General features: G+C 42.3%; 4 protein-coding genes across 12 annotated transcripts in view; all 4 read right to left on the reverse strand.

The window, feature by feature from the left end:
- The window catches only part of pdlim1 (PDZ and LIM domain 1 (elfin)), an 11360-nt gene extending 4572 nt beyond the window's left edge, over positions 1-6788 (reverse strand). Inside the window, exons 1-6 of one of the 2 annotated variants that reach the window (XM_055901912.1) lie at positions 6574-6788; positions 5004-5155; positions 2007-2091; positions 1111-1298; positions 698-810; positions 85-199 (exon numbers count right to left, since the gene is read on the reverse strand). In XM_055901912.1, coding sequence (XP_055757887.1) covers positions 85-199; positions 698-810; positions 1111-1298; positions 2007-2091; positions 5004-5155; positions 6574-6576 — 656 coding nt within the window. In that variant the 5' untranslated portion in view covers positions 6577-6788. Of the gene's footprint in view, positions 1-84; positions 200-697; positions 811-1110; positions 1299-2006; positions 2092-5003; positions 5156-6230; positions 6536-6573 lie in introns of those variants that run through there. The other variant, XM_055901911.1, reaches the window with a different exon arrangement.
- A 4126-nt stretch (positions 6789-10914) lies between these two features.
- Positions 10915-88026, reverse strand: LOC129836113 (sorbin and SH3 domain-containing protein 1-like). 7 transcript variants are annotated; one of them, XM_055901913.1, is made up of 27 exons: positions 87867-88025; positions 60828-60870; positions 59049-59144; positions 56760-56876; positions 55594-55703; positions 54626-54773; positions 54342-54371; positions 53611-53765; positions 52928-52988; positions 52679-52756; positions 49797-49832; positions 49242-49338; positions 45228-45342; positions 43241-43324; positions 35284-35333; positions 30577-30752; positions 26771-28237; positions 24141-24226; positions 23688-23861; positions 21876-21922; positions 21387-21501; positions 20813-20938; positions 20357-20551; positions 17667-17765; positions 16818-16870; positions 16352-16458; positions 10915-16098 (listed from the first exon to the last, which is right to left on the reverse strand). In XM_055901913.1, the coding sequence occupies exons 3-27, from the start codon at positions 59080-59082 to the stop codon at positions 16031-16033; spliced, it is 3828 nt and encodes a 1275-aa protein (XP_055757888.1). In that variant the 5' UTR covers positions 59083-59144; positions 60828-60870; positions 87867-88025; the 3' UTR covers positions 10915-16030. The 7 variants fall into 7 exon arrangements, with proteins under 7 accessions (XP_055757888.1, XP_055757890.1, XP_055757889.1 ...); XM_055901915.1 differs by lacking the exon at positions 87867-88025 and adding an exon at positions 87765-87785; XM_055901914.1 differs by lacking the exon at positions 87867-88025 and adding an exon at positions 81390-81524.
- On the reverse strand, positions 71524-74605 carry LOC129836114 (E3 ubiquitin-protein ligase TRIM35-like). The gene has a single exon (XM_055901920.1). The coding sequence runs from the start codon at positions 73834-73836 to the stop codon at positions 72412-72414; it is 1425 nt and encodes a 474-aa protein (XP_055757895.1). The 5' UTR covers positions 73837-74605; the 3' UTR covers positions 71524-72411.
- Positions 88027-88724: 698 nt separating the features above from the next.
- On the reverse strand, positions 88725-106319 carry LOC129836115 (phosphoinositide 3-kinase adapter protein 1-like). 2 transcript variants are annotated; one of them, XM_055901922.1, is made up of 18 exons: positions 106048-106319; positions 104875-105081; positions 103608-104033; positions 101347-101600; positions 100852-100996; positions 100491-100633; positions 99802-99934; positions 97668-97864; positions 97274-97427; positions 97095-97166; positions 96714-96962; positions 96545-96607; positions 96244-96443; positions 96023-96095; positions 93933-94100; positions 93379-93449; positions 92913-93004; positions 88725-90041 (listed from the first exon to the last, which is right to left on the reverse strand). In XM_055901922.1, exons 3-18 carry the CDS (start codon positions 104029-104031, stop codon positions 89927-89929), a joined length of 2553 nt encoding a protein of 850 aa, XP_055757897.1. In that variant the 5' UTR covers positions 104032-104033; positions 104875-105081; positions 106048-106319; the 3' UTR covers positions 88725-89926. The 2 variants fall into 2 exon arrangements, with proteins under 2 accessions (XP_055757897.1, XP_055757896.1); XM_055901921.1 differs by lacking the exon at positions 104875-105081.
- Positions 106320-144179: the final 37860 nt, after the last annotated feature.

Below are 144179 nucleotides of genomic sequence, written 5' to 3' on the forward strand. Positions count from 1 at the left end.
CGTCAAATCACCGTGAGCAAAATGCAAAGTTCACAATATTACCATGAGATCACAACTGTTTGAATAATCATATGCTGTACTTACACAATCCCTGACCCACATTTGTCACAGATTGGTAACTTGTTTGCATTTCCCACTGTTGAGCCCATTTTTGCAGCGGGTGCCTTCACACTCCTAAACCCAGAGGGCTTATCAGGATCTGCAATCAAGAGGAGACATGCCATCGTGGTTTGTTAAGCCACTTACCAATTGAATTGCCATTAAATATTTGGAAAACCTTGTCAAATATAGCAAAGGCTCTTCGTGTCACACAGAGACACAATACATTGTGTCACCAGTTTGTTACCAACTATAGAATCAAAATGATCGTTTAAACACTACTTAGCTGAACCAAATCTATTAAAAAAAAATTGCCAATTACATCATGTTAAAACTCCAAACATGGCAAAGTTATAACCCGGTTCGACAATGCGAAACACAAGTGCTGGTGTCAAAACAGACACTCATTTCTCAGTCTCTAAATTGTGCAACATGATTGCAGCGGTGGCAATTTATGCAGGGTTATAATCCAACCAACTGGGTACGCAATCCGTGTGATGCAACCCAAAATGGTTGCATTACAAACCCATGTTGAAGTAAATGACACATTGCTTAAACACTACATAAATATCAACTGCATACATGTGTGAATAAGTACCTGACTCCAGAATCTCCTGCAGCACCTTGAATGAAGCGGACTGTCGGGGAGGCTCATCAGCCTCTTGGTTTTCCTGCAGCATTTTGTAGACCTCCGAGTCTGCCACTGTTGGGCTGCAAAACAAATGAACACACTTCAAATCAATACTAGTTCACATACAATGAGTCGTATAGCACAAAGGCGTGGTCAAATCGAGCACAAACAAACGATAGGGCCTCAAAAAACATTGCTATGTTTCCTTGGGCCACAGCTGAGGTCGAGTTTGACTTGGAACAAACACATACTGTAAGCATCTAACAAGTGAAAATGCAGTGCATTCTATTCTAGTAAGACATCGTAAATTGAAGAATGATACCCAGCGAGTAAAACTAGACGCAATGACATTATTGCAACCAGCTGGGATAGATCCTTACATGTTGCTGGGCTCGTTAGCAGCAGTGGCAATGGTTTTCACGTCATCCACGGCCGTGTTAAAGTCCTTGATGTTCTCGGAGGAGTAGAGACCGGCGGGGTTGTTGTACTGATTGGTTACCACGTTGGGGCCAAACCCAGCAAATGGCAGGGCGCTCCTGTTATGGGCGGAACCTATGGGTTTCACCTCCTGCAAGTTGCGTGTAGCCAGGGATAAAGAAAGTAATGAGTACCAGACAAAAATCAGTTATATTACAAATATAAATACTTTCAATGCCATCTCACACACACACGCCTTGATAGAAACAGTATGACAGTGACTTGACTAATATGTGGATATTAGAGGTAAAGAATAGCATAGTCAAAAGGTTATTTCGGTACTTCATGATAACAGGTAAACACAGGGCCAACTAAGACAAAATACGGTGACATGCAAAGCATTAAAAGCTCAAGTGAAAAAATAAATGCGCAAAACATATTTTCTATGTATTCTGCGACCAAAATGCACTGTGTTTGTGACACATCCCTGAAAGCTGTGGAGGACTGACAAATCACACGCTTCCTACATGAATTCACACTTTGGACTCAATTTCCCATTCACTAGGCAGGAACTGAGTCTTACGTCAGAGGTTGGCTGATAAAACCATGGTCTCCTAGGAGATCTCCTGTTGGGAAGTAAACAACGACCTCATCGTTTGCAGTATCAAAACCCAAGCCTTTGTTTGTGCAGTGGGGATGTGAAAGATTGCAGATACTGGACCATTTCCTATCTGTGAGTAAGGGATTTTCCAGTTAATACGCCATGACAGAGCAGGGACATACCTCTAAGTCACCTTATGAGTGCCTCATTTCCTAGTATCTTTGGTCTGAGTGAAGTAGGATATAAAGACAGACACACCTGCGGCTCAGACGCAAGATTCATCTTGTAAGGGTTGGTCTTTCCATCCTCAGAAGAGAGCGGTGACCAGATTTTAGTTTCTGATCTAAAAAGAGTCAAAAGACAATACACAAACTTGCAATACAAAAAAGAATAATATTCAGACATGTAATAAAACATGAAAGATATCCAAAAGCGAATACAAATGTGGACAGAGCAGGCCTCGAACCTGTTGATGAGACAACAACCATTTCTAAAAAGAACATATTTTATAGTCTGCAGCTCAAAAGAATAACCAAGCGACACCCCACCACCATTTTGATAAAAAGCTAAAAGGGATGGGTTGGAGAAATGTAGCTAGTCTTGAAATTAATATACAGAGCTAGGAACGCAAGGACTGTCCATCCATGACATCAATGTCGAACATTAAACCATATTTTGAGGCCATATACAGTGTACACAATTACATAATTTACAAACAAAATAGAAGCTCGTTTTACTTTGTGTTCTGGGCCGGTTAGACAGTAGATCTAAGCTCATGAGGCACATACAAGTTATAACCTCCAAGAATCAATGGCTATATATATCATTAACGTAAAAAAGTATGTATAAAACAGATTGCCCCTTGGAAAGCACCACTCACATCAAGTGTCCTGCCCAAGTTGGTACACCCCCCCCCCCAGGAAGTTGCCCTATATTGACGTAATTTCCTGTCCTAGAGATGCACGTTTAGGTTCCACCTCCGAAGACCTGGCCTGTCTTTGACTTCGCAACCATTGGTAGGCAGGCTGCTGGCAGGCTTTGGCTATTGGTAGGCAAGTCAAGTCAGCCCGTGTTCATGGTTCTCACAGGGAAGTGAATTGACAGGCTACAATGACTTTGCTCATGATCATGCACGCCGCAATTGACATGTAACTAACTATACAGCGCATTCGGAAAGTATTCAGACCCCGTGACTTTTCCCACATTATTACAACCTTATTCTAAAAATAATTAAATTATGTTATACTCAATCTACACACAATACCCTATAATGAGAGCAAAGACAAGTTTTTTAGAAATGTTTGCAACTGTTAAAAATAACTGAAATATCACATTTACTTAAGTATTCAGACCCTTTACTCAGTACTTTGTTGAAGCACCTTTGGCAGCGATTACAGCCTCAAGTCTTTGTGGGTATGACGTTACAAGCTTGGCACTCCTGTATTTGGGGAGTTTCTCCCATTCTTCTCTGCAGATCCTCTCAAGCTCTGTCAGGTTGGATGGGGTGTGTCGCTGCACAGCTATTTTCAGGTCTCTCCAGAGATGTTCAATCGAGTCCGGGCTCTGGCTGGGCAACTCAAGGACATTTAGAGACTTGTCTTGAAGCTACTCCTGCGTTGTCTTGGCTGTGCGCTTAGGGTAGCTGTCCTGTTGGAAAGTGAACCTTCGCCCCAGTCAGAGGTCCTGAGCACTCTGGAGCAGGTTTCCATCAAGGATCTCTCTGTACTTTGCTCCGTTCAGCTTTCCCTCGATCCTGACTAGTATCCCAGTTCCTGCCGCTGAAAAACATCCCCACAGCATGATGCTGCCACCACCATCTTTCACCGTAGGGATGGTGCCAGGTTTCCTCCAGACGGGACGCTTGGCATTCAGGCCAAAGAGTCACCTCTTCACTGTTGACATTAAGACTGATGTTTTGTGAGTGCTATTTAATGAAGCTGCCTGTTGAGGACTTGTGAGGTGTCTGTTTCTCAAACTAAACAATGTACTTGTCCTCTTGCTCAGTTGTGCACCAGGGCCTCCCACTCTTTCTATTCTGGTTAGGGCCAGTTTGCGCTGTTCTGTGAAGGGAGTAGTACACAGCGTTGTACAAGATCTTCAGTTTCTTGGCAAGTTCTCAAATGGAATAGCCTTCATTTCTCAGAACAAGAATAGACTGACGAGCTCCAGAAGAAAATTCTTTGTTTCTGGCCATATTTGAGCCTGTAATCGAATCCACAAATGCTGATGCTCCAGTTTTCAGCTGTGCTAACAATTGCAAAAGGGTTTTCTAATGATCAGTTAGTCTTTTAAGATGATAAACTTGGATTAACTAACACAACGTGCCATTGGAACACAGGAGTGATGGTTGCTGATAATTGGCCTCTGTACGCCTATGTAGATATTCCATTAAAAATCTGCAGTTCCAGCTACAATAGTCATTTACAACATTAACAATGTCTACACTGTATTTCTCGATCAATTTGATATTATTTTAAATCGTTTTTTTTTGCTTTTCTTTCAAAAACAAGGATATTTCTAAGTGACCCCAAAACGATTGAAAGATAATGTATATACACACACAAAAAAAAAAAAAAAAAAAAAAAATACTGACTAGTTCAAAAATAAGTGAATATTGACAAATTAACCAATGGATTACGGTGATTTTCAGGAGGGAAAAAAATCGGAGGTGCAAAAATATAAGTTTGCACCCCCTATTTTAATTTGCTCCATGGCTCAGGCGGCCAAGTGGACCACACGGCAGTTTGGCTCATCTCTGTCACGAAGAGGAATAACTTTTCAGCTGTTTCTGATTAATAAACAATGCCATGCTGTGGTAACATTCAAATAAAACCCAGCCCTGAAACAAAACGTAGGCTGAAAAGAATTTGTATGTCATATCACAGGAAGAGACACCACATTCACATGGATTTACACAAAGTGGGCCGTTCGGATGTATCACTTCCAAGCCCAAATATGTCCTACTTTGACTAAAACAATTACTTAAATTGTTGTGCAACGTCATGGGTAAGCTCTGGCCATCGTATTTCAGCTCGGAAAAAGTGAATTTCTACTGGTGTGGGCGTTTAACCTCAGACAAACAAATCGAAGGTCCCTGCCCCCCTCTCACCATTTGAACCATACAATTTAGTATCCCTTACATATAACCACATCAGGTGTCAGAGATACTGTACTTTTGTGCACATTTGCTGAAATGTTCCATGACTCAGTGCTTTTTGAACCCATCCGAGTCTATGGAAAACTGAAAATCCCTACCTGTCGATAGAGAGGATCATTTCCTCTACGCAGCCCTTGATCTTGTTCTGTGCCTGCAGGTGAGTCATGCTCTCAGTGGGCTCTCCATCAATGGCCAGGAGCTGATCCCCGACATTCAGATTGGCCTGGGCAGCCTTACTGCCAGGAGTGATCTGAAATATTCAGTACATCAACATATTCAACTTTCTCCTCACATTTCGGATCGAGTAATCTGGGATTCTTCTATGACATTTCTGGAGGACAAGGATCCTTTGGCTAAACTCTTGAGTGTCCCATGGCAGGTTGTTATGTGGTAAATATGGGTGCAGTCTCAGTTCACAGACAGGATTAGTAACACTAGAAAAGTATGATGGTGACTAAGGATTCAAAGGGAGGTCTTAAGAGAAATTTAACAAATAACAAGAATCGGTTTCAAACACACTTAACAAAATATAGTTTGTCGTCAAAGAGTGTTGTGCATAGCAGTCATTCATTCAGTTACATCTACAACACTTCAAAAGGTTCATAATCCATTGCATTGAAATCCTCAATACACCTTGCCAGTTTTTCTTCAATATATGTACTTCTGAGAAAACGTTGGAGGGCTAAACATTGTGGGCCAGTTGAGGGCAAATGTTAGGTTGGTGAAGACAGAGTGAAGTTCAGTGCCCCACCTAAGACAATGTAGGTGAAACACTGTCAAGGGATGTGATCTTGCATACCCACAAAATGTGCTGTACTGTCGGAAATGTCTGAGAAAATAACACTATAGAATTGGTTGTTAATGCCCTCTAGATAACCTAAATAAACATAGAAATAAACATAGACCTATACAGACTTGGATGGATGTATTGGCCAAACAATGGAAGATTGTCATCTAGAACTAGACTAGGCTAATTCATGGACGAATTTAACAGTAGCACATGGTAGCACACTTTGCACAACACAAACCGTGAAGCTGGTTTCTCCGAAAAGGCCGTTTAGAGTCAATTACGTTTTATTGAATGGCCATCTGGCATAATGACCCGAAAAGTCACTTTCTCCTGACCCTCAAATGGCAATAGATTATTGGTGAGGTAATGAAAATAATCTTTACAGCAGCGAGAAAGAACGCTTCCCCTCGTGCCTCACGGAAATAGTGTGTTCGAGTCGGCAAGTGAAAGTTCCGCCACCGGACAGGGCCAGGTGCGGTTACATTGTAAAAAAATATATTATAAAAAGTGACAGACTCTCTGAAACAACACTTACCCGCGAGATAGTCAAGGGTTGTTCAAAATCCTTCCCACCAACTAGACGGAATCCCCAAGGTCCAGGACCTTGCACTACAACCCGTAGAGGCATATCCTACTTTCAAATTTGCCGAATCCGAGTTAAAAAAAAAAGTATAATTCTTAGACAGCCTGTGTTTGTCCTGACAAATATGACATGTGTGAACAAAAACGTTGAGGCTATTGTGTAGCTAGAAGTAAAGGGGCGGTTCCCGTGGCAAAGCTGAGCGAATAGTTTTAGATGTTTTCACTCTGATTAAGATCGATTTCCTATGTTAGTTCAAGGATGTACCGTTACGTCACCATATTATATGCAAGCTTACCATTTATGGAAGACCCATTTCCCAGGATGTGGAATGTGCCGCTCCCTAAACTTGAATTCCTGCCATTTGCTCCACTAAGTGGGCTACAGCCGACAAAAACTGAAACGTCCCATTGTGTGTGTAGGCCTACATTCTCTACTTTTTCATATGCATTGCAAAACGAATGGTAAATAATAACAATGTGACAGCAATTCTATTATAGGAGTTAGGAGACAAGCAAATTAATGTAGGGCCTTCACAGCCAACCTGGTGTCAGAGAATTTTGTATTATTGTGTATGAAAATCCGATACACTCCTTATGATATATTACTTTTTGTATGGTATTATTAATTTGTGATTACAATTCGTGTGATGTTACATATGTTAGAAATTTGAAAACATGCAATATGTTACGAATTTGCAAAATGGATGAAATGTTACAATTTCCAATTTGTTGTTGCTTACCTTAGCTAGGTGGCTAACGCTAAATTAGCTAGCTGGCTAACATTAGCTAGGCTACAGATTAGGGTTAGGAGTTAGAGCATACTTAAATTCACACAGGACATCAGATAAGACAGGAGAAATACTCCAGATATAACAGACTGACCCTAGCCCCCCGACACAAACTATTGCAGCATAAATACTGGAGGCTGAGACAGGAGGGGTCAGTAGACAATGTGGCCTCGTCCGACGATACCCCCGTACAGGGCCAGGCAGGATATAAACCCACCCACTTTGCCAAAGCACAGCCTCCACACCACTAGAAGGATATTTTGGTTTTAGACTTGGCGCTCCGGTATCACTTGACGTGTGGTAGCAGAGAAAACAGTCTATGACTTGGGTGACTGGAGTATCTGACAAGTTTTTGGGCTTTCCTCTGACACCGCCTATTATATAGGTCCCGAATGGCAGGAAGCTTGGCCACAGTGATGTACTGGGCCATACGCACTACACTCTGTAGCGCCTTACGGTCAGATGCCGAGCAGTTGCCATACCAGGCGGTGATGCAACCTGTCAAGATGCTTTCGATGGTGCAGCTGAAGAACCTTTTGAGCATCTGGGGACCCATGCTAAATCTATTCAGTCTCCTGAGGGGGAAAAGGTGTTGTCCTGCCCTTTTACGACTGTCTTGGTGTGTTTGGACCATGATAGTTCGTTGGTGATGTGGACACCAAGGAACTTGAAACTCTCGACCCGCTTCACTACAGCCCTGTCGATGTTAATGGGGGCCTGTTCGGCCTGCCTTTTCCTGTAGTCACGATCAGCTCCTTTGTCTTGCTCACATTGAGGGAGAGGTTGTTGTCCTGGCAACACACTGCCAGGTCTCTGACCTCCTCCCCATATATTGTCTCATTGTTGTCCGTGATCAGGCCTACCACTGTTATGTTGTCAGCAAACTTAATGATGGTGTTGGAGTCATGTTTGGCCACACAGTCTTGGGTGAACAGGGAGTACAGGAGGGGACTAAGTACACACCCCTGAGGGGTCCCAGTGTTGAGGATCAGCGTGGCAGACATGTTGTTGCCTACCCTTACCACCTGGGGTCGGCCCATCAGGAAGTCCAGGATCAATTGCAGAGGGAGGTGTTTAGTCCCAGGGTCCTTAGCTTAGTGATGAGCTTTGTGGGCACCATAGTGTTGAACACTGAGCTGTAGTCAATGAACAGCATTCGTACATAGGTGTTCCTATCATCCAGGTGGGAAAGGGCAGCGTGGAGTACGATTGAGATTGCGTCATCTGTGGATCTGTTGGGGCGGTATGCGAATTGGAGTAGGTCTAGGGTATACGGGAGGATGCTGTTGATGTGAGCCATGACCAGCCTTTCAAAGCACTTCATGGCTACCGACGTGAGTGCTACGGCGTGGTAATCATTTAGGTAGGTTACCTTCGCTTCCTTGGGCACAGGGACTATGGTGGTCTGCTTGAAACATGTAGGTATTACAGACTCAGTCAGGGAGAGGTTGAACATGTCAGTGAAGACACTTGACAATTGATCCGCGCATGCTTTGAGTACACGTCCTGGTAATCCGTCTGGCCCTGCGGCTTTGTGAATGTTGACCTGTTTAAAGGTCTTGCTCACATCGTCTACAGAGCATTATCACACAGTTGTCCAGAACAGCTGGTGCTCTTGTGCATGCTTCAGTGTTGCTTGCCTCAAAACGAACATGAAAGGCATTTAGTTTGTCTGGTAGTCTCGCGTCACTGGGCAGCTCGCGTCTGGGTTTCCCTTTGTAGTCCGTAATAGTTTTCAAGCCCTGCCAAATCGATGAGCATCATAGCCGGTGTAGTAGGATTCAATCTTAATGCTGTACTGAAGCTTTACTTGTTTAATGGTTCGTCTGAGGGCATAGCGGATTTCTTATAAACATCCGGATTAGTCTCCCACTCCTTGAAAGCGGCAGCTCTAGCCTTTCGCTCAATGCGGATGTTGCCTGTAATCCATAGCTTCTGGTTTGGATATGTACGTACGGTCACTGTGGAGACGACATCGTCAATACACTTATTGATGAAGCCAATGACTGAGGTGGTATACTCCTCAATGCCATTGGATGAATCCTGGAACATATTCCACTCTGTGCTAGCAAAACAGTCCTGTAGCATAGCATCTGTGTCATCTGACCACTTCTGTATTGAGTGAGTCACTGGTACTTTCTGCTTTAGTTTTTGCTTGTGAACAGGAATCAGGAGGATAGAATTATGGTCAGATTTGCCAAATGGAGGATGGGGGAGAGCTTTGTATGCATCTCTGTGTGTGGAGTAAAGGTGGTCTAGAGTTTTTCCTTTGGTTGCACATGTGACATTCTGGTAGAAATGAGGTAAAATGGATTTAAATTTGCCTGCGTTAAAGTCCCCGGCAACTAGGTGCGCCGCTTCTGGATGAGCATTTTCTTGTTTGCTTATGACCTTATAGAGTTGGTTGAGTGCGGTCTTAGTGCCAGCATCGGTTTGTGGTGGTAAATAGACGTCTACGAATAATATAGATGAGAACTCTCTTGGTAGATAGTGTGGTCTACAGCTTATTATAAGGTACTCTACCTCAGGTGAGAAATACCTTGAGACTTCTTTAATATTAGACATCGCGCACCAGCTGTTATTGACAAATAGACACACACCCCAACCCCTCGTCTTACCAGATGTAGCTTCTCTGTTCTGCCGGTGCATGGAAAATCGCGCTAGTTTTATATTATCCATGTCATCGTTCAGCCACGACTCGGTGAAACATAAGATATTACAGTTTTTAATGTCTCGTTGGTAGGATAATCTTGATCGTAGGTCGTCGATTTTATTTTCCAATGATTGCACGTTGGCCAATAGAACAGATGGCAGTGGGAGTTTACTCGCTCGCCTATGAATTCTCATAAGGCAGCTGACCCCCCCCCCCCTTTTTCTCCGTCTTTTCTTCACGCAAATGATGGGGATTTGGGCCTGTTCCCCGGAAAGCAGTATATCCTTCTCGTCGGACTCGTTAAAGGAAAAAGCTTCTTCCAGTTCGAGGTGAATAGTCGCTGTTCTGATGCCCAGAAGTTATTTTCGGTCATAAGAGTCGGTAGCAGCAACATTATGTACACAATAAGTTTAAAGAATAAGTTACAAATGCAAAAAAATAGACAAAATAGCATTAAAGGGACAATCTGCAGTTGCTACATTCATTTTTGGACTTATAAATTAATGGTATGTACCCATTGATTCTAATTAATTTATAGTTCAGCTGGCGTACCCCATCAGAACCCAAAATATAAGCTTATTTTATGCCAATGTTTGTAAACAAATACTAGATAGTCTCAAAACATGGTTGAAACTATAATTGTGATATCATGGATTGTCAGTCCTTGCATCGTTAACTCAGTCTATGAATTTGAGAGTGGTTACATTTCTCCAGCCCCATCCCTCAGCTTTATACCGAAAGAGGGGTGTGGAGTACGCTTTATTGTCGTTTCAACTGCTGATTGCCGCTTGAACAATTTGCTAGCTACCTTCTTCATAGCAATACAAAACTTTTGGACTGCATTGATCACTTTCACTCAGGGGTTAAATTGGGATGTCGTTGGTGGTGTCGGCCTCCCTGTAGCCAAAACTGTTTACTTTTCCATGATCATCTAAACAAACATCTGTTCATTACTGACTGTGCTGTCGCCTCCATAATTCATTATATGATCAGTGTTACCCAGGACATCTTCGGTTACAGCATGTCTTTTTTGGAGTATACATGTTCTGTGAGTCTGCGGTGTGCATGTGTTTGTGAAAAAAAATAATCCGAATAAGCTAAGTCAAACAATGTGTGCAAATAGCTGTAAAACAGTTTTTTTTAACCCTTCAGTTGTTTCAAAGTTAGACCTTAACACAGGACATTAAGACACATGGTACTTTATATAGTTTATTAAATATTGCATAATACCGAAATATCAATAATATCACTGCAGTAAATAGTGTTGTCTTCATTTTAATATTGACATGGTAACAGCACCGCAAAAAATAAGCAAACACCAACTGTTGCAGGTTGAGCGCCTCGAAAAACGAATGAAAACATATTTATGATGATTAATAATTTACTTGAAGCGTTGTGTCACACTTTAGTCCAGTAGCTATCATGTTCTTTAGTACATGTCTTCTCCCATCACAAATACTAAAAAACAACGGGGGAAACAATAGTAATATCCTTAAATATGACATATGGATACATTTCTGTGATAATCAATAAAAGCTAATGAAAATGAGGCACAATTTGCATCTGACACAAGGCATTTTACGATCCTCATCAAATGGCAGCGTAACGTTACTGCATATGCATCAAACGGTCTGTGCTCAATAACTCTTCACACTGTGCTTCCCCCCCCCCCCCAAAAAAAAATCCTTCTGGAACAACAGAGAGCTTCATGTGACTTTTCCCATCGCTTGCATCGCATACTTCTTTATTATACATATTTACAATTCTTATTGTGCCAGGCTTTAATGTTTAACATGGTAATTCAAGCTGACAGCACGGATCCTTGTTACATAACGAGTGTTATACAGTACTCCACAATCGTACATTCATACATCCTCCGATGCTTCACGGAGCACATTATCCCATCAACACTTTACACTGACTTGTGAGGCTAGGATATGATACCACAAGAAGAGGGATTGCTTGTTGCCAAAGTCTATAATACAGTCAGTTTGACATGGAACAGACCTTTCCGTGTTCAATTGTCTCGGGACATTATTCTGTAAGCTTTGCTTTGACTTTGGATGCCATTGTCTCTGTGTTGGAGATGGGTAGTAATAGCTATAGCGCAAGTGCTAGCATGGTGGAAACCACAGAATTAAATAGAACACTTTTTTTATACTGTATCTCTATGGGGTAAACAGCGCACAGCTGAGTCACAATACAACCACTCGGATTATCCTTCAGAAACAAGTTATGGAAGTTATGTACAGCGAACCAAGGGGAGAAATACTGAAATTTACAAACACATGAATGGCCATACAGTAGAAACCCTCATCTATGTTCTCCTAGTACCGCAAAATACTTCTTGATAGTCATAAGAATGATGTAGAGACAAACTCAGCAACTTAGTACAATGTAACTGGTTTCGTTAAAACAACTGTCACACAAGACTATATTCTCATCAATGTTGGCAATTGGCAGTTAATAACAAACTAGGGAAAAACAATGATGTTGAATGTTTGGGTGTTGTATTGTCTCATGTCGATGACAAACACTGTAACAGTTTGACAGAGTGAAGCTTTCTATTCCTTTCAAGTACAACTGAAAGATGAGTAAACAGGCAGAACTGTACTTAAATATCTCACAAGGTAACTTGATAGGTGGCAGCCACTAAAGCCTTAATGCTAAAATCAGTTTTGTTTTTCAAATTCGTTTTGGAATACCGACTGTCCAAACAGCAGGTTACAAGTGAGGGACTAAATCGGATGTGTGTGTGTTCAGATGGCAGTCATTTGCTGACATGGCTACGCTAGTTGTCATAGTAATGATGGTGTGTGCTCAGAGGTAAAGGCTGATTGGTGGTGGTGCTCGTGCTTCCTATCACTCAGAAGCTATGTAGCAAGCTAAGTTGATAACAATTCCTGCCATGGACGTTTCCCAGTTGCTTTGAATGCTCAAAGTCACAGTGTAAGAACACTTTTAAAGCCTCAAAGGATAAGATGATCCAACTTTCAAAACAATTTTTTTTTTTGGCTCGCCACAGCAGCGAACTACCTAGCTAGGTAGCTGTTTAAGCTTTCTAGAACATTCACTCATTTGTTTGTAAACAATTAACAAGCTAGTTAGTTACCACATGTTCTTGTCCAACGGTCAACAAAGTAGCTAGCAAGCAACAAGATATGCCAAATAAGTCTAAACACCACTTGAGGGCAAATAAATCAGATTCGACCATTGAGACAAGTCACATGGCCAGGAATCGTATATGTATCTGACTTCAAACCACCTTCAAAATGTGGATTAAATATCAAGATTCCAAGTGGTTTTTGGCTGTTCAGACTGCAGGACAAAGAAAAGATTTGAATCGGATATGAAAATAAATAGGATTTGAGTCACTTCAAACTGACAATGTGAACATGGCATTAATAGCTTTAAACGATATTTAACATAAGTCATCATTAAGTAGATGAAGTATTACTATAAAGGTAATAATACTAGTTAGATGTTGATAGTCTTATGACAGATATACTTCTTTTGTCTTAGAAACACGTTTAAATTCTATTGCCTAGTGAACCCAGACTACTGTCACTCATGACATTGAGGATTCCTTTGAAGAGCGCATAGCAGTGAGTCATAAGGAGGAATAATTTGATACGAACAAAGTAAGAGAGAAGAAAGTAGAGCTGCCACGACACAATACATTCTTATATCAATCTGCTGTGTTTTTAGGATATATTTTGACGTATGGTGGCTGTTACCGGCGTAGTGATCTAATGTAGCTCTCAGATTGAGGACCTCTGTCCTCACAGGAAGACTGTTTCGATGCGTTGATATTCAAATTCAAAGCAATCTTCACTGAGGGAGCAGTCCAGTTCAAAGATAATGAGTGATGTTTTTCTGGTTGTACCTGCTGGCCTCCAAATAATAATGGCATTGATATAGTTTAATGCTCTTAAATAGCTTAGCACTCTCAGATGCTACACATAGCCTACTGTGTATAAAAGGCCCCTGTATCCAACAATATTGGGATATATAATTTGTCAAATGTAAAAAGTAAAATGCTCACAAATTAAAATCAATCGTTACTCAAACAAAGAGTTCCATTTACATTTTAATCATTTAGCAGACACTCTTATCCAGAGCGACGTACAGTTAGTGCATTCATCTTAAGATAGCTAGGTGGGTCAACCACATATCACAGTCATAGTAAGTACATTTTTCCTCAATAAAGTAGCTATTAGCAAAGTCAGAGCTAGTAAGGGGGAAAAAAGTAAAGTGCGAGTGTTAGTTCACGAAAGGCTTTTTTAAACTTCAAATGAATTAGTATACAATTGGTGTGAGGAGAAAGCTCAAAAATGACCTCGGGGCGGAAGTTAAGTGCTTTAAAAAGAGTGGCATACCACGCCTGTCCTGTGGTTTCACTGGAGCCAGTATAGCTTAGGCAGCTGTCTGCCACCAGCTACCTCACAGGAATCACAAAAGATCAGACAGCTAATGTTACTTCTAATTTTAAGGGACAGATATGCTGTACAAGATGACAGAAAATCATTTTTTGATAAGAGATGTGCGACACATAGGTGTGACACACAGGCGTATACGCTTGCTTGCACGTACACTCCTTCATACCCATGCGCGATCTCTCTTAATCAGGTATGTACATAGCACAACCAGTCTTCCTGATTGTATTAATCACTTCAACTGACAGAAAGCTTAGCTAATATTAGCTAACGTGTTTGAGCATTTCCAGATTTCTATCATATACATGAACATGCTCGAATTATAGTACACACCTTGGTTAGAAAACAAAGGTAATACTAAAATGGCATTGGAAGCTTTTGGACTACACTGAGGTAAGAAACGCTCTGCTATTTTACGAAGACTACAAGCCTACATTGACTACATTGTCAAAAACATAGCTTTATAGTTTTCAGTGCATTCTGAGCAAATAAAACCAAGACATCCCACGATTCTACAATTTTTTTTTTTTTTTAGAAGTTCACTGTCAGGTCAATGGGTTTTCGAAATTCGAATCAAGGAATATGGTTTGTTGGACACTGTCCAAGTATATGCCGTCACACACAGCCTGATACCTCCATGGTATGTCTAACCAAACACTGCTAGTTACCGGGTTTACCTAGGAAAAACATTCGTCTTCTAGACGACTTAGCATGTCATGTAACCTTCAGATGCATGTGTCCGCATTTAAAGTTAATGAAAAATGCTTTCGCCAACAAAGGTCCTGAAAGGTAGCTGATGAATAACAGCTCATATTTCTCTAGCTCATCAACAACCCATTTGAGCCCTCCTGATCCATCATGGAAGTTATAAGATCCACTCTCTTGATCCATGAACTGCTCTGCTGCTGACCTCCCCCATATACTGTAGATAGACATTCATGTGCTTCAAAAAAATACTTTGTGTAGTAGTTAACAATCACAATGACACACCGCAGCTACTATATATACTGTACAAGAATACTGACTGAGTGTACAAAACATTAAGAACACCTTCCTAATATTGAGTTGTTGAAAGCATGTTGAAAGCGTTCTACAGGGATGCTGGCCCATATTGATTCCAATGCTTCCCACAGTTGTGTCAAGTTGGCTGGATGTCCTTTGGGTGGTAGACCATTCGTGAAACACACGGGAAGATTGAGCATTAAAAATCCCAGCAGCGTTGCAGTTCTTGACACAAACCGGTGCGCCTGGCACCTACTACCATACCCTGTTCAAAGGCACTTAAATATTTTGTCTTGCCCATTCACTCTCTGAATGGCACACATACACAATCCATGTCTCAATTGTCTCAAGGATTAAAAATGCTTCTTTAACCTGCCTCCCCCCTGCATCTACACTGATTTGAAGTGGATTTAACAAGTGACATCAATAAGGGATCATAGCTTTCACCTGGATTCACCTGGTCAGTCTATGTCATGGAAAAATCTGGTGTTCATAATGTTTTGTAAACTCATTGTATAACGTAGTCTGTATGTCCTGACATTTTGGGAGGAGTTTTTTTTACTACAAGTTCCACTGTCAGAATATTATATTATAAATTCAGCCATGTACTGTATAGGATATGGTTGGAGTACGTACACACCACACTAACGTTTGGGCAGTGAGTCAACAGCAAAGCATCCTCCTGTCTTCGCCTCATGTACATTAACATACCTCACACCAAACTGATCACTTACACCAGACAAACGTATTCACCTGTCTGAATGACTATCCTAATTTAAACAATCAAGCGCAATAGTAATGCCTTCCCAAAACTTGAATGGTAACCAAGGGTTAGAGCTGGGTTCTCCTCACACTATAAATGTTTGTTGACAGGTTACAAGTTGACCTCTTTCACGTAGTTTCCTGGAAACGTGCCAAACTGTTTGGTCCTCTTTGAGGTACCTGAGAATGAAAAACAACAACAACATTTGTTAGTCTTTGCACTCAAATGTGCCTACTCAGGTAGAGCCAATGTAAGTTGTGCACTCTATTGAACTCTATGTGTTTGAACATCTATGTGAGAATTTCTGAGAAATGACAAACATGGAAGTTTAACCCTCTCCTGTCACTCTGCTGTAACCCTATATGGATGGATGTGACACAGTGATTATGACTATATCTTCGGGCAATCTATCCTGAGGCCCCAGGCACATACCAACAAACCAGCCGTCATCGCACTTCTCCATTACGCTGACAAGATCTCCCTCCTGCAGCTCCAGCTCATCCTCATTCTGTGGCACGTAACAGTACAAAGCCTGGAAACTGTAGGGTAACACTACATAAAGTCAGAAATACAACCATAAAAGGACTTGAGAGACATAATATCAAAAACGATAAAATAATTGTATTTACCAAACCAGGGCCGTGTTCATTAGGCACCAAACGGATTGAAACCAACTGAAACAGAGGGACTACTGGGACTTATCCCACCCCTAAAAATCGCTCATTTTCATTTTTTCGTTGCAAAGCTTTCAAAAACTTTTTACGTTGCGTGCCCTAATGAACATGACTCTTGAACTGGGGCTTTGAATCCTTTAGTCGGAGTATAACAGTATAACAGTAACCAGTGTATCCAGAGCTAAGACTAGACGTAGGGACAGACTTCCGACGGCCATACTCACATTCCACAGCTGAGACGACCTGGCTCCGGGCTGCTGCTGTGGGACTGGGGTTGCTGGGAAATGATGAGAGATTGTTTACTGGGGTGAAGGGGGGGCAGGAGTCGGTGAAGGACAGAGTCATGGGGGTGGGGGGAGAGAGTGCGGCAGTACCTCACCGAGGTCTCAGCTATATTCATGATCTCATTACAAACCGCTTCCTAGTGACAGTGGTCAGATCAGAGGGAGAATTCCCAGAATTTCCACAGAATTCCCAGTCAGCCCAGAAGAGGAGAGATTATGGAGTTGGGGAGAGGGGCGGGGCAGGGCAGGGAGTTAGAGGACGTACAGGAAGAAGGAAGGTAGGAGGTCCGGTGAGTAGCAAGGCAGAAAGAGAGGGGTCCGTTAGAAACCAGGAAAAACCAGGAAAGCCGTGAAACACCAGGAGAGATCGTGTTGGAGTCCGGCAAAGGGGTACGCATGGAAGAGCAAGACAGTAGAGTGAGTGGCATGTAGAATGTACACAGTCACAATGAAATATTAGTGAACGTCTGATGCCATTCAAAAGAAGACATGCACAACCAATGGAGAAGAACAGATGGCAGCAAGGTCATGCAAGAATGCTCTCATATTAATCTTATGGACTTGTTTATTTATAACTTTTTTTTTACAGAAAATCGAAATAAAAGTCGGAAGCTGAGTGATGCGGTTTAGGATAAACGATTCGTTAAGTGATGATGTTAAGTCAAATGAATATCTTGACGTTGATGAGTTAAAGGAAACGATCGCCGTAGATCATCGAGAAACGAACCCCCACCGCATATTTCCAATCCAGAAATAACAAACATATACGCACATTGTCTAATACCTTACCTCAAATGAGTTAGCATTTATGTTGTTGTCGTGGATGTCAAACAACATGACAGGGCTCCTGGAGGTTCTACCATGGTAGTCACTCTCATTCTTCACCAGCTGTAAGAGGAACAACACACACATTAGACTCATGCATGGATCGCAAACAGGAGTTCATGTCTACACGTCGCAATTCATTTTCAACAGCATGTGCTGTAAACAGAATTGCAGTGGAAGTCAATTCACACTCTTGGTTAGACGTACACTATACATACAAAAGTATGTGGACACCCCTTCAAATTAGTGGATTCGGCGATTCCTGCCACACCCATTGTTGACAGGTGTAAAAAAAAAAAAAATCGAGCACACAACCATGCAATCTCTATAGACAAATATTCGCAGTAGAATTACCTTACTGAAGAACTCAGTGACTTTCAACGTGGCACCGTCGTAGGATGCCACCTTTCCAACAAGTCAGTTCATCAAATTTCTAGGAGCAACAACGGCTCTGGCGCGAAGTGGTAGGCCACACAAACTCACAGATTGGGACCGCCGAGTGCTGAAGCGCATAAAAATGTACTGTGCTCGGTTGCAACACTCACTACAGAGTTCCAAACTGCCTCTGGAAGCAACGTTAGCACAATAACTGTTCATCAGGAGCTTCATGAAATGGGTTTCCATGGCTGAGCAGCCGCACATAAACCTAAGATCACCATGCGCAATGCCAAGTATCGGCTGGAGTGGTGTAAAGCTCGCAGTCCATTGGACTCTGGAGTTGTGGAAACGCGTTCTCAGGAGTGATGAACCACGCTTCACCATCTGGCAGGCAGACCGACGGACGAATATGGGTTTGGCGGATGCCTGGAGTTTGGGGAAGGCCCTTTGCTGTTTCAATATGACAATGCCCGTGCACAAAGCGAGATCCATACAGAAATAATTTGTCGAGATCGGTGTGGAAGAACTTGACTGGCCTCTACAGAGCTCTGACCTCAACTCCTTCGAACGCCTTTGGGATGAATTGGAACTCCGACTGTGAGCCAGGCCTAAACGCCCAACGTTAGTGCCCGACCTCACTACTGCTCGTGGCTGAATGGAAGCAAGTCCCCGCAGCAATGTTTCCGACATCTAGTGGAAAGCCTCCCCAGAAGAGTGGAGGCTGTTCTAGCAGCAAAGGGAGGACCAACTCCATATTAATTTCCCTTAATTTTGTAATGAGATGTGCGACGAGCAGGTGTCCACATACTTTTGGTCATGTAGTGTGTCTCTCGAACAAAAGTAATTTTCTATAAAAAAACAACAATCACAAGATGTATATGTTCTATAAAAACATTCATACACTTGTTTCATATTGTTCCCAAATCAAACTTGATCGTCAAATAGTAATCAAATTGGCTCCTCTACGACAATATTTTACAACATCCCACTGGGTACACACTGGTTGAATCAATGTTGTTCCCACGTCATTTCAATGAACGTGGAATAGAGGTTGAATTGACGTCTGTGCCCAGTGAGATGATGCTATAGTGGTGGTGGTGGGGGGGGGGTCAAGATTCTGCAACAACACTCCCTGAATCATTCAACACATTCCAAAAATACAAATCATGCACAGTCACGTGGTTTTCATTCCAAACGCCTGAGGAGATCATGTCCCGCTCAACCATGTGCATGTGAGTAGGGAACACACAAGAAACACATGCAGACCAAAATATGACACAGGAGTCGTGTAAGCTCTGGTGACTGCATTGGAGGAGGGGTCAACATTAGTTCAACATTACAGTTAGTCATCATTCACTGTCTATTTGCACAACTATCTATCTAGAGGCATCATCATTGGAAACATCCTCTTATTGTGGCTCATGGAGGTCAGATCTCCAGTTCCAGCCACAGTGAGCCTGAGACGCAACACTGCACACCATGCAGTAGGCCAGATACCTCTGCAGGGCTATTTCGCCAGTAGCCCAGGGCTTCGCGTCCAGTGCCCCTGTCTCCCTCTGCCCCCTCCCCCTCCATCAAATCCCTCTCCAGGAGGCGCAAGGGACTGGACCCTGTCAGCCAGCTCTCCAGGCCTACCCCCCCACAGGGGCTCAGACTGCGGGACAGACGAGGAGAGGGAGGGGAGAGCAGGAAGTCCTCCCCCTGGGGCGGGGTGAAGGTGAGGTAAGGGGTGGCCGAGCCAGGGCGGGGTGGGTAGGGTGGGGGCAGGGGGGAGGCGGAAGGGGAGGCCATTGGGGAGATGCAGTAGGGGCTGCCGCAGGTGGGGGGCACGGGGCTGGCGGACATGGAAGGTGGCAGGTACTCGCCCCAGCGATAAGACACGGAGGGGAGTGGGGGTAGAGGAGGGGTTGGGGCAGCAGGGGGGCCGGCACCCCCTATGGTCAGGGAGATCCACTCAGAGGAGATGGCGTGGACCTCGGGGGACACAGAGCGGCGGGGGGAGCGGGGGAGGGGCAGGGGGGACGTGATGAGCCGGTTGCTACGGACACGGTTCAGCTTATAGACCAAAATGGTCATCCAGAGAGAGGGGAGGGCGAGGGACAGAAATGGAAAGGAAGGATGAAACATTAGACATGAGCAAAAATGAACACAAATAATAAAGGAGAAAAAAAAGGAATATTACAGCTCCAAAGTAAACAACAAAAAAAAGAGACAAACTTGGAGAGTATTGTTGTATTCCTGGACAGACTGAAGTCTACAAGAGAGTGTGCCATTACCTGAGGGGAAGCATTGAGGCTGCGGTGAGGTGATTGGCCAATGGGTGGGTCTGGATAATCCAATCCATTCTTGATTCTGGGTCGTTTATGCACCTCTATGTAGGTGACGGGGAAGATACCCTGGCGATTGGACCCGGAGACCTTGCCCTCGTACCAGTTCTCATCGACCCTGCGAATTAGGATGATCCTCTCTCCCTGTAGACCCATTGGTATCGCGATAGCTCATATGATCCCGCATTTCGATGCATAGCATTGAATAACATAACATCAAGCACAAACTAAACACCAGCATGCACAATATTTATGTTAAACATACTGTATTTCCTGTATCATAACACTATGATGTTACTATGCTGTAATACTTTGCGATTTCCATTTTGTATTACGCAAAAAGAAGAACAAATGTTACAACTGCTCCTAAACTCAATAGCTTTAAAACCTCGTTCTTCAGTTTACCTTTCTAAATGACATCTCCACCACCGTGTCCCCTGTGAAGTTGAAACGTGCTATGGCCTCTCCATACTCCAGCACCTGCACTGGGGCACTCTTCTTTGGCTGGGCCTTCTCCGTGGGGGGAAGGAGCTAGAGCAAACATCCACACAAATCCACAAAATACATCAGTCAATTCCAATGCTAGAAACAAGTTTCAAGTTTAGGAGGGTATCGGTTAAAGTCAATGCAAGGTACCAGTGTCACATTCAGGAGGGCACACTGTAGTAAAAACGCTTTGCGACAGGAAACACATATCTGTGTTTTTAATGGACATGTTCAGGTAGCACTTCCCTCTTTCCCTCTGTTTCAGAACAGTTTCTTCTTACTGAACATGACTCTGGCGAATATCATTACTGGGACTCTTACTTAAACTTCTGAACTGACTGGTGTCATAACCCTGATGAATTGACTGGTATCATAATAACCCTGCCCTGACTAATCTATTTGGCATGTCCGTCTGTACCGTACTATAGTGAGTTCCATTTAGCAAGAAAAGGTCAGAGTTCATTTTGAGTCAAAACACAGGAAGTGGTTGTACCTCAACATAACTCCGTGGGAAGATGCCGACTCTGCCGTGATGCTCCCCTTCGAACCAATTATTATCCACCTGTCGAATGATGTACACAATGTCTCCCTTTTGAAATGGCAACTCCCTGGAAAAAAGGGCAACAAACATAGGTTAGCTATTGGATTCAACAATATGCATTCATGTCAAAATGCAATATGAGCATAATGTCAAAGGCATCTGAGCAATATGACAAAGTACTGCAGAAATATGACCACATATCACCCACTGTAAATATTTCACTCAAATACTTAGAATGACGTCTCCCCACGTGTAAATTGCTATGTGAGAGTCGAGATTCATCTAGACCGCCATCAGTCACACAAATGGTACATAGGCCTACATGTTACAGTCACGTGATGATTACAACACACCAGTGTTTATATTTCACTGCAGCTTAAAATTATTTTGTGCATGCTCTTGAAATCACTTATGGTATGTGTGCCAATGAATTTTACCCACTTTAGAGTCTCTGCTCTGAAGTCAAACCGAGCCAGGGCTGGAGTTCTCTGTAAACCAACAAAGCAAGGACTGTTAGAAAATAAGCATGGATAAAGGAGACTGGACTCCAATGCCCTGTGACATGTACGAAACGATGGTTATTCAGTTCAGGCTGGTCTTGCATGCTAGTTTGCAAGATTCACACAAGACTATCTTCTGGTTTATGTTCACAGTCAATTATACCCTCATCTTCATACCCTGTAACAGTGGTGTAAAGTACTTAAGTAAAAATCCTTTAAAGTACTACTTAAGTCACTTTACAATTGATATTTTTGACAACTTGTACTTTACTACATAGCTATTGAAAATAATTTTATTTTTACTCCATACATTTTGACACCCAAAAGTACTGATTACAGTTTGAATGTTTAGCAGGACAGAAAATGGTCCAATTCACATATCTATCAAGAGAACATCTCTGGTCATCCATACTGCCTCTGATTGGGCAGACTCACTAAACACACATTATTTACTTTGATACTTAAGTATATTTAAAATCAAATACTTTTAGACTTTTACTTCAGTAGTATTTTAGTGGGTGACTTTAACTTTTACTTGAGTCATTTTCTATGAAGGTATCTTTACTTTTACTCAAGTATGACAACTGGGTACTTTCCCCACCACTGCCCTGTAGTAAGACATTGTTGATTCATAAAAGTCGAGGCACATGAAGAAAAAAAATACATATCACTTGTACATGCCAGTTGTAATATACATTTGTTTTCTTCTCCACCGCTTATAACGCACTGCAAATGAACACTAACTTTCTTATTATATGCTTCCAAAACGGAATAAAAACATAAACAAATATAATCCAGAGTACTAATTTGTACCGGTTACGTACAATGGTAATTAGTTAAAATGCATAAATGTTTTTGAGTGCTTGATTTCATCTCTGAGCTCATCTGGTTGTTACTTGTGCCCTTTCAGTGTCCCTGATCCACTGAGAATATTCTAGCAATGATCTGAATGAAACATCTCTTGTGACTCTGTTTCTGTCCGGTGGTAAATACTGTGGGCTACAGTCAAACAGATAGAGCACTGCCAACAGAGGAAGCTGACTGATTAAAACGTAGTGCCTAGTGGTTAGAGCGCTGGGCCAGTAACTGAAAGGTTGCTGGATCGAATCACCAAGCTGACAAAGTCAAAATTGGCCGTTCTGTCCCTGAGCAAGGCAGTTAACCCACTGTTCCCCGGGCGCCGAAGAAATAGATGTCGATTAAGACAGTGTTAAATGCGGAAGACACATTTCAGTTGAATGCATTCAGTTGTACAACTGACTAGGTGTCCCCCTTTCCCTTTTAAATGTGTGCCAGGGAATACACAGTGAACAGCAGGTTTATCATGATGATAATATATGTTTAGCAGATCTATTTAGCTGGTCACTGAAAATAGAGTAGTGTATGGTATTGTAGTGAGGTATGTTGAAATAGTAAATCACAGAAACATAACGGGGGGAGGGCTCAAAACTGTGTTGTGCAATCAAGTAATGTTAGCCTATGATCTGCTTACCTATGTTGGGGCAAGAGGGGGTATATTGGCCCGCTAATACAGGACTAATAAAGGCCCAGTACACTACCTTTATGAAGAAAAAATAAATATATATATTTTTTATATACCGTACAGTACATACAATAGTCGGAAGGTTGCCGATGGGTTACTGGCATTTGCGGGCGGGTGCGTGTGAACAAACAGCTGACGCACCACTTACGCACACACACCACCAAAATAGCTGTCATTTTGCACAATGAGAGGGATGTTACTGTACTGTACCTCTGATCCGGATTTCCTCTTGTCTGTGTCGTTGATGTTGATGTTGAGCAGGTCTCCGAAGCGTTCGTTAGTGATGAACTGGTGGTGGGTGGGAACGATTCCTGTGTGTCGCCTCGATGCTGTGTCAGCCTCCTCCTGCTCCCTCTTCAGCCGCCGCTGCTCTTCCAAGATTTTCTGTCAGGGAAACATACCATAATCTGCTAGTACATTTTTTTTGTATTTCACTTGTTCTTGTATGCCACATTAATAGTTCTGAGGACCGCAGACATTTTCAAGATGAGGATACAAAAGCAAATTTTTTAATTGTTAAAATATTTCACCGTTTTTGTTTACACAGAAACGTTTAGAGTTCTATTTCTTGGTCAAAAAGAGAGTGAAGCCCTATCAGGTTTTGTTGAGATGACTAGAAACGAAACATTTCAGAATTTATTAAAAATTATAAAGAAATGTTACCTCTTTGTCTCCATGGCGTCTCCTAACCACCTCCTCCTGGCCGTCACCAAGGTCTCCTTGGGTCAAAGCCTGGAACGAGTCTGAATCTAGTACAAAAAATAAATTCATTATGTCCTGAAAATCTTACAAGTGATTGAACATTTTCAAATAACAAAAATCATCAATAATGCTGCTCTCAATATCTGTAATATACACTACCGTTCAAAAGTTTGGGGCCACTTAGAAATGTCCTTGTTTTTGAAAGAAATAACATCAAATTGATCAGAAATACAGTGTAGAAATTGTTAATGTTGTAAATGACTATCGTTACTGGAAACGGCAGATTCTTTTTTATGGAATATCTACATAGGTGTACAGAGGCCCATTATCAGCAACCATCACTCCTGTGTTCCAATGGCACGTTGTGTTAGCTAATCCAAGTTTACCATTTTAAAAGGCTAATTGATCATTAGAAAACCCTTTTGCAATTATGTTAGCACAGCTGAAAACGGTTGTTCTGATTTAAAGAAGCAATAAAACTGTCCTTCTTTAGACTAGTTGAGTATCTGGAGCATCAGCATTTGTGGGTTCGATTACAGGCTCAAAATGGCCAGAAACAAAGTTCTTTCTTCTGAAACTAGTCAGTCTATTCTTGTTCTGAGAAATTAAGGCTATTCTACATTGTCTACACTATTCTACAATGTCTACCCTGTATTTCTGATCAATTTAGATGTTATTTTAATGGACAAAACAATTTGCTTTTCTAAGTGGCCCCAAACTTTTCAACGGTAGTGTATATATTTTTGTTTTTTTAAATAACCCATTGCAATACCACAATTCCAATAGATGTATAAAGCATAGTTTGACAAAGCAAGGGAACTTGTAACATTGTACCATATTGAACTAGTCATGCTCCAAAGAAAAGGTGTCATTTTCAGTATGATAAAGGAAAAATACACACACAACCCCAAAAATAATGACAAAACATACACTAAATGTACAAAAACATGAATAATACCTGCTGTTGCCATGGCAAATACTGACCAGGTGAATTGAGGTGAAAGCCTTATTGATGTCACTTGTTAAATCCACTTCAATCCATGTAGATGAAGTGGAGGAGACCGGTTAAAGAAGGATTTTTAAGCCTCGAGACAATTGAGACATAGATTGTGTACGTGTGCCATTCAGAGGGTGAATGGACAAGATTTAAGTGCCTTCGAACAGGGTACGGTAGTAGGTGCCAGGCACACCGGTTTGTGTCAAGAACTGCAATGCTGCTGTTTTTCCCCCCATGTTTATCAGTTTCCCGTGTTTATCAAGAATGATCCACCACCCAAAGGACATCCAGGCAACTTGACACAACTGTGGTTGTGTTCTGAATGTTTTGTACACTCAGTCTGTATTCTTGTACAGTGTATATAGTAGCTGCGGTGTGTCATTGTGATTGTTAACTACTACACAAAGTATTTTTTTGAAGCACATGAATGTCTATCTACAGTATATGGGGGAGGTCAGCAGCAGAGCAGTTCATGGATCAAGAGAGTGGATCTTATATACTTCCATGATGGATCAGGAGGGCTCAAATGTGTTATTGTTGATGAGCTAGACAAATATGAGCTGTTATTCATCGGGGGGAGGGGGGTGCAAATCACTATAAGGAAGGTGTTCTTCATGTTTTGTACACTCAGCGTATATTCCCGCATGCACGAAACAACAACAAACACAGCAACACACTATGACTAAGCTTTAGGGTGTTGTTGATGAAAAAAAGGCAGAGAGAGAGAGATCGACAGCTATAGAGGCAACAAATACTGTACAAAACATTCCGATACAATACTGTGACTATGATATGGTTGGTGTACAATGTGAATACATATCACCCATCACCAATGAGTAATCTAAATTCCACACTGACATGTTTAGTGCCTCATCCCAGTCATCACTAACTGTACTATGTTACTCATCTTGCTTCCCACCCAGCCTTTACCAATATAGACATTGCACAGTGCCTCCAAGCAAAGCACCATAGTAAACCCCTATAACTCCCAACCTCTTGTGACAGAAATCCATGTTTTATCACACAGAATAAAGACAGGAAATGCCAATACCAGCTATGAAGACATAAGAGGGAAAGCACATAGTCTCTAATTGAAATGCCAGTCCTGTCAGAAGGAGGATGACAGATGAATGGAGGATGCACATTTGTTTACCTCAAAGCTGACCAAAACCAAATCCACAAAGCCTTAAAAAAATTCACGGTAACACATTACTTGAGGGTGTATACAGTACGCAAGCCATTTTACACGAAATTCAATATATTTGAATCAAAATGAAGGTGTCATGCACAGTTACTCAAGTGTTTTGTGATGGGTTGGTGGGGAAACAATTTCGACGGGGAAAAAAATGAAAATGGAAAAACCACCAAAACCAAAACACCAAAAACTGAAATGGAGAGGCTGCATTGTCACTTTGTCACGAACCACAGAGACTAAAAAGATGGAAGGTGGTAGCATCACGTTGTGAAAAAAAAAACAGACACAATGTGAGGAAGAAAAGTTTTGGAGAATAAACAAAATGAGTGGCCATAGAGATCGGCATGGGTGTGTAGGAAGGGTGGCACTCAGGTGAAAGTATGGGGAGGAGATAGCCACCTCTGCGATGAGCTGTCAGCGGCTGCAGAAGATTCCCATTGGCGTCCATGCCTCCCCCATTAGTCAGGTTGTTGTCACTGTCGGTCGGCGCACCCTCTCCAGTGCCAAGCCTCTCCAGCACCTCCAAGGAAGAGAGACGCTGTGGGATGAGGGGCCTGGGCTCACTAGAATGGGTCTGTGACCTTTGACCTGCCATCACCTTAGCGGCTGAGAAATAATTTTTGGCCCGGTGAGACTGGAGAGACCTCTTCACCATGAATGGTGCAGGGCCCATGAGCAAGAGGTTTGCGGGGAGAGAGGAGGAGTTCTTTATTTTCTCCTGAGTGGAGAGTTTGTCCTGCTGGGCTGAGGCCTGCTGCCGCCTCTCATGCCGCCGGATGGTGGTGAACCGGGTATAGGAGGCTGGGCAGGAGCCTTTGCACTTGCTGCTGGGTTTAAGGTGGTGGTGGTTGTGGAGGTGGTAGTTGTGTGAGGGAGCAGATGGAGTGACTGGTGCTGGCGGACTGTTTGAGGTTCTGGAGAAAGTGACCACTGGGGGTTTCTCTTTTGGTACTGGGGCTTTCTCTGTGGAGCCGTGCTGCTCCATCTCTACCTCAGTCCCAGAGAGAGACTCGGCTCGCAGGGTGTCACTGTACTCCGAGGATGCCACCGCCTCCACTATCTCGCTGCCTGATCGAGAGGCCTCGTCTTGGGCTGCCTTGCCCTCCGTGTCCTCCAGAGGGCAGCCCTCTGTCTGCCCAGGGTCAGTGACCAGCAGCAACTCAGCCGAGACGGCAGACGCCATGAAGAGGTTGGCGGCGCCGTGGTTTTGGGTGGGGCCAGTGGGTAGCGTTGGCATGGAGGAAGAGCGTGTGGGAGTCGGGCTGGAGCGCTGGATGATCAGTTCAAACGCCGACACCCTTGACAACACAGCGTCCCGCCGGGGAATGTTCCCCCCTGCCTCGTCCCCCTCCCCATCAGTTTCATTGATCCCCACCTTTTCAAACAGGGAGGTCAGGCTACGGACACTCCCGTGGGGGCTGGAGCCCGCCGAGTAGGAAGGTCTCTGGATGCTGTGCATGTTCCGGTACAGGGTGGAGAACTCTGCTGTGCTCCTTCTAGTCTCAGGGTTGCCATTTTGAAAACCAGTCTCAGAGTCAAGGGGGAGATCATTGGAGTCTGAGTCTGTGTTTGAGTGTAGTCCGCTCTCCCGGGCCTCTGCTCCCGTGCTCCCTGTGTATATATCCTCACAGCTGTGTGCCTTTGGGTGCCTGGCGGGCACAGTCCTCCTGTCCTGGCTGTCACCACTAGGGGCCATCAGCTTAGGTTTGAACTTCGAGGGGAGGATTTGGGGTATGCAGGCTTTGGCGGCGGATAAGGGCTTCTTATTCTTACACTGGTAACCTAGGGCATTACTGGCAAGAACTGATCGACTATTTACAGAAGAGCAGGGTGAAATTATATAGCCATTCCCACCTTGATAATCCACTGGCAAGCATGCAGAACAACAGAATAAACAGCGCATTAGGTTACAGTGGTCACAAATTCACACACACTGAAGAAAAGACAGGGTCAACACATTTCTAAGGTTCCATCAAAAGTTGATGGGAGGGAGAAAAACACTTGATTCATTTCACATCAAGTAACAAATGACTGTTATACAACAAATGACTTTGTTATACAATTAGTAAGGATACTTGTAAAATGAAGTAAAACACTTCGCTTTGAGTGGAGCAGTGAAAATGTTGATTTTGACCCTAGTGTGTAGTATTTTCATTGGATCTGATATGCTTATTCAATCCCAATCATTCGGAATTCAATTGGTGGTGATCGTAAGCAGCAACATAAAATAAATGAAACGACAGAAAGGGGCAAAGAGCAGGGAAGTATGGCATGCGTGAAATGCTATGTGGACCTAATGTTGGTAAGCTTGTTGTTCGAGTGAAACACTGGACTTCGTTTTCTAATATTTGCCTCTTGAACCGCACAACAGAGAGCTAGCTTTGAAAATGGGTATTAAAAAAACAGTTCATACAGTACGTGTTCATAAGAAATACAAAATGACTCTATAAGCTACTTGCCTATCTACGCACTACTTAACACAATGCTTACGAAATAAGCCTCAGCGTTGAGGAATTAAGCCCCAAAAAAGCCCTTCCTTCTCAGGGACCATCACGGGACACAGTCTCAAATAAAACGGTAAAAACCGACAGGGTCATTCACACCCCTGTGAGCACACCCCTGTGATGAGTAGGCTATGGTTGACTCTCACCTAAGTAAGCGATGTGCTAGTAATGCCAAGTACTGTATGTGCTGGTTCTACCACAGTAAGGAATGACACATCACAGTAGGGAATGATGACACATAACTGCCACCAGCTGTCGTGAAAGTAACTCTACAAGGATTCCAAATTCTAACTGGCATTATTCTTATGAGTCTGTCATTTTGGCTCAGTCATATATGGCAGACCTGCAATATCCTCAGTGTCCTGTTTGAGCTCCACACACTGAATAAGTTGAACGCTACTGTTATTTACATGAATATGACATTATAAGGGGACGTTACAATCTTAGCCTCTAGAACAGCCTGCAGGAAGCAACGTTCGGTGACAAACAAAGTGTTCCATTATTGTTTGGAAGAGCACGAAGCAGAGCCACATGACGAGTTGCTTCTTAGTCTCTGTCTGCACTTTATCTTGCTCTGTTTGTACTGTAACCGAGTGTCCACAGAGCTAAGGTGGCGTGTCTCTGGCAAGCCATAATGAGAAAGTGCGCTAGTCAGTTGACTAAGTCTTCTCAAGATAACTCTGGGCGGAATTCTCTTTACAGCAGTTTCCACAATGTTATGGAAAAGGGACTTCAGTCAAGACTTTTATAGGATAGGGACTTGAACTGCAGTCAAGTCATCTGGTAACTTTGTTTCCCAATACAGTAGGCCTACTAGCCATCTAAACTCATTCTGCTGAGAACAAATATTTCTTATTAACTGAGAAGGGCAGAAGGCTCACAAAAAAATAAGAATATAAAGAATACATTTGTGCATCTGGCAAAAAAACGAAAACAAACTCCAAATGGACTGGCGCGATGGTGGCTTGGGGCAACATCACCTGGCTGTGCCCCTTCCTTTCTCGTCCCCTTCCCTGCTTTCCTCTCCCTCTACCCATCGCATTTCTCTCCCCTGGTCATGTGCGCAGGAATTACACCCTCTGAACTCCCTCTGACAGCTGACTTCCTCATTCCTGACCACCCTGCTACGTCCTTCTTGTTTATCTCACCCCTGTCTGGCCCAGCCGTGAAAACCAGAGTCCTGTTTATCTCCCCCTTTCCTCCCCATCCGTCCACTCGCCTGGACCTTTGCTCCCTGGCTTAAGTACCACTTCGGAGCCCTGCCCCCTAAGCCTCTCCAACGACCGCCTGGCCCGCAGAGGCAAATAACTGAAGACGAGGGGAAAACCCAAGGTTAGCCTAATAGCCTTCATTCATTGATTCAACAGCCTAACTCTCAATGGATTTCCAAGCGGATATGGACAGTTTGGTGAAAGACCCGTGATTTCAATAATAAATCAAATAAACATCTGAGAAAAAATAAATGCTGCGAGATGATTGGCCCCTGGTGTGAAAAGAATATGTGAGCCACTCAAGGACATTCAGAGTTAAAAGGAAACACATGTATCCCTGACAGACACTTTTATGGTTCATCATCCCCGTAAGTCATTCGGTTCTGTCTGAGTGGTAAAAAAAACAGAAAACTTTCAGAGTCACACTGTGAAGCCAGTTCAGTTCCCCCCACGATTTACTGGCAACATGTGTTGAGTGGTGGAATCCTACCTTTAGAGGAGGTGCTGGCATGGCGCTTGTTGAGGGCCCGCAGACCTTGCAGGGGAATATCACCGCCCTCCAGGATGCTCTTGTAGACATAGCGGTCGCATTCTGGAGCCGCTGGCTCGCTGCCAGACGATCCTTCGTCCTTCTCCACCTCGCTGTGTCCGGCCTTACACCCGGAGCTAGATATGGGGTGAGAAAAACAGGGAGTAAAGAGTGATTCAACCTAAAAAGCAGCTTTACTCAGAAAGCCTGATTAGAACAGGACTACGTGTTTACACAACCAGCTACTGTAGCTAGGAGGGAGCATGCTTCAGTACATGCCAGTGTGGGCAATTAAGTGCAGTCTAACGGAGTTAAAAATGTTGTATAAAATGCATTTTATGAAAGGATAAAGAAGCATTGCATTTGTATTTACGCAATTTTGCGAGTCGCAATATGGTTCGACTTATTTTGAACATTCTGTGGTTGATTACTTGTTGATTCAGCCTGTTTGTTTACTTGTATTATGGGAACATGAAGAGTATAAAGACGCTTTCATATAAGAATGCTTGGAATTTGGACCTTGACGTAAAACACTCACTACTTGTGCTCACCACCCTTATCTTAGCATTCCACAGGGGCCGTTTGGAGAGATTTCGAAAAAATATTGCCTGAACGTTACCACATGTTGCTCCTGCCTCTCTTCTGCTATGCACCTGTACTTTTCTCAGGATTGCTCCGAGGAGAGGAGAGAACTTGACGCCTCCCTGCCTTTCTATTTGTGCTGCCGTGTACGAGTGGAGGCCATTAAACTGACGACAATTTTCCAGTAACGTAGTAAGTCACGTGGAAATATAAAACAAAGCCTGAGAACAACTTTTTTCAGCATAAGGAATCGCTCCACCGACAGTATCTTTACAGGGTAACACAACAGTAGTTTAATTCCCATTGCCGGATATTCTACTTTCCTGTGCTGCAAATGAACAATAAAAAAACATTTGGGGACACAATAGACACACATTTGAGGGCTCAAGTGAAGTGAGGCGTGAGGAGAGTAACAGGTTTTCCCCAAATGAGTTAGGCACTCTGACATGGTGCCTGGTTACAGTTTAACAGGAAGAACCAAATGTTGGATTATAAATACCTCCTTTTTTTAATTCAACCCCCTTAATAAGAACCTATTTCATAGTTCTCAGAAGAACCAACCATTTGGGATACTGCCTTCATATTCAATAAAAAAAAAACGTAACTTTATAGGGTACATGCAAATATTCAAATAAATACCCCTTAGCAGGCTACATTGGCTCTACAGCTCCTTGGAACCAACATCCCATCTGTCATACGACGGAAGATGTTCTGACCCAATAACATCTAACCAGCAGGCATCGAGCTCAGAGAGCTTGATTGTTTGATGATGGATAAAATTGCAAGGCTAAGAATAGATTGATAGGAGCTTAGCCTGTTTGAAAAATGGCAATATTTGAAATACAAAGCCTACAGCTGATAGCATCTCATTCCGTCGTGAACAGTCGAATGACTGAATCCTGTTTGCGCACACGTCCGTTGCTGACCTATACTGCACTCGGAGCTAAAAATATCTGTTTGAGTCCCTTGTTTATACATACACGCCTGTATACAGTAAGCAATGTGGTACACAGCAATGAGGTAAATGTGTACTTGAAAGTTCTTGAATATAGGCCAGGCCTCCAATTTCAAAGAAACCCCGGTAAAACTCTCACGCCCTAAACATGTGTCTCGTATCCGCTCGAGGAAAGCATGTGGGACGTACAGCTTCGTCTCAGCAGCTCATGGCTATTTGAAACACATTTCTTGAACAGGCTATAGGCTTCAGAGCATAAACTGTTTTGACGCATGACGCATCACAAACATGATTAAACATTATAGCAAATCAAAGCGGTTCGGGCCAACGAAGCCAGCGGTCTGACAGGTATTATTGTTTTTGTTCGTCAAAGTAATGTGCAACTATGATTAGCTATTGACCAGAAACAAATCGTTGTTGCTCATTTTAAATGTGAATTTTCAGAACTTGGGAGTAGACAGTTGATGCAACAAGTTACTATACATATTTGTTAGACCTCTACAAATACATGTTTATTTATTGACAAAGAAAGGCTTTAGACCGAACCAATGCATTAAGCAATCCATCTAGACTGTGGGCATGAGTTAAAGCATGTAGTATTCATAAAATTACATTTAATATAATAAGTACAAACAGATGTCTCTGTTAATTAACTTACTGCAATACTGTGCATGGCAATATCAATAAGCTTGACAAATGAATACTGAATACTTCATATCCAACGAGCTGACGACAATGAATGACGTCAAAGATTTAGGATGACAATAAACTGTTCAAAAGAGTTAGGGAATATCATGCAGTGAAATCCTAATATACAGTGCATTCGGAAAGTATTCAGACCCCTAGACTTTTCTCTTTTTTTTTTTACGATAGTGCATTATTCAAAAATGCATAACATAATTCCTCATTAATCAACCCCATAATGACAATGCGAAAACAGGTTCTTGCTATGAGACTCGAAATTGAGCTCAGGTGCATTCTGTTTCCATTGATCGTCCTTGAGACGTTTCTACAACTTGATTTGGAAAGGCACACACCTGTCTATATAAGGTCCTACAGTTGATAGTGCATGTCAAAGCAAAAAAGCCGTGATGTCGAAGGAATTGTCCGTAGAGTTCCGAGATAGGATTGTGTCGAGGCACAGATCTGGGGAAAGGTACCAAAACATTTCTGCAGTATTGAAGGTCCCCAAGAACACAGTGGCCTACTTCACTCTTAAATAGAAGAAGTTTGGAACCACCAAGACTCTTCCTAGAGCTGGCCGCCCGGCCAAACTGAGGAACCAGGGGAGAAGGACCTTGGTCAGGGAGGTGACCATGAACCTGATGGTCACTCTGACAGAGCTCCAGAGTTCCTCTGTGGAGATGGGAGAACCTGAGAGAAAGACAACCATCTTTGCAGTACTCCACCAATCATACCTTTATGGTAGAGTGGCCAGACGGAAGCCACTCCTCAGTAAAAGGCACTTCACAGGCCACTTGGAGTTTGTCAAAAGGCACCCAACGGACTCTCAGACCATAATAAATTAAATTCTCTGGTCTGATGAAACCAAGATTGAACTCTTTGTCCTGAATGCCAAGCGTCACATCTGAAGGAAACCTGGCACCATCTCTGTGGTGAAGCATGGTGGTTGCAGAATCATGCTGTGGGGATGTTTTTCAGCGGGCAGGGACTGGGAGATCAGTCAGGATCGAGGGAAAGATGAACGGAGCAAATTACAGAGAGATCCTTGATGAAAACCTGCTCCAGAGTGCTCAGGACCTCAGACTGGGAGCGAAGGTTCACCTTCTAACCGGACAACGACCCTAAGCACACAACCAAGACAACGCAGGAGAGACTTCGGGACAAGTCTCTGAATGTCCTTGAGTGGCCCAGCCAGAGCCCGGACTTGAACCCAATCGAACATCTCTGGAGAGACCTGGAAATAGCTGTGCAGCAACGTTCCCCATCCAACCTGACAGAGCATGATAGGATCTGCAGAGAAGAATGGGAGAAACTCCCCAAATACAGGAGTGCCAAGCTTGTAGCATCATACCCAAGAAGACTCGAGGCTGTAATCGCTGCCAAAGGTGCTTCAATAAAGTACTGAGTAAAGGGTCTGAATACTTATGTAAATGTTATATTTCAGTTTTTTATTTGTAATAAATTAGCAAAAATGTCTAAAAACTTGTTTTTACTTTGTCATTATGGGATATTGTGTGTAGATTGATGAGGGAGAAAAAACTATTGAATCAATTTTAGAATAAGGCTGTAACATAACAAAATGTGGAAAAAGTCAAGGGGTCTGAATACTTTCCGAATGCACTTTAAGTTTGGAGAGAGATGGAAAATTCCATGTTGAAATGGAGGGACAACTTTCAGCCAATGGACCTCAAGAAAGTTACCATGGCGAGGGCTAGAATTCCTTACATTTTATTGCGGAAACAAAAATAGCGCACATAAATCTCTGCTGACAAAAACAAAGTGATCCAAGTCGTAACGCTGCTGGTTTGCTTAATGACCAAACACCCGCTTTCATATAAAAGTTATTCTTGTTATACGATACAGGCGCTTCACACACCCACTCTGGGGGATAACGTTTTCTGTAAAGTTACGTAGCTGTAGGGGTGGAGTAGAGCGCAGTTCCCCGTCTCTCTCCACTCACAAATGACATCCAGGTTTGACTCAGGGGCTGTTTCCTTTCAGCTTTAAATAAATTGCCACATAGTAACCATGCCCCCCCCCCCCCCCAAATTTTCTCGAAAGCAGACAGAGGACACACTGTACTGGCAGCTCTCTCTCTCTCTCTCTCTCTCTCTCTCTCTCTCTCTCTCTCTCTCTCTCTCTCTCTCTCTCTCTCTCTCTCTCTCTCTCTCTCTCTCTCTCTCTCTCTCTCTCTCTCTCTCTCTCTCTCTCTCTCTCTCTCTCTCTCGCTCTCTCGCTCTCTCTCTCTCTCTCTCTCGCTCTCTCTCTCTCTCTCTCTCTCTCTGGAAGCAGTCTCAGGGGAACTCTTCACAGAGTGTTCAAATGCACACAAAAAAATCCCTGCTGACAGCACTCCTAAAAACGTACCCTAAACACAGACAAACACACGTTTGGGAATGGATAAGCAATAAGACAGAAGCATAGAGGTAAGATAAGCATGGACTTACTACTTCTGTAGGTCGGAGGGTGTTTCCAGAGGGCTGAAAGAGGGGGCACTCTGCAACAGACCAAACAAAGAAGTCATTGATAAATCCACAGGAAGGTCTCTTCCAGCTAGAACAGATGCAGGAGCATTAGCTGTCGTGTGGTTCTCTTCTCTCGCTCTCCTGTGTCTGTCTGTAGTCTCTCCAACGCCTGCGATTCTTAGCTCTGCTGGACGAAGCTTTTACATGGAGGAGCAAGCGTGTGTTTTGGCCGGCATGCAAGTTGGAGAACAAGCGGCAGCGAGGAGGGGTGCAGGGGGGTGGGCGTGCATCGGTCAGGGGAGGGGGCCCATGCGTGGAGGGGGCTCTTACTAGGCTCAGCCAATAGGCTGGTGTCTCTCACAGAGGGCCTCTCTTTTGTCTGGTATTGAGTCACTCTCATTACCACTGGACCAGACCGGGGGACAATTAACCAGCTGGTGGTGCAAGCAGGCCAAATTACACACACTTGCGCGCACACACATACACACAGAAACACACAAATATCGTCACAGTATAATGCAAATAACAACAATTCCTGAATACAGTAAAAGCAATTAGAAACGGTGTCAGACATTTACAATAACAAACAAATAAAGTAAAACCAACACAATGACATATAGTATAAGCACAAGCATACATACATAAACAAACAAGGAAGGGGTGTCTATAGGACTGCGGCGTGCGAGCTAACAACACACGTTATCGTGTGTGTGTGTGTGGGGGGGGGGGGGGGGTAGCCCGCGCTAGCATTTTAAATGGTTTAGAGCTCTCTAATTTTAGCCCACTGTTTCTGTTGCTTTTCTCCATGCGACGTCACAGAGTGTCAAAATAACAGACATGACATGCGGGCTATGAATAAAAGCACAAGTGTTGTTTGCAAATGAGATTACACAATCCCAAGCGCCAGCCTGGTCCTTCTCGTAACACCACACGTCTTCACACCCGCCCCATCTCAAACAGACGACCAGACCAGTAGCATACGGCACAGGCTTATTTCCCACAACATTCATTCCCTCTGGTTGCCAGGGGAGGAGGATCATTAATAACCTTTCAAAATGAATGCCTATCTTTATAAGACCAGCATTCAGCCTGGAAGGTCTATAGACTAATCTATTTATAAAGCCAAATGTTCCACGGGCACTTCACCCCCTCTTCGAGAACATGCCACTGCCACAGAATTGTCTGTCTTCTCACTTTCTTGTCCTTATATCCCTCTCTGTCTGACAGAATTGGGTTCAAACAGTATTGATAATCATTTCAAATACTTTAGCTGGACTTGATTAAGCTTGCCTGGCACAATGGAGCCAATATAATAGCTGCAAAACTGCATACCACACCCAACTGGCACTCCAAGCAGGCTAAAGTAAGCGCTCAAATTGAACCCAGGTCTGCTGACTGAACTCCGAATCCCTCTCAACACGGGATGAAATGAATGGTTTCTCGTGCTACTTGTGGTTAATTGAGCTGACACTACGCTGCTCTGATGGAAAATAAACAGGAAATAGAGGTGAGAGGCTTATCTGAACTAAAAGAAGTAGATCTCATTCGTATTATTTACAAGAGATTTACAAGCCTGGGGATTCTCAGCAATGTACGTTAGATGTATAGATACCAGTGGAGGCTCCTCGGAGGAGCAAGGGGAAGACCATCCTCCTCAGTGAATTTCAGAAAAATGTAAATATTGAAACATTAAAGTGCAATATATAACTTTTTGGGCAACCCGACCAAATTCACATAGAAATGTGAGTTACAGATCTATAATTCTATGTGAAAGTAAGTCTAAGAAGCGGTAGATCTGTTCAATATGTGCTATTTATATGCTTGGTTTTTGGGTCTTCTACTTTCGGTGTTACACCAGCTTCAAACAGCTGAAACAATATTTTTCGTTATGGGAAATATATTTCACAGCAGTGATTCTCTACACTATACTAGCTTATTTTGTCACATAAACTGAAATTAGGCAAACTATTCGAGTTATAGCAACCAGGAAATGGTGTAGAGATTTCTGCATTGAACAACTTTTAAAAGTGATAATTTTTAGATAAATCTATACTAAATATATTCACGTAACCAAATAATTGAATAAAACACACTGTTTTGCAATGAAAGTCTACAGTAGCCTCAACAGCACTCTGTGGGATAGCACCGGGTGAAGCCTGAGGACAGCTAGTTTCAGTCCTCCTGTGGATACATTGACTTCAACACAAAACCTAGGAGGCTCATGGTTCTCAACCCCATCCATAGACTTCCACAGTAATTTTGACAACTTCCAGAGGATGTCCTCCAACCTAGCAGAGCTCTTGCAGCATGAACTGACATTTTGTCCACCTAGTACTGAAAGCATGAGCTACAGCTAGCTAGCACTGCAGCGCATTAAATATGGTGAGTAGTTGACTCAAAGAGAGAGAAAGACAATAGTTGAACAGTTTTAAACAAATTAATTTCTTCAAAAATTAAGGAGAAACAAGAGAGAGAGAGAGAGAGATAGCTATATTTCACTTTCTCTTTCACGTTTTAGCTAGTGAATACAGCTAGCTAGTTTACCCTACTCAAACACCCGGCTCAAACAGAGAGAGAGATGCCATGTTAGCTAGCTGGCTCTGGCTATCCAGCACTGGAACTTTTCCAAGTCAAGGTAAGCTTTTGTTTTTATTAATTCATTGCCACCGGGACCTGCATATGTAACTGCTAAACTGCTTGCTGACTGTACACAATACTGCATGATTGTAGCGGGTTTACTAATGCATTACTTCTAGCAGCTATGTTGACTATGATGTCAGCTAATATGGTGACAATGATGTGGGCTGTGTGTAGCGGTTAGCGGTTATGATTTGAAGGTTTGGCTTTGAAAGTTTTTTTTTGCCTGGTCACAGACAGCTGATGTGTTGTACACTGAAGTCCACAAGCGAAGAGAGAAGGTGAGAGGAGGAGAGCGCGTAGACGCGAGAAGGAATTAACGAGCAAAGTGATCATGCTGTTTGTATGTGGCTGCTATGAAAGTGAACTGTGTGATCAGGGCTGTATTCATTCTGGCGATTCTGTTGAAAAACTTTTCTTAAATGGAAGCAAACGGAACGAAGCGGGAATAAATATAGCAGAATTTGGTCCAATAGAAACTCTTGTTTGCAACTGTTGGACTAATGATTACACCCTAGATCAGCTAGATGCAGGCAAGAGTGTGCAAGGCAGTATTGAATGTCACTGTCTGTCACCTTGATTACAAAATAATGGATCTTTCATTCATAGGCTAGGTTGTAGCAACGTCATGATGGGTATAGGGAAAATTAGAGTATCATGTAGTAGCCTAAACCTATCGACGTTACATTTAGATGGGTAAATGGATTATGAATGACAGTCATCCAATATGCTGTAATAGAAATAAGGCCATGCTCATTAAAAATATTATCGTCCCCCCTCATCTAAAACGGCACTGATACAGTATAGTCTATGGGCAGGTTGACATAACAATAAAACGTTGAACAGAAACAGACATGCTTTGCAAAGGTTCACCCATATGTTGGATGACAAATATGATTAACCCTTCAATCAGAAACATTCTATAAAAAGTGGACTACAAAAGAACGCCACTGAAGATGGAAAGTTCATGTGCATGAACAACTGTCACTAGCATGCCAAGATCCCTGAAGTCAAACATTGATTTCGGACAGATATTGCAGACATCTAAAGTCTCTTTGTGTAATGTGTGGTTTCAATGGAAATTATGGGACACATCATTTTAGAAGCGGTTTACCAATCTGGGCGGATGAAGGTACCGTGAATCCTCATTTAGACAAGTTCTTATAAAAACACTGGCTCCCCTAGCATGTTGTTACAGCTGTATCCTTAACCCTCTCCTACATAAAGTGCTTAGAGATAAAGGTTCATTATGAACCGGGTGGCTCGAACCCTGAATGCTGATTGGCTGAAAGCCGTGGTATATCAGACCGTATACCACAGGTATGCCCAAACAATTATTTTTACTGTTCTAATTACGTTGGTAACCAGTTTATAATAGCAATAAGGCACCTCTGTATCCAGCCGTTGAGCCTAAGAATAGCCCTTAGCCGTGGTATATTGGCCATATACCACACCCCCTCGTGCCTTATTGCTTAGGTATATAACAGAGGTCATATATGAAAACACAATGAGCTGATGGGATTATGGGTTACTTCCGGGCGAACATTAAGGTTGTGATGGATTATCATAATGGAATGGCACCCTATTCCCATTATTGTGCACTACTTTCCACCTGGGTCTATAGGGCCCTGGTCCAAAGTAGTGCACTATATGGGGAATAGGGTGTCATTTGGGATGCACCCATCAGTCAGGTTATGACTCAGTGCAAAGACTGTGGTTAGAGTCAGACACTTTATCAGTGGTCCCACATGCAGCTGCCCCCTCAGTGACAGCGTTCACTAGACAGACTAGTCACTGACGGAGTCACTCAGTCGGAACACAGAAGGCCAAAATGTTCTTCCTAACCGTAAATATGTATGGCATTTTGGCTTCCGTTCCGCCTTGTATATCCACAGAGCTGTGATTGAACGTAACTGTGATCATACGAATGGCCAGACCTCTGACTGTGACCTCATACATAAGTTGTGACCTTTGAGATGTATTAATGGTTAATGTGATTAAACAATAATATCACTGCATCTATCTGGTTTTAGTGATGGGGGGGAAGAAATCGATACAGATACATATCGGGATAATATTTTTGACGGTATATCGTGTCGTTTTGACAATATTTCAATATTCTTTTTGCGCTAGTTTGCTGTAACCTGTACCAAAATTCCAGTATTTTTCCGTCATAGCTTGTTCTCCATCTTCTTTTTAAATAGGGAGCCAATTTGTTTTCAACGTTTGTTTGGAACATCGAATCGCAACAAAATCACAGTATCGAATCACAATACATATAAACTGAACAAAAATATAAACGTAACATGTAAAGTGTTGGCCCCATGTTTCATGAGCTGAAATAAAACATCCCTGACATTTTTTATACACACAAAAAAATTGTTTCACGTCGCGTTTTATATATTTGTTCAGTATAGAATCACGAGAATCGCAATACATATCGTATCGGCACCTAAGTATCGTGATAATGTCGGCTCATTAGGTCCCTGGCAATTCCCAGCCATACTGGTTATGACCAGGTTTTTGGAGCAACAGGGATTGTGATTATAAGACAATGTCCTACAAGTATAAGAGGTCAGAAAATCTCTTTATCTATTGTTAGATCATTATGCTGTCAAGAAACCATTCAGCTCTTGCACTTAACTTTGGGAAAAATATTAAGAACAAATATTGTGAAAGAATACTCAGGTTTCCTCCTTAGGTTGATCATCATGTGTTACATGGAGTCTAGACTAGCTAGACCTTCCAAGAAGGAGCCATCATCCCATGAGCACTCTAAGAACTCATAGATTGAGTCGCCATAATCCAGACGAGATATGCCAATTTAAACCCAATGTGCCAAGGTGTCTAGCCCACCCCTTGAGGGTCAAATACTACACATACCAGGTGTATCTGGAGCGTTGAGTCAGTAGATCATCAAATTGAGCTAATCTGGCAACCATCCACGCACCCTGAGACATCTCGCTTGCAGGCCAAAGTTTCTAGTACTACCCACTCCTAACCCTCATATAACCAACCAGGAGTCGCCGGACAGGAGTTGCTGGAGTCTGAGACGGACAAGACTTTCCATGGATGCCACTGTGACTCAAAGAGAAGGTTGGGAAGAGGAGAAGGTGTGGTTTCCAGGCAGACTCCAAGGTGGAGGTTGGCCCTGACTGACTGACTGACTGACTGACTAAGCAGACGGCAAGGAGACGGAACATCTGTTTGTGGGCAGCCAGTGAGTCTGAATACTTGTCTGGTGCCAACTGATGCCCGAGGCATGTAGCCTACCGGTATTTATCAAAGCCACCCACCGTATCTCAAACTTCTGAATCAACCTTGACAACATGCCCTCCCTTGGAAAAGATACTATATTGAATTTACCAGTCTAGACAGCACTCCTGATTCAATAGGGGCTGTCGTGTAATGCTTGCATGGGTACTGTTGGAACCAAGCCATTTTGTGCTGGCCTGGTTTTATATACTACGACTGTATAGTTGTCAGACACTGTACTGGAAAGGACCGTGTGAAAGGAAAATATCAGAGCCAGCACAATACAGTTCGGATCAGCATGTAAGTAGGAAAAGGTTATAACAGTTTTGATCTGAGGGTGTTACCACAGTTGAATCACAATGCCCAGGACTCTGGCGTTTGCTATGTGTACCCATTTGTAGGCTTCCCATCAATGCAAACACAAAAGTTCCACATGGGTGCTGAGTTAATGACATGGTACAGAGGGCATGGTGCAAGTGTTGGCATAGCCAAGAGGATCCTGTTGTAAGGGACAAAATGCAAAGATGGCTTTCTGCCTGATACAGCCATAACAGCTGTGGGATTTATAACTTACATGTATTCTTCCTTATCATATACAGTGGCAGTAGGACACCTAACCCGAATTGTATTGGATATATAATTAGCCTCGCAAATGGACAATATGTAAAATTGCAAATCATCAAATCACCGGATAAGGCCCATTGCTACTGTTAGGTCGTCATACAATGTTCAGCTGCCAACATAGTTGATATAGCTAAGTTACAATCCAAACTCAGCAAGCCTCACAGATGAAGAGCAGGTGGCAATATTATCAGGATGAAAGTAGAACAGCGTTTTAAAAAGACAGCCCACTTTCGGGTGTTACTGAAGTCAAAAGATGGGAGTTGTTCCAGAACGTATAGAACGTGCAAAATAAAATAACAAGCAATGATAGCGATGACGGCATGAGCATTGCAAACGACCTAATAGCCATGAACTGCGTTGCTTTGCCACAGACCCACTTGTCTTTCACACTTCCGACAGAGTAGGAAAAAAAAATGTAAAAATGGGTTGTATATACAATGACAAAGCTATATCTAGAGTTCATTGAGTAACTATAGATCTGGGAAAAGTGATCGCAGGCAAATTACTCAAGGTAAGGTCGCAAAGCGAGATTTTTAGGAGGGGATAACAGTTTGTTTATATTCAGTAAAGGTTTGCAGATGTGAGGTAAAGTTGTTGGAGTAGTCCTTACAGACAGACATATGCTGAACAAAAATATAAACGCAACATGTAAAGTGTTGGTCCCATGTTTCACGAGCTGAAATAAGAGATCCCAGAAATCTTCCAAACGCACAAAAAGCTTATTTCTCTTCAATTTTGTGCACAAATTTGCTTACATCCCTGTTAGTGAGCATTTTTCCATCTTGTGCTGGGGACAATAAAAGGCCACTCTAAAATGTGCAGTTTTGTCACACAACACAATGCCACAGATGTCTCAAGTGTTGAGGGAGCGTACAATTAGCATGTTGACTGCAGGAATGTCCAACAGAGCTATTGCCAGATAATTTAATGCTAATTTCTCTACCATAAGCCGCCTCCAACATAATTTTAGAGAATTTTGCAGTGCGTCCAACCGCAGACCATGTGTAACCATGCCAGCCCAGGACCTTCACATCCGGCTTCTTCACTTGCGGGATCATCTGAGACCAGCCACCCGGACAGCTGATGGAATTGAGGAGCATTTCTGTCCGTAATAAAGCCCTTTTGTCGGAAAAAAATCATTCTGATTGGCTGGGCCTGGCTCCCCTGTGGGTGGCTCCCCTGTGGGTGGGCACCCATTGCTGCACCCCTGTCCAGTCAAGTGAAATCCATAGATTGGGTCCTTATTAATTTATTTTCAATTGATTGATTTCCTTATATGATCTGTAACTCAGTAAAATCGTTGAAATTGTTGCATGTTGCTTTTACATTTTTGTTCAGTAGTTTGTTTAGGCATTTAAACATGGATGTTATTACCACATGCATCGTTTAAATACACTGTCACTTTAAGACAGCGACCACTTACCGCTTTATCAAACTCCATCTCTGAAAAGAATCTATACCAAGGCTCATTCTCTATATCTACATCTTCTGGGCTAATGTGCTGAGTCTACAGGGGCATGGCAAAAAGGAAAGGAGGAGAAAGACACAGAGAAGACAGTTCAGACAGCACAGAATTTACAGACACAGGCAGTGAGGCTTTGACACATTCTTGACGTGATCCAGACAACACTCCCACATTCCCGACATGCTGAATTTCTAAACAAAACATTTCCCAATCCAAAGGAATTCCTGGAGATTGGTCTTCATGACAGGTGAGTTATCCAAGGCGAAAAAACAAATGGACATTTCTCAAACGTATAAAGACGTAGAACGCATATTACGTGTGACATCAGCAAATAATATTAAGCAGTCGTCAGAATCGTACTCGACTACAGTGTGCGGTCTGTGCACATGTGTAAGAGAAAACACAGACGTGTGCTTTCATAGGTCCCATCTGCTTCTTATGAGTGTATCCCTACTGAAATCGTATTACTCTACTTCTTTGAATGTGAATGTATCTCCTAACATGTTTATGTATAGTATATAGTATATAGTATATTTCAATCATCGAGCCACAATGGCAATAAGGAAGACCATAATTCACAGAACAACAGATATACTAGGCTAGATGAAAATAAGAGACCGAATAGCATTCTGCTAATGCTGCCAGGAACCTGACACAGAACCACAGACCGTGTCCTGTAATTAAAGAAATTGTCACGTCACAGACAGTGTCTGTCTGACAATGGTGGAAAGCATTAGCAAGGCCTTGATCTCTACTGTTCAGTATGTGGTGCCACTGGGATGGGTCCTAACGCATAACAGCTCACCCTAACTGAGCTCCAGACAAACAATGATTACATTATGATATAATCAAATAACTATTGTACTGTAGAGAAGCATCTCTATTCTCTTCTGTATGAGCCACACAAAGAGGCTATCAACTAAACCAACTGTCAGCTAAAACCCATATGCAGCATTTGTTTAAAGGCCCACTCACTAATGAATCTCATGAGACATTAATAAGTGATACTGTTTAAGAATCAATGGGTGTATGTCATCGAAAAAAATTGACTGTAAATATCAGTGGGCCTTTAATGTCACTATCACAGTGGGCCTTTAATGCCCCTATCACAGTGGGCCATTAATGCCCCTATCACAGTGGGCCATTAATGCCCCTATCACAGTGGGCCTTTAATTCCCCTATCACAGTGGGCCTTTAATGCCCCTATCACAGTGGGCCATTAATGCCCCTATCACAGTGGGCCATTAATGCCCCTATCACAGTGGGCCTTTAATGCCCCTATCACAGTGGGCCTTTAATGCCCCTATCACAGTGGGCCTTTAATGCCCCTATCACAGTTGGCCTTTAATGCCCCTATCACAGTGGGCCTTGAATTCCCCTATCACAGTGGGTCTTTAATGCCCCTATCACAGTGGGTCTTTAATGCCCCTATCACAGTGGGCCATTAATGCCCCTATCACAGTGGGTCTTTAATGCTCCTATCACAGTGGGCCTTTAATGCCGCCCGGATTCAGTCCTTTCAGTTGAACCCGGGTGGCATACACTGTATTGGGACACTGATCTACAGGTATTCATACTGTCAAAGATAATGAAAAATATCCATAGCATTTTTTGTCCATAAACTGTGTACTGTGTCAGACTTCTTTTCAAGAAGATTCAAGCCAATTTTTGCTGTTGAAACACTGCAAGACAATGGCCAAGGCTTGTAAGTGATACCTCCACACCACCAGCTAGGTCATCTGTCATTGTAATAGTATCCTCCTTTAGGAATGTTGTACACATGGCAATTCAGTCTACACATACGTTACCTACTAGAGCTGCCCTAGTTAGTGAAGCAGCCACCTAAGCTCTTAGATGGAAACAGCTTACACAACATGCGTAGAATAGAGACTGCAGAAGCAAACACAGAATCACACGCGTGGCATTGGGAGCATGGCTGTCGTACCTTTCTCTCCAGTTTCAGCACCGACGATTTTCCTGGCTCGTACTCGAAGATGCTCTTGGGCTCGGCACGGTACTTCCTGGTGTCTACCTTTTTGTCAGGGGGCTCCCAGTCGTTCCTGTAGGGGGGAGGGGAGAGCAAATCCCTATCAAGTCAAGCAGTCTCCATGGCAACTAGCTGGGGCTAGTTTTTTGGGTGACAGCTCCATCATCAACAGTGTTTTCCTGTACAGTAAAGCTCGTGCCCCTCCCACTCTCCATCTCTTTTAGTCTCCCTCTCTCTCTTTCTCTCTCTCGCGCTCTCTCCATCAGAGTTGTTTGAAGAGATTATTTAATAAAGAATAAAATGTACGGTCATGTCAAGGCACGAATCAAATCATGCTAGCTAACTAGATTGAACCAAAGACCCTAGCTGCATTTCCTGAGAGAATAGACCACAAGGTAGGGGTGGCAGATAGCCTAGTGGTTAGAGTGTTGGGCCAGTAACTGAAAGGTTGCTGGATCGAATCCCTGAGCGGACAAGGTAAAAATCTGTTGTTTTGCTCCTGAACAAGGCAGGTAACCCACTGTTCCCTGGTAGGCCATCATTGTAAATAAGAATTTGTTCTTGTTCTAGTTAAATAAATATAAAAAAATAAAAATAAAATATATATATATATATAAAAAGTGTGGTTAATGAATTTGCTTCAGAATATACAGTGAGCTCCAAAAGTACTGGGATAGTGACAATTTTGATGTGGATTTTAGCTCTGTACTCTGGATTTGAAATGATACAATGACTATGAGGTTAAAGTGCAGACTGTCAGCTTTCATTTGAGGGTATTTTCATCCATACCGGGTGAACTGCTTAGAAATTACAGCACTTTTTGTACATAGTCCCCGCAATTTAGGTGACCAAAAGTATTGGGAGGAATTCACTTATATGTGGATTAAAGTAGTCAAAAGTTTACTATTTGGTCCCATAATCCTAGTTTGCAATGATTACATCAAGTTTGTGACTCTACAAACTTGTTGGATGCATTTGCAGATTTTTCTGGTTGTGTTTCAGATTAAAACAACTGGCCCTAGTGTTGCATCAAATACTTTTACGGAAACAAATGCTTTCTATCACACTGAGACCCAGCAATAAAATGTTTTCCTGTCTAGTGGACATCAGTTCTTGGTCCGTATCTCTGAGGCCATGCAAGCCACCTGTGTTAAGTCCTGTTGTCCCTTTGAGAGGGACAACTTTATCGTCCTGGTTGTTAAAAGAAATGTCTGCCGTCAAAATTAGCACATTTTATGGACATTTGAAAAGAAGTGTGTGTAATTATTAATGATACTTTTTAAGTTTTTAGTTTCTAGTAAGTGAATATCTCAGGAATTGTTAAGTGAGTTGTCAGGACTGTGTAATAATTTTGATCACATTAAATAAGAGCTAAATAAGAGCTTATCAAGAAATGTTCTCTGTGGAGGACTCACTATGTTTCATCTCCTGTACCCATTGACTGTAATGTCACGGTTTTCATATTTACGTCCTAATTTTGCACTTACAATAAAGGAGAAATAACAATATTTTTTCACACTGTTTTCTTGGTTAAATTATATTTTTATACCCCAAACACTTACTGTATGTTATGTAACAATGTAATAAAATAAATAAAATGAATCTACACTTTTTGGGGGGGCCTCAGGAGGCTGTTACCCCCATTACTTATGGATCAAACTGCTTATCGTAGTGACAAAAATGTTACAAACGTCATTGTCAAAGAGCAGAGAGTGTTCCACAAATGGATAGCCATCACAAATGCAGTCTCAGCAGGGTTACACGCTAGCGGTAACTAGAGGTAACATGTACAGTGCATTCTGAATGTATTGATTTGGAAAGGCACACACCTGTCTACATAAGGTCCCACAGTTGACAGTACATGTCAGAGCAAAAACCAAGCCATGAGGTCGAAGGAATTGTCCGTAGAGCTCCGAGACAGGATTGTGTCTCTTCCTAGAGCTGGCCGCCTGAACAAACTGAGCAATCGGGGGAGAAGGGCCTTAGTCAGGGAGGTGACCAAGAACCAAATGGTCACTCTGACAGAGCTCTAGAATTCCTCTGTGGAGATGGGAGAACCTTACAGAAGGATAACCATCTCTGGAGCACTCCACCAATCAGGCCTTTATGGTAGAGTGGCCAGACGAAAGCCAATCCTCAGTAAAAGCCACATGACAGCCTGCTTGGAGTTTGCCAATGGGTACCTAAAGGACTCAGACCATGAGAAACAAGATTCTCTGGTCTGATGAAACCAAGATTGAACTCTTTGTCCTGAATGCTAAGTGTCACGTCTGGAAGAAACCTGGTACCATCCCTACGGTGAAGCATTGTGGTGGCAGCATCATGCTGTGGGGATGTTTTTCAGCAGCAGGGACTGGGAGACTAGTCAGGATCGAGGGAAAGACGAACGAAGAAAAGTACAGAGAGAACCTTGATGAAAACCTGCTCCAGAGCGCACAGGACCTCAGACTGGGACGAAGGTTCACCTTCCAACAGTACAACAACCCTAAGCACACAGCCAAGACAACGCAAGAGCGGCTTCGGGATAAGTCTCTGAATGTCCTTGAGTGGCCCAGCCAGAGCCCGGACTTGAACCCGATTGAACATCTCTGGAGAGACCTGAAAATAGCTGTCCAGCGACTCTCCCCATCCAAACTGACAGAGCTTGAGAGGATCTGCAGATAAGAATGGGAGAAACTCCCGAAATACACGTATGCCAAGCCTGTAGCGTCATATCCAAGAAGACTCAAGGCTGTAATCGTGTAATCGATGTTAAAGGTGCTTCACACAAAGTACTGAGTAAAGGCTCTGGATACTTATGTAAATGTGATATTTCCGTTTTTTATTTGTAATATATTTGCAAAAATGTCTAAAAAAATCATTTTGACTTGTCATTATAGAGTATTGTGTGTAGATTGATGAGATTTTTTCGGGGGGGGGTCCATTTTAAAATAAGTCTGGAACGTAAAAAAATGTGGAAAAAGTCAGTGCACTGTATACACCAAGGAAAGGGCTTGAGTTATTATGGCATGCCATCTGCAGCTTCCGTGAGCAGCAGTTTATCCTCCATCACCTGTCTTCCTTCTTTCTCTCCATCGCTCATTCCTCCACACGCCTTAGAGCAGGGTTCCCCAAATTTGACCCCGCAAGTTTTCGGAGCAAAGAAAATGAATATAAAAATATTAAAACACCAGCAAATCAGCTCCAAGTGATTTTAATTTTGGAAATCTGTTCCAAAATATTACCACGTATAATAGAGACATATATGTGATCGTATACAAATGAAAATAGGTTTTGAAGTGATTATGTTTCAGTCAAATATTATATCTGTTTGTCTTCTTGTGTTCAATGTGCAATCTACAAATTATTTGTAATTATGTTCCGGCCCCCTGGCCATCTGCTGAAGAAGAAATCGGCCCGCGGCTCAATCGAATTGATGATCCCTGCCTTAGAGAGTGGATTTTCTTTGCCAGAACTAGCATTTAAGGGGAGGGGCGAGGAGGTTGTCTAATCACATCTAGTGTGACAAGCACAGGAGGTAGTAGAGGTTAGACAAGACCTAACTGGGGACAAGGTAACCATGAGGTTAGCATGAGTCAATGTCAAAGGTGGGGAACAAAGTACTGTTCCTACTGCTCTTGTACTCATCTACTGTAGATGCCCTTCTGATTCCTGAAAAACATCTAATATAACCAGAAAAGTAGAATTCTTGAATCCATGACAAGTGTGTAGTCAAGTGTGTCAGTTACATTTTACGTTATTAAATATACAGTACCATACCGGACACGTTAGCTAAAATGAATATAATCGTATACCTCTTATTGGATCTCATGTCCTCGTCTAAAAGTGCTACCAAAAATGCACCCCCTTGTGAACAGCTCGGCAAAGGCAATTCATCATTAACGAAGAGTACGTTCATTGGGTTAAGAGGTCTTCGAGGACACACTATACTCCTGTCCATATTTAAAGGAGCGGCAATAGGAGAGGACTTACCTTTTGGCAGGTTTGAGGGAAGAGGACCGTGTTGGCACAGGCATAGACGACCTATGGTCAACTTCGGCAGCACCTTTTGACCGTGGGACCGCTTTCACTGAAAAATAAACGCACAAGAACACCAGACCCTGCTATGACAGCGGCTTGTAATGTTTTGCTTAAACCGAAATTAATGGAAATCTTTCTCAGTGTCTAAAGTGTTCGTGTAGGGGCTCGTCCTCACAATTTGATTGTACAGCCAAATTTAAACAAGATCCAAAAACCACGCTATTGAGATCACATTATAGATATTCTGTTATATATATATATATATATATATATATATATATATATATATATATAATAGAATATCCAATCCAAATTGCCTCGACTCCCAGTCTTTCATCCAAAGTCATATAGAGACATTCAATCTCAATCATCTCAATTTAAACGTGTCGTTTGTGTGTTTTGGCTTATTAATGCACTTTGAGATTATTTTCTGTAATAAAAAGCGCTATACAAGTTAACTCAATTCTTATGATTCATTTCTGAATCTAAGGGGATGACAAAACGCACCATCTTCCACATAACCACAGGGCGAGTGACCCTCATCTGCAACAGAGAGAAACACCATTATTATAGATAGACTATAAAGACGCACATACTAGCCTGCTCCACTGGCAGTTCCACTTGTACACGTCTATGCTATGCATTGTTAACCAAGGGTGGGTGACCCCATCTATTGTCTGTTAATAGGCTTGATATAGTGGTGCTACATATTAAGATCCTCAGTACAACCAGTAGAGGGCGCTTTGATAGCAGCAGTGCCACACTATAAATGACAGAATTCTGTGAACTGCTTACTATAGCAATGTTACAAGCAGTGCACTTGTGGAACGGCAAAGTCAAGTATGTGTTTACTACGTTAATCAACTGCTCAAGACGGACTCCTTAACGCATCGTCGAAGATATCTAAAACAGAAGTGAGATTAATAATAGCAATTAAATGTTTTTAAATGTAGACCAAAAAGACATCTACAACAATAGCTTTCCGGGGGGGGGGGGGGGTATAGTTTTTAAAAACCTCTAATCACGATACCTGAAAATCAATATTCATTGTTAATTCAAATACATTATGCTGACATACTATAGAATGTTAACAAGACATTTGTGGATTGGTTGTCAAACGAGTTTTAATCACTAAAACCTATGTGTATGTAAACTTCCGACTTCGACTGTATGTATTCCATACATTTCTGCTGTAACGCAGGGTACAGCCAGAGCCGTATATAATACATCCAAAAATAAGGCTGTAAGGCCGGGTACAGCTCTTCAAAGGGCACAGTACGCGTCTCTTCCTCCTCTGTTGGTGCACAGTACAGTACGCCCTTTACTCCATCAGGTCAGCTATTACACTTCTTCAAACACACTGTAAACAGAGTGCTTTTCAGAGGCTGTCAGACAAAGCACTTTGGAAGACGCATAACATATCTTCATGAATAAGTAATGCTGTTCTTGGAATAGCGTCCAATTTTCGTACACACTTTCTTTGATCAATTATTCGATTGATACATTGATTGACTCAGTAAATAACCAGACATCAGGTTGCTTGGAAGCAGACATGAGCAGAAACAAAGGGAAAATAAGTAGATCTGCACACAGCACATACACTGAGTACACCAAACATTAGGAACACTTTCCTAATACTGAGTTGGGATGCCGGCCTATGTTGACTCCAACGCTTCCCACAGTTGTGTCAAGTTAGCTGAATGTCCTTTGGGTGGTGGACCATTCTTGATACACATGGGAAACTGTTGAGCATGAAAAACCCAGCAGCGTTGCAGTTCTTTACACAAACCGGTGCGCCTGGCACCTACTTCCATACGTCGTTCAAAGGCACATACATTTTTTTTGTCTTACCCATTCACCCACGGAATGGCAAACGCACACAATCCATGTCTCCACTTCATCGACACCGATTGATGTGGATTTAACAAGTTATCATAGCTTTCACCTGGTCAGTCTATGTCATGGATAGAGCCGTTCCTAATGTTTTGTATGCTCAGTGTATACTGTACAAAACTGCATGCAAGATGATGTAGGCCTACATTAGACATGCTTGGCATTCATGATTTAAAAACAACTGTCAACTGTTAGATAGTACAAACAGGTTAATAACTATTATTTCAGTGGGTCAATACAGAATAAGTGAATACACATGCACACACAAATAGAGGGCTTTGCATCAACTAGACCGGTTTACAACTTAGTGTAGTGTAAAAATGCTGATATACTGTACATGGAACACAGACAGTGTGATCTACTACCGCCTGGATAGTACATACAGAGCCTCTCTGTCATGCTTGGTTGTTGTCATACATAGCACTTGAGCACCATCTAGTGCAGGGATGGGCAACTTTATTGGGGGTAGGGGCCACATAAAATCTGAACTCATCATGAGGGGCCGCAGTGGCTCGCGGTTCTGCGTACCCACATCCTTACCTACACATGCAGTCAGAGCCTGCTTTAGGCTTTTGGGGGCCCTAAGCACATTTTGGTTTTTCTCTTCTCTTGACAGTGGAGAGAAAAATATTACGTTTTAGAATTACGTTCCTGCAATTCTACACATTTTGCAATGGGGCTTAGAGAAAATTTAGCAATTTTGCGATTCTACAGATTTTTCCATGAGGCAGAGAGAAAAATTGCAGTTTTACAGCTAATTTCCTGCAATTCTACACATTTTGCCTTGACTTATAACATGTTAATATGATATCTGAGTGAAAGTGACATACAAACCAATGCCCCCCTCCCCCCCACCAGGTCCATAATTTGACCATGATTACTACAAGTTTAGATAGCTGGCTAGACTAAAGACTAGCTTACCAATACATAAAACAATCGCTGGCATGGGCTTATTAAATGTCTGTCATTGACTAACAAACCACGAGAACAACTGCTGATGCACAACCACATTTTGAAATTGCACCTTGCGTATTCTACGATTCTAACTCTCAACAGTAAGTCGGGACCCTGATTGAGTTCCATTTTAAATTGATCCACGGGCCTACAAAAAGGGCTGCCAGTTGCCCATCCCTGATCTAGTGTCTCAAACGTTCCCAATCTATCTCCAGTACTGCGTCTTTTGATCGGGAAGAATTGAAATGCCAGGAAATGTCTGTTCATGAATATATTCATATGAAAAGATTAGGTCGTGCAGATTATGAATTAGGTCGTGCAAAACGGTATTCATGTTAAACATTAGTTCAAGTGTATTCATGGCGTAGTCTTGTATTAATCTCACTCTTAGTTTTACTGAGCAAACCAGTGGTCCAATTACTGACCCGTTTTCAATTCTATCAAACAAAAGGAGAGTCAACACAGTCATAAGGGCATTATAATGAAGGGATTATACATGATTAGTAAAGTCAGGAAGTGGAGCCATGATTGCTATCGGGTACCTGTTGTTTTCATCTGCCTAGGATCATAGGATTCAGGGAATATGTAGGTGGGGCGATATGGGTTTTCCTCAACAGGTTCTGAGCGAGGCGACGGAGACAAAAAAACACACACAACGTGACAACAACAAACACACTCGCAGACTCACAAAGGCAACGGGCTTGACGGAAACAACAGACACGTGGGGTCAACATCAAATCAAAACACACACATGAGAACAGGGAGTCCGATTTTTGTTATGATCCCCTTACCTGGAATTCTGTGTATCTGTTTAAACATGTTCTTGTACCAGTCCTTGGACTTATCTGTGTTCTGGAAAGGAACATATTCATGTTATTTATCATATTTAAAAACAAACAGGGGTTCTGACAAAAATATAGAAATGGATTGGCATTTGGCAGTGAGGCATATCGTTTTTTCACCACTGTACTCCCTACCTAAGCATTAAATGAAAAATGCCCGGTGAAGGGGGCTTCCGAGTGGCGCAGCGGTCTAAGGCACTGCAGTTCAGTGCTGGAGGCGTCACTACAGACCCTGGTTTGATTTCAGGCTGTATCACAACCAGCCGTGATTGGGAGTCCCATAGGGCGCTGCACAATTGACCCAGCATCATCCGGGTTAGGGTTTGGCCGGGATAGGCCGTTATTGTAAATAAGAATTTGTTCTTACCTGACTTGCCTAGTTAAATAAAGGTTAAAACATTTTTTTTTTTAAAGGCTACAGATTATTTTTAAAAGGCACAAGATAAAAAAGACACTTTACACACAACTCATAACATCTGGACTGTACACTCATAGGTGTGTCTTCTTAGCCTGATTCCAGATCTGTTTGTGCTGTATACGACCATAGGAGTTGGCTATACAGCTCAAACAGATCTGGGACCAGGTATGCTACTGTCCTCTCTTTATACAGTAACTTCATGTTGTTTTCTTACCCGTACTGGCACGATGGGCTGGTTCAGTGGGACCAAGACACGGGATTGAGAGTACCTCATCCTCTTGCCGTCCATATCTGGGTGTTGCCTCAGTTCTCTCTCTGTTCCAAATACAGGTCCCGGATCAGGCGATTTGTCCCTCTCTGGGGTGGGGTCTGAAAAAGCCAACATTGCTGTGTCAAAGGGAAGAGAAGTGCTACAGTGGGTCCTACCAGTCAAAATCTGCTCTGGCAAATAGCTCTACACACCCCATACGATCCACAAGCATACTATGCAAACGATATACAGTCATTTCAATGGTAAAACATGATTATGAACAGATGACACGAAAATACACACTGCAATTGAGATAACGAATTACAAAATGCTTTACAATGAAAAATGTAACCCCCCCCCCAAAAAAAAAATATAATAAGTGCAGCAATTTATAAGATAGCTTGGTATTGTTATGAAGTACTCTTCTTATGTAAGTATGAAAAATGATCCAATATCTCAGAGCAGCAAACATATTTAGGCACTGTTCAGGCAGCAAGGGGTGAAGGTAGTAGAGGGATCCTGCTCATTCGAGACTACACGGAAGAAGATGGACTCAAACAGGTAGGGGCGATTTTGAACCAACAAACGAGCTAAAATCGACCATATTATCAGGTAATGAAACTAAAGCCAGCCAGCAGGAACTAAGATCGAGAAGAGGAAGCAGTGGACAAGACACAAGACGCTGCAGTGCATACCTTCCATATTAGAAAGCTGCTTCTGTTGCTCTGTTGTGAGGAGAGGACCGAGATGGACAAAGGACAATGTAACAATGCTAATCAAAGGGGTCAAGTCTGCTGCTTTGAGCTGGTCAATCCATGCTGGGAAACATACAGTAAAAGACCAATCAGCCTTCCAGCCAGTCTCACTTGACTCTCTATTCCAGGCACCTACATTCAGAATTTAGTCCACACTCAACAGATTTCATGGCAATTTCATCCGTAACCCACATACAGAACTACCCAGAATCAGGGGTGCTTACCTCTGTTGTGTTGTGGCAGAACTATGGTTGGGTTGACAGTGTTAGTGGTGGATGGGTAGGCAGAGGTGGCCTTTGTGGACAAAATATAGTTCTGAATGTCAAACGAGGCAGGAATCTGGGGCTCTTCTGTCTTCACAGGTGAACTTCCCTGGTAATGAGTGAAGAACACTTGTGAACGATGCTTGTTCCTCTCTTATATACACGTTTTTTATTTATTTTTATTTTTTATTTTTATCCCCTTTTCTCCCCAATTTCCGTGGTATCCAATCGCTAGTAATTACTATCTTGTCTCATCGCTACAACTCCCGTACGGGCTCGGGAGAGACGAAGGTCGAAAGCCATGCGTCCTCTGAAGTACAACCCAACCAAGCCGCACTGCTTCTTTAACACAGCGCGCCTCCAACCCGGAAGCCAGCCGCACCAATGTGTCGGAGGAAACACCGTGCACCTGGCCCCCTTGGTTAGCGCGCACTGCGCCCAGCCCGCCACAGGAGTCGCTGGAGCGCGATGAGACAAGGAAATCCCTACCGGCCAAACCCTCCCTAACCCGGACGGCGCTGGCCCAATTGTGCGTCGCCCCACGGATCTCCCGGTCGCGGCCGGCTGCGACAGAGCCTGGGGGCGAACCCAGAGACTCTGGTGGCGCAGTTAGCACTGCGATGCAGTGCCCTAGACCACTGCGCCACCCGGGAGGCTATATACACGTTTTTGATAATAATAATAATACACTGGAGTTGTTGAGAGTAGTTGAGCAGGAACATATTCTGGTTAGCTAAGAAAAACACAGCTTTTAGGCAATAACTTCAATTGACACATGATAAACAGCAAAAATACACCAAATACGGCTATTTATATCACGCTGAAATGTGATTTTATTCACATTAAAACAAGCATGCAATTATCAAATGTATTATCCCATAAATGCCCAAAATAGGGGGAATTAACACAAATCTTAGATGATAACGCACCTGGGCTTGAGTTCTGTTGACTGTAGGTAAATCAGCTGTGATGTCGTGGAAGCGTCCATCAGCCAATCCCGTTTGAGAGCCGTCTCCATTGATCTGGCCAATCCAACCACCTGAAATGATCCCAAAAGAATCTCAGTTTGGCCAGTGAATAACAGCGCAAGACGACCAGAAACCTAACAATACTGAAAGATACACAAACAAACCACTGTACTCTTGGCAATCTTTGTCTCTTGGCAATTAACACGTTTCAGAGATTAACACCAAACAACAAACAGGAAACAATTCATCCTCAATTAAATCAATCTCCCGCTGATCCTGCGGTGACCAAACGCTTCCTATAGCGCTTTTCCCGGACAGAGATGCTAATATCTCCATGGAGAAAGAAACCCAATGATTCTCCCACAATCTGTGAACTTTGTCATCAGAACAAGGCGCCTATTCAGTGGTCTGTAAAGGCTGTTTGTTCCAATGGCCTTTATATTCAGTCTCAACAACAATTAAAGCATCTCCCCAAAAGCCTTGGCCAGTTTAAAGCCCAGTTGTAACGTGCTGAATTCAACAAACAAGTCCACAATTAAGGTCCTGTTTCCAAAGTGCAGTGTGGGCAGGTCCGAACGAAAGTTCTTTTTTGACAAAACACTGGAAAATATGAGCCATCATTGTCAACGATTCTCTGTTGTGCTGGGCAACCAAATATAAATACACTTTCAAATGTGACAAGTTATCTCACTTTAATAGCAAAACAACCGAAATATGTGCATACGTGAGTCCAGCTGTACTTGAAGTACAGTATCTCAAGAATGTTAAGACTTCTGTGAACAGAAAAGCTTGGCAATACAGGCAATTTCCCTCCATATGCATCAAGATAGCAAAACAAATGTCACTATTGCTAGTGAGTCATACTATGACATAATCAAGATATTACAATGTGCTATTTTGTTAACGGGAACATTTCCTTCCAGTTTGCCTCATCAGCTATATTACTCCAGCTATACATCTGGCCTCCAACTTGTCCCTTTCACCGAGCTATGCTGGCGTTTCCCTCGACTCTGTATTCGAAGGAGAACTCCACACAATATCAGAGATATTAGATATACTGTACATATGTACATGCGCTGTAACATCCACGAGTTTAGAGAGCAGCTTCAGTGTTCTCTTTGACTTACTTGGTGCCGTGTCAACGTTTGATTGTTCACTGACGCAGTCCTCGTCGTCTATGTGGACCAGAGTGGCCCTCAGAGTCACGACCCCCTTCCCTTTACACACCCTTGTAGGGTCCAGCCCTATAGATGGATAGGACAGGTACACACAATGATGTTAGCACCAGACTTTCATTGGATCTTCACAGTCACTCATTGTTCAGAGGCAAAAAGATGTGTGAAACATCCTCACAGACAGGCATTGTTTGACTCTATTCTCAGAGTGAGCTTTAGTAATCGCCATGAGACACAGTTCCAGTGCCTCCGGTCCTGAGGGAATCCATGTTACTTCACGCCCCAAATTATAAAAATAGAATGTAAATGTCAAATCCAGGCCAACACTTTAATACTCCCCTCATCCATATAATTAATTACGCACTAACACCATTAGACAAACTGAAATGGTCCACCCACACAGACAGTGTGGTGAAGAAGGCGCAACAGTGCCTCTTCAACCTCAGGAGGCTGAAGAAATTTGGCTTGTCACCTAAAACCCTCACAAATGTCTACAGATGCACAATTGAGAGCATCCTGTCGAGCTGTATCTCCGCCTGGTACGGCAACTGCACCGCCCACAACCGCAGGGTCCTCCAGAGGGTGGTGCGGTCTGCACAACGCATCACCGGGGGCAAACTATCTGCCCTCCCGGACACCTACAGCACCTGATGTCACAGGAAGGGCAAAAAGAGTATCAAGGACGATAACCACCCGAGCCACTGCCTGTTCACCCCGCTACCATCCAGAAGGCGAGGTCAGTACAGGTGCATCAAAGCTGGGACCAAGTGACTGAAAAAACAGCTTCTATCTCAAGGCCATCAGGCTGTTAAAAAGGCATTACTAGCACAGAGAGGCTGCTGCCTACATACAGACCTGAAATCATTGGCCACTTTAATAAATGGAACACTAGTCACTTTAATAATGGCACTTTAATCATGTTTACATATCTTGCATTACTCATCTCATATGTACACTACCGTTCAACATTTTGGGGTCACTTAGAAATGTCTTTGTTTTTAGAGAAAAAAAATCACTTTTTTTGTCCATTAAAATAACATCAAATTGATCAGAAATACAGTGTAGACATTGTTAATGTTGTAAATGACAATTGTAGCTGGAAACGGCTGATTCTTTATGGAATATCTACATAGGCGTACAGAGGCCCATTATCAGCAACCATCACTTCTGTGTTCCAATGGCATGTTGTGTTAGCTAATCCAAATGTATCATCTTAAAAGGCTAAATGATCATTAGAAAACCCTGCGCAAACTGTCTCTAACCAGAATAGAAAGAGGAGTGGGAGACCCCGGTGCACAACTGAGCAAGAGGACAAGTACATTAGAGTGTCTAGTTTGAGAAACAGACACCTCACAAGTCTTCAACTGGCAGCTTCATTAAATAGTACACGCAAAACATCAGTCTCAACGTCAACAGTGAGGAGGCGACTCCGGGATGCTAGCCTTCTAGTTTTCAGCTGTGCTAACATAATTGAAAAAGGGTTTTCTAATGATCATTTAGCCTTTTAAAATTATAAACTTGGATTAGCTAACACAACGTGCCATTGGAACACAGGAGTGATGGTTGCTGATAATGGGCCTCTGTACGCCTATGCAGACATTCCATAAAAAATCTGCCGTTTCCAGCTACAACAGTCATTTACAACATTAACAATGTCTACACAGTGTTTCTGATCAATTTGATGTTATTTCAATGGACAAAAAAACGTGCTTTTCTTTCAAAAACAAGGACATTTCTAAGTGACCCCAAAGTTTGGAACGGTGATGTAAATACAGTATTCTATACTATCTGTTGCATCTTAGCCTATGCAGCTCTGACATTGCTGACATTGCTCATCCATATATTTATATTTATATATTCTTATTCCATTCCTTTACTTAGATTGGTGTGTATTTGGTACTTGTTGTGGAATTGTTAGATATTACTTGCTAGATATTACTGCACTGTTGGAACTAGAAGCCTAAGCATTTCTCTACACTCGCAATAACATCTGCTAACCATGTGCATGTGACCCCCAAAAAATTGATTTGATTTGAGTCAGTCACTACATCCAATTAGTACAACTGTGTTTTAACACTGGCAGAGACACTATAGTAGCTTATTGTTGTTTAACATGGATGCAGATGGTTAACAAGTGATCCTCCTCGGCATAGTGCGTCAAAGGTGACCTAGAGTTCAGGCTGATGAAAGATAGATGAGAGAAGAGGAGGAGGTGTCAGAGGAGTTAATGAGTGTGTTCACCTGCAGACGGAATCAGATCAGGAGAGCCTTTCATGCTTGTCAGAGGGGTGATTCTGACTGCAGACACACAGCGAGGACCTGAGGGGACCGGAGGAGCTGCCAAAACAGACAGACAGACACAGTGTACAAGTGTAAGCTGGGGGCAAATTCTCCAAAGTGAACATTAGCAATGGTAGTTGCATTGGCAGGGAGGGGTGTTCAATGCATCAAGGGGCAAAACAAAGCGGATGTCTTTTCGTTAAAACTTGAACTGAACCCCTGGGTGTAAGTGGACCTCAGCAAGGAATGGTCAGCAAAATAGAGCTATAGTACACCTGTGTCTTTTTCTATTACAACATATTTTGGGACATTAGCTGATGAACACTGTCCTACTTAACATTGTATGTTACGACATGCGCAACGTCCTGATGAAATAAATAACACCCGTGAGTTGACAGATAGCAGCGAGGAGAAGTGTTGACACAGTGAGGAAAGTGGAGATGGAAGACAGATTGCAGGGAGGAGATGATAGTGGCAGATAGGGACACACTGCTGCAACAATGACCTTTGGAAACATAAAAAGACAGTAGGCCACTGTCCCTTTCCCGACAGAGAACAGAACTACAAGTGTACAGTAACAGATGTTGTTGATGATTACTTTACTGGAATATCAACCACGTAGCTACATCACATAGAGAATTGTGATGAAATCTTGCATGTTACCATGCAACTTTCCCTCTGATGATGAGTAGTGGGTGAATACAGTATTTGTGTCCTTTGATTGGCCTAATTCTTGTATTAGTAAGCTGCTGCAATGATACAAATTAACTTAATCATTGAGGGCTCCCGAGTGGCGCAGCGGTCTAACGCACTGCAACTCATTGCTAGAGGCGTCACTACAGACCATGGTTCGATTCCAGGCTGTATCACAACCGGCTGGGAGTTCCATAGGGCGGAGCACAATTGGCCCTGCGTCGTTAGGGTTTGGCCAGGGTAGGCCGTCATTGTAAATAAGAATTTGTTCTTAACCGACTTGCCTAGTTAAATAAAGGTTAAATGAAAAAATGACACTCAACAATCAAATACCCTAAACATCACTAGAGCCTTCTGCAACAGCAGAGCTTATTCTTCTCTTCTATGGTATTATGGAGGTCCGCAAACACATGCTAGAGGTGCATGCCGCCACCTACTGTCTGCGGTGAAAACTGGGAAACTTTAACGCAGAAAACAACACGGGGAAATAAGGAAAGGGTGAAAAAACATACTCATATTATTCACCCCCCCCCCAATTTTTAAAAATAATAATATGTTTTTACTCCTTTAGTAAGATTCAAATGTCTACTCAGATACTTACAGGCTCTGGGGCCTGAAAGGGAAAAACAGCTTCAAACAATATTCCCTGGAATGTTTCAGCTACGAAGCCCTGGAGATCCAAAAGCATTTAGGCTGCATTCACAACTATGTCCATTGTCTTTGACTTCTTGTTTGTTTGTTGGCCTGTGCAGTGTCACCTGTGTAATAAACGCAACCAATCTACCTCCTTCACTATAGTATTTCTGGATCTGTTAACAGATGAACAAGAGTTTCTGCAGGCTGCGGGGCATCCATTGCCATTTCTTCTTCATTTTCACTCCCTTCTTCAACCATTTGCACTGCTTCCATATAGGAGACCTGCTGGACAGCCCTGATTCTTGCTATTTCGACCTCCTTCATCCTTGCAGTGCACTTCCTGGAAGCAGAACGGAGCTATGCAGTACAATGAGAGATACAGTATGAGGAAAAGAAGTGGATGAAACTTACTGTGGGATTGGTCAAATATCACACTGCCCTCTGTTGGACAGTCCTGGAACAAAAGAAAGCCAGAGGGAGAGAGTTATTGTAAAGCAAAGCAGATTTGAGAAAAAATGTATTAATTTACAGCATAGTGGTCAGCTCTTTTAGGGTCATCGTGAGAGTGCAGGAAGTCTGAGCAGCATTTTATTTATTGGCAGGAATAGGCTGGGGTATGGTGGGAACAAGCATTAATGCATTTGAAGATGAAGAAAAAAAACACTTGCAAACAATGTATAGGCCTACATGCATGGAGAAAGTGATCATACTTATTTAATTATTTGAATTAATCAATTTAACATGATGAACTGTAGGTCAATATGTGCTGCTGGTACTGATGCTTACAATATAATATAAATGTAACATTTTCACATGAGTCAGACACGTGGTTTTCAGAGACGTGTGACCTGTCACGCAACAAAAAAAATGACACGTTTATTTTTCACCACTTCCAGCTACGTCTGGTCTCCCATTCAGGGAACGATCAGGACAGACCCTGCTTAGCTTCAGAAGCAAACCAGAAGTGCGATGCAGGGTGCTATGTTGCTGGAAGGAATATGCCAAAACTTGCAAATGAAAAAAAGGCAGAGAACGCAAAGGCCAGGGTAACGAATCCAAAGATAGGGAAACTTGCAGGAAAGAGGAAAGCATTTGTATTAAACTGCATTATCATAAACAAAAATCACTGAAAACTATTTTCACAAAGAAACAAATATTTCCTAGAAATATTTTGTTATGCTATCAATACTTTTGGGATCATGTTTTGCTTTCAATATCATTATTTTTGTTTGCAATACTAAGAATGCTGTTCTCGACTTCAGAAGTTTTGCTTGACATTAATGGCACAAAAGTAACTCACTCGCGAGAGGATTGCACCATATATTAACTCTATGACTCTATTAAAAGGTATTTAAAGCCGGAATCCTTAATTGAAACATTAAGAAAGTATTCCCCGCCACAGTTTCGGTAAAAAGCTGAGGGAAGGGGCTGGAGATACAACCACTCTCAAATCCATCGATTCGCTATGGATGCCAGGACTGACCATCCATGATATCAATATTATAGTTTTAACCATGTTTTTAAGCTATACATATGCTTGCAATTCCACATGTGAAAGTGAGATTTTCATATGTGAAACTGCATATCCAATTCTCACAGAACAATGAGCAGCCAAGGAAGGTATGTGTTCATCACATAGAGGGGGTTCACCTCATTAGTCGGCAGCGGTATGATTAAGTACACAAACAATACTACAGTGATGCATACTACCACTGTAGACAGTGCTGCTATTGATACTCAATGCAAGGGAACACATCAAACGAGTACCTGGTGCGACAGCTAAATGTGTCCTCCAGGACTGGTTAAAAGAAAGAAGAACAAGACATACAGTATGCTAATCCGAGCTGCATCATTGGAGCATGCAGATCAACACCAAGGCCATAAAACACTTCCAGGGAGTCCTCCATTGTATATCGCCCTGAGGACTGATTTAAGAGACACTCAGAACACTCCCATTTATATTGCCCGGCTGTAGAGAAGATTGGAATTCAGTTAACAGACTCAGATCTCAGATCTCAGATCTCTCTCTCTCTCTCTCTCTCTCTCTCTCGCTCTCTCTCTCTCTCTCTCTCTCTCTCTCTCTCTCTCTCTCTCTCTCTCTCTCTCTCTCTCTCTCTCTCTCTCTCTCTCTCTCTCTCTCTCTCTCTCTCTCTCTCTCTCTCTCTCTCTCTCTCTCTCTCTCTCTCTCTCTCTCACTCTCTCTCTCTCTCTCTCTCTCTCTCTCTCTCTCTCTCTCTCTCTCTCTCTCTCTCTCTCTCTCTCTCTCTCTCTCTCTCTCTCTCTCTCTCTCTCTCTCTCTCTCTCTCTCTCTCTCTCTCTCTCTCTCTCTCTCTCTCTCTCTCTCTCTCTCTCTCTCTCTCTCACACACACACACACACACACACACACACACACACACACAGTTGTGCTTCGATGACAACCTCCTGAAATTAAGCCTAAAAAGAGATTTGAGTGAGTGTCCAGACAAAACCCAAGGGTACAACCAGATCATAAAACACCTACATTTCTTCCTCTTACAGTAGTGCAATAAACAGACTAATTTCCTGACCCCAAGTGTCCACAAGAGGTCAGCTAAGATGTCATTTTAAGAACTGGATGTGATAATTCGTGACCAGTCTGAACACACTCTAAGACTATTTGACATGAAGCATATGTTTGTTTCGGGACAGCATTTTCTGGAGAGTAATGAGAGTTAACTGCATTGTTTTTGAAGCCCTACCTCTATCTGAAGGAATTAAAATCAAATCGGAAAACAATCTATTGAAAGATACAGTACAGATGGTCAATTTACAGGGCCGGTATCCCAGACATAAATTATGCCTAATCCTGGACTAAAAATCATTTTCAATGGAGATTTTCCATTGACAGCACTTTTAAATCCAGGACTAGGCTTAACCTGTATCCAGGAAACCGTCCCTAAGTGTTTTCAAACACTGAATCATAAATCTACCTTGCCGACAATAGAGAAGACGTAACAGCTAACACCGTACAGTACACTAGGTAAACACATCAGTGCAAAGATTGCTTCAGTCTTTATTAGGAAGAGAGATGCCTCCGAACAGAGATCGTCAGTAGTCCGACCAGAGAGAGAGGGTGGGGGGGACAGGTCTGGCTCATCAGCCAGCAGTGCTCAGGCCAAGACAAACAGGAGACTGAGATAAACTGTAATCAAGTCAACCTCCAGTACTAAAGTCTCTACCTAAATGCACATTCTCTTCATCCGGGACAATCTGAGATGATTTTAGAGCTCATTTACCTTAACAAATACAGGTCAATTTGGCTCAGTGGCACACACACACTGAAGAACAAACAGATCCTGTACTAAATTGAGAAACTCAAAACCCACATTCATAACCAAATTCATTTTGGCATTCTGTTTGGATGATTATATACTGTATAGTGCTCTGCTCTCAGATATCTAATGAGAGGGCTGCTGTAGGTCATACACTTATGAGGCCATGAGGTGGCTGCCTGGCAACTGTTTCCCGCCTCTCAGTGGCCTCTGGTCATTGGTCATTCATTAGTTAAACATGGGGAGGGGTTGGGTCGGAAGAGAGACAGACGCTGAAACCTGACAATAGACAATGAATGACAGTGTCAGTGCATGGACAACTCTTCTGAAAATAAATTAGGGTGAACCCTGCCAACACTCAGGTCTTTAAAAAAGTCTCAGACTGAAATGTTGACAATAAACTAGCAGAGGTAACCTGTGCTCAGGAATTTCAATTTATTTCTATAATGAGGTAACTTTCAATTCGGTCTGTAACGACATGGAATTCATCACTTACAGTGATTTTAGCATGTAAATATTGGTGGGGCAAAGTACTTCTTTTTTTTTAGATGCATGCCAGCAAAAGCCACTACACAACACAACACTAAACAATACATTAATTGCACTATAATGATGACAAACTCTTCCCACAAACTGTCCGGGTCTACATAAAGCTGTCCCAACAGCAGTCCCAACACCTTACCACTGCAACACCTGGTTATCAGCGGAGCCTTGTCTGGCAGCGAAACAGTTCATTCATTTACCGCCTTTTAAAAAAACATAGCTGATATGGCTGACTTGCTTAAACAAATGTTGTTTCTACAGACAATTGAGATGCAAAAACTGTGGCATAAGGGGACGACAAGCGGATAAGAGGCAAGCCGTAATTTCGATTAAGACATTAATGAGTGGGCTAGGACTATTTGTTCAGCACTTTTGAAATGTACAGAGACAGAATTCAGAACATGGGCTGTTCTTACAGTAAGTCAGAATCGGAGCATAAATAAAGGGGGCATATAAGCAGACAACGAAAGCTCTTACAATATTCAATGATTACATTTCTCTAAAACAGGCTATAGGCTACAAGTGCACCATCAAGTCAGAACAGTAGGCAAAATTAAGAGCTGTAAAGGAACCAAATTATTAGGGTGAGGCACATGGGCTACTAACAGCTTACTACACAACATACACTTAGTATTACTTTCTAAACTACAGTATACATATCTTCCTGGCATATCATTTATGCAGCAGCATACAATACATTTTTGGACCCAACTTGTTGTGCTGTGCTCACTTGAACAGGAAGATGGTGCGGCGGTCATCAAAAGTCTGGCATTCTCAGGATTTATGGTGCTTTCAAGTTAACTGGGAACTCTGAAAAAAACAAGGTTGAATCATGATGACGTCAGTGATCTTCAGGTTGGAGGTCTAGAAAGAGCCTAGAGTTCCCGACTTACAATTCCGAGTTGGATGACCATTCCAAATGTATTTTCCCAGTCGGAGCACTTTTTTTTTCCAGAGTTCCCAGTTGTCTTGAACTTACTGAAGTCAGATTTCCCAGTTCTGAGTTTCCAGTTGTTTTGAGTGTGGCAGAAGTCATGCTGGATTGAGAGCACGGCTAATGTTGAATGTTTATCCTATTAAATTTGGAAAAAAGAAACCCAGACTTGGTACCACACACCCAGTCCACTGAATAGCAGGCTAGTGATTTCTATGCAATGCTTGCAGTTAACCACTGATTCCTTCCAAACCACTCATTGTTGAATTTGCGATTTTGTGCAATGTTTGTCCAATGGCCGATGATCACCGATACATTCTATCTATAATTCCTCTTCATTATTTCTCTTCATATGACAGGGATTAAAAAGCATTTGCCAGTAGATTGTCGACTTGATTCATGATGATGACTGCTAGCTAAGATTGTGAAAGTATGATGTCCAATCAGAGCTACTGTAGATACAGTGCATTCAAATACACCTGTATTTGAGGAGTTTTTTCCCCAATATTATCTGCAGATCCTCTCAAGCTCTGTCAGGTTGGATGGGGAGCGATGTTGCACAGCTATTTTCAGGTCTCTCCAGAGATGTTCGATCGGGTTCAAGTCCAGGCTCTGGCTGGGCCACTCAAGGACATTCAGAGACTTGTCCTGAAGCCACTCATGCGTTGTCTTGGCTGTGTGCTTAGGGTCACTGTCCTGTTGGAAGGTAAACCTTAGCCCCAGTCTGAGGTCCTGAGCGCTCTGGAGCAGGTTTTCATCAAGGATCTCTCGGTACTGTCGTGGCAGAATCAGATTTAGCTCAGTAACATAGATAGATAAGATGTTATTTTCATCATATGCTTGTGAGATACTTGTCATTAGAATCTTCTGAGCTGGGGATTAGTAACTTGGGGCCAGAGAGGGGAGAGGTCAGGCTTGTCTTCATATGTCAATGTATCTGTTAAACCATGTGGTGCTAAGTAGAATATTAGAAGGGGAGGAGGACAGAGTGGAATGTTGGTTTCTTATGGGAACGTTGTTTGTAACTATTCCTAAACCATGGGATGGAGTTATTAATTGGGAAACCAGTTAGTTATCTCATACAATGTCTGTACGCCAGTCACTCCCTACTTTTCTCATAGGGGGAAGGAGTTTGGCCGTGTTTGGAACCATTGTATGTCCCCTCTGAGGTTTCCCTTATCTTGACCTAGTATTTGACCTAAGGGGCTCACTGTCTGATTTTGAGTTTGTCCAGGTTTGGGAGTATCTAGAAATGACAATTGATATATGCCATTGGATGAGGTAATGTTTTGGTAGACAGTGAAGTATCAAGCATGAGATTTAAACCTTGTCTTGGGAGATCAAACTGAACGATGATTTATAGCTGATGCTGTCTAGCGATAGGATACTCCTCTTTCGGGTAAAGGATTCTTTGTAAGTTGAGAGGGGAGTATCTTGGCTATAAATGAAACTAAGAATTGTTTCATAAGGACTCTCAGAGAATTCATTTATAGACACTGAATTGATCTGAGAGTCATTAAAGGGCTTTGGTGAAGCTTGTATATATATATTAAAGATGGAATATATAATTTAACTCTGACTTGTGTGTGGTTGGCTCTCTCTCTCTCTTTATTGAGTAATACAGGAAATTTCCACGACAGTACTTTGCTCTGTTTATCTTTCCCTCGATCCTGACTAGTCTCCCAGTACCTGCCGCTGAAAAACATCTCCACAGCATGATGCTGCCACCACCATGCTTCACCGTAGGGATGGTGCCAGGTTTCCTCCACACGTGACGCTTGGCATTCAGGACAAAGAGTTCAATCTTGGTTTCATCAGACCAGAGAATCTTGTTTCTCATGGTCTGAGAGTCTTTAGGTGCCTTTTGGCAAACGCCAAGAGGGCTGTCATGTGCATTTTACAGAGGAGTGGTTTCTGTCTGGCCACTCTACCATAAAGGCCTGATTGGTGGAGTGCTGCAGAGATGGTTGTCCTTTCTTTAAGGTTCTCCCATCTCCACAGAGGAACTCTAGAGACAGAGTGAAAATCGGGTTCTTGGTCACCTCCCTGACCAAGGCCCTTCTCCCCAAATTGCTCAGTTTGGCAAGGTGGCCAGCTCTAGGAAGAGTCTTGGTGTTTCCAAACTTCTTCCATTTAAGAATGTTTTATAGCCTCCCGGGTGGTGCAGTGGTCTAGGGCACTGCATTGCAGTGCTAACTGCGCCACCAGAGTCTCTGGGTTCGCGCCCAGGCTCTGTCGCAGCCGGCCGCGACCGGGAGGTCCGTGGGGCGATGCACAATTGGCATAGCGTCGTCCGGGGTAGGGAGGGTTTGGCCGGTAGGGATATCCTTGTCTCATCGCGCTCCAGCGACTCCTGTGGCGGGCCGGGCGCAGTGCGCTAGCCAAGGGGGCCAGGTACACGGTGTTTCCTCCGACACATTGGTGTGGCTGGCTTCCGGGTTGGAGGCGCGCTGTGTTAAGAAGCAGTACGGCTGGTTGGGTTGTGCTTCGGAGGACGCATGGCTTTCGACCTTCGTCTCTCCCGAGCCCGTACGGGAGTTGTAGGGATGAGACAAGGTAGTAATTACTAGCGATTGGATACCACGAGAATTGGGGAGAAAATGGGATAAAAAAAAAAAAAAAAAAAAGAATGTTTTAGATATTTTTTTATTTCACCTTTATTTAACCAGGTAGGCTAGTTGAGAACAAGTTCTCATTTACAACTGCGACCTGGCCAAGATAAAGCAAAGCAGCTCAACACATACAACAATACAGAGTTACAAGAGTTACACATGGAATAAACAAACATACAGTCAATAATACAGTAGGAAAAAAAGTATATATACAGTGTGTGCAAATGAGGTAAGATATGGGAGGTAAGGCGAGGTAGTGGCGAGTGGCGAGGTAATTATGATATAGCAATTAAACACTGGAGTGATAGAGGTGCAGAAGATGAATGTGCAAGTAGAGATACTGGGCTGCAAAGGAGCAAAATAAATAAACAAATAAATACAGTATGGGGATGAGGTAGTTGGATGGGCTATTTACAGATAGGCTATGTACAGGTGCAATGATCTGTGAGCTGCTCTGACAGCTGGTGCTTGAAGTTAGTGAAGGAGATAAGAGTCTCCAGCTTCAGCGATTTTTGCAGTTCGTTCCAGTCATTGGCAGCAGACAACTGGGAGGAAAGGCGACCAAAGTAGGAATTGGCTTTGGGGGTGACCAGTGAAATATACCTGCTGGAGATATACCTACGTGCTGCGGGTGGGTGCTGCTATGGTGACCAGTGAACTGAGTGACCAGTGAACCTAGCAAAGACTTGTAGATGGCCTGGAGCCAGTGGGTTTGGCGACGAGTATAAAGCGACGGCCAGCCAACGAGAGCGTACAGGTCACAGTGGTGGGTAGTATATGGGGCTTTGGTGACAAAACGGATGGCACTGTGATAGACTGGATCCAATTTTGGAGTAGAGTGTTGGAGGCTATTTTGTAAATGACATTGCCAAAGTCGACGATCGGTAGGATAGTCAGTTTTACGAGGGTATGTTTGGCAGCATGAGTGAAGGATGCTTTGTTTGTGAATTAGGAATCCGATTCTAGATTTAATTTTGGATTGGAGATGCTTAATGTGGGTCTGGAAGGAGAGTTTACAGTCTAACCAGACACCTAGCTATTTTTAGTTGTCCACATATTCTAGGTCAGAACCGTCCAGAGTGGTGATGCTGGATGGCGGGCAGGTGTGGGCAGCGATCGGTTGAAGAGCATGCATTTAGTTTTACTTGCATTTAAGAGCAGTTGGAGGCCACAGAAGGAGAGTTGTATGGCATTGAAGCTCGTCTGGAGGTTAGTTAGCACAGTGTCCAAAGAAGGGCCAGAAGTATACATAATTGTGTCGTCTGCGTAGAGGTGGATCAGAGAATCACCAGCAGCAAGAGCGAGAGAGTCGGACCGAGAATTGAACCCTGTGACACCCCCATAGAGACTGCCAGAGGTCTGGACAACAGGCCCTCCGATTTGACACACTGAACTCTATCAGAGAAGTAGTTGGTGAACCAGATGAGACAGTCATTTGAGAAACCAAGGCTGTTGAGTCTCCCAATAAGAATGCAGTGATTGACAGAGTCGAAAGCCTTGGCCAGGTCGATGAATCGATGGCAGTTATGATATCGTTTAGGACCTTGAGCGTGGCTGAGGTGCACCCATGACCAGCTCGGAAGCCAGATTGCATAGCGGAGAAGTTACGGTGGGATTGGAAATGCTCTGTGATCTGTTTGTTAATTTGGCTTTCGAAGACCTTAGAAAGGCAGGGTAGGATAGATATAGGTCTGTAGCAGTTTGGGTCTAGAGTGTCTCCCCCTTTGAAGAGGGGGATGACCGCGGCAGCTTTCCAATCTTTAGGGATCTCAGATGATACGAAAGAGAGGTTGAACAGGCTTGTAACAGGGGTTGCAACAATTTCGGCACATCATTTTAGAAAGAGAGGGTCCAGATTGTCTAGCCCGGTTGATTTGTAGGGGTCCAGATTTTGCAGCTCTTTAGGAACATCAGCTTTCTGGATTTGCGTGAAGGAGAATTGGGGGATGCTTGGGCGAGTTGCTGTGGAGGGTGCAGGGCAGTTGACCGGGGTAGGGGTAGCCAGGTGGAAACCATGGCCAGCCGTGGAAAAATTCTTATTGAAATTCGCAATTATCGTGGATTTATCGGTGGTGGCAGTGTTTCCTAGCCTCAGTGCAGTGGGCAGCTGGGAGGAGGTGCTCTTATTCTCCATGGACTTTACAGTGTCCCAGAACATTTTTTTGAGTTTGTGCTACAGGATGCAAATTTTTGTTTGAGAAAGCTAGCCTTAGCTCTCCTAACTGCTTGTGTATATTGGTTCCTAACTTCCCTGAAAAGTTGCATATCACGGGGGCTATTTGATGCTAATGCAATACTCCACAGGATGTTTTTGTGCTGGTCAAGGGCAGTCAGGTCTGGAGTGAACCAAGGGCTCTGTTCCGGGTTCTACATTTTTTGAATGGGGCATGCTTATTTAAGAATAACAAAGCATCCTCTACTGATGGGATGAGGTCAATATCCTTCCAGGATACCCGGGCCAGGTCGATTAGAAAGGCCTGCTTGCTGAAGTGTTTTAGGGAGCGTTTGACAGTGATGAGGGGTGGTCGTTTGGAGGCCACTGTGTTCTTGGGGATCTTCAATGCTGCAGAATTTATTTTGGTACCCTTCCCCAGATCTGTGCCTCGATGCAATCCTGTCTCGGAGCTCTACGGACAACTCCTTCAACCTCATGGCTTGGTTTCTGCTCTGACATGCACTGTCAACTGTGGGACCTTATATAGACATGTGGGATCCCGGTGGGCTCCCGAGTGGCGCAGCAGTCTCAGGCACTGCATCACAGTGCTAAAGGCGTCACTACAGACCCTGGTTCAATCCCGGGCTGTATCACAACCGGCCATGATCGGGAGTCCCATAGGGCAGAGCACAATTGGCTCAGCGTCGTCCTGGTTAGGGTTTGGCCGGTGTAGGCCGTCACTGTAAATAAGAATTTGTTCTTAACTGACTTGCCTAGTTAAATAAAGGTTAAATAAATAAAAAGTGTGCCTTTCCAAATCATGACCAATCAATTGAATTTACCACAGGTGGACTCCAATAAAATTGTAGAAGCATCTCAAGGATGATCAATGGACACAGGATGCACTTGAGCTCCATTTTGAGTCTCTTAGCATAGGGTCTGAATACTTCAGGTATTTCTGTTTGTTAGTTTTTATAAATTGTCAAAAAAATCGAAAGAAATGTTTTTGCTGCATCATTATGGGGTATTGTTTGCAAATTGCTGAGTATTTTTTTATATTATTTTATCCGTTTAAGAATAAGGCTGTAACATAACAAAATGTGGAAAAAGTCAAGGGGTCTGAATACTTTTCGAATGCACTGTTTAATGTGATTTGACGTAATTTTATCTGTGGCCAATGACCTTAAGCTTTCTTGGATGGGCACTTCTAATGTAACTCCATGTCAGCACCCAAGGGGCTTGAATTTTTTTGCTCTACCCTTAGATTTGGCGGTGACGTAGTGTCCCTATGAGTGACAGAACACTGAGCCAATCACGGCGCAACTAGAGAACATTACCAAATCACGGTGCAACTAGAGAACATTACCAACCCCTACACTCCGTATTTTCTGCTGGCTACCCCATCAACACAGAAAGTACTGAGCTAGGCTGAAACACCTGTGTTTTGGAGCCGCCTTACTCAAGAAAGCAATGATTATTTTATGCATTTTCTACATGGTTTGCAAACTGATATGTGACATGTATTAATGTAAAAAAAAAAACATGCAAAACAGCTTAAAAGCTGTGCCCCATCTGCCCTGAATGGCGGGTTGCCACTGATCACTCATTAATCTAGACATTTCCCATCAACATTAATCTCTTAAAAACCATTGCCACCTCTTACTGCCTCTTGCAAGAGAATGAAAACACAGAGCTTTGTTTATTATTTTAAATGTATTAGGAAGGCACTGTTTATTGGGACATGAACATCAGGTGCTAAATAAAGTCTGGACAGATTTGTTATATATGTATATATAAGAAGAAAATAATGAATAAAAAACGATTAAGGATATATTAATACCAACATACAAATAGGTATTACTGTGAATAGATCAATGAGGCTTGAACAATGCCTCACACTGTCACAATGTCATGATGTCAAATCTACAATGTATGTCCTATCACTTTGTGTTGTTGTTTTTGTCGCACTGCTTTGCTTTATCTTGGCCAGGTCGCAGTTGTAAATGAGAACTTGTTCTCAACTGGCCTACCTGGTTAAATAAAGGTGCATTTAAAAAATACAAAAAACATACAAAAACACACAGCCAATGTAAATCCCCACGATAACGGCAAATGTAATGCAACATATTTACACTAGCAGGACCCCACCCTTACGGGAGGTAAATCATGATGTTGTTCGTATTTCTTCAGCTGTTGAGTCTCTGGATGCTATAGCATTCTTAAGTCCCACATTTCCCCATGGGATAATGGCACTTGTTTCTTTCCCTTTAAAATTCAATGATTTGACAGGCAAACCATGAACCCATGTCACTCACAATTTAAAAAAAACACACACTCATGTCGAAGAAAGCTATACTATCAAGGCCTGTATTCATAAAGACTTAAGTCGCTAGAAGTGCTGTCCATTACCGAATAAGATGATATTTTACTGACTCATTTACAGCATGTTAACACCTGGTTTAGACAGAGGCGGAACCAATTGATATAGAGACCTTCCCTGGCAAGATCCTCAGAGGATTAAAACGTAAAGTAGACATGTACGGAAAAACTCTCTCTTTGAAAGGATGCGTGAATTTGTGAAGTTCCGCGTTATCAACTGGGTCAACAAACGAAAGCTCTCCCTTTTTCCAGTTCAGCTGCATTCGGATTCTCTGGGGCTTTCTCACTTTGAGGGGAGTGCACGGAGTACATTCATCCGACAAGGAATGTGTAGTATATTCCCCGTCTTTACACTGCACACCAGAGGATCCATGTCTGAAGCCAATCGTTTGCTTCCTCTGGACAGACTCTGAAGCTATACCCAGAGCCCAGGCTTTATTTCCTCCAACCTCAATGTCCCAACTATGTGTCCCCGAGTTAAAGCCCTTAGAGCCCAGGACCACAAAGAGGTCGTCATACCTCTCTGGGTTATCAGGAAGCTGCAGTGCGTCTTTGCTGTATGTCACACTCATCAGATCCTCGGACAGGATGAGATGCGGATGGGCCGTGTTGGGGTCCAGAATCACTGGAGTGTATTTAACTATTTCCTGCATCTTCTCCCAGACTCTGAACTGCAGGTTGCCTAGGTACTTTGCCACGTGGATCAGTGATCCTGAAACCTTCTGTGGATTTGACAGGGTGCACTTTGCTTTTTTGACTGTCGCCTTGAAGTTCTGCAGGAATGAGATATCGTCGGCTCCCAGCTCTTTCTCTACGGCTCTGACTGTGTCTGAAAGTGATGATATCTCCCTGCTCATCTCTTCAATCTTTTCTGTCATCGTCTGACTCTTTTGCTTCTCTTCCTTCCTCAGTGCAGCAATCCTAGCTTCCTCTTCATCCTGTAGAAACTGGTGAAGCTTCCCAAACTCCTCCTTAATCTGCTTCTCTGTGTGCTGGGCCTGTGTCTTAATGTGCTCTGCTGTTTGATCACAGGCCAGTTTAACTTCATTTAAGACCTCCAGCATCTCCTTTAGGGGCTTTAGTGCAGTCTTAACTTCCTCCCTATGATCCAGTGCAGCTTCATCTATGGGGATGCAGTCATGCTTTTTATGGTTCTTTGAATCCCGGCACACTACACAAATTGACTGCTTATCATCCAGACAGAACAGTTTGAGTTTCTCACTGTGCAGACTGCAATGCACCTCTGACCCTGTTGAATATCTCTGACCTTTCTCCTGTAAGTAGGCATCACACAGGTTCTTTAAAGCTAGGTTACATGGGGGGTTATCCATTGACAATCTTTTCCGGCACATTGGACATTCTCGAGATCCCTTCTGTTTCCAGAATTCCTTCAGACAGGCTTTGCAGACGCTGTGGGTACATGACAGGAAAACCGGATCCCTGAAGATGTCACAGCACACAGTACAGCAGAGATCCTCCTCTGGGAGGGAAGGTTTAGATGCCATTTTCTCACCACCACCGTCTCTCTTCTGTGATGGCTTCTGGAATTGAGGTTTACTTTCACTTTTGGAAACTTACAGCAGTGAGGTCAGTAGAACTTGGAAATCACAATGTATAGTAGATTATGCTGTTTCTTCAACCATCTTCAATGGTTATTTGAATGTTGATTATTTCCAACAATTATAAATCCATAGATAAGGCAAATAAATCATTTAGACCGAATGTTGCGAGCATTACTGAATAGCTACATGCTACAGTGTGGTTCCGTTGTGAACTCTACTACTTCCTGGTTGACAGATAATACATGGGTGGAGCTCTCTGCAAAGTAGGAGTCTGCATACATCTCACGTGTGTGTGTGTGTGTTATCAAATTGCAGAAGTAGAACAAGCTCTCTCTTCAATACAGGACATTAACAAAACTCTAGCTCCAATTTACAATTACACAACACAAGGTTGCCACTACAATATCATCGTATATCATTAAAAACATGTCATCAATGGCAGTCATATGCTGCCTTCAAATGCTCTTCGGAATCTCGTATTTCCCAGTTGGTGAAGTCGTTTATACAACATGCGTGCATTCAAGTGCTTTTTAAGAGATTTAGGCGTTAATATTGAGTTTGTCCCCCCTTTGCTCCTTTAACAGCCTCCACTCTTCTGGGAAGTCCTTACACTAGATGTTGGAAAATTGCTGCGGGGACTTGCTTCCATTCAAACACAAGAGCATTAGTGAGGTTGGGCGATTAAGCCTGGCTCGTAGTCGGCGTTCCAATTCATCTCAAAGGTGTTCGATGGGGTTGAGGTCAGGCCTTTGTGCAGTTCTTTGTTACGTTCCCCAGTTTCTGTGTTGTGGTTTGTGTATTTGTATGTATGTGTGTGTTTCAGGATGGCTTCCTGAATTCCCCCAAGCAGCTGATTGGTCGGCCATTGCTAATTGGACCTGACCCGTGTATTTATTAGAGGTTTAACCTCGATCTTTTGTTTGGGTTACATCCCTGTGTTTTTGTATACGTGTTTGTTTTGGGCTTCGTCCCTTTGCCTTTCATGACATGTTGTATTTTTGGGTGGAGTATTAAACCCCCCTTATTACGTATTCCTGCGCCTGTCTCCAATCCTTTATACAACGTGACAGCTGCCTCCACTATTCCAGCACCATTTCAACTTCAACATCATCAAATCACCTCTGCTTAGTCTAATATAGTGACAACTAAAAGATACCAAAAATTATTAAGTCCAATCAATGTAAGTTAAATATGATGTGGCTTTGCATGGTTCTGATTTCTGTGTGTGTGTTTGTGCGTGTGCGTGCGTTCGTGCAAGTAGAAAAACTAGACCGGACGTGTACGTGCATCTGTGATCGCGCGCAAGTTGATTTTGTCCATCCACACTAGACACGATCAGGACACACAGGTTGAAATATCAAAACGAACTCTGGACCAACTATATTAATTTGGGGACAGGTCGAAAAGCATTAAACATTCGTGGCAATTTAGCTAGCTACTGAACTGGAGTGTGGACCTCAGTTCATCTTTCAATCACCCATGTGGGTATATGCTCCTAAAAACCAATGAGGAGATGGGAGAGCCGAGAGTTGCAGCGCATCAAGCATCACAAATAGAACCAAGTTCTATTTTAGCGCCTGTCTACGCAGACGCTTGTTGGCGGGTGTGGGTGCAATGACGCGGGCGGTGTGGTTAGAATGTCACCCTACTTGTAGAGAAACGGCAGTGCCATCCTCCTCTCTTTCATGTTGACAAAACGGTCTATCACTCTGTCATACAGTACATGCATTTTATTTTTTGTTGTCCTAGGCTACCGGGCTAAAATGCTTGCATTAGCCTTCTACACAGTGGCAACCTGTCATTCAGGGCAGCAAAAAAACTGTACAAATAAATTAATCAATATCAAAAACAAGAAACAAATAAATAGTTGAATAACAATAATATGATTTGTGATATAGTAATAGAAAAATAAATTCCAACAGTTAAATTTCACATTACGTACATTATTACATATTGATTGATGTTAATGATTGGTATCTATACACATAATTGGTATTAATTACATAATATAAATTACATATATTTTCCCCCTGTTTTTAATCACTTCAAGACCCAAAAACGACGTACTGAGATTTTTTTTATGTGCCTATTTTGCATGTTAATTTGGCATTAATACGTGTCACATATCAGTTTCCAAACAATGTAAAAATATAAATAATCATTGAATTAATAAAGCCGCATACAAACATGGTCTTTTTTTTGCTTGCTTGAGTAAGGCAGCACCAAAATGCAATTGTTTCAGCATAACTCAGTGTTTTCTGTGGTGGTGGGGTAGCCAGCGGAAAATACGGAGCATAGGGGTTGGTAATGTTCTCTAGTTGCGCCGTGATTGGCTCAGTGTTCTGTCACTCATGGGGACACTACATCACCGCAAAATCTACGGGTAGAGCTCGACAATTCAAGCCCCTTGGGTGCTGCCATACAGTTACATTAGAAGTGCCCATCCAAGAAGGCTCAAGGTCATTGGCCACAGATAAAATTATGTCAAATCACATTATATCTAGAGTAGCTTTGATTGGACTCAATTCCAGGCTGTATCACAACCGGCCATGATTGGGAGTCACATAAGAAAGCGCACAATTGGCCCAGCGTCATTTGGGTTAGGGTTTGGCCGGGGTAGGCCGTCATCATAAATAAGAAGTTGTTCTAAACTGACTTGCCAAATAAAGGTTATATAAAAACATTTTTTATTCAACATCATACTTTCAAAATCTTAGCTAGCAGTCATCATCATGAATGAAGTCGACAATCTACTGGCAAATCCTTTTCAAGAAATAATGAAGATAAATTATAAATAAAACGTATCAGTGCTCACCGGCCATTGGACATAAACATTACACAACAAGTTGGAAATGGCAAATTCAACAAAGAGTGGTTTGGAAGGAATCAGTGGCTAACTGCAGGCATTACAAGGCAATCCCTAGCCTGCTATAGTGAGTGTGTGGTCTAAGTATGGGTTTAATGGTCTATTTTCCAAGCTTAAAATGATAAACATTCAACATTGGCCATGCTGTCAATCCAGCATGACTTCTGCTGTGCTCAAAACAACTGAAAACTCGGAACTGGGAAATCTCAGACATCCGTGAGTTCAAGACAACTGGGGAAGAAATAGCTCCGACTGGAAAACAAGAGCTCCGACCTGAAGATCACTGTGTTCCCAGTTGTCTTGAAAGCACCATATATCCAGAGAATGGCAGCTGACAAAGTTAGATGACTAAATTTGCCACGAAGGACCGCCGCGCCACCTTCCTGTTCAAATTAGAAAAACACAACAATGTGAATCCAAAAATGATTGTATGCTACTACATAAATTATGTATAATATGCCAGGGAGATATACTGTAGCTAAGAAAGTAATACTTAGTGTATGTTGTGTAGTAAGCTGTTAGTAGCCCATGTGCCTCACCCTAATAATTTGGTCTATTTTCCCCTCATAATTTAGCCTACTGTTCTGACTTGGCTGTTGGGACAGCTTTATGTAGACCCTAACAGTTTGTGGGCACCGTTTGTCACCGTTATAATGCAATTAATGGACTGTTTAGTAGGGATGCACGATATATCAGAATCGGCCAATATTAGCTAAAAATGCCAAAATCGTTATCGGCCCGATGTCTATTTTAACGCCGATGTTAAAAACTGATTTCAAAGCTACCGTGCATACCTATATACGTAGGTACATGACATAATGTAATATTTCATGCTACACGTGCAACACAGCATTCCTAAACTAGCCCACAATGTCTGCTGTGTGTATCGAGCAGTCAACAAGTCGAGCAGTCATTTGAAAGAGTAAGAACATTTCAGCGATACAAAGGCGAAATCCATTAAAGTCAAGATAATGGAATTCATTGCCCTTGACAATCAAACGTTCTCTGTCGTGGGTGATGTTGGCTTTCACCGACTGGTCGAACACCGATACACACTACCAAGTGCGCTATTTTTCAGATGTTAATAGCACTGCTATTAGCTTCACGACATACATATAATGGAACGCCGTTTGGGTCTTTGTATGTCAAAGAAGATACAGTAGCACTGTCAAAGCTGTACAAAAAAGTCCGCAAACAAGCAAACACCGGCCACAAACGATGTGTTTACAATACCACGTTGGTAATAAAGCATAATTTGTTTGACTGCAACTTCTGGGGTAGCTAGCTATAGCTTGGTACCTAGCTAGCACCAATACAACCAGCCTGTAAACAATGACCAGTAGAACCTGCAGTCATTTTCATTATTCTTAGCAATGATTTAGGAATCCTTGTGAGTAAGTATTAGCTAGGTTGCCACTTGTTATTTACCTATTGAAATTGAACTTCAGTTCATGAAAATAAATAGCTAGTCAGCAACTTAACCCTGTTGCCCAAAGCTAACATTATAAGCAGCCAGCTAGCTCCATCTGGCTAATGTTGCTCGACCAGACCGGGTTAAGTGTTGTGAAGCTAGCCACAATAAGGATTAGGCACAATAGTGGAATTTGCAGTTTGCCTTCAAAATAAAAGTATGTCATTGACAGTAATGCAAATTAATACAAATAATAGACATACATTTATTTTGAAGGCTAACCGCAAAGGCCACGAATGTTGCTAATCCTTATTTTGGCTAGCTTCATATAAATGGGTCCGACCACCATTAATTAAATAAGAACTGTCTGATAAATTAGGGTTATTTTAGATGATGACACCTAGCTACAGTATATAGTTAGCTAGCTAACTACAGCTACCGAAACAGATGTTGTGTTATTTGACACATCAAATAGTGTTATATACGTGTATCTTTTTTGACACGCAAAGACCCAAACGGCGTTTCATTGAAATCCTGATTGAGAATGAAATGACTGAACAAATGAACAACGAAATAGCACAGCAAGTAAGTGAAAGAAATAGGTTTTGATTATGTTTCACTGGTAATGGGGACATATTTGTAAGTCGCACTGGATAAGAGCGTCTGCTAAATGACTTAAATGTAAATGTAAATACGTAAATGCCAACAAAATAACTTTTTGGTCAGTGTGGTGTGTAACCTTTATTTAACTAGGCAAGTCACTTAAGAACAAATTCTTATTTACAATGACGGCCCGGACGACGCTGGGCCAATTGTGCGCCGCCCTATGGGACTCCCAATCACGGTCTGGATGTGATACAGCCTGGATTCGAACCAGGGACTATAGTGACGCCTCTTGCACTGAGATGCAGTGCCTTAGACCGCTGCGTCCGTGGGTGTGTGTTAACTATTTAACTGTACTAGAATGCTTAAAAGGCTGCAAAAAATGTAAATATTGGTTATCGGTATCAGGGTTTTTTGGCAAGGAAAATATCGGATATCGGTATCGGGCAAAAATGTCATATCGGTGCATCACTACTGTTTAGTGTTGTGTAGTGGCTTTGCTGGCATGCCTCAAAAACAATTGGGGGGGAGTTTGCCCCACCAAGATTTAAAATCACCACTGCTACATATTGAACTTCCATCCTCTCAGGCCATGAATTATGGTTGGATCAGAATCGCCTTTATAATCATTTGCCAGTATGGAGAATTAAGTACTACCACAAGTTCAAATCCCTATCTCAATCCATGGCTAATTTAGGAAAGTGCCAATTTTAGCTAGCTAGCTAGCTAGCCACCGGAGGACAACAACACAACGCGATGCAACAATTCAAGTTGTTTCTGTCGTATGACGTATGCTCTCAATGCGATTTGATAGGAGTGATGGCAAAATCCAAGCTGGCTTCACTTGACACTTTTTTGGGTGCGAAAGGGCCATTCACAGTTGAGCTCGCTCAGTTTAGCTCAAAGCTGACTGTCACATTTTTTATATATATTTTTTTATCAAGGCCAAATACTCACTGGCTTCCCTTGCATTCAATGCTACGGGTGGCGACAATGTCATACTCGTTGGACCAGACAGCATCAGATAGATGGCCTACACGTAGAGAGACAGAGAGGTGCTGCTTCATTCGCTCACATGCTTTCTCCTGTGAGATACATTCAGCCTCTTGCAAATTGAAGGAAAATGATGAAACACAGAGAGACGAAAGACACAATTTTATTTTTGTAATTTTTTCTTGGTTAATTTTTTGGGGAAGACTGGCTCCCCTTAGCATCCATGAATATTGGCTTTGATCTAACTTGATTAAATGAGCACCATTCTACATTCATCACTGAAATTCCAGCCGAACGAGTGGAGCAGAGACTGTGCCTAAAGTAGAGAATCCCACACAAGCGCAGAAGTTTAGGATTTTATGCTATTGGGAAGAGGCTTCCAAAGAATTTGGAACCGCAGCCACTCCATAACAAACACAGTTGAATTCAGAAGTTTACATACACCTTAGCCAAATACATTTAAACTCCGTTTTCCACAATTCCTGACATTTAATCCTAGTAAAAATTCCCTGTCTTAGGTCAGTTAGGATCACCACCTTATTTTAAGAATGTGAAATGTCAGAATAACAGTAGAGAAAATGATTTATTTCAGCTTTTATTTCTTTCATCACATTCCCAGTGAGTCAGATGTTTACATACACTCAATTAGTATTCGGTAACATTGCCTTTAAGTTGTTTAACTTGGATCAAACATTTTGGGTAGCCTTCCACAAGCTTCCCACAATAAATGTTGGCCCTTTCCTCCTGACAGAGCGGGTGTAACTGAGTCAGGTTTGTAGGCCTCCTTGCTCGCACACACTTTTTCAGTTCGGCCCACAAATGTTCTATAGGATTGAGGTCTTGGCTGATTTCTTTTGATTTTCCCATGATGTCAAGCAAAGAGGCACTGAGTTTGAAGGTAGGTCTTGAAATACAACCACAGGTACACCTCCAAATGATGTCAATTAGCCTATCAGAAGCTTCTAAAGCATTTTCTGGAATTTTCCAAGCTGTTTAAAGGCACAGTCAACTTAGTGTATGGAAACGTCTGACCCACTGGAATTGTGATATAGTAAATTATAAGTGAAATAATCTGTCTGTAAACAATTGCTGGAAGAATTTCTTGTGTCATGCACAAAGTCGATGTCCTAACCGACTTGCCAAAACTCTAGTTTGTTAATAAGAAATTTGTGGAGTGGTTGAAAAACGAGTTTTAATGACTCCAACCGAAGTGTATGTACACTTCCGACATCAACTGTAAGTGTACAATTTTTTTTAAAGGAAAGCTCACTCTCCCTAATGTATGATTCAGGACTAACAGAGAAACGCATATTCATTGTAGATATGCATCAGCTGAGGCTCCACAACACAGATAGCTACAGAAATGTAGCCTTTCCTTCAGCACAGCTTCAAAATCAAGGATCACCTCAAAGCCAGAGCAAGTTGTTTGTTCTGAGGCTTGACAGATGTCATGTGACAAACTCATGTCTAATATTTGAGGAGTCCAACACAACTTGCTTGTGGCGGACATTTTACTGTGAATGTAATATGTATACATACAGTAAAAACACATCCTCTGATTCACTTCCCATTAGACACTAAATTCTCTCTTATACATCACATTAAAGATCACACTTTACTTACAAGATTCTTTGTAAACCAGATCAACCAGCCTGGAGTAGGACGCCCTCTCCGATAGTCAACAAGCCTACGACTCTAGACAGACCCTCTTTAAGATCTCTTTCTCCTCAGTCTTCTGACTTCTGAGACTAACTGGGTGAGGTGATATGGACTGGGCCCTTCACCCTCAGACCAACAAGGGAGTCTGGGGTTCTGGTTGCTTTCAGCACAAGGCGTGCCCAGATGGACATGTCACCACATGCCTCCTGAGAATGTGGCACCCACTCAACAACTGCAGCAGATCATATCAAAACATTTGGCCCCCCCCATCCAAACCCAGCCCATGCAGAATAGACTGGACATTACAAGATGTCTGGAATTAGCTACAGGACAACCCTGGGGCTTGACTCACAAGCTCTCTTACTGTGTTGATTACATACATTGGTCAGTCAATCCATTTCACTAAGTTCATTAACAACATGTATGCATAACATTGGCATGCTGAAATGTAATTATGGTCTTCGTGGAACTGTAAAACTGCATGGTTGACAGTCGCATGTGTTTTGTGATTTTTTTTCATCCAGCTTCCAACTGTCTATCTCAGAAGCATGAAAAGAGATGTAAACACTATAAAAAAAACAAATAAAGCTAAAAAAAAAGACAAATGAGAGTAATGTGATACTGGTATGGTGGAAAATATTTCCCTAAGTGTATATTTTTTCAGTCTAATTTCAACTCGTAACTCAGTGTCACTACCAGTGAATGAGAACAGCTGTTGTGTGCTGTAGCAATCCGTTAGGCTCCACATGTTCGAGAACTGCTGTCTGCTTGCTTAAAAGAAAAATAGCTGAACTATGATAAACCTCACACAGCCAGGGATCCCTACTCTCATTCTGAGACTTCAAGTGAGCCGTGTTCATATATAACATAGCTCTCACCACAAGGTCTGGTGTACTACAGAGAAAAATAGCGGGAGCTGTTACGCAATATAGTTTTGACTTTTTCTTTCTCAACAAATGGCAGAGAGGAGAGAAGCTGTCCAGTGCTGAGCGTGGATCTCACCAAACATCTCCAAACACGCCTCGAAAAAGGCCCGGGCCAGAGAAACAGCTTAGTCCTCTAATTGTGAGGACCCCTCTCTTCCATAAACAGCTTCCATACTGGCTGTGAGCCTGAGGGTTCTACACATTCCACATAAGAGCCATTGGATGTTCAGGGGCTAGCAGTTTTAAACAACTGCAATATAAAAGGAAATGCATGCAATTTTTACATATTCTAGTTTTCTGGGTTTCTAGTGTTTCAGGAAAGACCATTAGCAATTGTCGAGAGGGAAAATATGGCCAACACATTCCTACTGGACTGGAGTATTCTGATAATCCTACAAGTTCTTACAAGATAAAGTGAAAAACAAGTGAGGTGTCACTCTTTTCACAGGAGGAAAAACATCCACCCAGTGTGTTGACCTGGCTAATGAAAGGTTAGTGCTTCTGAGATTGGAGGGTAGTTGTTGTTGGTGCTGCGGCTAGCTAGCATGGCCATGAAAAGCCCTGACAGTTATTGGGCATTGACAATGACCAGATCCTGAGGACAGAGTGGGCTTGGCACGTGTGAAGGTCCTGGGGAAGGCGCTGGCTCACCACATGGACACAATGTCTCACATGGACATTTTTAGAGAGCCAGTCTGGGCACAACCTGACAGCTCAGCTTTTAGAGCCAGTGTAATGAGAATGTCACTGAGCTGAAAGTTTACCAGGGACGATACGGTTGCCTCACAAGGACTCTAGGCTGCCCTCCAAGATCTCTTGGTAGAGAATACACAAAGAATCACAGATAGAGAGAGGATAAACAATTAGACTTATTGTTAGGCACCTGGCCAAAAGTACAGAACAATACAAAGATGAAACTGGGATTATTCTTTTTTTAAACACACAATATAGATATAGATCAAATGCCATTTGACTGACATAGAGTATAAGATTTGATCATTCTTTAACTGGAAGACCTCATCTACACTGTCACCGCCAAAGGACAAGCCACGACCTAAGATGTGGATTCCTGTCGGCTTAGACAATCGGGAACCCTAACGTGTTTATGTGAGAATGATTAATTTTCAGGTTATTTCCTGAGAGAGTGTTGAAAGTTTCACATTATTTCGGGGTGGTGTTTTGACTCAGACATGGAATGCAGGCTTACTGTTGAGTTTTCCCCATGTTATAACTCCCTGAGTGGTTGTGTGACCTGACTACTTGATTCTTTTGTCATAGAATACAGTAGCTACACATATCTAAAAAAGAGCAATGCGACAATCCAGTCATTTCAAGTACTTAGACAAAAGTAACAACGTAGGTCTCTAAAAATGTCTCAATATCTGCCGATTTCAAGTGTGCCACCCCATGTCTGTCTATCCTCTTACCGTGACACAAGCACTACAGGGCACTAATAGCCTATTATCTGGTAGCTCCAAGAATGATAGCTTTATCTTTCATTTGGATAAGCAGGCACTCAGCTTCATCATGACAGTGTGGTGATGTAACTGGTGTGAAATGGCTAGCTAGTTAGCTGTGCGCGCTGGTAGCATTTCAATCGGTGACATCACTCGCTCTGAGACCTTGAAGCAGTTGTTTCCCTTGCCCTGCAAGAACCCCGGCTTTCTTCGAGCGATAGCTAACGATGCTTGTTCAGAGGGTCCCTGGTTCAAGCCCAGGTTGGGACAAGGAGAGCGACGGAAGCAAGACTGTTACATTGATGCTGTTGTCCCGGATCACTCAGATGGGCTCTGCACAGCTGCTGGGGTTGCTGCAGAGAAGGAGGAGGTCAACCGGTGTGAAATGCCCTCAGAACAACCTCAATTCATCGGGTATGGACTCCACAAGCTGTCGAAAGGGTGGTAGACCATTCTTGATACACACAGGAAACTGTTGAGCGTGAAAAACCCAGCAGTGTTGCAGTTCTTGACACGCTCAAACCAGTGTACCTGGCACCTACTACCATACCCCGTTCAAAGGAACTTAAATCTTTTGTTTTGCCCATTAATCTTCTGAGTGACACACGTACACAATCCACGTCTCAATTGTCTCAAGGCTTAAAAATCCTTCTTAACCTGTTTCCTCCCCTTCATCTACACTGATTGACGTGGATTTAACAAGTGACATCAATAAGGGATCAGAATTGTTACCTGGATTCACCTGGTCAGTCTGGCATGGAAAGAGCAGGTGTTTTGTACACTCAGTGTACAGCTTACAACTGGCTCATTCATCCCCCTTCTCTCCCCTGTAACTATTCCCCAGGTCGTTGCTGTAAATGAGAATGTGTTCTTAGTCAACTTACCTGGTAAAATAACGGTAAAATAAAAAATATAAATAAATAAATGCTTGGCTTTTACATTTTAATTTGATATTCTACCGTGCCTGCATGGTGCAGAGTGGGGCATATGGCAAGCCTGGATGCTTTTGTCGAAACAGCTGTCAACAAGTGTTTTGTTTTCCCTTGTTTTTCCACCAGAGCTTGCAGTGCCAGCGAGAGGGTGACAAGAAATCAATCACCAAACCATAAATTCTCTATTCACTTTCTTGTTTACTCACTTCCATTGGTGGGCTTCTCTTTGTGTGCTCAGACCTCGAAAAGCCAAAGCATAACACTTCATGTAGCACTATCCACTTTGGCCAATGGGAGCAGATGGAGAAAAGGGGGAAGGGAGGTTGCTAAGCAACATGCAGTAACATTAACATAGACTGGAAACAGAAACCTTTCTGGTGTGTCTGGCAGAAACATCCGGCCTGCCCAGAGAACCATCAGTTCTTTAGAATAAAGAGAATGTTGTTTTCAAATGCACTCACAATCTGGTACTGTCTAGGATCTGTAAACAAATCATATGCCATCAAGCAATATGACATAACAAAAGCTCTTGATTTGGGTATTTGATGTATAATAATTGACAACAACTCCTAGATGAATATGCTGGCTTTAAACCTGCCTTGGTTTCCATTTGCACTGAAAAAATACATGCAAGTTGGATAAATGCATTTAGAGAAGTTGGATAAATGCCTTTAGAGTCTAAGAAAATCTGTCTAGCTATAGCCTACCATAAACTGGCTTTGGTTTCGATAGAAAATTCTCCCTTCTGACTAAGATCCTAAAGATGTAAAATAACCTTAAAATGGGCATATAAAGCACCTCTTGAGACAAATCTGAAATTCAGTTTTGATTCGTGTCTCGTGGTTGTTCTTCTCACTTCAAAGCGGTCCAAGTAACATGATTCTAAAGGATTTATCAAATATTTACCACTCAACACAAATAATTAATCATCAGCCTGAGAAGACATTAATCATCCGCCTGGGAAGACAGAAACAACAAGCCATAGACAATTCTCTCAAAAAATAACTATTCAGAGTACTTACATTTTCCTTTTTAGTCATTTATCAGATGCTCTTATCCAGAGCGACTTACCGCAGTTGGCCCGTACAATTTCGTGCTGTTCACATGTCATGGGGTGACATTTGTGTTTGCAATGCACCTGTGCCATTGGACATGTCAGCATAGGAACACTGATGCAGAATATGGCCACACATGAGGAAATGTTTTGGATGGATAAAAGTTAGCTCCAACATTTGAGCGATGCCTGATAAAGAGGACAGGTCTGACGTGAAGGTTTAAAGGGAGTCCATTAATACGGTCTGTGGGGGACACGTTCATTCTAAATGACAAAGCACATAGGGTTACTTAGCACTATAGATCCTTCGCCAACTGATAATGAATGTGTCACCCATTCAGCATGTTGATCACTATGTCATGTTCATGTTAAATGTTTCTGGTAAAAGAGAGATTTCCTTAGACAATAGACTACAGTCCTTCATTGTATATAGTGTTGATTTATGCTCGGGTTGCCTGAAAGGTATGCTGGCTCACATGGTAGCACGGTTTACAGCAACAGTCCTGAGCGGAACCTACCCCCCTGGATTCGAGGTTTTGCTGGTTCACAGGAGTACTCAAATTGGTCTTGCAGGACAGGGCAGAGTCATGGTACACATGGGCTGAATGGGTGTAGATGTCTACACGAAAACACTATCGTGTAGACACGTGAATGAGGCAGTGTTGTCATGCTCTCCCTCCAGGGAGAGGTCACAGGTCAACCCTGAGGTCAGTCATTCAGTGGTTACTGAACGCCTCCGTGCCCCTCCCCGTTGTGTGAAAGTACATGTCACATGCACTTAATCAGGAAGCCTGCCTGTTTGTCAAAGAAACTGTCTGAACATGGAGGCAGCCATTCAGTGTGCCAATCACTATTGTACATTCAGTCCCTATGGGGCATTCAGTTGCTTTCGTCTCTATGGGTGAAGTGTGGGTTTGTGAAGATAATCCAAAATATCATAATCCAGAATCTTCTTTTTTATTTTATTATTTTAAACATGCAAAAAAGGTATTACCAAGGAACGTCTTCCAGGGGTTGAGGTTCTCATCTCCCACTAGGTGACCATGAATAGTCTATTGTTTGTTTCTTGGTTTGCCTGTTTAATACTGCAGCTCATTCACAGAGTTATGCAGTAATCATATTAAGTCCAACTGCAGAGCACAGTATGGAGTTCCAGACAGCCTTCTGTTATTCATTGTGTCATTTTTTACACCTCCACACAGATTGCACAGAGAACCAGGTAGGCCTACACTGTACAGGGGAATGCAACGCAAAGAGAAGATAATAACAACGGGAGATTAGGAGCTCTGGACTCATTTTCCACACTCACATTTTGAGACGCTAGTTTGTAAGTAGACAACCATCCACACGTCATTATACTCTACTGTGCCTTTTGTACTGTGCCTACTAAAGTTGAATGGGGTTACCTATCAGTGCCGCATTATGTGCATTACAGCCCATACATACCAATGATGCCATTCATGTATTTACCTACATACCATGTTGCCATGTGTTATTTCTGCTATTATGGAAAAAAATCCTCGATATTGTGAACTAATCAAGAGTAAAATATTTTGGATAGAGTTCAAGTGACGGTGTTCAATTATGTGCACGCGGCTTGTAGCGTTCACTGTAAAAAAAAATCAAGGTTTTACTCCTTAGTTCCAAGATTTGGCATACTCTATTTTACAACCCTGTAGTGTCTCGACACAAGGATGAGCAGCAGATATCAGATGGATGTGTCTCTACTGCGGTATTTAGCGCATCAATGCAGGTAATAGGTAAATGCTAGAATTACAATCAAACACTCGTGATATTAACGCATGTCACTCGAGCCATCAAATGAAAGACACATTTGTCAGCGTTTATGTTGTCAGGGGAGCGAAATTATCCAACGTGGGCATGATGCAAATGATCTTATGTACGATATTTATCTGACGAGCAAAATTAAGCATATGAGAAAGGCAGACAATACAATGACAAATGTTTACCTTTGTAGAGTGGCGATCCAAATTGTCTCATGTACGATATTTATCTGACGAGCAAAAATTAAGCATATGAGAAAGGCAGACAATAAAATGACAAATGTTTACCTTTGTAGAGTGGCAATCCAGTGTTCCTTATCAAAATCGCTGCCACACGCGGCAGTGACGTCTCTACTACAATGTACAGTCGCCACAGCGAGCTACACTACACAGCGAGCACTCAGGCACACACACACACCCACCAATCTCCCCGACACTGTTTGCAATCTCACTCCTTGCTCACATTTCCCTCCTTGAGGACAGGCGAAAGGATGGAGGTGGCGTCAGGACTCATTATGTCGTATTATGGGATATCTTCATCGCTTTTACATTACAGGCTTCTTACACATGTATCAACATTAGAATGTTGACGGATCATTTGATTAAGTTAACTCGTGTAAAATGCGAAATGCATGTAAGATTAATTGAATGCATTTGATTAATTGTAGCCTATGAGGTGGTAGTAGGTTTGGTAAAGTTGGTGTTTTTTAAAGTGTATTTCTGGTTGAAGGACCACTGTGGACCACTGTGCATAGTGACTCAGGAACAGGTGCAAATGTGATAAATTAATACACCATAAGTTTAGCTTATTGGATCCATCTTGGGCTCACTTGTCAATGAAGCTATATGGAAGTGCATGAAATACACTCAAATGTAAGCGAACAATAGTGTGTTGTGTTGTGCAGGTTGACAATGAAATATACATCAAAGCATCAGTCAATAGATCATTGATAGTGTTACAAAAGAAAGAAAGAAAGAACATGCCAAACGTCACTCGTTTCATACAAAAAAACGGTGTAAATCATGTACAGAGCGCCATCAAGTGGCTCATATTGTACGTTACATATACTGTGTACAGTGTGTGGTGTAAAATGTGTGTCTCCGGATGACACTCCTTTCAAGAAAATGAATGCTCATGACCATGTCTTGTGGTGCGTGCCAAACAGGAACTCGAAACATTTATTTAAAAACAGATTACATAAATGGTTCATCTTTGCATTTGTAAAATCAAAGTTCATTGTGTGATCGGTTGTATAATAATACGGTAGTACACAATCCACGAACAAGCGTGACAAACAAACACATTCCTTATTTGATCAATTTGTTGAAACCCCTTTACAATTCTAATGCATGAAGTTATTGCGAAATCATTTACACTACCACTGCGTCTATTGTAGGGTTGGAGTCATTAGAATTCAAGTCAGTCAATTCAGAAAGTGATTTGAATTTAACATTTTAAAATTAAAAAAACGTTTGAAATGAATAGCTTCTCCATTTCAGCTTATTTATAAGTAATTGAAAATAGATGCCGTTTTTTATTATGCTTATACAGTCCCATCCCTCAACTGTTCACCAAAAAAAGTGACAGGGTGGCGCTTTGTTGTTGTTTGAATCCAAGAATTCCCTTTTAAATATGAATTTCAGTTTACTTACTGAATTGACTTGAGGATGATGTTCTATGTGGTTCTGTTCTACACACTCAAACCTTCATGCATGATGTTCATATACAGCCTAAACACAATACCACATAATGTCAAGGTGGAATTAGGTTTTTAGATCAATTAAAAGCTGAAATGTCTTGAGTCAATAAGTATTCAACCCCCTTGTTATGGCAAGCCTAAATAAGTTCAGGAGTAAGAATGTGCTTAACAAGTCACATAATAAGTTGCATGGACCCACTCTGTGGGCAATAATAGTGGTTAACATGATTTCTAAATGACTACCTCATCCCTGTACCTCACACATACAATGATCTGTAAGGACCCTCAGTCAAGCAGTGAATTTCAAACACAGATTCAACCACAAAGACCAGGGAGGTTTTCCAATGCCTCTCAAAGAAGGGCACCTATTGGTAGATGGGTAAAAAATTATGTGAATGAGATATTTCTGTATTTCCGTTTCAATAAATTTTCAAACATTTCGAAAAACATGGTTTCACTTTGTCATTATGGGGTATTGTATGTAGATGGTTAAAAAAATATTTAATCCACTTTGAATTCAGGCTGTAACACAACAACATGTGGAATAAGCCCAGGGGTATGAATACTGTAAGTAACACTGCCTGATTTGTTCTTGATAGATATTTTGGAGGGCAGTCATTTAAAGTGCTATAACAGCGGAGCTGTGTGTCATCGTGTTCTCCGGGGTATGAGAGGGGGAGAGGTGGTCCTCTGAGGTGGTCTCTGAGGGAGAGCTCGAGAGGGGTACGATATGTAACGCTCCTCCAGCAAACTCTCCGCAGCCCTAAAATGTATAACAGATAACCACATAGTTACACTTGGCATGACAAATTAAACAGAGATGATACCTCCGAATTAGCATAATAATACAAAACATAACAATACGTCAGTTTAAACTAGATATCTGTTTTTCTTCATTGGATGCGTCTCCTTCCACCGCATCCGTCTATGTCGCCCTTCCTTATCTGCGGCGGAAGGTGACAGAGCTAGAGAGGTGACCATGAGACATCTCCAAAATGGGTCTTCTCACAAAATCGTCTGTAGCGTCCGAACGGTTTGGCTTACAAACCTATTATGACCCCTCTATGGAAAGATGAGACTCTCACAAAACACAATTACGTTTTGTCTTGGGACTCGTCTGAAGTCTGAACAGCTGATCTGCCAACTTCTGTCTGGAGCATCCGAACTAACTGTGGAAAGGGGATACACTCACAAGCACTTACATGTCCATTGTTTTGCTCTGGGACTCCAACAGGCCTCACCACACTCGTCTGAAGGTACCAGTTGACAAATGAATGGAAGTATATATGGACACTGTTTAGCTATAGGGCCGACACTTCAGAACAAACTTCTGTTGTTCAATGTAGTGAATGTTATTCAATGCGTTTGTATGGGCTAATAGCCAAATACACATTTTCATAAAATAATTTTTTACATATTTCTTGTTATCATTCAAAATCAAATAGCTAAATTATCCTTGGTGTGACCTTCTTAAAACAATTCCATATGTTCATGTGAGACAAACAGTATTTCAAGTCATTTCAAAAGAGCGTCAACTTACAGTCAACTGTAAGTGCTGTTATTGTGAAGTGGAAACATCTAGGAGCAACAATGGCTCATCCGCAAAGTGGCAGGCCACACAAGCTCACAGAACGGGACGGCCGAATGCTGTAGTGCGTACAAATTGTCTGTCCTCGGTTGCAACACTCACTACAGAGTGCCAAACTGCCTATGGAAGCAACGTCAGCGCAAGAACTGTTCGTTGTCAGCTTCATGAAATGGGTTTCCATGGCCGAGCAGCCGCACACAAGCCTAAGATCACCATGCGCAATGCCAAGCTTCGGCTGGAGTGGTGTAAACTTCGTCGCCATTGGACTCTGGAGCAGTGGAAACATGTTCTCTGGAGTGATGAATCACACTTCACCATCTAGCAGTCCGATGGACGAATCTGGGTTTGGGGGATGCCAGGAGAACACTACCTGCCCGAATGCATAGTGCCAACTGTAAAGTTTGGTGGAGGAGGAATAATGGTCTAGGGCTGTTTTTAATGTTTGGGGCTAGGCACATTAGTTCCAGGAAAAGGAAATCTTAACGCCACAGCATACAATGACATTCTAGATGATTCTGTGCTTACAACTTTGTGGCAACATTTTGGGGAAGGCCCTTTCCTGTTTCAGCATGACAATGCCACCGGGCACACTGTGAGGTACATACAGAAATGGTTTGTCGAGATCGGTGTGGAAGAACTAGACTGGCCTGCTCACAGCCCTAACCTCAAACCCATCAAACACCTTTGGGATGAATTGGAACGCAGACTGCGAGTCAGGCCTAATCGTCCGACAAAAATGCCAGACCTCACTAGTGGTTGAATGGAAACAAGTCCCAGGAGAAATGTTCCAACATCTAGTGGAAAGCCCTCCCAGAAGAATGGAGGCTGTTACAGCAGCAAAGCCGGGACCAACTCCATATTAATGCCCATGATTTAGGAATGAGATGTTCAACGAGAAGGTTTCCACATACTTTTGGTCATGTAGTGTAGCTGATTGTTTTTCTCACGGTTAGTCCAGTAAGTTTCAGCTGGATATGCATATATTATTTTTACATTTCAAAATATAGCCTCAACTTCTAGGGTAAAGAATCATGAGTGTTTAATGTAAGGGTTGGTAGGGTTGGGGTTGGTTTTGTGGTCGGCAATTTGTGATGCTTATCAACTCGGTTGACTTTTTTATTTGAGAAGCAAGTGGCACATAACTATCAACATAAATATATTCTGGGCAGTTTCATTACAATTAGGAAGAATAAATGGTAACACTGCTTTTGAATACCCTCTTCAAAATGCCTGTTTAACTCCTCATGAGCAGTGCATCATGTATAATAATGGACAACTTAGGTGCTAATAACTGCTTATAGACATCTAGGACTACATTCACACTGCATTTTGACCAAGGCTCTACAATGCAAATGTTCATACGAATACGGTGAACATGAAACTAGACATTTGAAACTCTCTACGAGTAGAATAATATACGCGTTGTCATGTTAAACCCTTACTCAACATCTATCCCTCTCTCGACCACATGGAGAAAATGTTGAACTTGTATATAGCCTATCTTCACACTTCAGGTTTCCTCTCTGCACGCACAGACAGTGGTGGGCCAATATTTCCTCCTTATCGCTTCTGTCATCTGACCTTTACCACTGCGTGTAGCCTACAGTGTAGAATACTCATTGATATGTTTCTCAAGTGTGTTTGCCTTTTGAATATGTCGTATACTCTGAAATGAAACTGTCGGTTTGCATAGTACTCTTCGTTGAGCTGTTACCTTCAGCGTTACTAAATCACATTGTAATAGTGTAACATTGGTCGTTATACTGCAGTATTAGACCCTCTGTGGTCCTTTATTTTTTACAATCGTCATATTGCTGTCATACTATAAATTGTATGTTTAAGTTGCATTTTTGTTGTTGATTTCCATGAGGAGGAAGTCACCTTGCTATCTATGAAGATGTCATATTACTGATTAATGTTGCCTTTCTGGAATTCCATATTGCATTACATGTAATATAACGTTCTGTAATCAAGTTACAGCTAGTTTCAGTGATCCTGACACAGGAACGTATCAAATGGCCTCTCTTATCCAGAGAGAGGGCTTACCTGTCTGGGAGTCGTGGTGGGATTCTGGGGGGAGGAGGTAGAGGTGCGGCCTCAGCGGGCCGTGGGGGTAGAGGGAAGAAGTCTGCTGTGTCCTTTCCATCGATCAAATCAATACACAGCATAAGAAATCATGAGAGAATCTAACAAAGGCACTGTCGCAGTTGACAGATTGTAAATACATTGACTGGAGTACATGGTAAATAAGTACATTGTGCCTTCATAAGTATGCTTGTTTTTTTTTTCTCGCAATATGTCCATCACAAATGTACTTAAATGTAACTTAAATGTTTTTTTTTTGCGGTGAATTGATTCCATCGGATTGAATATCTCTCCAGCAACAACATGTATGAATACAAATAAGCTATTTAGCCTTGTTTACTGAACCGTGGATTCACAAAGAAATATACTAAAAGTGTTTTGTGTGAACTGGGCCTTGAAGAGACTTTAAAGAGCAGTTTGGTCTCACCTCAAAGTCAGGCTCAGTTCCGCTGCTGTAGCTAATCGTACTATGTGTGCTGAGTCTGTTACTGCCACTACCTGGGGAAAGTAAAAGTAAAAAATGGTAAGGTCAGGAAAGGAAGAAACACTACAAGTGATTATGAAACAGTTTCTTCAACAAGAGCTTGTGGTGGGTTGCTACAAATAGCCAAGAGTGCACATTAAATGCTAGAGATGAAAGCCACTTAGAGAGAGGAGCTGAATAGAGCAACAATACATGGGGAGAGTAATTGTGCTACAGGTTTTCATCTTTTAGACATAATGACCATACGGGATATGGAAATAATCAGAGTTGATCAGCCAAACAAACGGCCAATTGCGTTTCAGATTTCATCACTTCTCCAAATGAAAATGATATTTCCAAAAGCACTATCTTGGTACTAATACAGATTTTTGATAATAACAATAATATAAACAGCATCAAAACGACAGAAAAAGACCAACTTAATAATTACATCAGTTGTCATTTTGTACTACCATTTAGGCTCATAGGGACATTCAAACGACAGAGATTGTACTCACTGGATGTGCTGGAGGTACTGCCAGTCTTCCAGGTGCTTCTCTGGCTTGACCGTGTCACAGGAGGGGGTTGGGCAATGACCCGTGGGGTGGGCTCGTACACAGAGCACTCCACAGCCGTGTTGGAGCTCCAGGGAAGGTTCCTCTGCAGTGGGGCGGTTATCTCCAGACCTCACAGGGTAGAGGCCAGATCAACAATAAGCATCACTCATCAACAATAAGCTAAATATCATACCTTCATTGGTGTTACAAAGTACCAGTAGTGGCCTGTCATTCAGGGCAGGTGGTTCTGAGCCCCAACTGTTTAGCTATAAAAATATATAATATATATTGTTGTTGCCTGTTTTGCATGTTCTTTTGGCATTAATACGTGTCACATATCAGTTTGCAAACATGGTCTCTTTTTTGCTTTCTTGAGTAAGGCAGCACTAAAATGCAAGTGTTTCAGCCTAGCTCAGTGCTTTCTGTAGTGGTGGGGCAGCCAGCGGAAAATATGGAGCGTAGGTGTTGGTAATGTTCTCTAGTTGCGCCCATGTCACTCATGGAGACACTACGTCACTGCAAAATCTACGGGTAGAGCTCGAAATTTCCAGCCCCTTGGGTGCTGCCATAGAGTTACATTAGTGCCCATCCAAGAAGCCTAAAGGTCATTGGCTACAGATACAATGACGTCAAATCATGTTATATCTACCGTAGCTTTGATTGGACTGATCATGTGTGATTGGGCTCTCCGAGTGGCGCAGCGGTCTAAGGCATGGCATCTCAGTGCTAGAGGCATCACTGCAGACCCTGGTTCAAATCCGGGCTGTATCACAACCGGCCGTGATTGGGAGTCCCATAAGGCGGCGCACAATTGGCCCAGGGTCACCCGGGTTCGGGTTTGGCCTGGGTAGGCTGTCATTGTAAATAAGAATTTGTTGTAAACTGACTTGCCTACTTAAATAAAGATTCAATTTAAAAAAACTAAATTCAACATCATACTTTCATAATCTTAGCTAGCAGTCATCATCATGAATGAAGTTGATCATCTACTGGCAAATTCTTTTCAATCCTTGTATTATAAAGAGAAATTATAGATAAAACGTATCGGTGCTCATCGGCCATTGGACAAAAACATTACACAACAAGTTGGAAATCGCAAATTCAACAAAGAGTGGTTTGGAAGGAATCAGTGGCTAACTGCAAGCATTGCAAAGCAATCACTAGCATGCTATTCAGTGGAGTGTGTTTGTGGTCCAAGTCTGGGTATAAAGGTCTCTTTTCCAAGCTTAAAAGGATAAACATTCAACACCATGGGCAATAATAGGTTGAATACATTGGCCATACTGTCAATCCAGCATGATTTCTGCCACGTTCTCAGACTTCAGTGAGTTCAAGACAGCTGGGAACTCGGAAAAAAACAAGCCCCGACTTGGAAAATACGGTCATTCAACTCGGAATTCCAAGTCGGGTACTCAGGCCTCTTTCTAGAGTTCCGACCTGAAGATCATTGACGTCATGATTCGACCACGCGCTTCAGCACTTGGCGGTCCCATTCTGTGAGCTTGTGTGGCCTAGCACTTCTCGGCTGAGCCGTTGTTGCTCCTAGATGTTTCTACTTCACAATAACAGCACTTACAGTTGACCAAGGCAGCTCTAGTAGGGCCGAAATTGAATGAATTTGACAAACTGAAAGTGTCATCCTATGACGCTGCCACGTTGAAAGTCACTGAGCTCTTCAGTAAGGCCATTCTACTGCCAATGTTTGTCTATGGAGATTGCATGGCTGTGTGCTTGATTGTATACACCTGTCAGCAACATGTGTGGATGAAATAGCCAAATCCACAAATTTGAAGGGGTGTCCACGTACTTTTGTATAGATAATGTATATCCATTTCAGTGTTTAACAGCAACTGCTAAGACATTATCATGTTTTGTATCAAATATGACCTTTGATGCTGTCTTGTGACCTACAGAATCGTAGGCATAGTCAAATATCAAAACAAACACTTTTCAGTAACCCTGACAAATGAAATGTGATTGCAATTGAAGTACAAACTATGCTCATCACATGTAGAGACAAAGTATAGCTAGTAGTCTCCAAATATTCTTACCAATCTCCTTCCCAATCTTCTCCCTCTCTTTGTGGCGTCTGGTAATGCTGCCTCGTAATCTCTTCAAATTTTCCTGTAACAAAAAAGTTTTTCTTTATTCATGGAAGTAGTGTTTCAGGTTATCGTTGTACCCCCCAGAGGCTAGGCTTGGGCCACAGAAAATATATGTTTCTTGTGTTCTGCCAAGAGATTTGAGTATGAACTATAATCTACTACTGTACCTGTTGATTACGCAGAGACTGAGATCTCCTATTCTCATCAAACTGCCAGGTCTTGAATTCTTTGACAGCATCATCCACAGTCAGGATCCCCACCTTCACCTTCTCCTGCAAGGCTATGAGCTGCCTCTGGCCTTGGGTCCTCACCTCAGCATAGGGGTCGTGGGAAGAGGAGGTGGAGGCTCCATCTCTCACAGGCCTCACTGGAGGTTTTGGAGGCACATACATTGTTTACTAATTAGTGGAGAAGATGTCATTCAGGACAAATAAAATCATCTAATCTGCTTTTCAATTTGATACATACCAGTGGATGACTCTGTTTCTCTGAGGTCCATCTGTGGATTTGATTCTTCTTTTGCTGAAAACACTGTGAATCAAAAATCATTGTTATTCACCTCAACCTAAAATACTTTACACTGGTTTGACAACTCATGCACTAGCTAATACATTTGGAGAACAGTTTAGCCGTCTACCTCTTGAGATGTAGGTCTTGGACTCCTCAGGCTCTGAAAATGTTACAGGTCTCGGAACGGGGGCTGGTGGACGGTTGACAATTTCCGGGAGATAGCTTGCATTCTCGTCCACCGTGTCATAGATTTGATCAGAAATACACATATTGTAAAGTTCTTCTTCCTCAAACTCCTCTGGTTCTTCCACCTGGTCTCCCGCCTCTTCATTAGTTGTATGCTCCCCAACTTGGGGCACACCTGCATCAGGTTTACCTAAAAAGAAAAGCCACATCATTTGTAAAAAAGAGAAAGGCATTTTAGGATCTGAATATGTAGACTATAAACCATACTTAAGTCCACAAGTCCAATTACAGTACAGTACAATGCAGTATTTTGCAAATTTACCTTGAAAAAATGTTCTAAGTATGACTTCCTCCGGGTTATGAGACTCTTCTAATGCCTTCTCCATGTCCTCATCTGAGGGAAATAAAATAGTCAAAGATCTTCAACATCATCATTATCATTAACATCCTCATCATCAAAGATAAATGGTACTTCATGTGATTAGTCATAGTTAGTCATACATAGGTCTTCCATGGAGTCGGGGTTTAACCCGATCATGGTCTCATAGATGTCTTCTTGACACCCAGGGTTCAGGGAGTCGTTCGTGACGTCTTGAGAGGAGTTGGACATGGACTCGTACACCTCCTCATCTTCTTCAGCCGTGGCAGCTGTCTCCTACAGAGTAGATATTGTGAATATAGTCTTCACGAAACATATGTTTTTCAGAAAGCTACAACAATAACATTTACCAGTAGCTTTTCATTCCTTCTTGTGCAATTCATAGTATAAGCATAATGCATTTCCATTTGGTATAGGTGACAGTGAGCTGGCTGTGGCCATTGACATAATTGAGATCACACTTTAGAGATAAAAGATAAATACATCACAGAATGAAAATACTAACAATGGACTTACCACAAAGTCATCTATGAACTGTCTCAGTTCAGAGAAGCCGCTCCTCTCTGCCAGTGTATTTGGGTAGTCTCCATTCTTATTCATCACGCTGTAGGCCTGTAAGGCACCTGGACACTGGAGCAGGACTGTTGTCAGCTTCTTCAGCCCATACTTTGCGGCAAAATGAAGCAGAGTGGGAAGCTCCTCCTTTCGCTGATCTGAGTGACACGAAAAAGTCGAATTAATCAATGTAATCCATGCCACTTTTCTGAACGTTCTTGACGACTTGAAAACGATCAGGATATAAGTTGAACTTGCAAAAAAAGTGAAACGTTGCCAGTTCATCTAGTACACATCATTAATTGATCTTTTGGAACTTGGATCACATCCCTGGATGTCAACATATGTCAATGGGTGTGGACAACATTTTTGGACCTCCAGATAAGATTTGTGTACATGATTAGATGGGTCGTTCCACACTCTTATAAAAAAAATGGTTCCATAGGGGCTATTCGGCTGTCCCCATGGGAGAACCCTTTTTGGTTCCAGGTAGAACTTTTTGGGGTTCCATTTTAGAACCCTCTGTGGAAAGGTTCTACATTGGAACCTGAAAGGGTTCTATCAAGAACCATAAACGGTTCAACCTGGAACCAAAAAGGGTTCGTCAAAGGGTTATCCTATGGGGAGAGCCGAAGAACCCTTTTAGGTACTAGATATAACTTCATTTTGCACTAATCGAGTGCGTTTTGGATAGTGTAATTTTGTCCCCAAAAAATGTCGCTGTCATAAAAAGCACATGTTCAACTTCATAATAACCATGTTTTCCCATCTCCAGACGTAAAAAAATAAATAAGATGACTAGAAAAGCTGACAATTAAAGTAGCAGGGTTGACCGTAACAGGGTTGACGATTTCATCTTAAATCAGCCGTAAATCCCCTTGTGACCGGGGGAATGGAAGCTTGTTGTGTGCAATAAGGAGGGGTAATTGAATGCAAGCTTAACAAAAGATTTGAACTTGTTAAAACATTCCTAGCCTATCTATGGGTGACAGGGTTGACGTGTTATGCTCGAAATGCTTAGTTTTCGTCCACAAAACACCAGGAAACGGCCAGAAACAATACACTATTACTTGACTTTTAGATGTTCAATGTTTCTTTAGAAACTTAGAAAAGACTAGTTTTACCATATTAAAACGAGAGTTCGGTTCAGTTAAAGGGTTCAAGAAGGTGACCAAGAACCCGATGGTCACAGAGCTCCAGAGTTCCTCTGTCGAGATGGGAAAACCTTCCAGAAGGACAAGCATCTATGCAGCACTCCACCAATCAGGCCTTTATGGTTGAGTGGCCAGACGGAAGCCACTCCTCAGTAAAAGGCAAATGATAGCCCACTGGGAGTTTGCCAAAAGACACCTAAAGGACTCTCAGACGATGAGAAACAAGATTCTCTAGTCTGATGAAACCAAGATTGAACTCTTTGGCATGGATGCCAAGTGTCACGTCTGGAGGAAACAAGGCACTGCTCATCACCTGGCCAATACCATCCCAAAGGTGAAGAATGGTTGTGGCACCATCATGCTGTGGGGATGTTTTTCAGCAGCAGGGAGTGGGAGACTAGTAAGGATCGAGGGAAAGATGAACGGAGCAAAGTGCAGAGAGATCCTTGATGAAAACCTTCCAACAGGACAATGACCCTAAGCACACAACCAAGAGAACGCAGGAGTGGCTTCAGGACAAGTCTCTGAATGTCCTTGAGTGGCCCGGCCAGTGCCCGGACTTGAACCCGATCGAACATGTTGAGAGACCTGAACATTTCTATGCAGCGACGCTTCCCATCCAACCTGACAGAGCTTGAGAGGATCTGCAGAGATGAATGGGAGAAACTCCCCAAATACAGGTGTGCTTGTAGCATGATACCCAAGAAGACTCGAGGCTGTAATCACTTCCAAAGGTGCTTAAACAAAGTACTGAGTAAAGGGTCTGAATAGTTATGTAAATATGACATTTGTTTACTAATTTTTTTACCCCCTTTTTCTCCCCAATTTTGTGATATCCAATTGTTAGTTACAGTCTTGTCCCATCGCTGTAGAACTGTTGATGTGTAGACAAGCAAATGTATCAATCCGTTATAATTTCTGTAAAAAATGTTAACACTTACATGCAGCCATATTGTCTTCCTCTAGCTGCCTGATTCCAAATACATGAAGTCCACTTGCAGGGATCCTGCATTGTAATGAGTCTGTCAGCAAATTGTCAAGTGACTCTGTGATATTGGATGTAAAATTGAATGCCTAGAAACACAGAAATGAATAACACACTATTAAAGAAAATATTATACGTCCAGCCTAAAGAATTTAATCAATTCTTTTTTGGGGCTTTCTTGAGGCTGTGGTCTGTGTGAGATCACACCTTCAATGTCATTGAACAATGTCTTAATAAAAATACATGTATTTAGAGTTGATGAAAAGTGAATTTGTCATTATTCAGTATTGTGCTTTTAGGTAACACTTTATTTGGACAGTCCATCTGTAGATGCTTAACAGACTATATGCAGTAACAGTTCAACAGTTCAACTCCCTACGAACCCTAACCCTACCCTAGCCCTAACCCTAACCTTAACCCTTATGTTAACCCTAAACTTAACCCTTACCTTAACCATAGCTCTAACCTTAACCCTTACCCTAATCCTTATTCTAAAACTAACCCTAACCATAACCTTAGCAAGCAGTTGCTTATCAACAGATAGTGTGTTGATAGTATGACCATCTGTAGAGCATCTACAGATGGACTACCCGGACTATCCAAATAAAGTGTGACCTATTTTTACTCTATACTGAGCTGACTCACCTGACACATGAAGTTCAGGGGAGCAGCTGCATGTTCAAGGTAACTGCTGATTTCTCCCATGGCTGTGTAGTATGTTACAGGCCTCAAACAGACTGGTGAGTCGTTGCTATACAGAGTGAGTGACACCTCTCCTGCTGGCATATCTGTGAAAGACAAATGTTATCTGAGTTAGCGTCCTGTATTTATACTGGCTTATCAAATTACTTCAAATTATTCACATTGGTGGAAAAAAAATGTCCACAATAGGAATGTGAAAATGAAATAGAATAATAAGTAAAAGTGAAATAGAAGACTGGGGTAAGTGGTCTAAAAGTTCCTCTTTAGATTTGTGATCGAAGGACTCTAAAGGTAGTTTACTTACCAGGCGCATTAATACTGATAGTGTATTCATTCTCCAAAGTCCCTAGAACCCGTTTTGCAGTTGAATCATCAGAGGCAAACACCACTTCCATTTTCAACTGGTTGTCCAGTTTATTAGAAAAGATTATAAAAATAGTTGCATGGTCCTGTAAAACAGGTCAGACAATTGCATTCTATGCTTAATAGTTGTTTCCTCAAAAAACTGCCATTGCAAATAAAGTTGTCCTGGCCTGATTACAATTTGAGGGTGATTTGGAGTTGTGCCTTGATATTAATCAATGAATCATTTCAAAAAATGAACACAAAATATATGAAGGAACCAAGAGGCATGGTTGTCCGACACTATACACTCCACAAACTTCTATACTTACGACAGTATCATGTACCTGTTATGTAACATTAATCTTTCCTTATGTGGTGCTTTCCAGATTAAATATTTGAACATTGTTCAGGACCATTTCAGAGTGATCTATATGTATGTTTAAGCAATTCTTACCCCGCATAAAACTCTGTTTGGTTGAACGGTGAGACAGGTGGGATGTGTGAGGCTCGTTGCCTGGTTTGGGTGGATCTCTGTTCTCACATCGTCCTTGTCGTCCTGGACACACTCTGGTTGTGTCACGGACTCTTCCTCTGTCCCCTCAGCTTTGGGGTTCATAACCACAGGGATTTCACACTCTGTTTTTGCTTCTGGTTTTGGTTCTGGTTTTGCTGTAGCTTCCGCCTCATGTTCAGCCTCTTCTGCATTACCTTTGAATACAAAAGTCAAAATAAAAGCCTATCATCACTTGTTCTCAGTTGAATATGGGTAAATGTGTGAATTGAATTAACAAGACTGTAAGTTCACAACTAGAGGGTATGTGATCCTTTGTGAATATAATACACTCATGGTAAATTACTCATGCACCTTAAACAAAGACACAAAAACTCAGGAACATAAACTCGTCCAGTTATTGTATCTCTGAATGTTATGAGAATCTGGCTATATACTTTCGCGTTGTACCCACGGTGAAGGTTTGCTGCTTCCCCAATCAAAAGCCCTGGATTAGCACGAAGGTTGGCGCTAAACTAAAGAGCAGGGCTACTGCACACAGGGCTATCGTAGAAAACCCTGATGCTACGGCCGAAGACGGGAATAAGCACAAGAAGGCCTGCTATGACCTCCGCAGAGTCATCAAACAAACAAAAGGAGAATATAGGAATAAGGTGGAATCATATTACACAGGTTCTGACGCCCGCGGCATGTGGCAGGGGCTAAAGTCTATTACGGATTACAGAGGAAGACCCAACCGTGACCTGCAATCTCAATGTCTCTCCACACTACCCTCACCCACCTAGATAAGAGGAATACCTATGTGAGAATGCTGTTCATTGACTACTGCTCAGCGATCAACACCATTATCCCCTCCAAGCTCGTCACAAAGCTTAGGACTCTGGGTCTGAACACCTCCCTCTGCAACTGGATCCTGGACTTCCTGACGGACCGACCCCAGGTGGTGAGAGTAGGCAACATCACCTCCACCACGCTGATCCTTAACACAGGGGCCCCACAGGGGTGTGTGTTTAGTCCGCTCCTGTACTCCCTGTTCACCCACGACTGTGTGGCCACGCACAACTCCAACACCATTATTAAGTTCGGTGACGACACGACGGTGGTAAGCCTGATCACCGGCGAAGATGAGTCAGCCTACAGGGAGGAGGTCAGTGACCTGACTGTGTGGTGCCGGAGCAACAACATCTCCCTCAACGTCGACGATGGGGACGACGACGACCCCATCCACATCGACGTGGTGGCAGTGCAGCATGTAGACAGCTTCAAGTTCCTCGGTTTCCAAATCACTAAAGACTTAAAATGGTTTAAATACACACACAGTCGCAAAGAAGGCACAACGGCTCCTCTTGCCCCTCTAGGGGTTGAAAAAGTTTGGCACATGGGCCCTCAAATCCTGTAATGGTTCTACAGCTGTACCATTGAGAGAATATTGACTGGCTGCGTCACTGCCTGGTATGGCAATAGCACCGCCCTCGATCGCATGGTGCTACAGAGGGTTGTGCGGACAGCCCAGTACATCACTGGGGCTGAGCTCACTGCCATCCAGGACCTCTATATCAGGCGGTGGGAAAAGAAGTCCTGGAAAATCTTCAAAGACACCAACCACCAAAGCCATAGACTATTTTATTTTCTGCCACACGGCAAGAGGTATCCCCAAGTAATACGACTGATAAACAGCTAATAAAATAGCTACACGGACCGAGTTTACCTCGTGTCTTTATCAATCTTTTATTTCAGTATGCACACCCACAGAGCCCTACACACTCACACACACTGTCACTCCAACACAAACAAACTCTATAATTTGCTCACTTACAAATAATATGCACATACATTTCTACGGACGCTACACACCCACTCACATACAAGCTGCTGCTACTCTGTTCATCTTATATCCTGTTGCCTAGTCACCTTACCGCAATATACGTATATCTACCTCCATCACTCCAGTATCCCTGCACATGTAAAAATGGTATAGACACTGACTTTTTAAATATTTCCAGTATATAGTATGCTAATTTACTTATCATATTCTTATTTATCGTGTGTTTTTTTCTTCTTCTCGTAATAGATTGTTATTGATTATTGCATTGTTGGGTTTTGAGTTGGCAAGAAAGGGATTTCACTGTACTTGTGCACGTGACATTAAAACTTGAAGCAAAGTTAGGCAGAAAAACGACATGGGTATTATAAAGCGAACATACAGTCAGCGATGGATTCCAGAATGGTGGAGATGTAAAGAGCAGGTTCGTCTTCAGCATACAGTTTTCTCCAGCGCTGCCAGTTTTCAAACCATTCAGTGGGTATGTCATCCTCCGACATCCCACACAACAGCGCCACCACTCTGTGTGGAGGATGAAGGAGTCTCTGAAAAGTTCCTAGGACTTCAGGGTCATTTAGAATGTCCAGGATTGCTGTTGTCAGCAGCAGCACGATGCATTTACTATTATAGAAAATGTTAAATTCGCATTCATGTAGCTGTTCAGCACGGTCAACTGCATACAATACGATAGACCTCTTGGGAAACTTGCGTGAAGACTTCAAGATGTTCTGCAGATATGTAGCCCATTCCTGAGCCTCGCAAGAATGTACAATCAACAGCTCACACGTGTTGTGGAATCCAGACATTGCTGGAAGAGAGAAAATTATGGGATTTAATATCTTATCAATTAATTATCAAAAAACAATTGAATTATTTACGTACAGTGCAGTCTGAAATTATTGACACCCTTGATAAAGATGAGCAAAAATTACTATAAGATAAATATTTCAAATACTGAGCTTTATTGTATGCATTTTGTTTTTTTTAAATGTAATTATTTTATACTAATACAGTTGCTCAGAGAAAGAGATACAGTAATACATTTTTGGCACCAAGCCTTTTCTTAAAATGTAAGCGTTGACGCCATTTCCTATTTCACAGAAAGGCCGTTATAGGGCCTTTTTTGCTGAACATTTTGCAGAAATACCTTCTTGAACATGTGAACTTTCATATGCCTTAATTACAAATATGAATACAAATGTTCAATTATGAGCCTAGTTTAGCCAAGGAGAAAGCACCGAGCTATGTAGGGAGAAAGGCAGGATCCGTGATTGGCGGAGACAATGGAGGGTGGTAATAGAGGGACTACATTCTGGAGGACAATGCCATGCCGACTCATGTGTTTACGTGTGAATTCTTAAAGAGATGGAAAATGCTAGGGCTTAAGACGGTGTGAACGTTGATGAATGAGTAAACAAAGACAATTTCTCCAGAAAGTGTGAAAGTCATTCATGGTCATTTTTCTGCTACTTGTTCCCAAAGTGGGATAACAAGTTTATTTCAAATAAGCATAACAAGTTTATTTCAAATAAGCATAATTTCCTCATGCAGTCCTCCCAACTGTGTATCATATACCATTTTGAAGCTCAGAGTCTGTACTTTTATAAAATAACAAAATTAAAAACCTTGAAAATTTGACATAAGCTCACCTTCCTGAATTCAGTCACACATGTTTTATGAGTTGGAGAAGACATTGGGAAGGAGCTTAGACCATTTCTCCGTACAGAATCCTTCCAGATCCTTGATATCCTTAGTCTGCGCCTATCTTTATCAAGGGTGTCTTAGACCAGTGTATAACTGTACTTAACACCTAAATTCATATATCAAATGATATTCATAGATATATTTGTTTCTCTCTGAAATGATTTGAGAAAAAGAAAAGTCAAGGTATTAATGCTGGGATTATGCTTAATGTTGCACAGAAACTGTACACGATACCAGGTGTCCAAAACAGCCCGAGCTATGCGATTTCAAGGTTGCTGGGGTTAAAGAATGAATAGGCGTGCTGTTTGAGATGTCAACACCGAGTACAGTCAATAAGTAGCTGAGCAAACACTGACCAGAGTCAACATTGGTCCGGGTAATTTGTTGTAACTCATTACTTTACTTAATCAAGCCAAGTTCACCCTTGTAAAACCTAAAAGGAGGGCGATACTACAGTGTGTAGTACAGTCTTCTCCAGTATACTACGCAATTCTAAAGTAAGCACTATATGATCAAGGAATATTACAGTGTGTAGTGTGGTATTCTACAGTACACTACAAAAGTCTATAGTAAGCACTACATGATCAAGGGATACTACATTGGACTATAGGATTCTATAGTATATTACAGTTTTCTACAGAATTCTATAGAATTGTATAGTATGTACTACAGTATTCTATAGTAAAATGTAGTCTTTTTTAAATTTTTTAAACGTGGGTTAACCCCAATCCTAAACGTGCTTCAATCATACTGTACAGACATTTTTTTGCAAAGATATTGCTGAGTGGACATGCAAAAACTTGTCACCAATGCAGCTGTCAACTATAACTACAGGAAGAGTAAAACACTAACTTCCTTATTTCTAAACCAAATCTGTCAATGGTATTACATTATACGTCAGTCAAACAAACAAAAAAACATTGCAGTTTTAGGTAGATATCATATTGAAGTTTCTTAATGAAAACGGTCAATTCTTTAAAACCATGAGTGTGCAGTGAGCGCTTATAGTATTGCTTTAGTTTATAGAATTTGAAGCGTTTGTATTTTATTGTCAGGCTAAGGTCAGACGAAAAAAAAAAAAGAAGTGTAAGAAGAAGTCAAACAAGACCACCTCTTACCTGATTCTGAGGGTGAGACAACTCCATCCATAATTGTGAAGTTTCAAAACAGGTGCATCAACTCACCCCACAGCACAAAACATCTGCCCTTGTGAATGGCTCGTCTTACTTTTTGGACTTAAGCCTTTCTTTTTACAGAATTTAGACTCTTCTCATGAGCAGCTTTCACCCAATAACTCCCCTTGTACTGTCATATTAATAGAAACGGGTTGTTTCCTGCTATTGGGTGACACTCTGTCACTTCCTAAAACAGATGTGACATGTGAGACCTGCCCCTGCGATAAGTGTGAGGGAAATGCAGTTTATTGTATCGCGTTATCATTTGTGTCGACATGATCTAGTGCTTGTGACATGTTTCACATGAGATCTCTCTTCTCACAAAGTTTGGTCTGACAACTAAAACTAAAACAAACCTCAAGTCAAACCAATAATGACAGAGCAAACATACCAAGACAACAAAGCAGTCATTGTATCTTGTATTTTCCACCCACCCATCCACCCACCCACCCACACACCTGATAGTTGTCACATTATCCTTTTTTCACTTCCTTACACAGTGTGTGTGTGTGTGTGATTTTCAATGTCAACCTGAAAACATCACAAAAAGCATGTCAGAGACCGAGGGGACGTGTGAGTTTTACATATTGTCATAGGCATCTTGCGTTCACACATCACTTACATACAACTCATCTCATAGCTTCAAATAGCCTATTCAGTGCAGCATATATTTCAAAACCAGTTTGTGTTGCTAGAAATTTCTATGGATGGGACTGTATCGGCATCAAGTACTCATACCAAACCCACATTACAACCATCATAAGCACATCTGAGAGGTATTCCAGAACCGTATATGCTGTACGGCGGGGGTAGGCAACCCTGTTCCTGGAGTGCCGCAGTTAAGGCAGGATTTTGTTCCAACTAGGCACCACACCTGACCAACTGAGCTAATTGATCAGTTCAGTGTTTGCCTAAATTCAACACACCTGGTCTTCCAGGTCAGTTAAATCAAAAACATGATGTGCCTGCAGCAATCCAGGACCAGGGTTGCCTACCCTTGCAGTCCAGTAACACAGGCCCACCAGAGGGCAGCATGTTATCACTGAATGCAAAGACAAACTCCAGCTCCAAATGTACATACACTACAAACTGCCTCTGGAAGCAACGTAAGCACAAGAACTGTTTGTCTGGAGTTTCATAAAATGGGTTTCAATGGCCAAGCAGCCGCACACAAGCCTGAGATCACCATGTGCAATGCCAAGCGTTGGCAGGAGTAGTGTAAAGCTTGCTGCCATTGGACTCTGGAGCAGTGGAAACGCGTTCTCTGGAGTGATGAATCACGCTTCACCATCTGGCAGTCCGATGGACGAATCTGGTTTGGCGGATGCCAGGAGAACGCTACCTGCCCGAATGCATAGTGCCAACTGTAAAGTTTGGTGGAGCAGGAATAATGGTCTGGGGCTGTTTTTCATGGTTTTGGCTAGGCCCCTTAGTTCCAGTGAAGGGAAATCTTAACGCTACAGCATACAATGACATTCTAGACGATTCTGTGCACCAAACTTTGAGGCAACAGTGACAATGCCCCCATGCACAAAGCGAGGGCCATACAGAAATGGTTTGTCGAGATCGGTCTAGAAGAACTTGACTGGCCGGCACAGAGCCCTGACCTCAACCCCATCGAACACCTTTGGGTTGAATTGGAACGCCGACTGCGAGCCAGGCCTAATCACCCAACATCCGTGCCTGACCTCCCAAATGCTCTTGTGGCTGAATGGAAGCAAGTCCCCACAGCAAAGTTCCAACATCTAGTAGAAAGCCTTCCCAGAATAGTGGAGGCTGCTATAGCAGTAAAGGGGGACCAACTCCATATTAGTGCCCATGATTTTGGAATGAGATGTGTGACGAGCAGGTGTCCACATACTTCTGGCCATCTAGTGTATCTAATGGTATCTAAATAATAGTTTACATACCAATCATCGATTCTGAAGGTTTACTCTATTACCTAATTTTGGACGTTTCCACAATTACAATTCTAGAGCTATATGAGACTGAAACATATTATTGAATGATCTAAATATGAAATAATGTTGGTGCCCCCAGGCATGGAATCACTCTGCACTTCTCCTTTCTCTTAAATTCGTAAAACTCTAAGCAGTTGGGGGGTTTCTAAGCTGACATATGGAATTGTTTTAAGATGGTCATACTATGGATAATTGTATTTGATAAAATATTGAATTTGGCCTTTACTACTATAGCCCAGAGAAACACATTGAATAACATATTCATAAATGGCAAAAAATGACAGTTAAAAAATTGACCATAAGAAACAAGGTTTTTAAGTGCTTGTCCTATATCTAGGAGATATAAGAAAGCTCAGGAAATATACTTAATACTTCCATTTTCCTTTTACCGGTACCAGTTACCTTCAGATGAGTTCCGTGACACTTGTGGGGTCATTGTGTTTGTGAGAATCTCCCCTTTTCACGGTTGGGTCACATTAGTTTGAAGCACAAACGGTTCGGATGCTACAAACAGAAGTTGGCACATCGACTGAATCGACTTCAGACAAGTCTCCTGACACTTGTGGGGGTTGTAGAGCAAAACGAAGACCAGCATCGTGTTCGTGAAAATAGCTCTGTGAGTAGACCGATTTTCGAGATTTCTCATGGTCTGACAAACACCAAAACCGCTTTAGCTCTGCCACCTTTCATCTCAGATGTGCGACATCGGCGGATGCGGTGGAATGAGACGCATCCAATGCAAAAAAAAAACAAAAAACTGATATCACTAGTTTAAACTGATGGATTTTGATGGGGATTTTGTATCATGTTACTTAGATTGACACAACGGTGTGCTAATCGACTCTTGGGGCTTAATAACAGATTGCATTTGTTTCGTTTTGATCCCCTTCGGTTGTCTTTTTAATAGTTCTAAGAAATGCTCACCTCTGACTTCTGTAACTCTCTCTGAAGTCTGGTGATCCATGACCTGTCTCCAAGTTCAATTTCCCGTGGAATTATCCTTATTTCTTTTAACTCTGCCATTAGCACGACTGTACCTTCATCTTTTGTTTGGACTCCCTCAAAACCACTGTCTATTAATAAGTGGCTCAAGTCAAATCCCTGCAGCCTGAGATTAATAAGAGCATATTTTGCTCCTATATTTTAACCTTGTTATCCAATATCCTGTACTTTATTCCTCGGTGAGTGTTCAACGCATGGCTTTGACCTTACCAGAGAACCCGACTCAGTTCAGAGCAGGGGCTGCAGTGCAGTGTTTCAGAATGGCAAGTTCATTGTTCTTCTGGACCATTGTCCTGTCAATTCTATGCTCACACTAGCGTTACAGTATATGAAACAATACTAGACATTGTCAGTGCTTTCCATTTATCTTGTCCCTTCCACTGTATTGATCTCAACCCTACTATACATGATATGCAGTAAAACTGACCCTGCAGTGTCACGTTTCTCTTTTTTTTTTACCAGGCAAGTCAGTTAAGAACAAATTCTTATTTTCAATGACGGGCTAGGAACAGTGGGTTAACTTCCTTGTTCAGGGGCAGAACGACAGATTTGTTACCTTGTCAGCTCGGGGATTCGATCTTGCAACCTTCAGGTTACTAGTCCAACGCTCTAACCACTAGGCTACCTACCGCCTACCACTATTGAGAGGAGAAATAACCTAAAGGTTGAACGTTTGAGATTTGGAAAACTTGTTTCATGTACTGTAACGCTAGGGAAATGGGTTATTCAGCTCAGTTTTTCCAGCAGACGGAAACTTGGAAATTGCATAATTCACAATTTGACAAAATAGTAGAAAAGTTAAACATATGTATGACTCATAGAATTATAACCCAGGCCACTGTCATTCTCAACAAATGTAGAGCAATATCTGCATGTTCACTATTACTAGAATTTCCCTGGGATATGTTCTCATCTCAAAGATATGATTGGGATTTGAAGTGCTATCTTGAAATATCCTGAAACTAATTAACTTTTTCAGAAATGTGCCATTTTTCTGTTCGAAAAACACTTCTTAGAGTAGAGTGAGATATCATTTAAAAAAAGGTGGAGTATGACTATGCCGATTCATTTGACTTACACCAGGACATAAGAGAACAATATTGCAATGCATGGCGTGGAGACATGGATGGAGCCACAGAGGCACAATGGGCCAGACCAGGACTGTACATCTCACATTACAGGAAGACGTTTATGTTACCAGCTCACTCACTGTACTTCCCCATCCTTGGAGACATCTCCCACATATCTGCATTAGTAATAAGGGAGTTTTTCAGGAGTTTTAGAGCCGAGGGAAACCAGAAACAAGTTGCAACCTAAGTATGTGGAGTGCAATCTTGAAATGCAAAACTGAAATAGGAAGGGGTGGTATAGCCTAGTAGCTAAAATGTTATTTGGATGATAGCCTGCATAAGAAAGGCACTGTGTTTCGTTTCTCATTGAGAGTCAGCAGCAGGGCTCATTGTGATAAGGAAATACGTCTAATGTTACCTGATCTGGTATAATGTGGACCAATTACCACTCCATTGCACTTCATTACAGGACTGTAATAGGGCCGGGGTCAGTACTCCATTTGGAGTGGCCAGAGCGAAATTGAGTCGTCATTGATAATATGATAAAAAGTGACAGTGAGAGGCCTCTCCAACAAATTATTGAAATGTACAGTTGGTAGGGGAAACACTATAACCTCATTTGGTAAGCAGCTAGCCAGCACTTGTGGAAAGCAGTCCCTCAGACACAATGAGACGCTAATGGAAAGAAATCTAAAACGATCTGAGAATAGTTTTAGGCCCTGCATATGGAGTCTTATATCTAATGAAAAGATATTCAGGTAATTGTATTTACACACTCACATTAGGCCACACAGATACATCTTCAGAAATGAACTTCTGTCTTTGAGATTTGTTTTGCCGTCAGAGGTTGCTGTACAAAATATGATAACATATTTGAAATTATTTTAATTGGTAGTTAAATTTGGATGATCACACTGTATGTTTCTGTGCCGACTAACAATAAACTCTTCAACGAGTCGAGAACAGAAAATTGTTTTTCAAGTTTGAGATCAGTATTGCACTTCTTTAACCCAATCAGGGTGGGAGAGTGAAAATTAGGATTTCCCAATATGGTCTCATTAGAAAATGTAAAAATAGTGATATTTAACCAAAAGTGACATATTAGTAATATGTAATTTGCAGCGAGATATTAGGTATATGTCATTATAAGACATACCAGTTATTTGTTCTAGTTTTCCATAAATCATTAGATACAACACAGTAATATAAATGATGACAAACTATCAACATACACTATCGTTCAAAAGTTTGGGTTCACTTAGAAATGTCCTTGTTTTTGAAAGAAATGCCATTTTTTTTGTACATTAAAATAACATAAAATTGATCAGAAATACAGCGTAGACATTGTTAATGTTGTAAATGACTATTGTAGCTGGAAAATAAGCAATAAAACTGTCCTTCTTTAGACTAGTTGAGTATCTGGAGGATCAGCATTTGTGGGTTCCATTACAGGCTCAAAACGGCCAGAAACAAAGTACTTTCTTCTGAAACTTGTCAGTCTATTCTTGTTCTGAGAAATGAAGGAAATTAATGCGAGAAATTGTCAAGAAACTGAAGATCTCATTCAATGCTTGGTATTACTCCCTTCACAGAACAGCGCAAACTGGCATTAACCAGAATAGAAACAGGAGTGGGAGGCCCCTGTGCACAACGGAGCAAGAAGACAAGTACATTAGAGTGTCAAGTTTGAGAAACATACGCCTTACAAGTCCTCACCTGGCAGCTTCATTAAATAGCACCCGCAAAACACCAGACTCAACGTCAACAGTGAAGAGGCGACTCTGGGATGAGCCTGTAATCAAACCCGCAAATGCTGATGCTCCAGATACTCAACTAGTCTAAAGAAGGCCAGTTTTATTGCTTCTTTAATTAGTACAACAGTTTTCAGCTGTGCTAACATAATTGCAAAAGTTTTTTTTAATGATCAATTAGCCTTTTAAAATGGTAAACTTGGATTAGCTAACACAACGTGCCATTGGAACACAGGAGTGATGGTTGCTGATAATGGGCCTCTGTACGCCTATGTACTGTAGATATTCCATTAAAAATCTGCCGTTTCCAGCTACAATAGTCATTTACAACATTAACAATGTCTACACTGTATTTCTGATCAATGTGATGTTCTTTTAAATGGACAAAACATTTGCTTTTCTTTCAAAAACAAGGGATTTTCCAAGTGACCCTAAACCTTTGAACGGTAGTGTAAGTATAAGCAAGGTGTCAGAAGCATTGCACAGGGATCCTGGTCCATGTTGACTCCAACGCTTCCCACAGTTGTCAAGTTGGCTGCATGTCCTTTGGGGGGTGGACTATTCTTGATGCACACGCAAACTGTTGAGCGTGAAAAACCCATTAGCGTTGCTACTACCATAACCCGTACATCTTTTGTCTTGCCCATTCACCCTCTGAATGGCACACAAACACAATCCATGTCTCAGTTGTCTCAAGGCTTAAAAGTTCTTCTTTAACCCGTCTGCTCCCCTCATCTACATGGATTGAAGTGGATTTAACAAGTGACATCAATAAGGGATCATAGCGTTCCCCTGGATTCACCTGGTCAGTCTACGTCATGGAAAGGGCAGGTATTCATAATGTTTTGTACACTCAGTGTATGTCACTCCTATATTCCCCCAGTGTTTTCATGCGTCTATTTCATGGAAAGGGCAGGTGTTCATAATGTTTTGTACACTCAGTGTATGTCACTCCTATATTCCCCCAGTGTTTTCATGCGTCTATTTCATGGAAAGGGCAGGTGTTCATAATGTTTTGTACACTCAGTGTATGTCACTCCTATATTCCCCCAGTGTTTTCATGCGTCTATTTCATGGAAAGGGCAGGTGTTCATAATGTTTTGTACACTCAGTGTATGTCACTCCTATATTCCCCCAGTGTTTTCATGCGTCTATTTCATGGAAAGGGCAGGTGTTCATAATGTTTTGTACACTCAGTGTATGTCACTCCTATATTCCCCCAGTGTTTTCATGCGTCTATTTCATGGAAAGGGCAGGTGTTCATAATGTTTTGTACACTCAGTGTATGTCACTCCTATATTCCCCCAGTGTTTTCATGCGTCTATTTCATGGAAAGGGCAGGTGTTCATAATGTTTTGTACACTCAGTGTATGTCACTCCTATATTCCCCCAGTGTTTTCATGCGTCTATTTCATGGAAAGGGCAGGTGTTCATAATGTTTTGTACACTCAGTGTATGTCACTCCTATATTCCCCCAGTGTTTTCATGCGTCTATTTCATGGAAAGGGCAGGTGTTCATAATGTTTTGTACACTCAGTGTATGTCACTCCTATATTCCCCCAGTGTTTTCATGCGTCTATTTCATGGAAAGGGCAGGTGTTCATAATGTTTTGTACACTCAGTGTATGTCACTCCTATATTCCCCCAGTGTTTTCATGCGTATAGGTAGATTATACCGTATGCTGTGCTGGAGTACCTGAGCAAAGTTTTGTTTCCCTCGATTAAAACTGCTCCATTTGTAGCCCAGAAATAAATCAAATTTACCTCCGTCAGACCTTCTGTTTACGTGAACTGGAACTATTCTAAAATGTTATTATAAACTTAAATGGAGTTTAGGTTGAGAATAACCACACACGGGAAATGATGAGCAAACAGCAGGATAAGATTCCAATTATTATTTAAACAAACATTGCATTGTCTAGCACGGAGGATAGCATTGACATTTCCCTCAGCAGGGACATTCTATTGAGAGGCTTACTCATAAGAGACCACAACAAATCCTATTCATGGACTTTTAGACATTAGGTAGTCATTGGCAGAGTCATACGAAGATATGTGTGCCACTGAAGGGTCCAATTTCAATTTGTCATTGTCAAAATACATGGGGGTGGTTCCTAAACTGTTGTCGTTTGACTGTTGTCGTCGTTTTACGTTTTAGCCAAGTCATTTTGCGCTATTATAATTAGCTAGATTTCAAAAGTCTTCCTTAAAGGCACAGTTCACTTTTCAGTTCAAGTTTTTAGTATCTCTGTGCCTTTCCTAGACAGATTTGGCTAGCCAGGAGATTCTGGATGTTGCTTAGTAATAACCTGCAAACTAACTAGAAAACAGTTTGGATGAAATGAATACACCCCTAGGTAAATTAAAAATAAACTTAAACCTAAAGAAAAGTAAACTATCAATTCTACTACCTTTTTTACTAAAACAAACGAGTGGTGGCTGCTATTGACAGTAATTTATGACAAATTGTTACTGCTAATATTGTATATTTTGGTCTTGTAACAGCAGAAAAATAAAGACTATGAAAACCAATAAGTTTACAATTTTTATATTTCCCACCACTGCCGCTGCATGCTATTGTCAGTAACATTGATAATACAATGAAGTTGTGAAGAGATTACTTCTGACAAAAAAAATATGATTTGTGAACCATTAAAAGGACCAGGTAGCCTAATCTGGAGTATCTAAATAGGCAATATACCGAATGTATGCTTCATTGATCAAAACTGTTGTGGAACAACTTATCGAGCCACCATCTTAAACTACTATTTAAAGATCATTTTGCTTTCATCTACTGTTTCTGCTCCGCTGGAATCACTTGGACATGATAAGACAGCCAATTTGGATGTCAGCCTTGGCCTACACTAATCATGCTGTCCAGCAGATTATTCCTGCTTTATGTGTTTATATTGGGCACGGTGCGCGTCTAGTTGGAGATAATTGCTTCATTTTGAACAGAACGTTTGTAGGGTGGCCTCATTGTAAAGGTAACAGTGTTTATGTTGTCTCAATATAGAAAGATGGCAGAATACTGTAGTCCACAAGTACAGAGTTTATGGCAGAAAATGGACTAATGCTCCATAATATTCTGCATACGTACTGACGTTTTGTGCAATCCTTGACAATGTGGAACATCAGAGGTATATATTTTTTTATAAATAGGGTATATAGTGAAAAGATGTTTAGCAAGGTGCCACCCATGGCAGGTGTATGATTAAATGTACGGCCTTATTTTTTTTGCTTAATCCAGTATCTAATTAAATGATGTCAAGGAGTAACAGATTGACATGGGACAATGTAAAAATACCAAACTGCACCACAAAGGTGAGAAAATAAAACCGTCTATGGCATACGGTATGCTTTTCATCCATTGATTATCCCCACTGTCATATGGAATATGTTGTAGTTGTCAGCAACATTTGTTGGTGTTGAATAATAGTATTTTGTGTACTGTAGACATCTCATGAAAGAGAATCTCAGCTCTCAATGCTGGATAATAGGTAGAAAACAGAAGATTTTACATACAAACAGCAAACTCAAACTATCCAATTGCACATAATGTGAAGTCCTAAAGTGACTTCAATGTTTCACATGGGTAGTCATGGGTTAAATGATCTTGCCACATACAGTAAAATATATTCTATCATACTTTGCATTCACACAAAGTCTAGATGCATAAAAATTTGCCCAAAAGAGTTTTGCTGGTTTTCACAGTGGCAAAATTATTCATAATTCGTTCTGTATTTCTCGATTAAGTAGCACACTAGTGCACTACCTGGTTGGTTCACAAGAGGTCAGAGCTCCACTGCAAATACATTTGCAACTGTTCTCATCAATGCAAGAAATGAATTGTGTGCAGCTCTCTGTCTATCCTAAAGGCCAATGCTTGAAAAAATGGAATATTGAAATAAGTTGGCATAAAATGTCATTACAAATCCAATTAAGGATGTGAATAATCGAAATGAGCCGTGTGACAATTCTGTATGTATAGTTTAAACATATATACACATATATATATATATTATATATATATATATTTTAAATTATGTTTAGTTGATGTTCTATGCAGCATATTGCTTTTGCAATTGTGCTAGTGTATGGTAAATAGCAAACTTGAGGTGAGAGAAGAAGAAGTTTGTGGAAATTTGTGGAAGAACAAATGAAAGATAAATCCAATTTGTAAGTCGCTCTGGATAAGAGCGTCTGCTAAATGACTTAAATGTAAATGTAAATGTAAATGCGGCTTCCAAACTTGTGTCATGGTACTGTAACTACTTTATAGAGAGTCGGGTTTGAATCCATCTGGAGTCAAAGGGTCATACAAAACATTATTTTACACCCAATTTACTGAAAATATCTAGTCTCCATTTACTGTTGATAAATCGCATGGACTTGATCAGTCAACTCATTGACTCCTTCACTTCTACACCATTGACGACATTGAAATACAGAGGATTAAGAGGTAAATCAATACACACAAGCTCTGTGAGGGCAGGTACATCAGCTGATACCTACACTCTGTGGACTCTCTGATACCTGCACACAAGGGCATCTCTTAAGCCTTGTTGTAATTGCAGCTCAACACTCTTTGTAGCACTGGTTGATAAACTGTATTCAGAGAGCTCCTATCTTCATGGTGAACCATATGGGTCATTACCAACTAGACCATGGAAGGTCACCTCTCTGTATAATAACATTGGTTCATTTAGGACCAACCCTTGTGTCTAATGCCATATGTATGTGATGTGATGTGTTGTAGCTCACGCTGTAACTGACTGCACAAGAGTTTAAGATTTAGGAAAACACACTACCAACAGTACATTTCTAATGTAAGTCAGTCTCTACAAATCTCTGATCATGTGTCCATTGTCTTTCCTCTTTCCCCATAAGTGTTCTCCGTATGGCATCATTTCTATCCAAATAGACAATATATCTGATCATGTGTCCATTGTCTTTCCTCTTTCCACATAATTGTTCTCTGTATGGCATCGTTTCTATCCAAATAGACAATATATCTGATCATGTGTCCATTGTCTTTCCTCTTTCCACATAATTGTTCTCTGTATGGCATCGTTTCTATCCAAATAGACAATATATCTGATCATGTGTCCATTGTCTTTCCACATAATTGTTCTCTGTATGGCATCATTTCTATCCAAATAGACAATATATCTGATCATGTGTCCATTGTCTTTCCTCTTTCCACATAATTGTTCTCTGTGTGTCAACCTTCAGATCCAAATAGACAAAGATAATGCTAATATGTCAGAAATGAATGTCCCCCGACTAGATCTGCCTTACTTGCCCGTCACTACAACTACTTTCCGTTTCCATTTTGGGCAGAAAGTAGATCTCTAGCTTTCAGCAAATGACACGGAACAAGAGGAGGCGAGACTGCCGAGCAGACAGACGAGCGTTCCACTCTCGAGCTCTTAACAAGCATAGTAATACATCAGTCAAAAGCAATAATTTTACAATTAATGAAATTCCAATTTGCCTTCAGTGCATTTCACATTGACATTTTCCACAAGGCAACAGTGCTTTGATAAAGTTTTTAAAATGCAAAAAAACGCATCTAAGCGGCTAAAGACCAGCCCGGGTGTCAACGTGCCTGCCAGAGGACTATGGTACTTAATTTTTATCGCCGTGTGCCTGGAGCAATGGAAGCCTGAATGTTAACATTGGCTTCATTTTCATTATCACCATATGATTATGGATTTTACTGCATTGAGCTGATAATACAACTAGGAGCTCACCTTAAAAGAAGTTGCTGGGAGGTTTCATTTCTGCCCAAATGAAATTTTCATTTGACAAACAAGTATAATTAGGCTGCACTTCTTGTTCAGTGTCAGTCTGTTTTCTGATTGAACTTAGACCAATTTGCTGCCACTAAATGAGTTTGAATAATTTCCATTCGGAATGTCTCGAGGACATTAGCTTTGGGAGAGCTAAGTGGCAGCATGCTTTTTGAAGTTGCTGATTATTTGATGCCATCCCCTCTCTACCTATATGCGGTTTCCAGCTTACTTCAAAGTTAACAAGTAAAAAAAAAAAAAAAAAATGACATACCTTGGAGTACAATGGGAACTTAAAAGTGTTTTGGCCAGGTCTGGGAGGCAAAGAGGAAATTACTTTAATATGTGTGTAATACACTTCGTTGACTTCCAAGCTCTTTGCTTTTTCACTTTCTTTCTTTCATGCAACCAGTTTGATTGTATTGAATGAGTGGATTTGTTTCTGTTGAAACTGTACTCCCAAAAACTATTAAAACAGTATCAGTATCAATTAAGAAGTATTACCTGCTAATTACACATTAATTGTGAACCCGTGCATCACAAGAACTGCCGCAAATTCTGAGTCTTTTACTTAGAAAGTAGCATTTGTAATTGATTAATAATTCAGCCATGCCAAATAAATAACCTAGAAAAACCCGGTAACACTTTTAATAGTAGGCTAGCCTACATAAGGACTTCATAACCAGACATAACACATTCATAAGCAGCAGTTCATAATTGTAGCAATTTGATAAGGTCCATTACTGTGATATAACCAATACATTAGCTGTTGACATAAGAACGATGCACTTCTTATGAATGGGTTATGTATGGATTATGAATGTGTTAGAAAGTATTCATGTAGGCACTCTTCATCATATTCAGCTATAAGCAGGGACACAGTCTCTACTACACAACCCTAAACTAACGGCATTTTCACTCAAGTTTTTATCCCTTCTCTGCTTATTTCAAATCCCCTGTGTCTTACCTCTAAAATCTGTATAAAACTCTAAATACCATGCTATGGCATTGTACTCCTCCATCAGATATCAGTGGCCATTCTGCCCTATTGACCTCATCTGTTATTGATCTATGGTCATCCATTTTCAAGAACACATGTGATTCGCCTAGTGGTTAGAGAGTTGGGCCGGTAACCGAAAGGTTGCTGGATCGAATCCCCGAGCTGACAAGGTAAAAATCTGTCGTTCTGCCCCTGAGCAAGGCAGTTAACCCCCTGTTCCACGGGCGCCGAAGACGTGGATGTCGATTAAGGCAGCCCCCCCCCCCCCCCCCCCCGCACCTCTCTGATTCAGAGGGGTTGGGTTAAGTGCGGAAGACACATTTCAGTTGAAGGCATTCAGTTGTATAACTGACTAGGTATCTTCCTTTCCCTATTATCACATCCTTCTAGTTTAGACATCCATAATTAGCATCAGCTAATCAGCCTTAGCCTCTCATCCCAAGAATAAGTTGTAGTTTTGCTATAAGTTAATTAAAGCATTGTAGCATGCTTTTTGATGAAAGGGTTGAGACACATTCTTGTGAAGTCACAAAACCAAGCCTTTCTTTAGAATCCAGAATGTGAAGAATTGCATCACAGTATGTTCCCACCGTTACCCATTGCTTCCCCTTTCATTTGGGGTCTGTTTGTTTGTCAGTCTTGTAGGTAATCATTCAACAACACTCAACCTCTCACCTTCATACGGCGCTTATTTTAGTCTAATACTATAATGTAAATATATTAGGGAAGAAAAAGTGTTGCAGATTACCTCCTATCAATGTGGCACTAAGCTCTTGGCTCAGCTCATACACGACGAGGAACTGTTGAAAAGCAGGTCACTGTGGACGAGAGAGAAAAGTGGGGTTATTTGTGTGTTTTTTTCCCGAAATGGATTTGCTGTTGACCTCAAATGTGAGTTACAGCTATTTCAGTAAGTGTAATCCATTCATTCCCTCGGAATTTGAACACCAACTCAAGGGAAGCGAAAGAGGGAAACAGCGAGAGTGAACAGGGGAGAGGGAGAGAGTGAAAGAAGGGACCACAAATACAGCGGCAGGGTGTGGGACGGATGAAAGGCACAGAGGATTTTTGACAATGTGATTACTAAGTAATGGGCTACTGAAACATACGGGTACTGTAGAGAAACAGTAATTAAATGAAGTAAATGTACTCAGAAAAGGTTGACCGGACCCTCTTTAAGCAAACAACTTATAAAGCTTAGAGTCTTCATAAGCACCACATAGATGCATCACAAATCATTTATAAGCACACAGCATAAAAGGGCATAAAAGGCCCTCAGATCTGATACGTCTCGAAACGTGTCATTATCTCTTTGTCCCGTTTTGTATAGCACAACATTTACTGAACTATGAATGATGTATTTACCATCTATTTAGGCTTCACAAAGGGTTTATGAACACTTAATTTCCACTTTCCATTAAATAACCATTTTAAAACCCCATCATAACCCTCTACATCACTCGATCAGTCCACTTTGGTAGGTATTTATGACTTTACACAAGTGGAACAAAGCTTTGTTTTCCCACCCCCAACACAGGCAAACACGCCCCTATTGGTGTCAGGACATGTGGAAGCAACATTAACCCCCCCCCCCCCCCCCCCCCCCCACCCCCAAACACCCTGCTTGGTCTCTAATACAAGCTCTCTGTAAACAGAAGGGCATTACTGAAATATTTCCTTATTGGGAGAGTTGGGCATAAAGACTGTTGGTTTACATGTATTGAAGGAACCTAACTACAGTAGGCATGCCAGACACTAATACAACCTGGTACTAAAACAGTTGTCTTCTGTTTAAAAGTCTCGACTCAATATATAGATTAAGATACGCTAAAGAGGGAATGCCAATTGAATTGTGTTTGTAATCTCTTCTTGGCTGCTTTTTGTCAATGTTTTCAAGGCAATGAGACACAAGCGCCATGTAGCACATTTTTATGAAAATGAATAGCAACATTATAAATACTGTAGCCTACTTTTGTCATGGGTGCACTCAATAGTATCCTTATGAAATATGCCTAGGGTACAAACTGGTAAGAAATAAACATTGATTGATTTACAAAGTTGCCTTTTCTCTGTTCAATAAATGGAAGCGCATGGAAGCACTAAAAACCAATAGAGAATTTACAAACCCGCCGCTTCGTGCCGTGGACTTGGAGGCCACGAGGAAATGCTTTTATTCTGAAAGCAATAGAATGACCTTACGGGGGGAAATGAACAGGTCATGGGGATGGATATAAAAACAAACTATTTTTATATTATAATTAAAGCAAGTTAGATATGCTTGGTAGGCTCCCTTGGTAGGGATCTCAAAAGATCAAATATCTGCTAAACCACTCAACAAACAAAAGCTAAGTCATAAATCCAAAATCTGATTTGGGGTATCTACAGTCCACAGTGTATGCGTCCCCGTCCAAAACAGAGCTTCTTTGTGCTGGCAGCGACAACACTCTATGCGTCGCTCAACTTGTAATGGTTTCCAATGCTGTAAAAACTCTGCTCTGGGCCATTATAGGGCAAAATACAGGATCTGATGCATCAAGGATGACAATCCAATAGTGATGTGCGGCAGAAATCACTCGCATCCCACTGGGCACCGGCTGAATCAACATTGTTTCCACGTAATTTCAAAAGAAGTTACGTTCAACCAACGTGGAATAGACGTTGAATTTACGTCTGTGCCCAGTGGGTTACTCATCTGGTTGGCCTAGCAAGTGAAAGTGAATACAAATAATGGGCTACATAAGAAGGTCTATTCTGCAATTCCACCATTAATCAAATCAAATTGTATTGGACACATACACATGGTTAGCAGATGTTAATGCGAGTGTAGCGAAATGCTTGTGCTTCTAGTTCCGACAGTGCAGTAATATCTAACAAGTAATCTAACAACTCCACAACAAATACCTAATACACACAAATCTAAGTAAAGGGATAGAATAAAGAGTATGTACATATAAATATTAAGGACGAGCGATGATCGAGCGGCATAGGCAAGATGCAATAGATGGTATAGAATACAGTATATACAAATCAAATCAAATCAAATTGTATTTGTCACATACACATGGTTAGCAGATGTTAATGCGAGTGTAGCAAAATGCTTGTGCTTCTAGTTCCGACAATGCAGTAATAACCAACAAGTAATCTAACCTAACAATTCCACAACTACTACCTAATACACACAAGGGATAAAGAATATGTACATAAAGATATATGAATGAGTGATGGTACAGAACGGCATAGGCAAGATGCAGTAGATGGTATAGAGTACAGTATATACATATGAGATGAGTAATGTAGGGTATGTAAACATAAAGTGGCTAGTGATACATGTATTACATAAATATGGCAAGATGCAGTAGATGATATAGAGTACAGTATATACATATGAGATGAGTAATGTAGGGTATGTAAACATTATATTAAGTGGCATTGTTTAAAGTGGCTAGTGGTACATTTTTACATAATTTCCATCAACATATGGGATGAGTAATGCAAGATATGTAAACATTATTAAAGTGGCATTATTAAAACATATTAAAACATTATTAAAGTGGCATTATTAAAGTGACTAGCGATCCATTTATTAAAGTGGCCAATGATTTCAAGTCTGTATGTAGGCAGCAGCCTCTCTGTGTCAGTGATGGCTGTTTAACAGTCTGATGGCCTTGAGATAGAATCTGTTTTCCAGCTTTGATGCACCTGTACTGACGTCGCTTTCTGGATGGTAGTGGGGTAAACAGGCAGTGGCTCGGGTGGTTGTTGTCCATGATGATCTTTTTGGCCTCCCTGTGACATTGGGTGCTGTAGGTGTTCTGTAGGGCAGGTAGTTTGCCCCTGGTGATGCGTTGTGCAGACCACACCACCCTCTGGAGAGTCTTGCGGTTGTGGGCGGTGCAGTTGCCGTACCAGGCAGTGATACAGCCCGACAGGATGCTCTCAATTGTGCATCTGTAAAAGTTGGGGAGAGTTTTAGGTGACAAGACACATTTCTACAGCCTCCTGAGGTTGAAGAGGCACTGTTGCACCTTCTTCCCAACACTGTGTGGGTGGAACATTTCAGCTTGTCCGTGATGTGTACTCTGAGGAACTTAAAACGTTACACGTCCTCTACTGCTGTCCCGTTGATGTGGATAGGGGGGTGCTCCCTCTGCTGTTTCCTGAAGTCCACGATCATCTCCTTTGTTTTGTTGACGTTGAGTGAGAGGTTGTTTTCCTGACACCACACTCCCAGAGCCCTCACCTCCTCCCTGTAGGCTGTCTCATCGTTGTTGGTAATCAAGCCCACAACTGTTGTGTTGTCTGCAAACTTGATGATTGAGTTGGAAGCGTGCATGGCCACGCAGTCATGGGTGAACAGGGAGTACAGGAGGGGGCTGAGCACACACCCTTGTGGGGCCTCAGTGTTGAGGATCAGCAAAGTGGAGATGTTGTGTCCTACCTTCACCACCTGGGGGCGGCCCGTCAGGAAGTCCAGGACCCAATTGCACAGGGCGGGGTTGAGACCCAGGGCCTCAAGCTTAATGGTAATTTTGAGGCTACTATGGTGTTGAATGCTGAGCTGTAATCGATGAACAGCATTCTTACATAGGTATTCCTCTTGTCCAGATGGGATAGGGCAGTGTGCAGTGTGATGGCGATTTCATCGTCTGTGGATCTATTGGGGTGGTATGCAAATTGAAATGGGTCTAGGGTGGCAGGTAAGGCGGAGGTGATATGATCCTAGTCAAATTACATCAGCACTAAACAAACAAAATATCAACTAAATAACATTTTACTCTTTGAAATCCAGCAAAGTAGCATTAACTACAGAACAAAGGCCTGAGATATCATAATAACCACTTTTGTTGGTGAGGGACATGGGAATGAAGCTTTATGATGGTCATACCAGACATATACCATAAATAAAATATCTATAGGCCAACCAAGTACACTGAGTATACCAAACATTAGGAACACCTTCCTAATATTGAATTGCACCCCCCCCTCCCCTTGATATACACGGGAAACTGCTGTGCGTCAAAAATTCAGCAGTGTTGCAGTTCTTGACACAAACCGGTGCGCCTGGCACCTACTACCATACTCCATTCAAAAGGCACTTAAGTCTTTTGTCTCACCCATTCACCCTCTGAACGGCACACATACACAATCCATGTCTCAATTTTCTCAAGGCTTAAAAATCCTTCTTTAAATTGTCTCCTCCCCTTCATCTACTCTGACTGAAGTGGATTTAACAAGTGGCATCAATAAGGGATCATAGCTTTCACCTGGAATCACCTGGTCAGTGTTCCTAATGTGTTGTACACTCAGTGTATATCTTGTTACCTATAGTACAACACATACTTGCACCCGTGACCGTATATGCTAGTAAGTGATTGACAGGTGCCACATGCCAGGTACCTTGCTGCTTAGAGTGTTTGCTGATATCACTTTGAGCAACTGATCTGTGAAGGTACACATAAAGGCCCTCCTTCGGCAATGTACACAGAACACTTCTATTGGAGTACATAAAAATGTCTCCCTGCCACATTAAACAGCGTGGAGGGGGAGGAGTGGGAATGCAGGAGTGGGGGACGGGAGACTGGGGGACTCAAACAAATGCTGGAGAGTGGCAAGTTTGCATTGCCCATACCAACAAGCTCCTATCTCATTAACAAACCGCTGAAATAAAAGAGTGCTTTTTTTTGGCTCACAGCTATAAAAAAAATTATCATAGTGATGATGTTCCTCGGCCGTCAACAGAGCTGCGATAACGTTGTTTGATGATGACTTTCCCATGAATGTTAAGCAGCCGCCACAGCGGAGGAAAGGAGCTTATCAGTGCCTAATGCCCATCTCTAATTCCTGCCCTTCTTGAACCAGCCATTTTCTAACAGCGTTAACTGTCAAATTTACATCCCGTCTTAATGCCACTAAAGAGTACGGGGGATGAAGAGTAAATGACAGCAGTGTAATGAGGAAGGCAAGGCATTCCTCTCCCTCTCTTCCTCTAAAGGCAGGAGATTTTCACAATCTGGGGGCTTTTTTTCCTCTGTCTCCCTGTGCGATGACGGAGAGCTTACCTGACTTTGCTACAGGTGAAAAAAATTAGCAGAGGGATCTTTTAAACAAAAAATGAAAGGAAAAATCCTTCAATGGATCACAAGCAAAAAAAAAAAAAAAAACTCCTGAAAGTGTTCCCAACGACAAAACATTTCAAAACTATGATACTACTTCTGAGGTTCTGTTTCCATTCAAAACGACAACAATGGATCTAACAGCTACAGTATGAATCCCCAGTAGAGAAATAATTAATTTTTCTGAACAAAGGATGTTGCTATAACAATGTCGGGGATCAATTGTGGATCTGTTGTTGATCACTAAAGACATATAGTACATGTCTAACATTTGTTACACATACGAGTTGTAATGGGGAAATGTAGGATCCCTAAACTCTGACCAAACTCGCCATCTCTGAGTACAGAATGAATGGCTGCCTTTTGTGGATGGACTTCAAAAGAAAAACTTGAGAATGGCAAATGGCAAATAGAAAACTTGAATTTATAAATATGAAATGCTCAGGGAAAGGCAATTGAGGATGCTGCTATTATACCATACAATAGGGATAATACAGTAACAATTGGTACCCCACTGGGCACAAACTGGTTGAATACATTTCAAAATCATAAATAATGTCATGACATTGAATTAACGTGGAAACTGATTGGTTTTACTAAAGTCAACATAAAGTAATTTAAACCTAAATCCAATGACGTGGCTCGAATTTCTGTTGATTTCACATTGAATTAATGTTCGTTGACAACTCAATCAAATGTAAATCAAAACTAAACGTATAAATATTTTCCCAGTGGAACAATACTTTTGAACACCAATACACTTCAGCGGGTTTTGCCATTTTCAAGATGGACACACCTGAGTGACATTCTGGCTCCCAACGCCATAAACTGTTTGTGATTTCCTAGTTTAAAACGAAGAGGACGCCTAGACTCAGAAGCATTGTTCTCACCGCTGCTTCTTCCATCAGTAAGCCATTTGAATGACATGAACATTTCCACTGACCAAAATTAAAAAGAGGATATCAGTCAGCTGAGCATTTTTTATTGCCACTCTCTAAATTGACATTCCCTCCCTCATTTTAGTCAATTAAAATGACTGTAGAGAGTAATTTTCAAACAGAATGTCATCTCGGACATTAAAATGAAATGAAAATGGAACAAGTTGTTGTACCACTACTTTCATTGGGAAAATAAATTAGGTTTAAAGGAATAGGGGGAAGCCTTCGATGTTATATTTGGTGTAAACTGGGCAGGAGTTATTTCATTACAACACTTATGCTATTTAGTAGAACATTGTAAATGTGTTTACTAATAATGACCTTGTTTCCAGTTATCTATTGTAGGAATACAATTTCAGTGCTGTGTGCTTTACATTGTCATTTGGTGACCGATGTATGAGAATCACTATCAAGACTGGTACCAACTTCTACTCTTTTCACACTATGAAGCCTAGCCAAGCTGTAAAATCATCCAGTTTGGTAAGGTTCAACTTGATTGTGTGAAAAGATTCTAGCCATACTAGACATGTTTTGTTTTGTTAGTATTAAGACAAGGCCCAATTTGATTCTGGATATATTTCTGAAACACTTTCCAAACAACTACCTAACTCTTTTTACACTCGTATGCCTCTATGAAGTCTTAAAGTGACTTGTTGCACACACTGTATAATCCACTTTTGAAAGGAGTATTTTCCCCTGTCAGAGGTTATACAGAAAAAAAGACATGACAAACCTAACCATTTATGATGGTTGGTACGCAATGATGCACTCCATGTGATGTGGACCAGTGACACAGTTCGATGCTAACAGTTTGGTGCTAATGAGTAATAGCTTAATTGTTGGCAGTATATTTAAGTAATGACCAAAGGCCTAGACCAAATACCCCCAAAAATTAGTGGATAATATTTTCTGCTCACTAATTGTATGATTTATAATTTATTACAATTATTTCATCAATTAGCCTTCACCGGGAGTGTGCCGGCCTCTCTGAGAAGCAAGGCTCCACTTAGTGCTCCTCTTATGCAAATGAGACAAGTTGAAAGTTTTCCAATGCCTGCATGTAATTTAAGATGGCATTTAAGCTTCTTACCCCAGATGCTATCGTGTAAATTAATTCATCAGGTAATATTTCCCATTATTCAAAGGCATTATTTTATGTCAGGCAAGGCAATGGAATGATAGCAAGGGCATGAACACAAATTAGCAGCAAAACACAACGTTCTCTCTGCTGTAAATGATACATTAAGCAACTGGAAATGAATGAACAGGGCTGTTTTATGCATTAACACATCAGAGAGTATAGGAGTAAACTAACTGAAGACAAGATGCTTTGTTCATAGTGTATTTATCCACCACGTGAGATGAGTTCTCCTCCCTTTCGTTCGCAACACTTCCAGACTCAATCAATGAGGGCCATTATAAATCTTCATTTTCACATAAGGAAATTGAAAGAATGTATACATGTAAGGGAGGTTGTACCTCCTATCTCTGCTGCTATAATCAACCATGTAAGTGAACCTAGGAATATGTTGTCCATTTCATCAGAGGGGACTCACTCCGGTAGGGCAGACAGCTGATGATTGAATCTCAGCCCATCTTATAGGAGCATGTAAAGATTCAAACTGAGCTTCATTTTATGCTGATCTGGCTGCCTCCAGTGAAACGGTCCAAAAGGGCTATAATGACTTGGGAAAAAATGAGACAACAGATAAATGGTGAAATAAAGTTGAAGGGCCCCCCTTACAGTACCTCAGAGGATAAATATTTCAATTTAAATGTATAATTTTATCAGGCTATGATATACTGCTCCAGCTGTGCAGCTCGGCGATTAAACTAATTAAAGATGAAATGTGTTGAACTTTCAGCAAATCGACAAACATGTGTTTGAATGTACGTGGCTTGCATTTTCAAGCAAATTGGGGGTGGCGGGGGATATATCCTCATCCCCAGGCTATTGCGCACTACGCATATAAACCTGGGATATCAACCACTCAAAGTTGGCCTTAGTGGGAGTGACCACAGAATTGTATGGGAGGAACATACTGAGTAAAGTATTTGTCATAATTCAATTTTAGCGAATCACACTGCTGCGAGGAGTGGCTCTGTGCGTGGCTCTGCTATCATACGAGAGAAGTTTAGGGGGAAGGTGTTGTGGGAGATGATTGGTTGGAAGGTTAAGCCAATTCTATTGGCCCTCTCTATAGGCTAACGATGGCCAAGTTCGACTCGTTGGTCCACTAGACTCTTCGCTCATTTGGGCTGAAGTGTCTGGGAACAGGAATACGGGGATGTAATCCAATGACGTTTTTGTTTTGCCATGGTTTAACCTTCAAATCAAGTCAAATCTGTGTGTCACATGCGGCTACTCGTCAACTGGTGTAGACTTTACTGTGAAATGCTTGCTTACGAGCACTTCCCAAAGATGCAGAGTTTTAAAATAATTATAAAATAGTCACACAATAGGAATAAAATAAAATACACAAGAATGGAGCTACATACAGGGAATACCAGTACCTAACCTTAACCTTGAAACCTAACCTTAACCACTCCCTATCATGCCTAAACTTAACCTTACCCCTAACCAGTTGCTAGCATGCATGTCTAACTTATCACATTTTCCTGTAATAAGTATAGTAGCTACTGTAGTTGGTAAATAAAGATACTGCATAAACATCACTGTGCCTAGTTTAGTTTGAATTCCAGCCTTTGTTTAATAGACTTAGTATCATGATCTGCTAAAATATTGTGTTTCAATCCTGTGTAATTTACACTGAATTAATATTTCTGTCACAAAACATTCACAACATGTTGTTAAATAATGATGCTATGTAACTTCAAATGCATGCAATGTCTAAACTAGCTTATATGTTTTTGGTCAGAAAGCTGTCAATTGGAGACCAAATATCCTAGGCCTATCTTTACTTATGATTTCTTAAAAAATATTTATTTCTTGCTTCCTGCAGAATTGATAGCAGCTTTCCTGTGTGTTGAGGAGAGCCCTGTATCTGCAGTTGGCTGTTGTTGAGATTTGCCTGTGGGCATTATGGATTTGACACTAGAGTGCTGATGAATCTCATCTGTTTAATGTGTTTATGCTGGCTAAGCCCTCAAAGCTTATTGCTGTTCAGTGGAGTGCTGCAAAGTTACCTCATCTCCCCGTAGCCCTCTCTCTCTCTCCTCTCCCTCTCTTGGCAAGCCAAGTTCCCTGCTTAAACAGACATTCTATGCAACCTGTGGAGAGAAAACACAGATTGATTGGTTAAGTCTCAATGACTTTTGTGCATTACAGAATAAACTTTGACTGACAGACATACTGATGGATGGACAGACAGATGGACACAGACAGATAGCAACATACATTTTTTTACACCTTAAATACAGTTAATCAATGTGTCTTTCCCATCTACATCGTCCCTTTCTCTAACTTTTCACAGTACGTTCTTTATTCTTATCTCCATTGCTCCCCTCATCTCTCTCATACGCATACCAATAGCACAGCCAACAGCTAAGACCCGGTAGTAATTAAAATGTCATGCCTCCAAATCAATATTGTAAAACAGTTCAGACACAACTCAACATAGCTGCTGTGATAAGTGCTTTTGGGTGACAGGTGAGTTGAAAGAAGGAAGTATAGGAGAATGGCGTGATGGCATTATCCAGAGAACATGTAACAAAAAAATGTGTGACCCCTTATGTGTTACTTCATCTCTCACAGTTGCAAATTATTCACACTGCCATGTACTCTGCTAAACTGACATATCCACAAGTCAGCAGAAACAGGCCACGGAGCTAGGTGCAAGAAACGTCTAGCTTCACTTATTTAACTGCTGTCTGTGTGTAACATTGACTAGACACTCATTTGGAAAGGTGGCTGACGGAGCGGAATATATCAGAGTCCTTATTAAAATAGGATTTACCCATTTGTGTTTATATATTTATTCATGTTGTCATTGTGAAGGCCATGCTATTTCTACAGTAGTAAGCAATCTTTATTTTACTAGGCAAGTCAGTTAAGAACAAATTCTTATTTGCAATGACGGCCTACCAGGGAACAGACCTGCTTTGTTCAGGGGCAGAACGACAGATTCTTACCGTGTCAGCTCTGGGATTCGATCCAGCAACCATTCTGTTACTGGCCCAAGTCTCTAACCACTAATCTACCTGCCTAACCACTAGTCTACTCCTGGGTTCATAACATTAGACATATTGAACTCTAAACCAGGGATGGGCAACATTGATGGAGCTTTGGACCACAAAGAATCTGCAGTGGCTCGCGGGTCTGCGTACCTACATCCATACCCACACATGCAGTCAACTGATTTGTGTAATCAATCAATTTGTGCAGTTGCACTACTTAATTAAATTCCTTATACCAGTAGCCAGGGCCGGCCCTAGCCTTTTGGGGGCCCTAAGCTAGAATTGGTTGGGAGCCCCCCCACCTACACTCTTTTTGACAGCAGAGAGAACATTTTAAGTTTTAAAGTTAATTTCGTGCAATTCTAAACATTTTGCCATGGGGCGTAGAGAAAATGTTGCAGGTTTAAGACATGTTTTGTGCAATTCTAAACATTTTGCCACGGGGCAGAGAAATAATTGTTAAATTTTCTAAAACATTTCATGAAATTCTACTTATTTTACCACGGGGCAAAAGTAATTTTTTTGGTCGTTTAGTGGCTAATTACCTGCAATTATATAATTTTTTTCTACGCGGTGGAGAGAAATATTTGCAGTTTTAAAGCTAATTTCTTGAAATTCATTTTTTTTGCTATGACTTCTGCAATCTTAATATGATATCTGAGGGAGACCAACAAAATCAAATGGGGGCCCCCTGGAGGTCAGGGCCCCTGGGCACATGCCATGTGTGCCCGGTCAGTATTCAGCCATGATTACTACTGTCACACCCTGATCCGTTTTACCTGTCTTTGTGCTTGTCTCCAACCCCCTCAAGGTCTCGCCCATCTTCCTCGTTATCCCCCATGTATTTATATCTGTGTTCTATGTTTGTTTGTTGCCAGTTCGTTTTGTTTCGTCAAGCCTACCAGCATTTTTCCCCATGCTCTTTTCTGTCTCTAGTTCCTGTTTTCTTGCTTTCCCGGTTTTTGACCATTCTGCCTGCCCTGACCCTGAGCCTGCTTGTAGTTCTGTACCTTGTCACACCACCCTGGATTACTGACCTCTGCCTGCCCTGACCCTGAGCCTGCCTGCAGTTCTGTACCTTTCGGACTCTGCTCTGGACTACTGACCTCTGCCTGCCCTTGACCTGTCGTTTGCCTGCCCCCCTGTTTTTGTAAAAAACTTCACTTCGAAACTGTCTGCATCTGGGTCTTTTCCTGAGCCTTGACAGTATGAACTGGCCATGACGGACCCAGCAGACTCGGACCAGCTCCCCAACACTGTATCCTCCCGAGGAGTCACCATTGGAAGGCACAAGGAGTTGCTTCGTGGTCTTATGGAAGGGTTCCAGACCTCGACCGAACACCATGACTGCTCGTTGAACACTTTGCTGGAGCAATTCCGCGGGTTGTCTGTCAGGCAGCCTACCACGACGGTAACCTCCCAGCCCCTTAGTAACCCGGCTGTTAGCAGCGCGGCCTCCCCGACCACCCCGGTTTCCCGAGAGCCACGCTTACCTCCCCGTAACGCTTCGCTGGAGAGTTGGGAAACTGTCGGGCGTTTCTCACACAGTGTCCTCTCATCATCGAGCTGCAGCCCTCCTCCTTCCCTTCGGACCGCTAGAAGTTAGTGTACCTCATCATGCTGATGTCCGCGAGGGCTCTTGCCTGGGCTACAACAGTTGGCCGTATGCTTCAGTCTGGAGGAGTTTGTGCAGAGGTAAAGAAGGTTTTTGATTCTCCATTGTCCGGGAGAGTGGCTGTCCGGAAGTTACTCTAGCTTTGGCAAGACTCTGGCAGTGTGGCAGACTATGCAGTGGATTTCCGCACGTTTGCAGCTGAGAATGCCTGGAACCCGGAATCGCAATCGGAGGTGGTTACGGACGAACTAGCAGCCCGGGAACTACCAACGGATCTCGACTCGCTCATTGCCTTGACCATCCGAATCAATGGGTGGCTACGGGAACGCAGGAAGGAGAGGGGTCCGATTCCACTCACCCGCCCAACGATTCCACCTTGCCTCCGTGGCATCCCGGTAGTCCCCGATGTATCTGTTCCCCCAAGAGTCTCAGAAGTCTGCCGAATCCCCTCTTCCTCAGCCGATGCAACTAGGCAGAGCTAGGCTGTCCCCAGCTGAACGTCTACACCGGCTTCACACAAAGAGTTGCCTGTATTGCGGGACTACTGGTAATTTTGTGTCCTCTTATCAAATCAAATGGTATTGGTCACATACACATGGTTAGCAGATGTTATTGTGAGTGTAGTGAAATGCTTGTGTCCACTAAAATACCAGGCTAACCAGTAGGGGTGAGTACTCTCCATACGGAGAACTTTTCCTCTCCCATTACTCACACCCCTTTCCATGCCATCCTGCTGTGGGGGAACCAGTCGAAATCTCTCCGGATACTCATCGACTCTGGGGCAGATGAGTTTTATGGATGCTACCCTGGTGTCCGAGCTGGGCATCCCCACTCAGCCCCTCTCCATTCCCATGGACGTTAGAGTGCTGAATGGGCACTCTATAGGCCGGGTTACCCACATACCACTCCCATCAACCTATAAGTCTCATGGAACCACAGCGAGGCTATCCAATTCTTGCTAATTAAGTCTCCTCAGGTTCCAGTGGTATTGGGAATCTCTTGGCGCTCACCTTTCGAGTGTTCACCAGTGTATTTATACCTGTGTTCTGTCTGTTGCCAGTTGTTTTGTTTCGTCAAGCCTACCAGCATTTCCCCCCGTGCTCCTTTCTGTCTCTAGTTCCTGTTTTCTTGCTTTCCCGTTTTTTGACCATTCTGCCTGCCCTGACCCTGAGCCTGCTTGTAGTTCTGTACCTTGTCACACCACCCTGGAGTACTGACCTCTGCCTGCCCTGACCCTGAGCCTGCCTGCCGTTCTGTACCTTTTGGACTCTGCTCTGGACTACTGAACTCTGCCTGCTTTTGACGTGTCGTTTGCCTGCCTCCCTGTTTTTGTAATACACTTTTGTTACTTCGAAACTGTCTGCATCCTGAGCTTTGACAACTACAAGTTTAGATAGCTGGCTAACTCATTTACCAATCCGGCTGCCTTAATTACCAATAAAAAGTTGTTAGCTGACATGGCTAATTGACTGTCAGTGACTGACATAAGAGAAACACTACCCCTTGATGTACTCTACATTTCAACAGTAAGTTGAGAGTTAGTGAATTCAACTGGATTCCATTTTTTTCAAAACTAAATTAAAAGTATATTTTTTGGGTCGGGGGCCCCGTTTTTGGAAATTGATCCCAGGCAAACAGTTGCCCATCCATGCCCTAAACCCTGAGAATTAAAAAAACACAGCACCAACAGTTCCCATATGCCGAGCTCAACCCTCACCACGTCAATGCTTCTTTCCCCTGTCCTTCCATCTCTGGCTCCAGGAAATGTACCACAATTTTGTATGAAACAGTTTTGTCTAGATGGTATACTGCCAGGGGCGTCATGCACCCGAAAAATCCGAGGGGGCACAAAGTAAGCAAGAATGGCTGGGGGGATGGTCTGTAGGGGGCTATGCCACAAGTTGGAGAATTTTGACTTTTTCAAACACTTGAAACAGCTTTTTCTTGCAGTCTAGAGACAATCATTATACTTCATTCTATGTAAACAAATATATATATTTTCCTGCATATCTAAGTATACCTCTTAGGACTGGGAATTGCCAGGGACCTCACGATACGATATTATCATTATACTTAGGTGCCAATACGACACAGTATGTATAGCGATTCTCACGATTCTATATGTAATTCGATTCAATACTGTGATTTTATTGCGATTCGATGTTGCAAACATATTGCTCACCCTACCGTGAATTGCGAAAGTATTCACCACCCTTGGCATGTTTCCTATTTTGTTGCCTTACAACCTAGAATTGGGGGGGGGGGGTGATGTATCATTTGATTTACACAGCATGCCTAGCACTTTGAAGATGCTAAATATTTTTTTTTTGTCAGATAAGACAAAATAAATACTGAAAACTTGAGCATGCATAAATATTTACCCCCCCCCAAAAAAAGTCAATACTTTGTAGAACCACCTTTTGCAGCAATTACAAATGCAAGTCTCTTTGGGTATGTCTCTATAAGCTTGGCACATCTAGCCACTGGGATTTTTTATCATGACACTAGGCGAGACCCAAATGCCGACACAGGAGGCAGATGTTTGGAGTTTAAGATGTTTAATAAATCCAAAGGGAATAGGCAAGAGAATTGCCTGTCCACGACCAAAGGTCATCACCAGATCAGAGTCCAGGAGGTACAGAGTGGTAGGCGGGCTCAAAGTCAGGGCAGGCAGAATGGACAGGCAGGTGGGTAATGAGTCCAGAACAGGCAAGGGTCAAAACCGGGAGAAACAGATCCCCCCCTAGGGGTGCCACCTGGTGTACTACCTGGGTGCATACCTGGTTGACCGGAGTGTCAGCGGTGGAAGTCGGCGATGAGGGCTGGATCCAGGATGTCTCTAGCAGGAACCCAGCACCTCTCCTCTGGGCCGTAACCCTCCCAGTCAACCAGGTACTGGAAACCCCTGCCCCATGGTCGAACACCCAGGAGACATCATCAATGACACGGGGAGTGGGGGTGGGCCTGAGGACAGAAGACAAAGAACTGAGACATGGGTTTAATTCTAGACACATGGAACGTAGGGTGAATACGGAGGGTACGGGGTAACAAGAGACGGACAGCAGTGGAACTCAGGACTCTGGAGATGGCAAAAGGACCAAAGAAACGGGGGAACAGTTTCCAGGACTCTACCTGAAGGGGCAGGTCCCATGTGGACAGCCATACCCTCTGCCCAACGGTAGTGGGAAGCTGAGGTCCGGCGAAGGTCCGCTTGTCAACCATACCTGGAGTTGGTCTTGAGAATAGCCGCCCTGGCTCTTCTCCAGGTACGTCGACAGCGGCGGACAAACATCTGGGCCGAGGGTACGCTGACCTCCTGCTCTTGTTCAGGGAAGAGTGGAGGCTGAGTCCCCTTGCGAGTGCTCCATGGGGTGAGTCACGTGGCAGAACTGGGAAGTGTGTTCCGGGCATACTCCACCCAGACCAGTTGACGGCTCCAGGTAGTGGGGGTTGGATGAGACCAGGCACCTTAAGGTGGTCTCCAAGTCTTGGCTGGCTTGCTCCGACTGACTGTTAGTTTGGGGATGGAATCCGGATGACAGCTTGGCCGACGACTCAATAAGGGTGCAGAATGCCTTCCAGAACTGAGACGAGAACCCCGATTGGAGACCATGGATCCGGAAGACATGCTGCACCAGAAGCTGGTCCGTCTCCTTGGTAGAAGGTAGTTTGGGGAGAAGGATGAAATGGGCGGCCTTGGAGAACCGATCGACTACCATCAGAATGACAGCGTTGCCATCAGACGGAGGGAGCCCAGTGACAAAGTCCAGAGATATGAGACCAGGGACAATGAGGAACCGGTAGTGGCTGCAGGAGGCCAGAAGGAGCTTGCCGTGGAGTCTTGTTTTGAGCACACATAGTGTATGCAGTGACGAAGAAAGATGTCAGGAACCAGTGGGCAACCAGAAACGTTGTCGAAGGAAGGCTAGTGTACGACTGGACCCTGGATGACAGGTCAGCCTGGAGGAATTGAGCCTCAAGGAACTGTATAGGTGGGAGAGGGCGTCAGGCTTCACATTTTGACCCTGGGCAGTAGGAGATGGTGAAGTTAAATCTGGTGAACGGGAGGGCCCACCGGGCCTGCCCGGAGTGGAGGCCCTTGGCTGTACGGAGATATTCCAGGTTTGTGTACTCTGCCATAGCTTTGGTCTCTGTACCAGACAGAGAATACAATCGACCCCATGGTGGTGTAGTGCCTGGGAGAAGATCGATGGCACAATCATAAGGACGGTGCAGGGGAAGAAAAGTAGCACGTGTTTTACTGAACACTTCTAGGAGGTCAAAGTATTCTGTGGGGATAGCATAGACATCCACAGTCTTGCTGACATCCTGAGGAAGATGACTTGATGAAGGCTGTGCTGCTTGAAGGCAGTGGGAATGGCAAAATGGGCTCCAACCCAGGATGGAGCTTACGTTCCAGTCAATCACAGGATTGTGTTTTTGGAGCCAGGAAAATCCCCAAAATAACCGGAACATGGGGAGATGTAAGGAGGAGGAACTGTATTGTCTCACTGTGGTTACCAGAAACCCGTAATTGAACGGGCACAGTACTATGGGTGACTTCCCCTATAGAGCGGCCGTCCAGTGCTCTAGCATACATGGGCACAGAGAGAGGCTGAGGGGTAATACCAAGCTCCGAAGCTATCGTGGCATCCATAAGAGTTTCATCAGCCCCAGAGTCAATGAGCACTCAGAGAGGCTTAGATTGGTCTCCCCACAGCACAAGAGCAAACATTATGGGAATTAGGGAACTCTCAGTCTGACTCACTTTGGTACTGGTACCCACTAAAGACAAGGGTTTCCTAATAGGGCATGTAGCTTTAAAATGTCCTGCCCCTCCATAGTACAGACAACAGTTACTGTTCATTCTCCGTGAGCGCTCCCAAACTGATTCTTCCCAACTGCATAGGCTCAGGAGTATCCAACTCACCCCTCATAGATTCACGAGAGAGCTCGGGTGGCTTCGACTCCTCTCAGAAGAGCTGCCTTCGGAAGCTTCCAGATTCCATAGAAGGTGAAGGCGCCATATCGGGTGCACGAGTGAGCCCGAGTCCAGACCTCCTCTCACTCTTGCGTTTCCTTAGGCGTCCATCAATTTTAATGGTTAAGGCGATAAGAGAGTCGAGGTCCACCGGCAGTTCCCGAGCAGCTAGCTCATCCTTAACCTCCTCAGATAATCCATGCAGAAAAGTATTGAAAAGAGACTCTGGATTCCAGGCACTCTCGGCAGCCAACGTGCGAAAGTCCACCACGTAGTCTGCCACAATACAGGAGTTTTGATGTAAGTCAAGCAGTTTGCTGGCCGCCTTTCTCCTGGATATCGGAGGCTCAAAAACTTCACCTCTGCCATGAATTCCTTCAAATGACCGCAAATGGCAGATTGTTGTTCCCAAACTGCCGTAGCCCAGGAGAGCACCCTTCCCGACATTAGCATAATTATATACGCTATCTTCGATCGGTCTGAAGAAAACGAAGTTGGCTGTAGCTCAAAAATAAGCAAGCACTGAGAAAGAAAACCCAGGCAGGTACCAGGATTCCCCGAATATCACTCTGGAGGAGGAAAGCTCCTCCTCCAGAGCTCCTCCAAAGGGTTCACGGGGAGTCGGGATAGGCTGCACAATCTCACCACAGGTAGAGAAAAAAATTACTGGGTGATCGGGGTCTTTCAGAGGTGGCAAACAGTCTGAGCTAACTCCCTGATTTGCTCCATAATAGCCTTTAACCCATGGTCGTTGCATTCCGTCAAGGAACTGAGGCCTTCCAAAAGGCCCTGTAGCAACTCCTGATGTCTCCCAATGGTGGCTCCCTGTAGGGAGACAGGGGTGGCGGCGCTGGTCCACGTCTGCTGGGTCTGTCATCACCAGTTCGTACTATCATGGCACTAGGTGAGACCCAAATGCAGACACAGGAGGCAGATGGTTCGAGTTTAAGATGTTTAATAAATCCAAAGGGAATAGGCAAGAGAATGGTCGTGGACAGGCAAAATGTCATAACCAGATCAGAGTCCAGGAGGTACAGAGTGGCAGGCGGGCTTGAGGTCAGGGCAGGCAGACTGGACAGGCAGGTGGGTAATGAGTCCAAAACAGGCAAGGGTCAAAACTGGGAGGACTAGAAAAAGGAGAAAAGGCAAAGCAGGAAAACGGGAAAAACCGCTGGTAGGCTTGGACATGCTAGACGAACTGGCACAGAGAGACAGGAATCACAGGGATACAAGCAACACCTGGAAGGGGTGGAGACTATAACGAGGACAGGTGAAACAGATCAGGGTGTGATATTTTTGCCCATTCTTCAAGGCAAAACTGCTCCATCTCCTTCAAGTTGGATGGGTTCTGCTGGTGTACAGCAATCTTTAAGTTATACCACAGATTCTCAATAGGATTGACATCTAGAATTTGACGAGGCCATTCCAAGACATTTAAATGTTTCCCCTAAAACCACCCGAGTGTTGTTTTAGCAGTATTCTTAGGATCAATTTTAGTCTCATCTGACCAGAGTACCTTCTTCCATATGTTTGGGAGTATCCCACATGCCTTTTAGCGGTGTTTGCTTACTCCTTCAGGGTTATCTTTGGTCTCTTTGTTGTCTTTAATGCCCTCCTTGCCTGGTCTGTGAGTTTTGGTGGGCGGCCCTCTCTTGGCAGGTTTGTTGTGGTGCCATATCATTTCCATTTTATAATAACGGGTTTAAATGGTGCTCCATGGGATGTTCAAAGTTTCCGATATTTTTTTATAACCTAACCCTGATCTGTACTTCTCTACAACTTTGTCCCTGGCCTGTTTGGAGAGATCCTTGGTCTTCATGGGCCGCTTGCTTGGTGGTGCCCCTTGCTTAGTGGAAAACCATGCAGTTTATTAGGCTACAGATGAAATAAGATATGATGAACTTCACAGGGGGGTGAAAGTGCACAGTGATCTTGATTCTCCTTTCAAATGAATAATGAGGGTCTTATTCTGGTGACATGATGATCGATGCTTGACTGCCGTTTGACAAAAATATTCTCGCTCTAATAATCTCATGTAGACTAGCCTAACCACACAGCCTACCTGCAATGTATCTGCAAGCTGTTGGCTAGAGTCCACGTACCAAGACCAGAGTACATTTACTATTTACAGTGCCTTTGGAAAGTATTCAGACCCCTTCCCCTTTTCCATATTTTGTTACGTTACAGCCTCTTTCTAAAATATACATTCATCAATCTACACCCAATACTCCATAATGATGTAACGAAAACAGGTTTAGAAATTTTATTTTATTTATCAAAAATAAAAAACAGAAATAGCTTATTTATATAAGTATTCAGACCCTTTGCTTTGAGACTCGAAATTGAGCTCAGGTGCATCCTTTTTCCATTGATCATCCTTGAGATGTTTTGGAAAGGCACACAACTGTCTATAAAAAAGGTCCCACAGTTTACAGTGCATGACAGAGCAAAAACCAAGCCATGAGGTCAAAGGAATTGTCCGTAGAGCTCCGAGACAGGATTGTGTCGAGGCACAGATATGGGGAAGGGTACCAAAACATTTCCGCGGGATTCCCCAAGAAGTTCCCCAAGAACACAGTGGCCTCCATCATTCTTAAATGTAAGAAGTTTAGACTCTTCCTAGAGCTGGCCACCCGGCCAAACTGAGCAAGCAGGGGAGACGGGCCTTGGTCAGGGAGGTGACCACGAGCCCAATGGTCACTCTGACAGAGCTCCAGAGCTCCTCTGTTGAGATGGGAGAACATTCCAGAAGGACAACCATCTCTGCAGCACTCCACCAATCAGGCCTTTATGGTAGAGTGGCCAGATGAAAGCTACTCCTCAGTAAAAAGCACATGACAGCCCGCTTGGAGTTTGCCAAAAAACACATAAAGACTATCAGACCATGACAAACAATATTCTCTGGTCGGATGAAACCAAGATTGAAGTCTTTGGCCTGAATGCCAAGCGTCACATCTGGAGGAAATCTGGCACCATCCCTACGGTGAAGCATGGGGGTGGCAGCATTATGCTGTGGGGATGTTTTTCAGCGGCAGGGACTCGGAGACTAGTCAGGATCCAGGGAAAGATGAACGGAGCAAAGTACAGAGAGATCCTTGATGAAAACTGGCTCAAGAAGGCTCAGGACTTCCGACTGGGGTGAAGGTTCACCTTCCAACAGGACAACAACCCTAAGCACAGAGCCAAGACAATGCAGGAGTGGCTTTGGGACAAGTCTCTGAATGTCCTTGAGTGGCCCAGCCAGAGCCCGGACAGCAACCCGATCAAACATTTCTGGAGAGACCTGAAAATAGCTATGAAGCAATGCTCCCCTTCCAACATGACACAACTCAAGGTTGTAGTCGCTGCCAAAGGTGCTTCAAAAAAGTACTGAGTAAAGGGTCTGAATTATTATGTAAATGTGATGTTATTATTATTTATTATTATAAATGAGCAAAATGTTTTATTTTTGCTGTGTCATTATGGGGTATTGTGTGTAAAAAAAACTATACATTTTAGACTAAGGTTGTATCGTAACAAAATGTGTAAAAAGTCAAGGAGTCTGAATACTTTCCCGAAGGCACTGTATCTACATTTTTTTGACAAAACTATCGAAAATCATTGGAAAGCTCCGAAGACAGAATCAATCATTCTGTTCGTTGACGCCAAATTGTTGTGGAAAAATTCTTACATAGGGACACACAAAGTCAGTCTTAAATGAATCACTGTTTATTGTCAGTGCGCTGGAGAGGTTCCAACCACTCAATGCACCATAAAAAATGGGGTATTGTCAATCAGGAGCTCTCCCTGGGCAGACCCAGCAGTTATACACAGGCGATACACAGGCAAGTTATATTTGCATGATTTAGCATAATTAATTCATCATTACTGTTTTGTTTGTGACCGACCAATACTGTTACATAACCTGTGACATACCAACACCTTACAAGGCTTCTTTCTCTCTAAGCTGAGACCTTGAAACTGATATATCTTTCGTTTGTTCTCAAAACACGGTCGTTCATTCACAAAACACGGCCTGGGCATACTGACAATTTGCAGCTCCTGATGGGTGATTTGTACAGATAGCCACCTACATGAACACAGAAATTGGTTTATAGAGCAGCACATAAATAGAACACAGACATTGGTTGTAAGAAAAGCACAAACATTAACATTTCCATTACAGGCCCCTTACACTTCCATGTTGTGATGCATAAATTCTAGCTAAATGTATAGCGCATAGAATTTAAAAAAGGTATTGTCGGATATTATTCATGCTAATCAAACTTTTTACATTGGGGATAATATAGGACAAGTACTGGAAACAATAGAACACTATGAAGAATCTGGGAAACGAGGCCTGCTATTCATAGCTGACGTTGAAAAGACTTTTGATAAAGAATGATTGAAGTTTACATATAAATGCCTGGGACATATCAATTTAGGAGAATCTCTTATAAAGTGGGTTAACATCATGTATAGTAACCTTGTGTAGAATTGTAAATAATGGCTATTTCTCAGAAAGTTTTAAACTGTCAAGAGGAGTAAAACAAGGTTGTCCACTATCGGCATATCTTTTTATTATTGCCATCGATATGTTAGCTATTAACATCATATCCAACAATCATATCAAAGGGTTAGAAATGCAGGGTTTAAAAACAAAGGTGTCCTTGTACACTGATGATTTATGTTTTATTTTAAATCAACCATTTGGATCCCTCCACAGCTTCATAGAGGATCTAGATACTTTTTCTAGCCTCTCTGGATTACAACCAAATTATGATAAGCATCTAGTGGATGGATGGAATGAGCCGGCGCTTCGTACGTTATTCAGAAGAGGACTGCGCGAGGAGGTCCAGACGGAACTGGCCTGTCGAGACAACAAGCTCTCCTTGGATGCACTCATCGCGATGGCCATCTGTCTGGATAACCTACTTCGGGAGCGTCGGCACTCTCATCGCTTCTCTCCCTCCCTCAGTGAACACTTTGGATTAGAGCCTGAACCCATGGAGGTAGGAGTCATATGCTTCCCCGCGGCGGAGCGACGCAGACGGACACAGCTGGGGCTCTCTATTGTAGTTTTTTTTATTAATCTTTTATTTTACTTGGCAAGTCAGTTAAGAACAAATTCTCATTTACATTGACGGCCTACTCGGCCAAACCCTAACCCTAGTCAAGGATGGCACCAACTCCAGCAGTATCCGGTATGTCCTAAGTCAGGATCCACGAGAGCCGAGGGACAGTCACGTGATCTTCCACCTCTGGGGCAGGTGTGAGCATCCCCTCTTCATCACTGGCTTAGCCAATGCTCTGTCAGTGTCCCAGGCCTTCTTCAATGAAGTATATCAACGACATCCTGGTCTACTCGGCTACCTTGGAGGATCACATCACTCACGTCCAAGTAGTCCTGGAATGCCTCCTGACTAACCAGCTGTTTGTCAAGGCTGAGAAGTACCAGTTTCATCTGGAAGCTGTCTCCTTCCTATGCTACCAAATCAGCCCACAAGGAGTGAAGATGGACGTCAAGAAGGTAGATGCGGTCAGGTCATGGCTAGTCCCAACCACCATAAAGGGGTTACAATGGTTTTTGAGGTTTACCAACTTCTACCACCGTTCCATCAAGAACTTTAGCTCCATCAATCGACGTTGCCGGTTTAGTAACCACCGGTCCTGGCAATCATTATTATGCGCACCTGGCAACAATCATTACGCGCACCTGTGCTTCATCATGAGGCACACCTGGACTCCATTACCTCACTCATTACCTCCCCTTTCTCCAGCGCTCCCTTAGGTTCTTTCCCCAGGCAGTATTGTTCCTGTGTTTCATGTCAAGACGCTACTCCTATGTCCTATGTATCGTTCCATGTTCTTTGTTATATTAAACTTACCACTTGCTTCTCAACTCCCAGCGTCTACGTTACACAAAGTGTGCAAAGCTGTCATCAAGTCAAAGGGTGGCTACTTTGAAGAATCTCAAATATAAAATATATTTTGATATGTTAAAACTTTTTTTTTATAATAGTAAAAATAAAGAAAAACCCTTGAATGAGTAGGTGTTCTAAAACTTTTGACCGGTAGTGTATATATTTGCAAACAAATGTATGGGGGATTGGAAGTGATGCAGACAATTACATTGATGGAAGCTACAATCTATCTGCAAAATTAAAGCTGATCTACCCCCTAAATTAAAAATTAAAAATTGTTTCTGACATTTTCGGACTACTAAACAACTATTGATTTAGAACCATGGAGAGTTACCGCAAGTTGCAAAACAGTCCTATAACTGTGAGGTACGTTTCAAGCAAGCCTTTCCATTGCTCCCAGGGAATGACAGGATCGCCTGGGTGAAGCAGAAACGAGTCTGGAGGAGGCAGAGAGAGGGTGGGAATGACAGGTGGATGAAGAATGAGACATAGTTCTCTAGAAACAGCTCGGATTTATTAGCCACAACTCTAAGATCCTCACATTCGTGATCTAGTATAACAACAGCTGTTTAGCCAAGGTACAGTGGCTCCCATAGAACATCTACGGTGAGTCAAAAGGAACACAACAATAACTCCCAGGGGCTACATATCGAACATAACAATGTTATATTCAATGGTGGCCTCAAGTTTGCATGTGGTGGCCTTATCGGTATGTGCTTTTATCCAACTTGTTCAACTATATCATTGTCGATGATAGTCAGAGGAGTTTGCTACAGCACATACAGATCTGAGACCAGACTACAGTAACAGAGAACTAACACAATTATATTTTCTGAGGATGACGTTAGATTGCGCTCACTTTTCATCAACAGACTCTCAAAAACCATGATCCATTTACATGTTTATATATTTTAACAATGCCATGTGTGAAACCCATTAAGGTGAATTAAAACTTTGTGAAATTTGACTTTACTCATAAAAACACCATTGTTCAAAAGCTATGCGCGGTATATGGATAAAATGTGACAAATTCCGTCAGAGTAAATATGGTTTAATAAATGAATTAGCTTCATAAATAATGTCTGTAATGACATTTTAGGGGACAATAAGCCTGAGCGTTGTCAGGAAATAGTTGATGTATGAGTTTCATGCCTCAGCGGTTCCTCAAAATGAATAGGCTTGGGAAGATAGCTGGGGCCAGCAACCAGCCTATTTCCTAGAATTATCTACTTGTTGTCAATTTGCACAGTGGAATTACACATGCAAATTGAACTGCCTGCACAAACACCACTTGGAGATGATAAAAACAAATTAACAAAGGCTATAGAAGGAAGATTTATTTCACTGGCTAACCCAGGTCAAGCAATACATGTATTTGATGATTGTGTGTACCCAATTTTGGTGTAATTATATCAGCAAATTATTCTTTGTAATCTTATAATTTTCCCACAACCTTCTCCTTACACACAAAATTAGCTTCCTCCGTATCCTTGCAGAAAACAATTCTTCTTAATACCCTGTCGGATAACACTGCATAATCTGATTTGCGCCTCATATTTTTCCGTTTTAGATACAACGTTCAAAGTGGCTGACTGCCATGTGTGGAAGGTCAAAGGTTAGGCGATAAAGTATAACTGACTGGCTAACGGCACACACGGATCCATATAGGGTAAGTCAGTTATACTAAAATATATATAATCGCCTCTTAACATCATCCCTCATCTTTGTCAGGAAATGATGAATCCCTGGACCTCCACGTTTGCTATTAGATATCTCATTTACTTTGTACACACAGTGCTAATCTGCACT

Source organism: Salvelinus fontinalis, chromosome 37 (assembly GCF_029448725.1).
Source record: "Salvelinus fontinalis isolate EN_2023a chromosome 37, ASM2944872v1, whole genome shotgun sequence".
Lineage (NCBI taxonomy): Eukaryota > Metazoa > Chordata > Actinopteri > Salmoniformes > Salmonidae > Salvelinus > Salvelinus fontinalis.

Excerpts from the sequence above, each read along its gene's own strand:
- LOC129836113 (XM_055901913.1), bottom strand. The coding sequence starts at position 59,082 with ATGAAAGGCTCTCCTGATCTGATTCCGTCTGCAG. Across the intron at positions 23,862-24,140 it reads GACGCCATGGAGACAAAGAG|AAAATCTTGGAAGAGCAGCG; the intron begins GTAACATTTCTT and ends TTTCCCTGACAG. Across the intron at positions 21,502-21,875 it reads TTCAGAGCAGAGACTCTAAA|GGAGTTGCCATTTCAAAAGG; the intron begins GTGGGTAAAATT and ends CCTTTTTTCCAG.
- LOC129836114 (XM_055901920.1), bottom strand. The coding sequence starts at position 73,836 with ATGGCATCTAAACCTTCCCTCCCAGAGGAGGATCTCTGCTGTACTGTG.
- LOC129836115 (XM_055901921.1), bottom strand. The coding sequence starts at position 106,078 with ATGGATGGAGTTGTCTCACCCTCAGAATCAG. Across the intron at positions 96,096-96,243 it reads AGTCTCTGCGTAATCAACAG|GAAAATTTGAAGAGATTACG; the intron begins GTACAGTAGTAG and ends TTTTTGTTACAG. Across the intron at positions 93,450-93,932 it reads CAGTACCTCCAGCACATCCA|GTAGTGGCAGTAACAGACTC; the intron begins GTGAGTACAATC and ends TACTTTCCCCAG.